Raw genomic sequence first — 144,179 nt, forward strand, 5'->3', positions numbered from 1 at the left:
TTTAAAAGATAAGATTTCAAAATCTAACCCTAAAAATACCAACAATACTATAACATATGTTACCAAACCCTAAACCAAAGACTATCATGAGTTAATTTACATTTACTCATCTATGTTGAAATTATTCAATTTTAGTGAAACTAAATTTACATCATTTAGAAATGTTTATTATTGCATGATTTCAATTTTTTCCCATCAAAATATATTTAATAAAAAATTAAATTATTTTAAAGATCTACTTAACGAGAAGTCATCTCTGAAAAGACTTCTCTGTAAGTCTACTCTGAGAAGACTTCTTTGTAAATCTTCTCACGCGAAAGATTATAATGGTAAAACTCAATAGATATTTTTTGTTTGGTAATAAGGAGATTGTTGTAATTTCACTTAAAATGTAAAACGACACTTATAATTTATATTTTATCTGAGGAAATATTGCTATATTTGTAATCAAATTTATTATTAGTTTAACTTTATTAATGTTAATGATGATAAATGAGTTATTCCCTCATTTTAAAAAAACTTACCAAAAAAACAAATTTACAGAAATATTTTTCTATGACATAATTACTCTGATGTCATGTCATATTAATTAGAAATCATGTCATCTTTTTTTATGAGAATTAGTATGGAAATGACACATAAGCATATCACTTTTCAAATAACGTTTAGAGTATGGATAATTTTATAGAAAATACATAACAAAAGCTATATATCAATTATAAGTGTTTAAATTTCATTATTTTAAAAAAATAAATTAATGAAATTTGTTTTTTAAGAAAGTAAAATAACCTTTATATTGTTACTTTTCTATTTAGCGTGTTAGGGCTCAGCAAAATATCCGTAAAATTTTGATTTGATTCATTATCTATTTCAATACGAACCAAAAATTCAGATATCCATAACTCTACAAAGCAAAGCAAATACCAATATAAAAAATCTGTAAGAAACGAATCAAATAACAAATACTTGTATTTTTAGGAACAGATATCTGATCTGATTTGTTATATGCATATATACACATATATTTAAATAGTTATATATACGTTATAAAAATATTATATATTATATAAGTATTTCAATATTTTTATTTATTAAATTTACTATATTAGTTATGAGACTTTTTCTAAAGTAAATAATTTTATTTTATTTTTGTAGTAAAATAATATTATTTTATATTATTTTTATTTTTATTTACTTTTAATTTTTATTTATTTGTACGGATCGAATTGGTTATCCGGAAATCTAAAATTTTCTGGATATCCGGGACACCGGATATCAGACTGTTTACGGATTGAATCGAATCGGATAATTGATTATTCTTACGAAACTGATCAGATCATGAATACCTCCAAAAATCTGAATATTTGATCTGTGTCCATCCCTATTTAGGGCAGTGTAATACGTTACACTGGTTGCACCCAACATAAATTGCATATCTTGATAGGAATCCATATATAAAAGTCACTACCCTTAGTCTCACTTGGGTCGCACAGATTTTGAGTTTTTTTTTATATATATCACTTCGAAACCAGGAATAAAGATTTAATTACAAAACGTCTCGAACAAAATAACCCGAATCTAATAATCCTAAGTAGCTTCGCTCGACCCAATTCCCGGCGCATTCTGCTAACTAGTAATCAAAATTCTCGAGAATTGAAGACCGTTCTCAACCGTTAACGTAGAACACAAGAAGGAGAGATTCACCTCATTGTCTCGGATGCCGGGACTTCTCGTGACGCTACCGGAATAACTACTCCAATGAACTTATCGGCTTATCATTTTCACCACCAATTAAGCACTTCGACAAAATGAAAGTGAAAGAGAGCGGGAACTACTCACTAAGAAATCCCCCAAACTCAAGCTGTACAGTAACTCCAAAGTCGAACAAAGAGCAACAATCAGGCCTTGAATCGCCACCAGACTCCAACTAATAAGGTGTCCAAACCTGCAGAGAAAGTCAATCACACTACCAAGGTAATCAATTGAACACCATTGGCACTGGGATGTGCAAAGAACCAAGCGTTGACACCGAGCGTTGGCACTGATTTTGAGTTTAACTATATAAATGTCAATCCAATACATTTGTGCCAAGGAGGCCCATGTTTCTTTTCGTTGTAATTTGTAGGTGTACACGTTTGCTAATACTTGCATCACTAATCCGGTCGATGATTACATGCATGTGAATTTTATAACAATCATAGAGCTAAAGGATATAGTTTTTTATTAAATACGATGCGTCAGTGTGTGTTAAGATGTCAATCACAATCATATTAATCAAACTATTAGTTCATCTATTTAAAATAACTATACCAAACATACAATTTATTCAGATTTATAATTAAAAATGTAACTACGAATATACTATAATACTATTAAGAATAATTTAGACTAACATGCTAGTAAAATATATAGAACATTTTCAGTCCTTTTCAGCCAAAACTACATTTTTTTCATCTGATAATATTTCATTAAAAGGAGGAATACAAGGATTAATACAAGAGCTGGCGGATACAAAAAAAAATCCCCAGAAACATAAGCCCAAGAAACATGCAGCTAAAACCTACACCGGGACAACTTATATTACATAATTCATGTGTTTTTTTTTGTTATTGATCAAACCAGTTTTTTTTTTGTTATTGATCAAAAATTAAAAGGAGGAATACAAGGATCAAAACCAAAAATTGATCAAACCAGTTTTTTTTTTTTATTTTACATAATTAATTCAAATTGCCTTTTAAGATTATAATTACATTAAACAATAATTGTAACAAAATATTTTCGATTTTCAGTTCAGTATCTGCATCATTGTTACCATGTATTTCTCAAAAAAAATTGTGATCTCTAATTGTCGCCATTTATTAAACCAAAACTCTATTATAAAGTGTACTAAGGATGAATTTTTCATAGTATTTCTCAAAGATCATATAATCCCACAAATTTAATATAAGTATCTATGCACATTCCAAGGATTCATAAAATATATGTTTAACCATAACGCAAATCATGGTTGCGCGGATCAAACTTTATTCGTCATAAATTAGTTAGGTTTAGAAGCTAAACACATGTTTCTTAATAAAAAAACTGTTACAACTCTTTTGAGCATGTCTCATCTATATTAACAGATTATTATCTAATTTGACATTTACAAAATATATTTTCTCATTTAAATGAGTTATATTGTATAAATCTAAAGTTTGTATATTTATGCAAAACAGCAAAACTCACATATATTCATTTATTTGATAATCAAATACAAATCTAATAAGATATATATATATATATATATAATAAAATTATGGTTTATAACAGTAAAGTAAATTACAGCATGTAACTTATTCAATTTTTATGTTTAAAAGATTATATAAAAATTTAAATATATGGTAAATGTTAAATAATTTACCACTAATTTTTTTAAATAATATTAAAATATGTAAAAGTTAAATGAAATATTCTCACGGATGTGCGGGTCAAGCTCTAATTATTTACTTAGATTAAATGTTTTTGACTATTTCAGTACGGTTAGTGTATTATATATAATCACCTCCTATCAAAAAAAAAAGATAGTGTATATATATATATAAAATATATATATATATAAAATGATTTTTAAGATGTTGTTTGGATTGGTGTCCGATCATTTAAACCAAACCAAAATCGTCCCTCTAATTACCTTTTGTTTTTATTTTCACCAATTATCTAACCGGTTTATTAATATATACATAGAATATGATTACTATCTTAAATGCTTATAATCTAACATGGATTGTTTTCGAGTGACATACCTCAAAGTAGTCAAAGCGATGTCACAAAGATAAGAAAATGTTCTTCGAGTCACCTAACTCATAATACAATTTAACCGTAATACATATCTTGACACGTTTAGCCTTTTTTAAAGGACATTCATACTAATTTTTGTATTTTCTTTTACAAAGACAGATAGCATTAACCGGTTAACTAAACCAGGATACATCTTGAAAGCCTAAGTCATTCGGAGCGTTCATTTGGGCAATAAAATGTATCAGAATTATAAGGCATTATGCAACATATTTTTCAATTGGTGAAGATGGTTTCGGAACCAGAAAAATGACATGCTTTTGCAAGTTATTTAAAAGAAACAGCATGTCATTTAAAAGATATCAAGATACTGAAAGAAAGTTTCACTCACTCAAAGTTCATTCATATACTTCGGACGCAGAATACAAGGATGAACAATCTTGCATGAGTGGCTAGGCAGCAATCATCGTATGTTGTTCATATAGATACGGATTTACCTTTTTGGTTTGCAGAATCTTAAAAGAGTCTGTTTGTATTGTAAAAAAAAAGTACATAGAAAATCAAAAAAGTGACAGATGCAACCTAATCAAACGCGTCGGAACCTACCTCCAAGGAACTGCACGTCGACCACCGTTCATCGATTAAAGCAAGAGCACCTGAAAAAGCAGCTAGAAAGTGGAGAAGGTTCCAACGACAAGGAAAGTGGAGAAGCTTTCAACGGCAAAAATGAATACTTAATTTATTGTAAATTTAATGGTTAAATGTATAAATAAAAAGAAAGTAATAAAAATATTGCTATTCATGGTTCCAAACAATTCTCATTTAAACTATTATTCATATTTTCAAACAGTACCCAAAAGTATTTTAATTTTAATAATATAGAATATTTTCAAACAGTACCAAAATGTACTTTAATTTTAATAATATAGATACATAGCTCAACATGTATAAAAACTATAAATAATAAAAACTGCGACTAAAACTTAAATGACAAAAATAAATAGAGTTGAATATAGTATGATCGTATGGTTTAACTTAGTAGGATTGGCAATATAGTATGATGGACCATGTAACGTCTAGTGTCCGATTATATTATAGCCTATGATTAGATGATTGTGTGAGCATCAGTTTGACTTATGTGTAACATATAAAATAAAAATGATAGTGTATATTTATGAAATCATAATCGTTTTATCAACCATTCATATTACTGTCTCGTGTGAATCATTCGTACGAGTCTGAATGTGGGAAATTTATTACAGCAATTATTTTGTTTGTTACTTCCTCCGTTTTATTAAGTTAGATATTTTAGAAAAAAAAATTTGTTTCACAAATATAAAATTTTTGTATTTTCTATGAAAAAATTGTGATATTCAAAAAATAATTAATTAACTTTATTGAATTACTATTGGTTAAAAATTATTGAAAAGTGAAAATTACAGAAAATAATACATTTATTATAGTGATTTAATGTATTTTCTTAATATGTGTGAAAACACTAAAAAATATATCTTTATAAAACGGAAGGAGTATTTTCCGGTGAAATTAAATTTCTCTAATAATGTTACCAAAACGTTTATTTGAATTATTTCATCAATGGCTAAATTTCATTTGATATAGTTAAACAAATGTTTTTAATGAATTGGTTCAAATAAAATATTTCAGTTTCCAATGAATAAGTCCAACAACTTATTTTTAACAATCAAAGGATTCATTTAATTAAAAGAAAGTTTATGGCTTTGGTCCCAAATGTGAAGAGAGACAAGCTTTCCCAAAACGGTCTGCTAGCCGTTACAAAAACGAGGGGTGAAGACAAAGCAGCAAAGGTGAAAAATTGAGATTAGTAGAGTAATTAGAGAGTTGATATCCGAGAGAACTCAAAGAATTCTGATGCTTTTCATCCCGAGGTGATTGCCCTTACAAACACTTGAGAGTCATTCTGAAATAGATGTTTGTGAAGTTGAGAGAAGAAGAGTGCATCAAATCTTCCATGATAGCAAGAGCTTCTCTCATACAAGTAGAGGAGACATGTTTCCACCAATAACGTTATACAGTAGATTTTTAAAAATAATATTTTTTAATCTATACTATTAAAAGAAAAAGAGTCTTAAAAAATCTACTTATGAAAGGTTGTTTGACTCTTTCATTAGCTAATTATGTTTGGTCTTATCTTATATATCTCTAACAATAAATGATAAAAAAGAAAAGAAAAAATTATCAGAGATATATCTTTTTTTTGGTTTTACTTTATATTTCTCTGACAACGCTTGTTTTTGGTCTTACCATATCTCTATCTATTTTAATATATTATACTTCTACAATTAACTCAAGTATATGGTCTTATATAAGTTAAAAAGTTTTTGACAAGAAAATAAAAAAAGTTATAGGTCTTTGTTATAGCAGTCATATTATTGTTTATATTTTATTGTTTTCATAACTAAATTGTTTTCGAACCTCAAGTGTAGCGTGGATTCGCCAGTCGCAGTAAAAAGCAACAAAATCATGATTCCAAAAACGAAGATTGGGTATGTATATATTTTTAGTCGATTCTGATTTGAAACCAAGTAATTATTAGCTAGAAGCATTATCTGTATTTTTCACTGCCGGTGAAACAAGTTTAATTTCAACAAGACGAAGAGGTTGACTTTTCTTAGTTCTAAATTTTATTTTATTTCAGCCTAACTTAGTTCACTTATGTAAAGCCCAATTTGATTTGATACCACTATGGATATATGAATTAAATATTTTATGATTTTGCAATTTAGAAAATTACATTCAAAAATTTAAACCAATGTTTCGTACAATAATCAAATACTGATCATTCATGGTTTATGTCATTAATGAAAATTGAAAAGTGCCTTTACTTTTATAAAAGATTAATAAAACTTATTAATGGCGTTTAAATCTTTTAGTTTTAAACCTACATATACACTTAAATAAATCAATAAATATTGGACCTACATATATTTATAAGATATGCTAAACTTAAATTTAATATAACTATTTTTATTTTAAATATTTGACCTATGTATATTATGAACCCTATATAAATTAACAAACATTATGACATCAAATATAATATTTTTAAATCTATGTATTAATATTCAAAATAAATCATTCAAATATTATGCATATTTTGCATACAAACCAATATTATATATCCTACACCATATATCATATACATATTTGAATATCATTTTTGTGTATAATATTATTTAACGATAGAAAACAAGTATATACAAAAATTAAAAATTATTTACTACGTCATTTTATACATAATATTGATATCGCAATTATGAGATTAAGAATATTTTTAAAATATCATAAAATTAAATTTTAAATCTAAAATACAAACTTATAATAGGTTATTAATAATGAAAATAAACAAATATTGTCATATCGATAAGTTTCTTATATTCATTTTTATTTAGAAGACATAATAAAAATTCCATCAAAGTTTAAGGAATCACAATTTATGTATATCAAAAACAATATCAGTAATTTAATTTTAAAAATTTAAAATATAATCATATATTTTGTGTTTTTATCGGATCAATGGTATCAAATTGCGGGTTAATAGCGAGTTTTTGGGGTTTACCCGGATTCTATCGAATTTTAATTAACAAATTTTTCATTAAATCCAAAATGGATTATATACAAAGTATCAGGCCTCCCGGTTCAATCACGGATCTGAGTCGGATACACAGACACTTCTTAAAGCTCAAACATTATTATTGAACAACTTTTAAATTATATGTTTTCTAATAAAAAGTTATAAATTTATGCAAATTTTATCAAAATGTTTCAACCAAAAAAATATCCGCGTTTTCTAAGATATGAGTAGTTTCTAAATCAAATAGAGATAAAAATAGCGTAGATTGATTGTTAAAACTATGATACATATATGACACAAAAAACTCATTTTCAGTTTAAAATCGACAATTCATATCATTACTACATTTCTATAATGAGAACACATCGGGTGTTTCAAAAAAAAAAAAAACACATCGTTATTCAATATAGAATATATGTTCTACTAAATCATATATATCATTTTTAAATCTATTTCGAACAAATACCATATTTTGAAAAAAAAACAAATGATAACAATATAAGAAATCGATTGTTATGATTCGAAACAAAAATAGTGGTATATAAATTAATTTTAGATAAATAAATGAAAAATAAAGCATGGATCAAAATCTAGTATTATAGATAAAAGGGTATTATATATAATGAACGAACAATAAACAAATGCCAAGTGTAAGAAGACGATGACTACATACATATATAATGCCAACGGTTTAGAAAACAAAAACAAGAAAAATTAAATAACAATAAAAAAAAACGAAGCGAGGAACGGAGAAGAGGGCCAGCTACCTTTCGCTTCACCATATTTAGTGGGACATTAAACGCACTCACTTACTGCAGTGGCTCACAAAATCCCAAAACTATTAAACTAAACTGGTATGAGCCATTCGATAATATATTATTTTATTTAAATTGAAAAGAATTATAAAATTTTAAGATATGTCACTTTCTATCTTTTAAGAGAACTAGTTTTCGAAAATTTTGAAATTTATTTTAAACCCTTAATTGAAAATTATAAAAATATAATATGTACTTTATATTTTTCACTACATATAAATATTTAGGATAAAATATATGTATAAAATATAATATAATTTTTAATTTTAACACATATATATTAAGATCTAAATTAATTTAAAACATATGAAATATTAGGAATCGACTAATAATATATATATAGACTATTGAAATCAAAACAAGTTGCATAGTAAGATGTTCTGGAATGAAATTAGATTTGATTAAGCAGTCTATCCAGTTTAAGTTTATTCCTAGAACAGCTAATGTTATAACTGATTCTGTTGCGAAACAGGTTTTGTTCCTGATGATTCCTTAATTATGAATGGAAAATGGTTTGCACAAAAAAAAAGCAGTCTAGCTGAAGATTATTTATCTAAAGAATTTGAAATGAACCCAAATGGATTTGCTTGAACCATAAAACTAGAAAAAGTAGCAGAAACCAATAATTTCATTTTATATCAAACTCAAAACATTATTGATAAAAGTCAAAATTTGATCAAATAATTAAATTGTAGTTAGATATATTAATCAGCATAAAGAGAGGAAACTGAGCTTTCAAATTTCTGAGCTTTAGCAAGAATAAAGTGATGGGTTCGTTGGCTTAATAAATGAACTGATTTTTTTTCTTTTTAACATATCTAAAAGAAAGAAAAAACATATAAATATATACAAATTAATATAATTACTAAATACAAAAATGATATACACAATTTTAATTATGTAAAATTAAATTAAATATAATTTAATTAAATCAAAATAATAAAATAAATTATTATTTTTAAAACTAAATCCAAATTGTTTAAAAGCTTATTTTATGATTTAATGTATCTTAAAAAAATTGAAACTAAAATCTAATATATATATATATATATATACCAGTTTTTCACTTTTAAAAATTATTATTCATGCCATAAGAAATCTCCTGATAAAAGTAAAATAATAACATTTTTCTATGCCGTAAAAAAAAACTTTTTTTTTCTATTAAAAGAGAAATACACAACTTTTTCATGTGTTATTTTTTTTTTGGGATCATCCATTAAAAGTTTAATTAATACATTTTTGTATATACAATATCTCAACAATATCATGACTATTATCTCAACAAGAAATATATGGAACTAAAGCTTCATATCTTCTTTAAAATATATATTTTTATTTTATAAAACTGTGGAAGTATATAAACACAGCTATACTAACGTACATATATATTATCTGATTGTACGTTAATTTAGGAGGAATACTAAACCATAAAAACATATCTATTTACAGGTGGATTTTCTAATATATAAGGCAAAGAGTTTTAATATATTTTAATATACTTAGTGCTCATAATATAACATAATGCACGTGAAACCACATATATTGACAGATACATATTGCAACGACATGTTTAATCTACACAAATCACTAATTTACATCTTTACAGCCAAAATACATTAATGTAGGTAACAATACTCTCTCTGTTCAGAATAATTGGGTCTTAGGGTTTTTGCACACCAGTTAATAAATTACAAACTTTTATTAAGTCTATCTCGTTTGTCTAAAACGAACAATATCTATAGTTACTAAAACCAATATAAATCGTATTGCAGAATACAAGTGGTCTTAAACATCAAATTACATCTATTTTTTGTATAGAAACATGAAAACATCATTTAAAATGAAACAAAAAAATTTCTAAAACACTATTTATAGTGAAATGGAGAGAGTACTAACTTGATTTAAATGAGTCAAGGCATGATACTTTGTTTTTCCCATGATACAAATTAAATGTAAATCCCATGATAATAAATCAAACAAAATGGATTAAGCAAGGTTTTGAACAAAATATTACAATGGCAAATTGATATTTATGACAAACTTTATACGAATAAGACTGAATTATAATAATGTCAAATAAAACACATGAAACAAATGTTAATTCACAAGATAAATAAATCCATGCAAGTGAACAGATCAAACTCTAGTTGATGATTAAAATCTGTTCGGCCAAAAGATCGTTTCTAAAATGGTTATAGATCGATGAAGTGATTAAAGCATTGTTGAATACTTATTGGTTTGACAGCTGCTGCGATCGTGCATGCAATTTGTTTCTTGTTGTTTCATCAATAAATAATAGGACTTTAATTTAATTGCTGAAAAATATAATGGTCTAAATTTTAGATTTATGTGATATTTAAAAATAGTTGAGATTGGTTGTACGATGTTGCGGCAAAAAAAAAATACTAATTACATTACATATTGCAGTGTTTTTGTAGTGACATATAAACAAACAAGACCTAAAACTATTTTTTCTGTTTGTGAGTTTTTTTTTCTGAAGCTTTCATTCATTTTCTTTTTTTGTTTATGAGTTTTGTTTTTTAATTTTCATTCAATTCACAGCTTATACTTCTGATTTATCAAAGGAGTAGTAAATTTGATACTCCAAAAAAATTCAATATTTTGTGGATAAGTAAAAATGTTGAAAATAGTAACGAACCTCGTGGAGAATCTTTGAGATTGCTAAATATTTTATGGGATTAAATGCAAATGTTGTTTTTCTGATCCATAGTTCTGTGTATGCCTATTATCCTTGGGTTAAATAATATGTTATAATCATAGAAAGAAAAAATGACGAAAATGAAAAAAAATAAAAAAGGTGAATTGGCGAAATAATAATAAAAACTAAAATTAAGAAACTAACTAGAGACATGAGAAGAAAAAGGAAAAGAGAGAAGGGGAAGGATGGTTAGTTTGTTAATTTAGTTTTTTTAATGGTTATTTGGCCAAATTTCTCTATAAAAAAGGTAAGAAACCGGCCAAACTTAAATTCCAGACAATTTGTCAAAAAAAAAAACAAACTTAAATTCCAAAATCTAAAGTTTAAAATGATAATAAAGTTGGAAAAGGCGTGACGAACCTATCTCTAAGGCTTCACATTTTCGTGATGTCTCAAATCACATATAGTGGAAGGTCGGTGCGAGCTCTCATCCTCTCTCTTTCAATTATTTTGTGCCTATAAAAGGGCAGTCTCCTCTGCATCATTCTTTGCTTCTGTGGCTTACAAAGAGCAGACATTTAGCAGAAAAGTAAGGCTATTCTCATCAAGGCATTACTAGAAGAAAAATGGTTTGGATAATCTTTTTCTTCACGCTTGTAAATTAATGGTTTGTAAGATTTTGAACTGGGGACTGATGTGGTGGTTTTCAGGAGAGCAAAGGGAGTTGGACGGTGGCTGATGCCGTAGACTACAACGGCCTACCCGCCGATAAATCCAAAACCGGTGGCTGGATCACCGCAGCTCTCATTCTTGGTTCGTTTTCTTCTCTTCTATTTTCTTCATTATTATTAAGTTCTGGACATAGGTTAGTAATTTTTGGTATCTTCTCTATACCTTTGAAGAAACATTTATGCATTTGCAGATGTACTATTTGTCCAAAAATGTTACCTCTATACATAGATGCATTTGCAGATATACTATTTGTCCAGATTTACATGTAGATATATTCATATGCCATCATGATCACGAAAATCTGCGTTAAGTTACGCATCCATGTATTAGCTAGAAACTAACTCTTCATCTACATGCACAACTGTTATTTGGGGTAAAATAATCATGCATAATTGTTATTTTTTTAATATATGGTAAAATGAAGTAAAGGACATACGTCGCGCACATGTTGGTAGAGGGTGGTAGATGTATTTACGTAGTTGATTAAATTTAGTCACGAGGTGGTTGTTCATGCGTATAAGTTTATTATTTCCACAATACGTAAATATATACGGTCAAGAACAAAAGAGTTTCAATCTCAAATCAGTCACCCTCACACATGATATGATAGAAATATGTCTTTTGAATATAAAAATATGATATGTCGTTGTTCTGAATCACGCTGAGTGTAGGAAAGATAAAGAGAAAAGAGACACGCCACATGACTCCCCATGATCCCATCTTTACTCATCCAATCATATACTCCAATAATAATTTTCTTTCTGAAATCTGAATAATACTGAAAAGATATATTACAATTAGAGAGAGAAAAACGAAAATTGGACATCAGGATTCACGAGTTTACTTTTTTTTTTTTTTTTTTTTTTGTCACAGCGGATTCACGAGTTTACTTAGGATTTATCAAAACGCCGACCTCTATACCCTCTTGTTTTGTTCCTTAATATTCTCTTACAGATATTACCAGTTGTCTTAGTTATAATATTCCGGATAATCCAATTGGTTTCGTTGTTTTCTTAGACAACACATTTCCATTGGTTCCCTACTTTTTGTAACGACAAATATAATTGATTTTTACAGCCACGACTCATTCATGGATTTAGTAATGCAACAATCTCATTTTGGTATACGTTACCAGAATAAATAAATTTGTAGTTGGAGTCCGGAAATTCTATGGATTGGTAGTGTCATTACACTCTAAAATATTTACCTTTCGACAGTCAAACTTATTTATGACTCCTTAGAGATGCGAGCTTCAAAAATTGTCGAAATTCTAATATATGAATTAAAATTACTGGCGCCTTACCGTATTTCGTTATACTGTATTAATCATTGAGTCATTCACTACTTGGATCTGGGTTGTGAAAACCGGAAACACTAACATTATTAGAAGATTATTCTTATATGTAAAATGAACACGGAAACACTAACATTATTAGAAGATTATTCTTATATGTAAAATGAACTGACTAGTAATCTTGGAACATAAAAGAGCTGATAGAATATCTTTTTTAAAATATTGCAGGGATAGAAGTTGTGGAGAGGCTATCAACAATGGGAATAGCAGTGAATTTGGTAACATACCTGATGGAGACAATGCATCTCCCAAGCTCAAACTCTGCCAACATTGTCACTGACTTTATGGGCACTTCCTTCCTCCTCTGCTTACTCGGCGGGTTTCTAGCTGACTCCTTCCTCGGCCGTTTCAAAACTATCGCTATTTTCTCAACAATTCAAGCTTTGGTAAGACTCTGAAACAAACAGCTTTCGTTAATATATATATATATATATATTATATGTATACATAGTCATTAATGTTCTTTTTAAAAATCATTATGGCCAATAACTGGATACCTTAAAAGGATGATAGTTTATATTTCATATTATTTTAAATAGGAGTATTAGACTTCTCCAATGGTTTTTTTTTCTTTTTCTCTTAAAATAAATTAAACTCAAAATAAGTGTAAGTTTTACTCTAGTGGTTTGATTGGTTTCCCTTATTTTGTCTTAATTTTTAAAATATTCATTTCTACACCTCTTGTTTATTTCTTTTTTTGGTCAAATACTTCATGTTTATTTCTAATAGCACCCTTTATTTGATACAATTTAAAATCACTCACTTATTTTAATTTTAAACTAAAATTTAACTTTAAAAAAACATTTATACATCAATAACATTACATAATCACATACGCGATAATAGTATAGTTTTATTTAGACAGTACTATATTACTCTATTTAACCTATTTTGTGTTTTTCTAAATTTTGGTATGATGTATGTTTAATGTTATTGTTTGTTGTATATATATATATATATCATTACAGAATCATAAAGTTCTATATTTAAGTGTTTAACTAACTTGTTATTTATAACTATGTTTTAAAGTCTAATAATTTTATACATATAAAATAAAAAGTTTCAAAGATATTTTTTTTTTTGTTTATGCATATATAAAGTTTTATTAAAATTATAGGGATCATTTTGCAAATAAAAATTATAACATCAAAATGAGTTTGTAAATAGTATTCTCTCAATTATGGTGTAAATTATTCACATCCTCATTTTGTCCCCCAAAATGATAGAAAGAGATTTTTCTTAATTTTTTTATGTTCTCTCATTTGATGCGCCATTGAAGATACCATTTCTTAATAAATCTTATTAAGTTGAACAGTTGGCAAAAAAACTCCGATTCAAAATTAAATTTTCTGTTTCAGAATATATACAAAGCCCATAATTTTACCAAAAAGAAATAAACTATTTTTGTCAACTGTTTTGGTCAAAAATAAATAAACTAATTAAATATACCTTCAATATAAAATTTTGATACGGCCCTCGACTGAGATCATATTTGAAACAAAAAAAATCAAGAGAAGAATTAAACATATGTTTGATATTAAACCTGGAAACAACCTCATAATTAATAGTTTGAAACGGTTTTAATATCCTCTATACACAATATAGGGAACCGGTGCACTAGCGGTGGCAACAAAGCTGCCACAACTGCGTCCGCCAACATGCCACCACGGCGAAGCCTGTACGCCCGCTACCGCTTTCCAAATGACATTTCTCTACATTGCACTTTACCTTATAGCCCTTGGAACTGGTGGCCTTAAGTCTAGCATCTCCGGCTTTGGGTCTGACCAATTTGATGACAAGGATCCTAAAGAAAAAGCTCAGATGGCTTTCTTCTTCAACAGGTTAGGTTAAGTCTTTTTTTTTTTAAATTTCATTGGCAAAGTAACATTTTTATTTATCCACTAAAAACAAAATTGAACATTGCCCGTGCAGATTCTTCTTCATCATTAGCATGGGGACGTTAATGGCTGTGACTGTTTTAGTTTACATACAAGATGAAGTGGGAAGATCTTGGGCTTATGGAATCTGCACTGTATCTATGGCTATAGCTATTGCAGTTTTCTTGTCTGGAACTAAGAGTTACCGTTATAAGAAGAGCCAAGGAAGTCCCATTGTGCAAATTTTTCAAATAATTGCAGCTTCGATTAGGAAGAGAAAAACGGAACTGCCTCAAAGCATTGTCTATCTTTATGAAGATACTCCCGAGGGCTTGAGAATTGAACATACTGATCAGTTTCGGTACGTTAGTCTATTTCAGTTATAACAAACAAAAATAAGTAATTTAATGTAGAATTTCCTAGCTTCATTAATGATCTAGTAGAGATCTTCCATAGAGAGTGCTCAGGTCAAGTTTCGCTCTTAGGGGGATGACTAATTAACCTACTCTACTACGAACCTTAGCAGTTGTATATTAAACTAAATTCTTATTTAAAAAATTTCTTGAGTGCAGCATGTTGGACAAGGCGGCCGTAGTTACCGAAGGAGATTTTGAACAAACCCTAGATGGCATCGCAATTCCGAACCCTTGGAAGCTAAGCTCGGTGACCAAAGTTGAGGAAGTGAAAATGATGGTTAGGCTTTTGCCTATTTGGGCAACCACTATAATTTTCTGGACAACATATGCCCAAATGATTACATTCTCAGTTGAGCAAGCTTCGACCATGAGACGCAACGTTGGAAACTTCCAGATCCCAGCAGGTTCTCTCACCGTGTTTTTCGTCGCGGCTATTCTTATAACTTTGGCTTTCTACGACCGTGTCATCATGCCTTTTTGGAAGAAATGGAAAGGAAAACCAGGTGACATAAGATGCATATAACATACATATAGTTCTTCAATTCACGCTTTATTTTTTTAGAATTTAGATATTTAGTTTTAAAAATCAATGGTTTAATTTTAGACTATTTTATCAATTCTTAACATGAAGATTATTTTGTCACTTTTGGTATAAAATACGGCCTATTTAATTATCTTGGAGTATATTTATTTAATATCCGTTACCTATGTATTGATAATTCAGGATTCTCTAGCCTGCAAAGAATGGCTATTGGATTGGTCTTATCAACCGTTGGAATGGCAGCTGCAGCCATAGTTGAGCAAAAGCGTCTATCAGTGGCGAAATCTAGTACACAGAAAACATTGCCCATAAGTGTTTTCCTACTCGTTCCACAATTTTTCCTCGTAGGATCTGGGGAAGCCTTTATATACACTGGCCAACTTGATTTCTTCATAACCCAATCGCCCAAGGGAATGAAAACAATGAGCACTGGACTTTTCTTGACTACTTTGTCACTAGGCTTCTTCGTCAGCAGTTTCTTGGTTTCAATCGTCAAAAAGGTCACTGCAACTTCTGTAAATGGAGGATGGTTGGCTGATAACATCAACCATGGCCGGCTCGATCTCTTTTATTGGCTTTTAGTCATTCTCAGTGGAATCAACTTTGTTGTTTATCTCATATGTGCCTTATGGTTCAAGCCAACAAAGGGTAAAGACTCGGAGGAGATGGAAAAGGGTAAGGGTTTTTCAGTTGAAGACTGCTAGTTTTCTTTTTTCAGTCACGTTTCTGGTGTATCATATTATCATGCAGCAAAGTCGCTTCCCATCATGTTTCTTGTATTCCAAGTAATTGGGCTGTGTGACTTGTGTCTAAATTCCTACTTGTCAAAATTATTCTGCCTTCACTAGTTACGTGTGTAACGTTTGTAACCTTTGTGACCTTTTCTCTTCCTGTCTTGCTATCCATCAGAGTGAAAAGAGAAAATAGTTTTAATTAAGCTCCTATACGCAGTAATCGTTTTTTATTTACTTATTTATGCTCTCGGCTTGTCATATTGTGATGATTGATTACTATGATTAGACAAGATAAATGTGATGTGAGATATATAATAATATTGTTGCTCGTTCCATAGTGTAACTGCTTCGGCAAGTTTTTAGCCTTTCCGTTCAGTGGCTTGACCGGATGGTTAGAAAATTTGCTTTTCTCCATTCGATCATGCCTGCAATCTATCGTCCTTTGTATTCCTCCTGTTCATTCGTCTATTTTAGATCATTTTAATGTTGTCTACTATCTATCACATTTTTAAAATAAATATTAGTTTGGAGACTTAAATTATTATTCCCTCCGTTTTAAAATGATACATGTTTTAGTTTTTTTACACAGATTAATAAAACATATTAAATTTCAATATTAAATGCATAATTTTCTGTGATTATCTATATTCTATAATTTTAAACCTATAAAAATTCAGAAATTGAATTAATTTTCTTCAAATTTACAATTAATTGTTAGTTGATAAAAAGTGCATTGAAAATACAAAAAATGTATTATTTTGAAACAATATTTTTTTTAGAATATTTATCTTTTCGAAACGAGGGAGTATTATTTTTTGTCTTGGGGTTATGGTACTATTTAGGCCTGGGCGTTCGGGTACCCGTTGGCATTCGGATCGGGTTTTTCGGGTTTTCGGATTTTCGGGTTTACGCTTCTAGGTCCCATACCAAAATTTTATTAGTACGGATCGGGTTCGGATAATAACACTTTGGGTTCGGTTCAAAATTGTATTGCATCATAAAACCCATAAAGTAATCATATATCGTACGGATTCGAGTTATATCGGTTTGGTTCGGATATAACCAAAGTAAAAAACAAAATTTTTGAAGTAAAACATAAAGAAAAACATCTAAATTAAATAAAAATTAATCTATCACATAAAAAATTGATAAAATAACAATAAAATGTTAAATCAAGCATGAAAACAAACATCATTTGTAAAAAAAAATATGTATTGCCTTATAGAGAGTAGACTTTTTATTTCAATGAGCAAATTATAAAATATTTATTTATAACTAATTGTGTACTTAAAACATTTATTAGAATTTTAATATTTATTATTATATATAATATTACCACAAATATTAAATTTAATAATTGGAATACTTATATATATTTCAAAATATTTATATTGACTATTAATTTCAGATTTTTCGGGTTACCTGTTCGGGTTCGGTTAATAACACTTCGGGTTCAGATATTTTTTGTACCACCCTACAAGATCCGTTCGGGTATTTTTACGTTTCGGATCAGATAACGGATCGGGTTTTTCGGTTCGGGTTCGGTTCGGATTTCGGATTCCGGATTTTATGCCCAGGCCTAGTACTATTGAGCCGACCGTATTTCTCTCTTTTTTGGGTCATTTCATCGAACAAGTTATGTGCGCTTAAAGCTTATCTCCAGATTTCTTCTCAAACACAACAAAAATTAAACAATGGTAATACTGAAAGAGGAGTACCGTAAGCTTACATTGAAAACCATGGTCAGATACCCTTGTGCGGAGAATTTCAACCATACGCTTATCTAACTCCACGGCGACGACGTGGTGGGCAGCTTCTAGAAGCTTCATGGTGAGATTGCCGGTACCAGGAAACAACCCATCGTGTTGGTCTTCTTCTCCACGACTTGGCCGTTACTCTCGTACCCACGAATCCGCGAGTGAGAATTTCGTCGAAATAGTAGTAAGGAAGATAAGCACGAGGTACTTGATTTGATACTGCCCACTGTTTTCAGCTCATACACACACAGATCTATTAATATAAAGAAAGTTTTTCTCTTCTCCTATGCTGCCACATCATCGATTACTTCAAACAGTTCAAAGAATTTTCATATACTTCAATTTTCACGACGACTCGAGTTAGCCAATTACCCCTAATAATAAACGCTGATACGCATAACATGAAAAAAAACAAATATGAAATCAGCGCTAAAACATACACACAATCTCACAAATAAACTCAGATTTGTGGTATTGATACTATTTTGTTTTTATTGTATTTGATTCTCAATTAAAAAAATATGTGCTTGCTTCGTATTTTCAGCTAATGACTGAGGATAAATTCAAAAAGAAGCATATAGACTTGAACTTTATAAACTTGAACAGAAAAATAAGTTGAAATGTTTTTTTTTTGTCAACAAGTTGAAATATTTAATATTCACAATAAAGAAGATGTAACGCTAAAGAAGCTGCTCACTTGGAACAAATAATGAGAGATTGTTCCTTATCGTAAAATACTACCTTGAAAGAATCCTTGAATACTAAGTAGCCAAAATTTCCTAATATAACAACAAATCCTCCTGTTTTATTTATTTTCTGAAATGTATAAACAAAAATAAATTCAATTTATGAAACAAATACATAACTAAAAGAGAAAATAATTTCACTCTACTCCAATTGACTGTAGTTTAAAAATTTATGTAACTTACTGGTATAATTAAACTAAAATAAACACATGAGAGAAAGTAAATAATTACATTTTAAAATGAATAGTAAAACAAATAGTTAAAATTGTTGTAAAAAACTAGAACATTAATGCTATTTTTAGTTAAAAATAAATTAATCATTTAAAATAAATTTGTACTAATGTTTTATTTATTCGTTTGTCCGTAGGATGGGTTTACCCAAGTCTAATTATATAAAGAAGAGATGGATTCTCTTCCCAGAGAGACACGTCACTAATCGGATACAGGAGAGAGTGACACATGTGCAGATTTAGTGGGCTATTACAAGTGCAGATTTAGTGGGCTTGGTAATTTATTATTTGGGCTCATAAACAAAACCTAAGCCGACATTGTCCTTCCTCCTCTTCAACATTGGCGACCAAATGATTTCTCAGGTTCGAGCTCCATTTAGGTCTACCGACAATGGTGTTTTAGGAAGATTGTGAGAGACAAATCTTCTTGAGGAATCTTTGGATCGAGCTCCGTTCGTGTCCGTTCATCTGCGATTCATCTTCTCTGAAACGTTACGGGATGCATTCATCCATCTCCATTAACACAGCCTTCTAAATTCCTTCACCTCATTCAATGCTTCTTATCTCTCTTAGAGACGGTGTATCTCCACCTATAAAAATGTCAGCTTTCATCCCCTGAACATCATCCTCAAACTTCATAATAACAATATAAATATAAATTTCTTTTTCAGTTTAATAGCTAACTCATCTATCCTTCTCTCTGATTTGAAGTTTGACCAATCTTGAAGTTTCGAACTATCAGATTTAAAAGCATCTTTTCTTCTTATGAGTTTCAGTGATTTTATGTGTTTCAGATATGCTTTTTTTATTTAGTTCTGTTTTATCTGCGTCTGTATGTGTGAAATTGCCGCTTATGTAATTGCATCGTCTTTTGTCTTAGGACAGATCTCATGAGCGATCTTCTTATGTGAGTTTCAGTGATTCTACTGTCACTAATTTTAAATGCTCAGTTTGTTGCAGGCTTATCTTTCTCAAGCACAGAAGAGACATTAACCCTAGCATTTTCTCAATATGGCCGAGTACTTGGAGATCAGTCTCTTAAATCTCAACACCAGTTTTAGTTCAGAATTTTTGGAAGCTGCATTTACACACATGTCTTTTGTGTCCTTTAAATTTTTGGTCGCTTCAGTGGATGTTGTAATGGATGATGTTAAATTAAATGAAGGCCAGAAGGGTTTTCTTATGTCACATTCTCTTCTAAAGAAGAAGCTTCGGAAGCTTTATTAGAACTAAACGGACAAGTATCAAATCTCTTCTTTATTGTTTTTAAGTCTAGCAAGCTTTTTTTCGTAAGTTCAGTATCATCTAAATCCTTTCACACAATAATTTTCTTTTGAACATATAGCTTTCTCATGTTAGGTGGGGAATTTATATGATGAATAACTGTGAATTTCCTGGTGGAGTACTGAATCATCAACTCTCCGAGCTGGTTATGTTGCGTAATGAATTTTGTTATTTTGATCACAGTTGGTAGACGGGCGGGTTGTGATCCGTGACACAACAAAAGTTGTAAAACAGAATCGACCCTTGCATATCGAAGACCCCAACAAAATCCTAGCTCGATCTGTGGGCGTTGTGGATCCATCGGGATGGGTAAGATTTATTAACCTTGAGACAAAGAAGATTGCATAGTGTATAATACGTATCATAGTGATGTTAATCAACTCTTCAGGTGTAGTGGTCACTGGTCAAGAATATGTGTGCTCTCAAAAGAAACAGAGGAAGCTGAAGAGTAGCCCATATTCTGCTCCAAACACAGACCTGGCTCTCATGGCTTGCTCTCTCCTGATCCTTCGAGCTGAGGTTCAATGCGGAAGGACGAGAAACCAACCATGGTCTCTCATGAGAATTTTCAATGTCCCGCAATAGCTCCTACAAACAAGCTGTTCTAAATGGTGACCTTTTTACTTACCATAGTTTTTGTGTGTTTTCTATTTGTAGAAAGTAGCTTCGAAAGTCTAAAAGGTGATTGGCTTGATGATAGTAGTGACATGTGAGAGCAAATCATTATGAAAAGTTGTCAACCTTTTCTCTGTTGTTTGATCGTGAGTACAACTGTACAAGAATTCTATGTGGGGAACAAGTGAGCATCGGGCCCCATAGATGAGAGCATTTAAACGAATCCAGTTTTCCATTTTCGATTCTTCTTGCCTGATCTCCATTTTAATTATGTGCATGTTAGTCATGTGTTTGATCATATACCTTTTGTTTCGCGTACGATATTATTAGGCTTTAAGTCATTGTTTATTAATTATTAAGATATCAGTCTAGCTTCTCGATCCATTGTTTCAATAAAAAAGATTATATCTTTGGTCCTCAACGTTAAAAAAAAACAATGGCAATTTTGTGCACTAATGGGACCGAGACTGTCTAAACACACACATTGTTAATTTTCGTTGCACCTTGACAGAACACAGCTGATTCTGTTACAAAAAAGGAATCATAATTTAAACAATAATCATATAAACATTACCTTCTAATGAAAGTAAACATGTTACGGTCTCTTACCACTATCACGCTCTTCGCCATCTTGGATGTTTAGACAAAGTTTCAAAAGACATTACAAAAGCACTTGAACTTAGGTTCTATTTCTTTGGCAAATGTCATTCTTTACTCGATAAGAAGGTGAAGATAGCTTTCCAGGGAGGATCTACACAATAATTGGCCGACATACATAACCTTTTTCCCCGTCTAAAGCTTAAAACTCTCCCGGCAAACATAATTATTTAAAACTAATCTACTAAACTTTTCACGCCCATAACGGAAAAAAGTAATCCCACCAACTATGGGCACAAATTTTTAAAAAGACCAACAACACCAACACCTTTGAAGCTTACGCAGCCTATCAAATATGTCACCCGAATACTTCTTCGCCAGATTAAACTGCTCTTGCGAATCAAATTAATCGGTATTGTATACTATAAACTAGCTTTAGAGACAAACAACATAATTCATATCATATATAATTCTTCCTGCCGTTTACCTCATATCATAATATAATTCTTCCGTTTACCTTCTAAAATCTTCGCGCAAAGCATTATTAAAAAGCAAACATATTACCATATACATCATATCCAAATGCAAACAAAGCACATAACCAACCAGAACTTCAAAATTCTTATAATGAATAAGTTATTTCTTTTATATTGTCTATATCATTAGTTTTAAGAAAATGTATAAAAAATAATTTAATTTATGAAACAAATATATAACTAAGAGCGAAAATAATTTTACTCTACTAACTCTAATCTATTGTAATTTTTAAGAAAATCTATTGACTTATTGTTATTGTTAACTAGAATAAACATTGAGAGAAAATAAATAATTATTTTTTACAAATATATAGTCAAATAAATAGTTAAAATTGTTGTGAGAAATTCATGAATGTCAATGCTACCTTTAGTTAAAATAAATCAAACATTAAAATAGATTTGTACTATTAGTTTATTCATTCGTCCGCCCGTAGGGCAGGTTTCCCCTGGTATATATATATATAAGAAACGAAATAACCCACAAAATCGAAATTTTTATCTTCCAAATTAAATTTAAAATAATGATGAGAGAAAATAGACGCTCGGGAATCACCCGGTCACGGTCCTCAATCGTAATCGCCGTGCCCCGGTCCTCTATCGGACTCGCAGGGGGCTGTCACATCCACGTGTGACAATCGGCCTTGGTGATCAACTCATCAATGGTACCAATTTCTGGACCACAACCGGCTTAGTGGTACCAATTTGAGGAAACAATGACCTGCCAAAAGTAGAACCATCACGAGGTTCTCAACTCTATCTCACACACTTGCGAGTTACCTAACACTCTACTAATCTCAATTCCTAAGGAAAATACTTGGCTCTAGAATCCAAGTAGGATTCTCTGACCAAACATGTACTCATGACTGACTCACTAGGATTCTAACACATAACCAAATAACATAATTCTAACAACTCAACCAGTTAATCACTCCCTTACCAAGAGGTGACTAACGTCAATCAACAATATTAATTAAACGGGCAAGCATTTAATTAATCTAACAAGCAATCTACTTAATCAAACTGTTACCCAGATAGTTAGCCTCCTGCTATGAAACTATCTTTAAAGATAACGGATACCTGCACTCAACCATATCAACACGCAATAATAGAAAACATGATGCATCCTTGCCCTAGTCCTAGCCAGGTTATTAACTCAGTCTTAAGTCCTTTCATCTCAGCTTAGCCTTTGCTAAACTGAGTGTGGTTCCATAAATAAAATAACCCTAAGGACCCTATCACCCAGTAACGTGATCATTCTAATTTATATGCAGACTCGATCTACCCTAAATTCCAAGTGGAATTCAAACAAGCCAACTCACAGTGTTCGATGTCGATAAGCAGCTGGTTGATCGAAGAAGACTTGGCCAAAACCCAATGGACGACTTGACTGGACTGAGCTGATCTCGACTTGGACAGAACCTCGGCTTGATCATGAAGAAACTGACAGGCCTGGACGGACTGATCTGAACTCGGACAGAATCTTCTTTAGCTTCTGGACAGTTCTTCGGACTTCCCGGCGGAGTATCGAACTTCAGCACTTTGACTGATCTGAACCCGTGGGACTGATCTCTCTCTTGACAACACCTCCTCTTGACCATATAAGAAACTGACTAGCTTGGACAGATTTATTTGGACAGAGCTTCCGCCTCACAATCGTATAGAATCGCTGATTGGACAAAACTAGCCTTCTCGGTAGAGTATCGGTCTTCAGAATCGAACATACTCTTAAATCGACCACTTTCTTTCTCTTTCTCTCTAGCCACGTTTTATACTTGCTTTGGTGTGGAATGAGATGTCTGAAACTGAAGGGAGGGGTTGGGTATTTATAAAAGTCGCTGGCCAGTAAGGAGAGGCCACACAATCGCCAGTGTGTCAGCCCGCATGCTTACGGTCGCATGTGCGGTGACACATGGGCACACATGTCATGATGCATGGCACAGGATCATGCAAAGAGACACACCCATGTCCACATGTCTTGCTGCATGGCTGGAGTCCATGCGTCGCGACACACCGATCCCTACATGTCGATCAACATGCTTCGGTTACATGTGTGGCGACACCTCATGCTTCTACATGTCAAGCTGCATGTGCAACTTCCATACACGGCGACACCTCGAGGTTCTGTTGACACTAAGCTTGTTAGATGGTAGACAGAACGTCCTAGACTCATGCATTGAGACACCTCGAGCTACTCGGTCCATTCGTCTGATTTTGGTCCTTCCGGCATATTTTCGACCCGCGATCAATCCCGAATATTTTTCCTCTCCCTTTCTGATGCGCTGAATAATTTTAATAAACTCCAGACTGAATTCTGATATTGACGGTAAATATTCCCTGAGCCTCTGGCTTCATCAAAGAATTCCATAATTTCAAAATTAGGGTTTTCGTCCAATTTTGGGTTTTTCCGTCGTGCTTCGATCCCGTCGTGCTTACTTCCCGTCATGCTTAACTCCTGTCCTGCTTCCGACATATTTTGTCTCCAGAATAATATTTCACTGATACGAAGTTTTGTAGAAAAATTCGTGCTTAAGAAACGTCGTTCTTCTAAAACGTCGTTCTTCTAAAACGTCGAGCTTCTAAAAACGTGATGCTTCCAAAACGTTCATCAGATCAATCTATCACATTGTCTAACCATGCTCGAGTGACATATTCGACTCATGGTTCACCCACGATCAATTCTTAGACCACCTCGTACTTCACAACTTCTCGATTGATCCTTATCCCCCGCGATTCGACCACCAAGTAGATGCTCGACCAATCTTCCATTTTTGCTGACCCATGTTAAGTTTTATATGATCAAAACTCAACATTCTTCCAAATACATAGACTTCCAAAAGCTTGGCTTTGGATTTTGACTTTTACTCTCTCGACCATTTTATCCTGAATGGCGGGGTATTACAGTGACGGAGGAGGAGGTAACATGTTTGATGATGAGGACAGCTGGCACTGGTGTTTCTTTTTAGCTTTAGCCTTGAAATTGTTTTCCACCTTTTATCTTGCACAGGTCCACTGGGTGTGAGAAAAGTTGTTCTCGCTTTCCAATTGATCCCCTTGTATTCCGAATCTTTATGGCATTAACGAGTAAGAGGCTGCGTTGATCCTGCCCTCTCCGGCCTTTTTGCACATATCTGCACATGTGAAACTGAAAACAAATGCAAGAGGTTGGAACAATGGTTAAGGTGCAAGGTGGGAACTAGCTAAAAATGAACTAGCCCCTCAGGATCAGCAAGATGGATAGAAGGAATAAGAAGTCATGAGTGTAGATTTCGTTTCCCTGATCTAGTGCCCATAACAAGAATAATTTCAGTCAAAATTAGGTTCAAGTTAGGTGGAGTTAAGTCTACCCAGTGTAACCTTATCGGCTGAGAACTTCTGGAGAGTCAAGTGAAATAAGTCAGGGTGTTCCAGGTCCAGATAGTGTCTTTCATCACTGCTAAGGTCACTGAATAAGATAGTAAGGCACAAGGTGGTTAAAAAATCATCACGAAATAAGGTCATGATTCCCACAAGAGTTTAAACTGACTCGATCCTAAAACTGACTTGATAAAACACAGAAAGCAAGGAAGCAAATGAGATAGTAGCACACAATCGCCTCCCCCAGACTTACTTCACACCACCCCTGGTTGTGAAAATAAATCGAGGAAGACTATAACAAACCAACACAAACAAGAAAAACATAAATAGTTTAGATGGATAAGACAATGGGATAGAAAGTAGTCCTTGCAGACTCAGTCGGAGTCTCCGCTACCGGAGTGCCCAGCATCACGCTTGTTCCTTCCAAGACGCTCTCCTCCCACCGAAGACTCAGCCGGCTCCTTCCCTGATCGCCGGTTTGGTTGAGGCGTGTTCGCCTGCTCCCCTGCTGAAGTCTGACTCTGGAAGCAGCCTCCTGTGATCGTTCTCAGAATCCTCTTCATGAGGCTGTTGTTCTTGCTCTGCGAGTCTATCATCCAGCGATGGTAGGTGTCAGCATCTGCGTCATACTCGATCGGTTCGAGGTCATACTCATCAGGGGTCGTGTCATACATCTCGATATCCAGAGGGGTAGCGTGTGGGTCAACACATAAGAACTCCGGTTCAGGAAGGAACCGGATGTTCTCAAAGACCGACAGACGCGTGATCTCCTGCTGAGGGAGCCGGCAGTAGAGCTGGTTCCCGTCTTGATCCTTGTAACCACAAACTTTCTGATATATTACATATTGTTTGAGGCTTCAAGCAAAGAGATTGTGACTGAATATAACCTAGTTATTCTATGAACTTGCTTCTCAACTCATGATTGTGAAAATAAGTGATACCTCACAATCAATAAGTGATAGGACTGTCCCATAAACTTCACTTTGATAAAGGTCAGGATTGCTTCTTTGCGTTTGTGTTTCAATGTCATATTGATTAAAACACAACAACATGAACAAGCAAACGAAAACTAGCTTGATGATTAGCACTTCGTTTATTAGTCTTCAAATGATTTTCTCAAGAATATTTAAGATACTCTTTCAATTCCACATGCTTTATATAGAACATCTATAAATTAATAATGTTGAAACTTTGAGATTTTATTAATTTATAGAGATATTAATTTAAAAAAGTTTCCTTATTTAGATTTTTATTTTAAAATAAATTTATTTTAAGATAAGAAAAATATTTGATTTTAGTGTATAGACATTAATTGTTATTTTTGAAATGTGACTTTTATATTAATTTTATTATATTATTTGGTGTATATAATATATATTGCATAGAACTTAAATATGGTTTTAGATATAATATTACTAAATCTCATCAAAAATATATTAAGTGTTAAGAAAATATAAAAATAATTCTGTTGTGAATATAAAACAAACAATAAAATAATAGGTTCTTACTTACATAAAAAATGTATACATATAAATTATTAATTTATAATTTTAATGGGACCATATATTTACATATAATTTTCTAAAAAAATTATTATCTTATTATTTTATCGATTTGTGTCATATTTTGAACCGGTCCAAGTTGAGACCGGCAAAATTTTCAATTTATAGAGATTATTAATTTATCGAGTATTAATTTATAGAGATTTTACTGTATTTGTAGTTTTAGTTTAAATTGTCGCTATGTGTTCATTAATCAATTTATTCAGAAAAAGGTTTCATTAATCAAATATTAGACATTGTTGCTCTGGACTCCTATTTTTAGGGACTATGCATCACCTTGGATCAATTTCCATAGCAGGAAAAAAATTTACTTTAAACATGTACTTTATGTTGCAATATATATATATATATCTTAGTGTGACTCCTCATTTCATGTAGACTACATATTTCTTTGATATTTTTTCCAACTTTGTTGATTAGACCGACGAATGCACAAATTATTATGTGGTTTGTAATTTCTGCTTGATTTTGTGTCAGCTAATTAGAGATGCACGTGAATATTTTCTCTTTTGATGCTGCAGAAATTTGATTTAGCTAATTGTTCTTTTCCTTGGCTCTCAATTAAACCAATCGCAAAAGAATCAAATGAAAAACTGGCATGAATCAAAGATGAACACAATCCCTTAAATTTAGAAATAAACTTAAAAAATATAATTGACAAAATATCATATCCCGCTCGTAGGGTGGGCTTCCCCTAGTATATATATATAACATATATCTAACTTGGATATATATTCCAATTATTATTCGTTATGTAACACACCACTTGTAAGCTGTGGGTTAGAGATAGAAAGAGAAGCGACGGTGCAGTCCGTGTAGATCAAAAAAATACTGGCTTTGCATGTTAGTGTAGAAGCGACGGTGTTCAAGATCGATCTGTGATTCCCTGTGGAGGGCTTCAGTTTCTTCTTCTCCAAAAGTTGGAAGGGTTATTTTAGGAGAATGGATAGGATTCTACATCAGAGTTGGAAGGTTTAAATCGGTGGTCTAGGTCTTTCTTGGGTGATTGATTTGGGACTTTATCAGAAGATTTTGAAAGCTGGTTGGCTAGAAGGCGTATCAGAAGCTAATATGAAACTTGTAGATTTAAGTGAAGAATTTGAGAGATGTCATCGGCTATGGATAAGGCCCTTATGGCCATGTCGCTTGAAGAAGTGTCTAAGGAAGTTGAGAAATTTTTCAGGAACGACCATTTCGCTAAGGAATGAAATTTTACTCATCTAAGACTTATTCCCAAGATAGTGGAGCCACAGAAGATGACAAACCTACGTCCTATCAGTCTTTGTTCGGTGTTCTATAATATAATCTCAAAAATCATGGTCAGGAGGTTGAAGCCAATCCTTCCCAAGATTGTATTGTCTACACAATCCGCTTTTGTTGCTGAGGGAAATATAGCTGAACATGAAGTGGTTCATAGCCTAAGGACACACAAGCCGATTGCAACTCAGTATATAGCTTTAAAGACTGATATGTCAAAAGCATATGACAGGGCGGAGTGGAAATACATCAGATGTCTTCTTACAGCGCTGGTATTCCATCCAATTTGGGTTGAGCTAACAATGTTCAGTGTTTCAACAGTATCTTATGCGGTGTTGATTAATAAACAAGATCATGGATTGATCATACCGCAGAGAGGATTGAGATAGGGAGATCCAATGTCACCGGCTCTGTTTGTTTTGTGCACGGAGGGCTTGTCTCATCTGTTAGCCAGGGCCGAATATGAAGGAATCATCATTGGAGTCAGGTTCTCGGATCAAGGCCCTTCCATCAGTCATTTGCTTGTTGTAGATGATAGTTTGTTTCTCTGTAAAGCAGAAACTTATCAAGCTATCGCTCTTCAAGAAGTCCTTAAGATTTATGGAACTGCTACAGGCCAGGTATTAATCTCCAGAAGTCCTCAATAACCTTTGGCAAGCATGTAGATGTGGATATTAAAGCAAGCATCCAGGAGATTTTTGGAATTTATAATGAAGGGGGAGCATGAACCTATCTTGGTTTACGTGAATGCTTTAGTGGATCCAAAGTTGAGATGTTTAATTATATTAAGTTAAAACTGAAGAACAGATTATCGGGTTGGTTTGCACGCTATCTTTCGTTAGGAGGCAAAGAAGTCCTTCACAAAGCTGTGGCATTGGCGATTCCAGTTTATGCTAATTTTTGGTGGCACACAGTTGAACATAGAAAGAAGATTCACTGGATGAAATGGGAGAAGTTGTGCCTTCCTAAGGAGCTTGGCGGTTTTGATTTTAAACACTTGGAAAGTTTTAACCAGGCTCTGTTGGCGAAACAAGCTTGGAAAATGTTACAGAACCCGAATTCCCTCATTGCGAGATTGCTTAAGAGCAGATATTTTGATGTTGAATCCTTCCTTGAAGCTAAGATGGGCAACAGACCTTCCTATGGTTGGAGGTGCATATTACATGGAAGAGATCTTTTGATGAGGGGTCTCAGGAAGGAAATTGGAAATGGCATATCAGTCAAAGTTTGGACGGAGCCTTGGTGTGATTTTGGTGGCAGACGGAATCCATGGATGAAGAACCCAATAATTGATCTGGAGATGAAGGTTAGTGAGCTTATAAATCAGGAAACATGTGAATGAGAAGAGATGTTCTTGATGAGAATTTCTTTTCTGGAGATGTGGAAATCATTCTAAAAACGAAAAATGTGATCACGGTGGATGATTTTTGGTGCTGGAAACATAGTCGCAGTGGTGAATATACTGTCAGATCAGGAAATTGGTTAGCATCAAAAGCCTTTTTGCAGGAGGAGTTCCAAGAAGCAAGTATGCAACCTTCAGAAAATTGCCTTAAAGAAGCAAGTTGGACTGCATTAGCGTCTCCAAAGATTAAAAAGTTCTTGTGGAGAACTCTGTCAAATATAATCCCAGTTGCTAGTACTTTGAAGAGTCGAGGAATGAAGGTTGATCTTGTTTGTCAACACTGTGGTTCTCAGATAGAATCTCTAAACCATGTGCTTTTCACTTGTGAGGTGTCAAGACACGTGTGGGCTCTTGATAAGATCATAACAAGAGTCATGACATCGTCACTACAAGAAAACACAAGTTTAGCGAGGAAACTTAACGAGGAAAACTAATCCTCGTAAATTTACGTCGATTTTACGAGGAACTTACGAGGAAATATAAAATCAACGTTATTTCCTCGTGAAATAACGACGAAATCATTTCGTTGTAAAGTCGATGTAATGTCACGTGGCTTTTACGAGGAAATACGCTTTCCTCGTAAACTCGGCGTAAATGTAGCGTGTACTTTACGAGGAAATATTTTACATCTATTTAGCGAGGAAATTTTGAATCCACCAACTTTGTAGTTGTAACACGTTTTTTTTCCGGCAACCTAACTAAATTTTGTCGTAAATTCCTAGCAAAATTACAATTCAAAAATTTCCTATAAATATGGACGTTTGAACATCATTTTAAACACACCAACAAGAAAAAAAAACGTGAAAGAAAAAAAAATGTCGGGCTCCGGGAATATTTTCGAGTTGCGGAGGTGGATGTATATGCAGAGAGATGCTAACAGGAAAGTGACGAAAGAATATCTTGCGGGGCTGGAGACATTTATGCATCAAGCAGATTCCACACCGCTCGCCCAAGAAAGCGGTAAGATGTTCTGTCTTTGTCGGAAATGCAACAATTCGAAATTGGCAAATCGTGAAAATGTTTGAAAGCATTTAATAAATAAATATTTTACGCCAAATTACTATATCTGGTTTCAACATGGAGAAGGTTATAATTATGATCAGAATGAAGCTAGTAGTAGTAATAGCAATTTTCAGAAAAAACCGGTTGATCATCATTTGCATAATGAACATAGTTACCATCAGGAGAAGCAGATGGTAGATTATGATAGGGTTCATGATATGGTAGCTGATGCATTTGTAGCTCATGATGAAGATGAAAAACCTAACATAGATGCAAAAAGGTTTTATGAAATGTTAAATGCGGCGAATCAGCCACTTTACAGTGGTTGTAGAGAAGGTCTCTCTAAATTGTCGTTGGCTGCTAGAATGATGAATATTGAAACTGATCACAATCTACCTGAAAGTTGCATGAATGAATGGGCATACTTGTTTAAAGAGTATTTGCCGAAAGACAATGTGTCTGCTGATTCTTATTATGAGATTCAGAAACTGGTTTATAGCTTTGGATTGCCTTCGGAGATGATAGATGTTTGCATCGACAACTGCATGATCTACTGGGGAGATGATGAGAAGTTAGAAGAATGTCGATTCTGCAAGAAGCCACGATTCAAGCCGCAAGGACGGGGACGTAATAGGGTACGTACCAAAGGATGTGGTACCTACCAATTACAGACAGATTGAAAAGATTGTATCAATCTGAGCAGATAGGGATGAGATGACATGCCGAGCATACTCAGACGGATGGTAAGATGACTCATCCATCAGATGCAAGAGCATGGAAACATTTTAACAAAGTACATCCGGAATTCGCTAGCAATAGCCAGAATGTGTATCTTGGATTATGCACAGATGGATTTAGTCCATTCGGAATGTCAGGGACACAATATTCATTGTGGCCAGTCTTTCTTACGCCATACAACCTGCCACCGGAGATGTGCATGCAACGGGAGTTGTTATTCTTGAGCATATTAATACCTGGTCCGAACCATCCAAAAAGGTCTCTGGATGTTTTCCTACCACCACTGATAAAAGAATTGAAGGATTAGTGGTCAACAGGGGTGAGGACGTATGACTGCTCAACGAAGACGAATTTTACGATGTGAGCGATGCTTTCGTGGACCATAAGTGACTTTCCTGCCTCTGGGATGTTGTCTGGATGGACTACACATGGGAGATTAGCTTGTCCATATTGTAATGGAACGACAGATGCGTTTCAACTGAAGAATGGTAGGAAGACAAGTTGGTTCGATTGTCACCGTCGATTTCTTCCCATTGGCCATCCGTACTGAAGAAACAAGAAATTGTTTAGGCACAAAAGGGTTGTGAGAGACACTTCTCCTCCATATCTAACTGGAGAACAAATTGAAGCGCAAATCGACTACTACGGAGCTAACGAAATAGTTCGCAATGGTGGTAATTGGCATGTCCCCGGTAATATGCATGATTCTTACGGTGTTCATCACAACTGGTACAAGAAGAGTATATTTTGGGAGTTGCCATATTGGAAGGATCTTCTTCTGCGACTCAACCTCGATGTGATGCATATAGAGAAGAATTTCTTTGAGAACATCATGAATACAATATTGAATGTCCCAGGGAAGACAAAAAACAACATAAAATCGAGGTTGGACTTGCCGGATATTTGCTCAAGAAGTGAATTACATATAAAAAGCAATGGACAAGTTCCCGTTCCGATATTCAGATTGTCTTCAGAAAAAAAGTCGGTGTTGTTCAACTGGGTGACATCAGAAATGAAGTTCCCCGATGGTATGTTTCAAATCTCTCTAGATGTGTTGAAAAGAGTCAAAAGTTCTCCGGGATGAAGAGTCATGATTGTCATGTCTTTATGCAACGACTACTTCCCTTTGCATTTGCGGAGCTACTTCCAACAAACGTACATGAAGCACTTGCAGGTAGTATATTCTAACGCAGTAATTTTATAATGGTTTAGTTTTCAATAATATATGACTAATAATGTGTTTAATTGTTTTTGGAATATACAAGGCATTGGAGCATTTTTCAGGGATCTGAGCACACGCACTCTTAAAGAAGAAGTCGTGGAACAGCTTTAAGAGAACATTCCCATCTTATTGTGCAACTTGGAGAAGATATTTCCTCCGGGATTTTTTTACGTCATGGAGCATCTAGCTGTCCACCTCCCATATGAGGCATTGCTTTGTGGACCTGTACATTACGGATGGATGTATCAGTATGAACGAGCCATGACATATTTGAAGGGAAAAGCAAAGAACCTCGCAAAAGTTGAAGGTTCTATAATTGCTGGAAGTTTGACGGAAGAAACTTCTCACTTCACATCGTACTACTTTGCGTCAAAAGTACGTACCCGGAAAAGAGCTCCAAGAAGATATGATGATGGTGGTGTCGCGCCAACATTTGCAGTTGCTGGTGTTCCAGACATCTTTAGCCAGATTGGACGACTTGGTGGGAAATCAAAAGATGTTTGGTGGTCGGGTGAAGAAGACGCTCATAGTGCATACACCTATATTCTACTCAATTGCCAGGATCCATTGATGCGTTATTTTGAAAGGTAACATATATGGACACTTCTAAACACATATAAGCATAAATTATATAATTGCCAAAGATTAATTAATATAAAATGTGATTTTACAGCCTATTTGTTTCTCAAGTCGAAGAAATATTCCCAAGTATATCCACAAGTGACGTAGACAAAAGGAAAGATCAACATTTTATTAAGTGGATGAAGAATCTGGTATTAACTCAAACTCTTAATTTTTCAGGTCGATCAAACTTTTTTTTCATACATGATCTGTATTTCAACGTTCTCTTTATTTTTGCAGGTTGATTATGACGACGATGCAGATTATCCTAAGTGGTTACACGAAGTAATTCAATCTCCACTTGTAAAGGTCACCAAATCACAGATGTATTTCACACGAGGCTATACTTTTCACACATATGAGTATGGTAGACAGCAGGCGACCAGTAACTATGGAATATGTGTGAAAGAGGAAACAAATTTATACGGGATCTTGACGGAGATTATTGAAGTCGAATTCCCAGGTATATTGAAACTGAAATGCGTCCTCTTCAAATGTGAATGCTTCGACCCCGTCGTCAACAGAGGTGTTCGGTTTAACAAATTCGGTGTAGTTGATGTCAATGGTGGACGAAGGTACAAAAAATTCTTTTTTTGCCATACATGAGCAAAATAAATTAATTTCTACGTTTTCTTTATTTTTGCAGGTACAACAAATTCGAGCCTTTCATCTTAGCTTCACAAGCAGACCAAGTTATCTTCCTTCCGTACCCTCGGATGAGAGAATCAGGAATAAATTGGTTAGCCGTGATCAAAGTTACACCTCGAGGACGAATCGTCAGTGGAGAATAACCACCATTGCAAGAAGAACAGATAAATGAAGTCATTGAACCTGAACAAAAAATTGATGACATCCTTCTCATTGATCTGCATAATCATGAGTACGAAGATCTTACCGACGATGCCACAGACGAAGCTGTTGAAGACGAGTTTAATGAAAATGATGATGTTTCTAGTGATGACGAGAATGTCGATGTATCCGATTGATGTATTTGTTTTTAATAAGATTTATTTTCTGACTTAATGCATGTGATTTGATGGATTTAATCATGAAAAACTATTTATATAATTTGATTTTGTGTAAGGTAATGGGAGTTTGTATTAGAAATAAGAGATTGAGATTATAAGTTAAGGAATTTTGGTTTTAGAATTTGGGGTTTGGAATGGAAAGAATAGATTGAGGTTAAAGGGAAGATGGGTTTGGGGTTTGAAATATATGAAGTAGAAGATAAGGAAGATGGGGTTTGGGGTTTTGGATTTTAGGTATTTAAACATAATCCTCGTAATTTTCTCGTAAAATAACGACGAAATAACGATGAAATTAAAAAATAAAGAACGCAGGACTCGTTAATTCCACGTAATCGGAAACCGTCGTAAAGACCTCGTAACCGGAAAACGCGGGCCTTGCTATTTACTCGTAAAATAAAAACACGGGCCTTGCTATTTCCTCGTAAATGAACGACCAATTAAGGACTACCATTGTAATATTTGAAAAAAGAAGAGAAGAAAGATATTGGGATCACAGGTGGGAAGAAACAAGGCGAGACCTACGTAAGTCTAGCCTTGTCTCCGCCCACATGTGTTCCAGTATCTTCTTCTCCTTTTGTTTTTCAACTCTTTCTAATTTGAGAAGCAAACTGGTGAGTAATTATCTCGGATTTGAGAAGAAAATTGGTGAGTTTATCTTTGATTTGAGAAGCAAACTGGTGAGTATTTATAGGAAATTTCGAAAGGTTTTACGACCAATTAGCTGCGTCTCTTTCCTCGTAAATAAAAAAGCGGGTCTCGCTAATTCCTCGTAAATGAACGAGGACGTTACGAGGAAACCAAACACGGGCCTCGCGAGTTCCTCGTTAAAGGGAAGATGGGTTTGGGGTTTGGAATATATGAAGTAGAAGATAAGGAAGATGGGGTTTGGGGTTTCGAATTTTAGGGATTTAAGAATAATCCTCGGAAGATGGGGTTTTGGGTTTCGGATTTTAGGGATTTAAACATAATCCTCGTAATTTCCTCGTAAAATAACGAGGAAATAACGACTAAATTAAAAAATAAAAAATGCGGGCCTTGCTATTTCCTCGTAAAATAAAAACACAGATCTTGCTATTTCCTCGTAATTTTATGTGGGCTTTACGAAGAATCAAAACGCGGGCCTTTGTAATTCCTCGTAAATTTACGAGGAAATTACGAGGATATTTATTCTCTTATATATACTCGCGAGCGCTCACACTTTCATTTCGTCTCAACTTCCTCTCCACTTCGTAGAAATGGTAACTCTCTCTAATTTCTCTCTAATTTGATTAGTTCAGGATAGATTAGGTGGTTAGTGTAGGGAATTTAGATAGGTTTACGGATTTTATGTTAATTAGTGTTGATTATGTGGTTAATGTAGGGAATTTAGCTAGATTTATAGAAATTTTTAATTATAGAATTTGTTAATACTGTTGATGTTAACTTCTAAGATTAAATTTTTTTGCAGGGCATTCGAAAGAACATGCTTACTCCCCATTACAGAGAGTTGTTCGGTGAGCCTGGTAGTCGTTTAGACCCACCTTCTTTGGCTCCCGGTTCTTCTTCAGCTCCCGGTTCTTCGGGTCCGGAGACTGTCCCCGAGACTCGGTCTTCTCAGAGAGTCTCTCGGTCGCCTTCTTCTAGTGCACCATTGGTTCCACATGTGCCTCCTCCGATGGCTCCCCTGATGCCCGCCGAGATTCATCCCGATTTGATGGTGCCTCCGAGTGCTCCTTACTCGCAGTACACTGTCGATGACCTTCTCGGTCAGCCAGGCAGAGAAGGTTTACCAGTCATAGACCCCGACCGACCGGACGGAACTTTGTGGTATGTTACATTAATTATTTTTTTAATTATTTTAAAATTCTTTTATAACATTAATAAATAATTTATTCTTTAAATTTGTTTTTTTCAGGTTTGGGGTTGACTGATGTCTTGCATCGGACGTAACCGACACGATCAAAGGTTACTTCTCCAAGCCACATCCGAACTGGAAAAAGACGCCGATCTACGTCAGAAAGAAGTGGTTTAAAATTTACGCTGTAAGTTACTATTAATTAATTATATATACTTTAATTTTTTCATGATTTATATATATATTTTTTTAAAACTAATTATTAATTTAATTTTTTTTACAGCAAAAATATCATTGGTCCATGGGGGTCAATGAGAGGGTGAGGAAAGTGTTTTACACGAAGGCGAAAGTTCGCTTGCTGGACACGGTCTCCAACTGGAAGGGTGACTTGATCGTGAAAGGATATGAGCGTGACAAACCCGCTGAGCTCACCACGGATGTGTGGGATGGCCTCATCCGTTATTGGCGGGATCCTGACGCCATTAGAATCTCCCAGTCTTGCTCTGCCTCCCGTAACACGGTAGATGACCACGGCCACGGGCCGATGCTTCACTCTACGGGCCAAAAACCCCACGCCGGTGTCCGTTTGGAAATGGTAATTAAATCTTTTATTCAATTATTTTTTAATATATATATATATATTCTAACTTTCTTAAATGTTTTTTAGGCCAAAGAGACAGGACAACTCCCGTCTCTTTTGCAACTTTACGAGAGGACCCACAAGAACAAGGCGGGCCAATTTCTAGATGGCAAGTCCGAGCAAATCTTCAACGACTTGGTTGCTCGGGTTGACGACCGCCAGACCCAGCAGTCCAGCGATGGATTACACGTCACCTTATCCACACTTGAAGTGGATAAGATTTACGAGGATGTAAATTTTTTAAAATTTTAATTTTTTTTATTATTCATTTAATTTAACTTTAAATTTTTACTAACAATATTTATTTTTTGTTTTTAAGGTTGTCCCTAAGAAAAAGGGACGTACGTTGGGGATTGGTTCCGTCAATGATGTTCTGAGAGCGACATCGTCTTATGGTAAGAGACGGGATGAGGAAGTCACTGAGCTGCGTAACGAGTTGGCCTCGACAAAAGCTCGTATGGGTGAAGTCGAGGGCTTCTTGGACGTTATAGCGGCCACAAATCCGGAATGAGAGTCCATGTTGAGGAACATAAGACAACAACATCCCATTCCAGGCGAGTCATCCGGCACACATAACGAGGCGGATGTTGCGAGGAGGAGTGAGGAATTCTACCAGGCGATGAACGACCCTTAGTTCTTTTTTTTCCGGCTGTTGTATTATAAATTCAAAAATTATTTATATATAAAATTTTTTTCGTATTGATTTTTATTTTAAATTTAAATTTTATTAATAAATTAAATAAGTTTAATTATTTTTTTAATTATATTTTTAAATTCTGTAAAATAAAAAAACGAAGTAAATTCGTAGTTAAATTACGACTTATTTACGTGGAAAGTTTACGAGGAAATGACGAGGAAGGTTAAACGAGTATTTTACGAGGAAATACTTTCGAGGTATTTACGTGTATTTTACGAGGAAATACTTTCGAGATATTTACATGTAATTTACGAGGAACACCTTTCGAGGTATTTACGAGGAAATATAGCGACCTCCTTACGTGGAATGTTTACGTGGTCTTTACGACGAAATGATGTACTTCGTCTTTACGATGAAATGTTTTCCTCGCTAAGTTACGGCGAATTGGCGAGGAAATATATGTTACGACGAACGAGTAACGACGAAACGTGTTTCCTCGCTAATTCCTCGTAAAGCCTCTTTTACGACGAACTCACGAGGAATACCGCCGTCGTTAATCTCATGTTTTCTTGTAGTGCATGTTTTCTCCACTTGTTTACCATGTTCCATATTTGTTTAGTTGGCAGTTATTTTCTTGACATCTTTTGTGTAGAGTGTTTTATTCAATGGGATATGAAAAAAAAATTGCAGTAAACTTGTGTTCTTGTTCTCTTAAGTCTTTGGGACCTAACATTTGGTCAAAATGTTAGGTCCCAAAGACTTAAGAGAACAAGAACACAAGTTTACTGCAATTTTCTTTTCATATCCCATTGAATAAAACACTCTTATCACTTAAATACATAAAAAATGTCAAGTAAATAACTGCCAACTAAACAAATATGGAACATGGTAAACAAGTGGAGAACACACGATGTCATGACTCTTGTTATGATCTTATCAGAACAGCTCATCGTTGCCTCTAAATTCTGTACCAAGTCAAGGATCATCACTGTCCCATGTGAAGCATGAATCAGTTGAACAAAGTTTTGAACGGAATAAGGCAGCCCCAGTGACTTCGAAGGAGTCCTCTAGAATGGTTTTATCAGCCCCTAGCAATATTGACGCTAACACATCAGTAAGAGAACTTAATAACTTATTTTTATATATTAGATTTCTGATGATAAAAGTCTTTTTCAAATTCTCTCTTTTTGCCTCTTCTTTTTGAGCTTTTAGGGCAACCTTGGTTCTTTAAAAGACTTGCATATTTTCCTTGGTATTTTCAACAATCTTGGCATCTATCTTGAATTTTTTTTGTGTCCATCAAATGAATTCTCGTAGTTCGTTGGGTACGTCACTAGCAGGATTTAATGCTAGGATGCCACCCAAAAAGCCAACTGTTGGTCAGAAGAAACCACTGGAGACATTAGGTTCTTCACCGCCACCACCAAGGTAATTGAGCTGCTGCCTTGATCTTTCAGTAAGGTTTTGAAAGAGGGGTTATTTACAGCTTTTCCTAAATCACTCGTTTTCTTTAGCCATTTAAAATTATACAGTTAAGAGTTTTCTTTATGTGGATTTTACAGATTAAAGAACTTTTCTCTTTTTTTTTCGGTTCCCAAATGTAAAATTATAACCATTGTTGTTTTGCATGGATCAACTTGCAGCAAGAAGAAAAAAGTGGTGCAGAATTCTATGGATCAAAGTATCGAACAGCTCAATGATGTCACTGCAGTCAGTGGTGTCAATCTCAGGGTGAGCTTTGTGTTTCCTGACAGCTTCAGTTTTCACTTTAAATCTGGTTGTGTAGTACTGAATTTTGCTGTCTGCATTGATTTTTTTTTTTTTGAATGAATGTTAAATTTGTATTCATCAAAAAAACCTTGTTACATCAAAGTGTAAACCTTAGTAAAGAAAATTCTATCCCTTAACAACTTTACTTCTAAAAGGATCTCATAGTAATCACACTCTGGTACTAAACCAATATTGAAGTGCATTCTCCATTCCCTTCCCTCTTTTTAATCTCATTAAGCTTAGCTTGCTTCTAACTCCTTTATCAATAAGCTTCTTCACCACTTCCATAGGTAAAGGCTTCTCCCCATGTCTTATCTTGTTTCTTTCCCTCCATATCGTGTGTACAATGGCTTGGAAAGCATATCTTGTACAGAATGATCTCTTCTTGTCACTATCAGACCTTGCTAGAATCACCACAACTTCCGACCAGTCCTTAGTATAAGCATCTCTCAGAATCCCCTTCATAAGATGTTCCCATAACTGAGAGGAGTAGGTACACTCAAAGAACAAATGATTACGAGATTCTCTAGCATTCTTGCAGAGAACACATTTAACATCCACACCTTGACTCCATCTCGCAATTCTGTCCATTGTCGTTAGTCTATTCAGCATAGCTAACCAAGCCATGAAAGCAAACTTAGGAGTAGCCTGCGAAAACCATATACCCCTTGCCCAATTGTTTTGTGTATAATCTTCTCTTATTAACACCCAAGTCTCCTATATTTAGAATTTCTCTCTAAACCCCGACTTACATCTCCACAGACTCACATCTTCCAAGCTTTCACACATCTTCTCTTCAACTTTAGCAAGCTCTGTTTCTATGTCAGTTAACACCACATTACGATGCCTTCTTCTTCTTCTGACTTTAAAAACTGCTTCTTCGACTGTTGCTTCATTACCTATCCCCTTAACTATTGGACCTCTTTCTCCCAAAATCTCAAACAACACTCCTTTAGAAGACCAATTGTAATACCAAAAAGAAGTACTTCGACCATTCCCTACCTCTTTCTTGTAGTACATCTTTGCAATGTCCCTTAGCTTCAATAATTTTTTCCACATCCAAGACCCAGACTGAGTACTTACTTTCACTTCCCAAAAACATTTTCTTCTTAGTAAGTTATTTTTTTATCCATTTTCCCCATAAAGAATCACCAGATAACAACCTCCAGATTAGCTTCAAGCCATACACCTTATTCACTTCTTTTAATGCTCTGATCCCCAAACCACCTTCACTCTTAAGCTTACAAATTTCCTTCCACGCTACCTTTGCACCCGTGCTTTTCAGTTCCGGACCTGTCCAGAGAAACGAGGCACAGAGCTGTTCCACCTCTTTTATACAACCGCTCGGTAATCTGAAGACAGCTGCCCAAAAGTTCACTATGCTCATCAACACTGCCTTGATCAGTTGCAACCTACCAGCATAAGAGAGATATCTACAGGTCCAAGTATTTATCTTGCTTCTGATTTTCTCTACTAGTGTCTTCCTCATAGCTTTTGTCAGGAGAGGCAGACCCAAATACCTAACTGGCAGAGCTCCTTCCGCAAACGGAAAATTCAGCAGTATTCTACTCTTATCTACCTCTGAAACCCCCGCCATATATATAGTTGATTTCTCAATACTGATGTTTAGACCTTAAAATTTAGCAAACTCAGCAAATACTGATAAAGCCCCCTCAATAGATTTCTTGGACCATTCCATAAAAACCATTAAATTATTTGCGAAGCAGAGATGAGTCAATGAGATTGATTGACAGCGAGGATGGAAAGTAAATTTCTTCTCAGCAACTGCTCTATCAATCTTATGGGATAAGACATTCATGCACAACACAAAGAGATAAAGAGATAGAGAGCATCCCTGTCTCAAACCCCTTGCACTTTGAAAGTAACCTGCTAGCTCCCCATTCACTTGCACCGAGAACGAAGGCGTAGAAATGCAGAGACTGATCCAGTGAATAAACTTTCCAGGGATTCCTAAAGCCGCCAAAATTCGCAACACAAAAGACCACTGCACTGAATAAAATGCCTTGGATATGTCTATCTTCATCACACACATTGAATAGATAGCTTCCTTGTGATAATCCCTTACCAACTCTGAGGCTAATAGCACATTCTCCATCAATAATCTGCCTTGAACAAATGCAGACTGATTTGCAGAAACAATCCGAGGCAGGATCACTTTGAGTCTATTTGCTAAAATCTTAGAAACTACCTTGTAGAGGACATTACAACAGGCTATGGGCCGATAGTCTCTCATCACCATAAAATTATTCTTCTTTGGGACCAGAGCAAGGATTGTAGAGTTTATCCCCTTAGGAAGAAACCCATATCTGAAGACAAATTGAACTGCAACAGTGAAGTCATGTGCAAGAATAGACCAAACCATCTTGAAAAATTCGCAAGGGAAACGATCTGGTCCTGGAGATTTGTTTGATGGCATATCAAACAGAACTTTTCGAATTTCTTCCTCTGTAACCTCTTCCTCGAGCTTCCCACAATCCTCCATTGTACACCGAAATTCAAGTAAGTTTTGTAGTTCTTCTGTAGTAGTACCTTGAAAGCTGTCAGGATTCTTATTAAGGAACTCTGAAAAGAACCGCTCTGCCTCAACCTTTATCTCCGAATACTTTGTGACTATACTACCATCCTTAGTTCCCGAATTGTGTTTTGTGCCTTACGAGATCGAATGGCATTGTGGAATGTTTTATTATTTTGATCCCCCACATCCAACCAATGTAGTTTCACTACAAGAAAACATATTTTTTACGAGGACAGTATTCGAGGTTAATTCGTCGTAAACGGGGGGTTATGATGAATTAACCTCGAAAGACGTTTCGTTGTTAAACGGCCGTCGTAACGGAGGTTTCGTCGTAAAAGACTCGTTACGTTTACGACGAAATAAATTCCTCGTAAAGCGAAAGGAAAGGTTTCGTCGTAAAAGACACGTAACGCTTCGTGGTAAAGCCCACGTAATGCATTCGATGTAAAGCACACGTAAACGAATTCGTTGTAAAGCCCACGTAAACGTTTCGTTGTAAAACCCTCGCAAAAGTTTTGATGTTAATCACTCGTAAACTTTCGATGTAAACTCCATGTAATGTTTACGAGGAGTTTACAACGATTCTTATTATATTATATATAATAAATTTAAATTTATATTTAATATTCAAAATTTAGAATATTTTAAATTTTTTAAAAAAATATGAAAATGAAAAACATATTTTAAAAAAGTATTTTAAAGTCATACAATAATATTTAAATTCATAATACAAACCGAAATATAAAAAAAACTACATATTCTCGAAGTAGTCGGTGGGGTTGCTCGGCTGTTGACGGTTTGGATCGGACTCTTCGGGATCCCGTACTGGCAACCCAAGAGCGGCTCGTCTCTCACTCAACATTCTCTGCATAGTCGGGTTTCCCACCGCCATCACATCTAGCAAATCCTCAAGAGAGTCTAAACGAATCTGCTGTCTATCCAATCGACCTTTCATCTGAGAATTCTCTTCATCCCGTCTTGAAGTGTATGACAAAGTTGCCCTTGCAACTTCGTTAACAGAGCCAATGCCGACTGTCCGTCCCTTCTTTTTAGGAGCCACCTATAAAATGAAAACATATATTAATATAGTTAATTATGTTAAAATAGTAAAATTAATGTAAACAAAAATTTTAAGTTGTACCTCTTCGAAGATTATGTCGACCTCTTCAGTGGTCAATGTGACGGGTAATCCATCGGGAGACTGCTGGGTTAGTTGCGCCTCCCGTTCTTCAATCCGAGCATCCACTGCACGGAACAGTTTCTCAAATGCAGGATCCACAAAAACTTCGTCGGATGTGGCGTGAGTCATCTTGAATAGCTCAGACAGAGATGGTAAGACTCCCTCCCGTCTTCTCTAACTACACAAAAAAAAAATTAAATACTAAAATTTAAATTAATTGAAAATTTTAAAATAAATATTAAAAACAAAACTTACAGCTTCTAAACGGATTCCTGCATGAGGTTTTTGTCCGGTTCTGTGAACCATGAGCAAATGACCATCTTTATCTTTCATTCTTCGAGAAGCAGAGCACGAATTGGCCTTTTCCATCGAAGAGGGTAGCTTCCAATAGGCGATGAGGCCATCCCACACATCCGTCGTGAGCTCAGTGGGCTTTCCCTCATACCCGTAGATCTCCCACTTGTCCTTCCAATCAGAGACAGTGTTGCAAAGGCGGGTCTTTGCCTTTGCAACGAATTCCCTCTTCACCCTCTCATTGATTCCCAAAGACCAATGCCACTTTTGCTGAAACACAAAAATTTTGAAAAAATTACAATTAATAATAAATATTTAAAAATAAAAAGTAATATTTAAAAGTGAAAATTTAATTAAATTTAAAAATCTTACCGCAAAACATTTAAACCAAGTGGTCTTAACGTGATCTGGTGTCATGCTCCAGTTCGGATATGCCCCGTCGTAGTAACCCTTAATCGTCTCTGAAACGCTCCGGCTAACACGGTTGTTAGCCCCAAACCTGAAACAAAAAAAAATTTAATTCCTAGAAAATAAAAATAATTTAAATTTTAATGTAATAAAAATTAATAACTTACCAAAACGTTTCTCGCGGTCTATCAGGGTCTAGAACATCCAAACCCTCCCGTCTAGGCTGGCCAAGCAAATCCTCCACCGTATATCTCGCGTATGGTGCATATGAAGGCACACGCAAATCTGGATGAACTGCACCTGCTGGGGCAGGCTGAGGTGCAGCCGCTGGAGGAGGAGGTGGAGGCATCTGCGGTGGAGGAGGAGGACTCCATGAAACTCTCTGAGAAGTCTGAGAGTCTGGAACTGCATCGGAAGATGATGGTCGGAAGAAGACGCTCCGGAACCATCGCCAAACAACTGAGAATAAGTAGGTGCTGCTGGTTTCCTCCTACGAGCCATCTAAAAAAAAAATAATAATAATCAATTATGACATAATTAAAATATTATTCCGTCACCTAACTAATCACCTAAACTATTATTCCGTCACCTAACTAATCACCTAAACTAATTACCTAACTAACCACCTAAACTAACTAACTAAAAAAAAAAGGAAGAGAGAGAGGGGTACCTTAGAGGGAGAGAGCAAAGGAGTTTGGGAGGAATTAACGAGGCTGCCTCGTTCTGCGGCATCTCAATATATATCGAAAGACATTCGTCGTAAACTCCACGTAATGTTACGACGAAGTTACCAGAACAGTCTTTTTTTCATTTACGACAAAGTTACTAGGCCCGTCTTTTTTCTTTTACGACAAAATTACGAGGAATCGATTTAACCATTTACGACAAAGTTACCATGCCCGTCTTTTTTTCATTTACGACGAAATTACGAGGAATCGATTTAACCATTTACGACGAAGTTACCAGGCCCGTCTTTTTTCATTTACGACGAAGTTACCAGCCCCGTGTTATTTTTACAAGGACTTTACTACGCTTAACCCTAAACCCCGAGAATGAAATCCCTAAACCCCAAAGTCACATATCATCTAACATCATCTTCTTCTTCTTTACTTCTTCTTACTCTTTCTCCAACTTAAACCCAAAACTCCAAATAATTTTTTAAAATCTAAAGAAATACATATTATATAAAACAACATTAGTTACACATACATTAAGATGATATAAAAACAATATTTCCTTAAACAAACATTACAATAGAGAAATACAACATTTGTTACATATATTATATCACTCTAAATCGTTTTCGTTCTCATCAATATTACATCACTCTAAATCGTTTTCGTTCTCATCAATATCAGTACAATCATCATCGTCGCTTCCCTCGAACTCGTCTTCACGTGCTTCATCTGTCGCATCTTCGGGAAGATCTTCATGTTGAAAGTTTTTCGGGTCGATCAAAAGGATTTCATCAGTTTGTTGTTCAGGTACCTCAACTTCAGTGATAGCGTCTTCTTCTTGCAAAGGCGGTTCTTCTCCAGTGACAATGCGTTCACGAGGTGTAATTTTGATAGTAGCTAACCAGTTTATCCTGGAAGTTCGAAGGCGAGGATAAGGAAGGAAGCTAACTTGGTATGCTTGTGAAGCTAAAATGAAAGGCTCAAATTTGTTGTATCTTCTCCCAAAATTGACATCCACAACACCAAATTTGTTATTCCGAATCCCTCGTTTTACAACAGGATCGAACCATTCACATTTGAAGAGGACGCATTTTAGCTTCAATAACCCCGGAAATTTCACTTCAATAATCTCCTGCAAGATCACGTAAAAGTCTGTTTCACCTTTCACACATATTCCGTAGTTACTCGTTGCCCGATGTCTCCCATACTCGTATGTGTGAAAGATAAATCCTCGTGTGATATACATAGGTGATGTGGTGACATTTGCTACTGGACCTTGAACCAAATTGTGAAACCATACGGGATAATATGGATCGTCATAATCAACCTGCAAAAAACAGATATTCTTAATTAATATTGAAGTATCAAAAAACTTGCTTAATTAATATATGAATGAGATATATTACGTACCTGTGATTTTAACCACTTGACAAAGTGCTTATCTTTCCGTGTGTCCACATCAGTTGCAGATATTCTTAGTATTGCTTCTTCAACTTGAGATACAAACATGCTGTAAATTAAACAAATGACCAAGTCATATATAGTTAACTTCAATTCATATAATTAACATTCACATAGTTCACATTCACAAAAATATTTACCTTTCAAAGTAACGGGTCACTGCATCCTCGCAGTTGAGCAGAATATAAGTGTGGGCACTATGTTTATCCTCTTCACATGACCACCATACTTCTTTCGTTTTACCACCAAACCGTCCAATTTGGCAGAAACTGTCAGGAACACTATCAATTGCATATGATGTCGGTGCTCCACCATCATCATATCTTCTAGGAACTTTTTTTCTCGTACGAACAGTTGGAGCAAAGTAGTATGATGTGAAGTTAGATGTTTCTGCTGTCAAACTCCCCGCAACTATTGAACCTTCCACCTTTGCAAGATTTCTTGCTTTCCCCTTCAAATGTTTCATCTGTCGCTCATACGGATACATCCATCCGTTGTGAACAGGTCCACGAAGCAATGCTTCATACGGTAGGTGGAAAACTAGATGCTCCATGACGTCAAAAAATGAAGGAGGAAATATATTCTCCAGGTTGCACAATATGATCGGAATGTTCTCATGACGTTGTTCGATGACTTCTTCCTTGAACGTACGTGTGCTAAGATTTCTGAAGAATGCTCTGATGGCTTTATATTGCAAAAGTAATCAAATTAATGACATTTCATAACATATGTATATATATTATAAATTTATAATTACCTGCAAGTGCTTCATGGATATTTGCTGGAAGGAGCTCGACAAAAGCAAATGGAAGTAGTCGTTGCATAAACATATGACAATCATGACTCTTCATTCCGGAGAACTTTTGACCTCGTTCAATACATCTTGACAGATTTGAAGCATAACCATCAAGAAACTTAACTTCTGATGCAACTCAGTCAAACAAAGTTGTTATGGCTTCTGATGACAACCGGAAGATGGGAACATGAACGTTTCCCTTGCTCTTGATATGTAACTCATTTCTTCAGCAAATATCAGGTAAGTCCATCCTTGACTTTTTGTTATCTTTTGTCTTCCCAGGGACGTTCGGTATTGTATTCATGATGTTCTCAAAAAAGTTCTTCTCAATATGCATGACATCCAGAATGTGGCGTAAGAGTAGATCCTTCCAATAGGGTAGCTCCCAAAATATACTCTTCTTATGCCAATTGTGAGAGACACCATACCCATCAGGCATATTTCCAGGAACATGCCAGTTTCCTCCAACCATCAGGCATATAACAACGAATTTACAACGAATATACAACAACGAATTTACAACGAATTTAGGTAAGTTAAAGCACATTGAATACACGTTTTCACCTAAATATAACGGTAACATGTTTCGTTGTAATGTCGATGTAATCGTTACGACGGATTTATCTTTCCACGTACTTTCGTCGTAAACTTACATTGACTTTACGACGAAACTGTTTCCTCGTAAAGTTACATGGAGTTTACGACGAATTTTGGACTTGTCGTAATTTCGTTGTAAACGCCATGTAAATTTACGAGGAAATATTTTTCTCGTAAATTTTCGTTGTTATAGAAACGTTTTCTTGTAGTGTTTAGCCCTCCGCTTAAGATGATCCTCTTATAGTACCGCAACGTGGAGTCATTTCTCATAAGCCTCAGCTTCCTCCTTAACTGATTCTTCACTTGGGTACGATAGAGTCTGCTTCTGTTTGTCACATAATATGTCATGAGCCTCTTTTTGCCTCTTCGTGAGATTACCCAGCTGCTCCCTACCAATCTCTCGAATTAAAGGTTTCAGATTCTTCAACTTCTTAGAGAATCTGAACATTGCGGATGTTGAATGAAACAGCCTCTGTGTTGAATCCCAATACTCTTTAACCTTTGGTAAGAAATTTGGCAACCTCCCAATAGCATTTACAAACTTAAAAGGCCTTCTCAACTTCTCAGATGGTGGCATGAGTTGAATCTTGCAACGCATATGATCCAAACATCCTCCAGGTTCGAATACATAATAGGCATTAGGAAATCTATGAAGAGCAAAATCATTCATTAGAACTCTATCCAACTTCTTACAAATCACACCCTCCTCCCCTTGTTAGCCCATATCAGAGAACCTACAATCAAGCACCATTCTCTGAAACTCCCTCATTCCAGTTGAAACTCTCCCCCTACTAGTGAACCCTGAACTTTCCTCCCCTTCTAAGATCTCGTTAAAGTCTCCCATAATCATCCAAGCCTTATTTCTGAACAGAGCATAATTCCGATGATGACAAATATCCTCCCACAACTCCATTATGCCCCGTATTTAAGATTCTTCCAGCCTTACCTTCTTTAACTCTAGTCTCCAAAATGCAACCAAACTCCATGTTATTCCTTCGAACCCACTCTTTTACAACGGAATGTTTTAAATGTCCATTGAATCCGCGCACATTCCAGAAGAAACTCATCAATGATTAGTTTTTGCGGCGAGAAGACCTTGAGCTCTTTCCCGGATTAGAGTCTTGAGCCTTAGTCTTCTGACCTCTCTTCCTCCCTTTTTGCATACCCAGCTTCTTCCATTCCTTCACTCTTTAATCAATAATATTATCTTCAAGAAGATAACTCTCAAGTATCTCAGCTTCCTCGTTGTCCTCAATCATATCATCATCCTTCCTCCTTCTCATCCATCAGTACCGAGAACTTAGAAACTGATATCTGAATATCCGGAGTGTTACTCTGAGAAGAACTTGTCTGCATTTTCCCTACTTTCATTGGAGTAGACCAGACATTGTCCTTCACCTTGTCTTCCTCCTCTTTATTTTCTCTCTCACCCGTAGAATCTTCTTCCCTTCCATTTTGAACTACTCTCCACATTTTCCCTTATCTCTCCCCCTATCTCATCTCCCTGCCTTTGAACTGTACTCACCAAACCAGACTTTCTTACTCCAGGACTATCCTTATTCTTTTTTTCCCTCCCTTTATGTGCACAAACTGCTTCACCATGCCCCCATTTATCACACAATTTACATCGTGCAGGGAGCCAAGGGTAAAAGTACTTCACTGTAAATTGCTTGCCTTCTTTGGTGAAAGTGATCTCTTTTGGTAACACCTTCGACGTATCAACCTTGAGAAAAACTTTAGCTTCCTCCAAGTTAGTACACGCAATGGTTTTCGGATGAAGTTTAACCGGGAAACCAACTCTACTTGTGATGAAGCTAAATCCCTCCCACGAGTACATGTGTAAAGGTACTTTCTCCAAATGAGCCCACATAGGAATCGCTTCATCTTCTTGCTTCCCTTCCTCCGTTGTTGGTGTCCATCTTGTTACAACCATTGGGACACCGGCAATGTTCCACATCCTCTACGAAGGATCTTCTCTCTTGCTTTCGGATTCGACACCTTTCGGATTTACAAAAGAGTCTCCATAACACTATATCTTATTGAGAATCTTGTGAACCTTTACGATATGAGGCGCTAGATCCAAAAACTTCCCAACGACAAAATCTTCCCACAACGGAGTTGAATTCGCGATGATCTCATCAATCATCTCCACCATATTCATACCATCCTTCTTCAAAATCTCAACCTCATGTTTCTTCAACGATTTCTTATCTTGAGCAACAGACACCCAACTTTCCGATTTCGTCAAATCCTCGACCCGATCTGAAACCCTACAAACCTCATCACCCTCCAGAGACTTAGTAATCACCTTATCTCCCTCCGGTGAATCCGACAAATCCGGCGGAATAGCCAGATCCATCGATCGAAACCCAATCGCACTTCGCCTTCAAAATCGCCAAGAAATCGCCCTCTCCTAAAATGCTGCGTTTTTTATTCAAAAAATTTCTCCTAAATCGCATTGATTTTAGGAAGAGGAAGAACAATTATTTTCCAGGGGCAAGGAGGATAGTTGTGTTTCTGAGGCATCTCGTAGAGTTGTGCACGAAGAGGAAGAAAGATTTATTTTGCAGAAAAGTCCACTGCATAAAATGCTGGCAGAAATAAGTTGGGATACTTCCTTTTTCTTATCTCTTACATTCTAAGTTGATGAATCACTTGGCTAAGAAACTTATATATGTTCTTTCATATCTGGCAGTGGTGAAAGTTGAGCTAAAGCAAATAAGCAATGATGTTGAACGGTGCTTGTCTTTGGTACAACTTCGTGTGTGTTTGCATACAGTACTTGCGTGTTTTTTTTGTACCCTTTTCTGATGCATTTGCGCTCTCAGTGTGTGGAGGAGAGGATGCGAGGACTATTAACTCATATCATTCGGTTGTCAAAGCAGGTCAGTCTTACTTCCTTCTACTACCTGCTTGGAAATAATCTTTTCTGAAGCTAACAGTGTTTCTGCAGCGGGTTGATACTGAGAAATCTAGACACCGGACCTTTATCACGTCTGATATTCGGCTACAAATCAACTAAATGAACCAGAAAATGAAAGAGGAATGGGAAAAGAAACAGGATGAAGCAGAAAAACTTAAGAAACCAAGCGAGGTATGTTCTGAGCTCATCATTATCTATGTTCTTGGTTTTACTATATTGCATACAGACATTGCAGAGTGTTTTTTTTGTGGTCATTGATGCAGAGTGAAGAAGGTGATGGTGGAGTGGAGAAAGAAGTCAACCGTTCAAAGGGTTTGAAGGTATGGAGAAATTAAAAAATTGCCACATTGTATTTTACCTTTTGCAATGGTCGTTGAAAAGTAGTTTTGATATGTGAAAGGGAAATAAAGAGGACGACGACAAAATGAGAGCGACAGCAGCAAACGTTGCTGCTCGTGCTGTTGTAGGAGGAGATGACAGGTTTTTGAAATGGCAATTAATGGCAGAAGCTCATCACAAGTCTGTATCTGAAACTGGAAAAGACGGAAATCAGAAAACTACTTCATGTCGAGGAAGAAACTCAAAGGAGAGACAAGATGGTGGACGTCGGTTTTCCGGACCTGGTGAGTCAATTCTATTTCACCGCTTTTAGCTAAAGAGCTTTTCTTTCCCAAAAATACATTACTCTTTCCCTCAGGTAAAAGCTTTAAGGTTTTGGTTTATACAATAAGCTATGGATTCGTATTTCCAGGTGGTCAAAGATTAGGGAAGAACCAAGGTCCATCGCTTCAACCAGAAGTGGTGAGGACAATCTCGGTGAAGGATGTTGTTGCGGTCCTGGAAAGAGAGCCTCAGATGTCTAAATCCACTCTAATGTAGCGATTAATTCAATAGAAAAGCTTGACTGTCACAGAATCAAATATTATTTGGTGATTACATTTATTTCGATTAGGCAGACATTTTACCCGATATCCGTTGTTGTACCATGATTTGACCCGAGATCACGTCAAGAGAGTTGGTAGGATCGACCAACTTCGTTGGTAGGATCGACCAACTTCGTTGGTTTTAGGATCCACATCTGTAGGATCCATCTGAACCGGATGAAAACTCACAAATATCTGAATTTCTATGTTTTTATGTCTGAATAATTGAATTGGAATTGTACCAAGAAATAAATAGGCATTCAAATATTTAAATATAAAATAATTTTAACATATAAATATAGTTTAATAATTTACTAAAAATTCAAAAGTGTTTAAAACAAATGAATTATCCGAAATTATCCGATATCTTGATATTATTATCTGAAATATTGTAGGTAATTCTTGCTTTATCCAAGAGTTTTATTCTCATAATAAATTAGTGTAATATGAAACCAATGTAATTCTCATGTAACCTGTTAACATGCTAGATGAACGTTTTGAATCATTATTATCAAATATAGTAGATCAATATCTTATGTTTCGAGAAATTTCGGCATTATAGAAAACAGTTTTGGATTTTGTTTGTCTTAACAAAACATATGTTAAAAATGTTGTTATTATAGACATATTTAGTGCGCTTTAGGCGCCACAACACTCCATACCATCACTATCCACAGCCTTAGACCGCCTATCATCGAAAAACTTGAAATTGGACCTCAAATATGCAGCTTGGAGATGGGAGTTGATGATGAACACAGTTTTGTGTAGATTGGTGGAACTAAGAATCAGTCTAGCATTATACTACGCGACGACCAGAAAGATAAATTCTTAAAACTGCGTTAAATTTATGAACTATTTAAAATTTTAGATTAAGTTGAATAACTAATTTTATAACATAGATATAGATACCAAAGTATTCTTTATGATTTATTCTTGGTTTGCTTTTGTTTCTAGGTTTATTTCACGAGACATATGGTAAGAAGATCTCAAGACTTCACAGCGCAAGAAATCATATCTTCTCGACTTATTAGTAGAGCAAGAAGACCACTGTTTATAGTAGGATTCCCTCAAGTATTTGTTTGCTTTTTAAATAAATATATCATTATCTTTTGGTATCATGATGTTCCAATTTTTAATTTTTGTTTTATAAGTCACATATGATTTAAAATCAAACTTGAAGCATGATGCTGATTTAGTGGCGACCCTTGCAACTTCAGCCAATCTTATGGTATCAAATATCCCATCGGATGGACCCTTAGGAGTCATACGCATGGGAAGGATAAATGGAAATTTCATTATAAATTCGACCACAGAAGAGGTAATCTTCCAGCACATTTTCACTATTATCTTCACTCTTTCCTTGTATTTATTTCTCATTCTTCATGATTTCATATATCTGCAGCAATGCTTAAGTGATATCAATTTGTCATATGCTTGTACACGGGAAAAAACCGTCATGATCGATAGAAGTGCATGAAATCAAAAATAGTGATTTATCAAACGGTCTAAAGCTAGCTCATCAAGAGGTGACTTACAAAACTTCTAAGTATTTTTTTTGTGGAACTTAATCTTACTAAGCCATATATTTTTGGTTTATATAGGCTATCAAATGCATTGACAGTCAAGTTAACCTAAGCGAAAATTATGGGAAGAAAAAGAAATTTAAAAGGTTGATGGTGCTCTATAAGAATATCCAGGATCAAATATATTCTTCTACTTTTTCTGGTTTTAAATCCATTTTTACCCATCATAAAGGTTAAAAGGTGTGTAATGTGTTACCTAATTATTTTTTCTTGGGTTCCATCAAAATTTTCTTTTTGAGTAGGATGTCGATAAAAAAAAACCTTCTAATTAGTTTCTTGTTCAGTATGAACTTGCAAGAGCTCAAAATCAGGTTATAAGAAATGCATGGAATGGAAAAATAGAAAAGACAATGGCATATGCTGAATTCGATGCAGTGTGTACTCTAATTTAAAAAGGCTAGTTGAAGTTATTAGGACCGGTGTTCTTGTTAATATGTAGATTTACAATTTATTTGTTATCTCAGACATTTTGTGCAGTAATTATGCCAGAGGAATGCCGTTTCGACTGAAGAAGTCTTTACGAAGTAAGACCCATAAAATGTGAATCTGGTTATTTACGAGGGTTACATGGATCAACACTCATCTCACGTGGAGAGAGAGACACATGTAAATTTTATCTAAAACTTTTTTTGGATTTAATTAGTTTACTATTTTTTTACTCAATTCCTTTTTTTCTTTTAAAAGGTGTTATGCACTATGAAAATTGGTGCCCATAGATATGCAGAAAGCTCAGTGCTCTTTTGCTTCCAAAGAAACTATTAATAGCTGATTATGACTTTTCGACCTTTTGTACAAATCTTGTCATCAGATATCCCCGGCCAGGAAGGCCTGAAATTGATCATGGTATGTTATTCACTTTCCCTTCATGTAACTTTATTTAGTCTCCTATGATTCGTAAAATCATCTGGTATACTTCACCTCACACATATAGTTGGCTTATATGTTGTAGGAATGCTTATTGAGAAAGCGTTGCTTTCTGTCTTTCAATCTGAAAAAGATTTCCCATATATTGTTCACCTTAATTCAAAGGTAAAGTCCTCAGATGGCTATTCAACGATGATTAGTGTTTGTGGAGGTACTGATCAATATGAATGATATACTTGTGATACCTTTTCAATTATTTATTTTTCTCTTTAGTTGTCATCTATTTCAACAAAAAATATGTTTTACTTCCCAAGAAGTATGGTTGTACATCTAATTGAGTTGCTGTTATGGACGTCGGAGTTCCTCTACAATGTCATAGAGGTATCTGTCAGCATAAGTTTATGAATCTATGACACATACTTCTATGCCACTACAAAAGGTATATTTTCAATCAACTGGTCTACAAATTTTTCTTGCTAATTTTTCTGACTTTCATGTCCTCAGATTAAGGATATTAGCTGTGATGCGGAAGTCGGTAAACTGTATGAATGCACAGTAAAATCAATTTTGAAGGAAGGGTTGGTGATTGAGTACAATGGTGGTCGGCATGGCCTACTTCACATTTTTCTGAGCTGTCCACTGAAGAGGTATTTTGAAAGAAAAAGAATGTGTTTAGTAGCACAGAACTAACTGAATATGAGTTCGTTTTCATTTTGATGGGGTGTGTTTTAGTCCAGGTTTCTAAGGTTTCATATGTGCTATCTGTCGGCGAACATATCACATTGAAATGCATCAAAAAAAAATTCAGCAGCATCACTCAGTTCTCTCTAAAGGCAGTGGCATAGAGGTATGTGTCAGCATAACTTTAACTTATTCAAAATCCTAAACCTGTGTTCATCAACAAGGAGTGAATCACAGCCTTGATGTACAGTCTTAATGAGTCTGATCTTGTCAATTTTGGTTCACTCTCTGGTTTATGGACATGCAATTACCCATAATGTGAAAAATCTTCCTGAAGAGCGGATCTCACGATTATGAGGTTCATAAGCAGGCCGGTGGATTGAGAAGAAATTTCCATTTGAAGAGATTTTTGAATCCCCATCTTCATCTAAGGCTTTGGATGTGACAGTGAAGTTGATGTCGATACCCGCAAGAACCTTATGTAGTCTTTGGAAGGCTGCAAGAAGATGAGCAGATGTGAGGATTTTAATATGGATATGAAAAATATAAAATTTGGGTTTTTATCTATCTGCTAAGCAAATTAAAACATAAAAGTAAATAAGAAAATAAAAGCATAAAAGAAATCAAAAAACAAACTAAACGTAGAATGTAAGTACGCAAAAAGATAGAAACTTTGGGAAGTTTGTTAACAATATGATGATGATATGGGATGCAAATATTGTTTTGGTACGAAAGAGACTAACGGTTGCAACTATGTGATAATTTAGTTCAAGAAAGTATAATCCATTAGTTTAGAGATCTTAGGAGTAAGATAAGCCACTTTCATGGTCATATCTCATCTTTTAACCAACTCAAACATCTAGAGTTCTCACAGTTAAAGGTGATCATTCTCTCACAAGGCATTAAAATCCATATAAAGATAGAAACTTTGAATGAAAACTCAAGAAAACTAAATTACTATTCTAAAGGTTCAACCTTTTTCAAACCTTACTCACACCCCACTTGAGACTCTACTCACTTATGGCCATGAAAGCGACCATATTGATGTAGAAATCAAGTGGAATGACTAAAAATGCAAAGAAAAAGAAGAAATCAAAAGAACAAAAGAAAGGAAGCTTGGATCTTTGTTCATTCGATGAGAAGATAGGCTTCTTACAGGAATGATCGATGACCTTCACTTTCTAAAGTGAATTGCAAAATATAAAATGTATAACCTAACCATGCTTCATGTTGGAATCTGGTCAAAATTGGGGGATTCAATACTTGCAGCATAGTTTAGGAGCAAACCCAAGGGAGGCTTAGATATTTACTCTAAATGGATGGTTTTCATAAGTTATAGGATAATGGTAGACAATCATAAACATAAATAAGAGGCTAGCTAGATGCATTGGATTAACTTGCAACTACCTAACCTAAGAGGAAAATATTTAAATATAAGATTGCATTAAGGAAAATAAATGAATAGAAGTTAAGATCAAGTTGCTAAGTTAACACTTATCGAATAATTATTGTCACTAGAATTTTATAGCTTTAAAGCTTCGTTCGAAGTTCTTAACAATTTATTCTGTAAATTTCGTTTGCCAAGATAAATATTAGTATTGCAGAGTCTGAACTTTGGCTCTAGACAGTCTTGAGTTGTAGCCCAAGGCACCTTACTTGAATATATCGACTTTTATGACTTGTCATCAAAATATTGCGTTTGCTAATAAAACTTAATTATCTCCTTATAGAATAGAAGCTTAGCAGTTTGATAAATCGCGACAAGACCGTGACGGCGCAAAAGGAGTAATCAAACACAGCTTATTTCCTTTTGAATCAAGCTCTCCAAATAGCTCTATCTGTTGTTAGTTATCCGTTACGGTGTCACTTTAATCACGCCAACAAACGGTCACATCATCATGCCGACTTCGTCAGCACGTTCTTCTCATCAACAGGATGATCGCATCACCACAATGATCACGAGAACATGCCAATCAACAAAACATCTCAACGCGTCGATTTCATCAATGTCCACTCATGATGGTTTGATTATGATAGTTCTCTTTATGATGATGTCTACGAGACTTGTCCTTGGCAGTTAGTCAATTGACGCTTCATCCATGGCGGTTCATTTGGACGGTCAGTACCGCATGCAAACTTGTCATACATGTCCACTCATGATGGTTTGATTATGATAGTTTATGATGATGTCTACGACCACTTGTCCTTAGCAGTTAGTCAATTGATGCTTCATCCATGGCGGCTCATTTGGACAGTCATAACGCTGTCCACACAGTCCGTTCACGCAACCTTCCAAAGTAAGAAGTGTGATTAGAATAAGAAGCATGTCCACGACAGCTTGGCCGCGATAGTCCATTTACGACACTTAGTTTTTGACGGCTTAACTATGACAGCCCGTTCATGGCGACATGTCTATGACATGAGTATGGTAGAGTACCTCGCTTCGAGAGACGTTTCGCTGAGCTGTTTATTCTTAGAACCCTTTATAATAAATTCATTAAGATTGGTTTAGCCTCTCACAAATGAACTGGGAGACTTATTGTTAGAAATGTATTACATCCCTCGACAGATCCATCAATAAACAGACCTCGGCTCAATATCTCGAATTCGGCTAGAGCTTTATGCCGACCTAGGAGCATAATCGGAAGATTTATTGAGTATATAAAGAGAGGCGGTTAGTTGAGGAAATTACAATCAGAAACACTTGAGGAACACATCATAGAAACTAGGGATTTCATTATTCTTATTGTTCTTGCTTGTGTCTTGCATTACACCGCAAAACTCACTCAATTCTTCTTGTACTCACATCGTGATCATTAATGAACACATTCCAGTCTAACGCATCTCAGAATTTCTGTATTGCACAGTTTTCTTAGATGGTAGAATTTGGTCCTTAGAACGCGCGAGTCATCAACCCAGTCGGGTACATGGTTTTGGTCTGGAGCCTCAGAGATATAATCACAAACTTTAAATATGCATCATAGTCGCCATGACTTCATTATTCTTATTTATACTTCCTGTAAGAAATTATAAACATATATGTTAGTGCAAAGATGACACCACAATAAGATAATGCAGAAGATAAATCAAGAGACAAAATATATACAAGTAACCAACTATTGTTTTATTAGAAATCACCTAAACAATCTATTACAAGACTTGCTTATCAGCTTTACACAGTTTGTTAACACCCTAACAGCTGTTACTGAAAGATTCGTAATCTACCCAAATTTGTCTCTCTGTCGTCAGTACTTCAGCAATTGGTTCATCACGACCCAAGAACACCCCTATGGGATTTTCACCATTCTTCTATAATAATAGTCAGTGTCTTATGAAATACACACGACTCCATAGCTATTTTATAGTGATCTCTACATTCCTGAAACCCTAGACTCCAAGGAACATGGATATGGACAACTTCCATATAATAAGTACACTTTCCTTTTCTTGAAATGCACTTATTCCTTAAGGCATAAATTTGCTTCCCAAGTTTATCTCTTGTCTTTTCTCCATGGTATAAACTTGCTCCTCAAGTTTATCCCACGCCAGCTCAACATCTTGCGTCCACATGGTCTCTACCACTCCGCATGCCTTCTGGTTCACTCTCTGACACACACTGCCTCAACAATTACTTCAACGACTACGTCAAGACATAAATCCTCAGTTTATCCTTCTGCATCTCAGCATATCTTGCATCCACATGGTAACCCACCACTCTCCATGCCTTATGTAGTAACGACTAAGTCATCCAGTATCAGTGACTTCGTCGCGTAGTTAATCACGAAAGACTATTGACATCTACAGCTCCACTTGCATCTTCGATATGGAATTTAGTCCAAATAATATACGAAAACTCGTGAAATTGTCTACACTAAACCATGCATACAAGTAATAGAATGATCACGCGGACCTCAATGTGGTTTTGTGGTCCTCCCCACCATCTGCGGTTTACACCTTTCCCATTTAACTTCTTCACATAAATAAATACTCATTTCCACTTAATCCAATGGCAGCAAACACAACGTAGTATTTTAACCCATAAAAGAAAACAATGTTGTACTTATACGAACCATAAATATATTAAAAATACGAATTCAAATATAGTTTTTATAGGATTTCACAGTAAATTTGGAGAACAATGAAGGCGTGATCTTATTATATATATTACGAAAAGATCTTTTCATACTATAATAATATACTAGAAGAAAACTCACTTTGAAAAACTTTTCACACTAATATTAGTGGGAAAGAATAATCAAAACTTACACCAAAGACTGCTGATAATACAAGAACATGTAATTTGACGATTGTGCTTGTGCCCTTGTTTTGTCACCATCCAGTTTAAACTCGCATAATTCATGTTGTTGAATAAAAAAAAGATTACTACTCTGGTGATAAACTCTTAAACATTCTGATACATATCCATCACAAAAGTACTAATCTTTCTAATTTAAAACCAAAAGGAAAAAAAATTAATTTGCTTATGAGATAAGGGTCACTAGATAGATTCATCAGTCCAAGGGATCAGGTTTCTTCATTTCCTTCGTCTTCCCGGGTTCTTCTGTTATCGTGGATAAGCCTAGAAAACAAATGAATTTAAGTCATCAAATTTTAATTTTTTTCTATGTAGGAAAGATCAGAATTTTTTTTTATTCCGATAAGCATAAGAAACTGAACATAAAATTCTTTAACCCATAATAAATTGAAAATACCATGATTTTTGTCCTTGACCATCATCTTTCGAAGCCTCGTTTCTCTAGCCTCTTCAAACAGCCACGTTGACTCTATCTGTTTGCTGATCATTTGAGCAGCATGGTAAGGGATTTTGCCACAAAAGGACCGGACATTAACGAACATAATACAGTCCATCAAGCTCTCTCTTGAAAGCCCTTTGATGTCATAAGCTCTTGACCTTGTCCAGAGACTCTTACCATGCGAGTTCACAGGTTCAGACAAGCAAAGAGCTCTTGTGCAATCACTTATGGCCGCGTCTGCATCTCCAATAAGCAAGTAACACTCTCCTCTATCGCTATATAGACTCATTCTCTTTCTCCTAAGTTTCAAAGGGCATAAGCCTATTGCTTCGTTGTAGCATTTAATAGCTCCGTCTATGTCTCCTACACAAAGCAATTGATTTGCTTGCTGCTTAATCAAATTAACAACTACACTAGCCTCTGCCAACTTTTCTTGATTATCTCCCTCTATATACTTTCTCCTCTCTACTTTAATCCTCCATATTTCTTTCAAAGCCTTTTGGGCCTTGTATGTGTAAGCACAACCTTTCTTTTTATTGTTATCCATTAGAAGAACCCTAGTTATCCTATCACCTAGGTTTGTTCTATCATTAAGAGCTTTAAGCTCAACTAGGTCTACTAGATAAAGCAATGATGTCTCTAAGACTTTGTACCTAGTTTCTTGGTCTTTAAGTAGAAGCAATAGACAATCTATACCCATGTATTGCCAATCATCAGAAGACCGGGAGAGATTGCACAGGCTCAATATTATTTCTCTGGAATTTGAAACATGTCCTCGCCCTTGTTTGCTATAACAAAGAATCCGGATTAGCCCGATGCTCGCAGGAGAAGTGTGGTTAACCAATCCACCCCACATTTGGCTAAGCTCCTTGAGAAAGTTTTTGTTGCAAATAAGAGAAATAAACATTTTCTTGTAGGCAAAGCAACTGAGTAAATGAAGTGACCAACATTGGAGTTGGCTTGCCCATTCCTCAGCTTTTCTGTCTTCCATCTCTAACCCTCCAAGTCCTCTTGTAAGCAAGTCACAATGATATCTCACTCTTCCTTCTCTTTCTTGAACACTCACAAACTCTGCGTACACAACATGTACACATGTCGTTGCAATGTCCATGGCTAATCTCATCACTTCATCCTCGTAAGCAGCCACTGCCTCAAACGTCATCTCATAGCTAGCCAAGTGACCTAACGCCCTAACGACCACTCTTTGCTCGACCCAACTCATTTTCCCTCTCATAAGCTCCACTAATGGAGCTATGACACCGGACTCCACAGCTTTCACAGCAAAGTCAGGCTTCTTCATGGTGTAGGATCCAATGATATGAGCTGCGTAGTATGGAACATACACATTTTGACCAGTCATTACCCATTCCGCATCCTCAAGACTTTTCTTCAACAACTTTGCCATGCACTCGAAGACCCCGAGAGACGGTAACTCGGGGTTCTCGGGGTCGGCCATGGCGAATCTCCAGATGAAACTGAGTGTGAGAGCGAGCTCTGTGTCGTCTCTGGTCATGTGCATATCACTAAGAGATAACTCTAACCATGCTTTTCTAACACAAGGGTCTTTTTCTTCCATGATACAAAAGAAACAACACGGGGTGAAGCCGACAACAGCGTGGGACCTCCTGGCCATCTTGTTTGTACCCTTGCAAGAGAAGTGGTCCATGATAGATCTGTGATTTTGTTGATGTTTTGGCTATTTTTTCTGATTTAAGAAGGTTTAATACAAAAAGGTAAAATAGGGTTTGTATGTGATCCAGGTGGATGCAGATCAAAGTGGGAGTTTTTTGTTTATTTGAAAAGTGAAACTAAAGTGGCCTAGTGACGTGATGACATCTAGCGGCCGCATGAGAAAGTGGAATGCAAAATTGTCCTTTCCGTTTAAACAATTCAAAAAGTTGACTAACAGTTTCATAGTACAGTCATTTTACTGGCACTCTTGCGAAAGATATCTAAACAGATGATACGGCATGCCTGGTGCATATACATAATTGATTGTAGAAATGTTAAAATTGTGACAATCCGTCCCGCGGACCCAGCTTATACGACACTGATTGTAACCCCTCATATCATATGTAAGCCTTCAGTGATTCTCCTATATAGGTTATTGATGCGATTGACGTTTCTCAAACCCAGGACCTCACTTTTTAACAACACTCCTACATGACGAGTTGTCACCAATTGATCTGCATGTCGATTGGTGACAACTCGTCCTGTGGGAGTGTAGTTAAAGGGTGAAGTCTTGGGTTCGAGAAACGCCAAGCGCATCAATAACCTACATGAGAGAGACAGTAAAAGCTCACATGTGAGGGGTTAGAGTCGGTGCCCTACAGGACTGTGAGCCTTGATCTGCGGGACAGGTTATCACAAAAAAGTCAATTTTTATTGTAACAACATGTCCCGTGGACTCCACCCGTCCCGTGGACCCCAGGCTGGCCCTGCAGAGCATCGATCCCAACCTCTCACTTATGAGCCCTCACCGACTCCATAATTAGGTTGTTGGTACGATTGGCTTGCGTCCCTCAAACTCAAGACCTCACCCTTTAACAACCCTCCCACAGGAAAAGTTGTCACCAATTGACCTGCAGAATTGTAACATCCCGAGTTGTGATTATATAGGAAGGCTTAAGAGAATTGATTTGGCTACCTATGTCACCAAAGTTGATTTACATTTTCCGTCATAAATCCGTTAAGAACTCTATAGTTAAGCGTGCTTGAGCTGGAGTAGTGCAAGGGTGGGTTGACCTATCGGGAAGTGATTCGCGATACCGTGTAAGTGAGGCCAAAGCACGGGGAAAGGTCGGATGGTGATTGCAGGGTCAGTAAACATGATTTCGAGCCTTTGGAAAATTAACGCACCAACCGTTGGAACGGGATGGGCCGACGGGCTGAGAGAGCGGGTGTAGGTGACCGATTAGCCGTGGGTGGTCGGGGCATTATAAGTGGTATCAGAGCTGGTTAGTCATCTCGGTTCTGACTCGAAAGGCGTCTTGAGACCTGTCGTGGAGCGCAACGAGGACGTTATGTTCTTTGAGAGGGGGTGAATTGTAACATCACGAGTTGTGATTATATAGAAGGGTTTAAGAAAATTGATTTGGCAACCTATGTCACCAAAGTTGACTTACCTTTTCCGTCACACATCCGTTTAGAACTCCAACGTTAAGCGTGCTTGAGCTGGAGTAGTGGAATGATGGGTGACCTATCGAAAAGTGATTCGCGATACCGTGTAAGTGAGGCCAAAGCACGGGAAAGGTCGGGTGGTGATTGCAGGATCAGTAAACATGATTTCGAGCCTTTTAAAATTTTACGCACCGACCATTAGAACGGAATGGAGCTCACAGGTCGAGAAAACGGGTGTGGGTGGCTCATTAACCGTGGGCGGTCCATAAGTTATAAAAATATTACGTGTACTTCAGTAATATTACACATACACATGTTGGAACTTAGAAGACACATAAGGTCTGAGAGACTAGGTTGCACCATCCAACATACTAGATCTTATACTAGAAAGAAATTGTAAGTTGTAGGTGAGAATGCATTGAAAAGGTTAGCACACACCAACATCTCAGCTTAGAGTCTATTTCTTCTCTCGTGTGTTCATCCATTGAATTTCTCAATGACAATAGGTGCTAACATTTTTATCAACGCTAACCATTTCTTCTAGTCAAATACCAAAGTTCCAGTAGTTGTATATTCTGAAGTTCTAATGTACCATCAAATATATCCAATACTCAGACTTGATCAAGTCTTCTTTGTTGCAGAGAATAATCAACTTATGACGTTAAATTCTCATGCTTGTTTTTCTGCATCTGCACCATCCAATTATCGTGATCATAAAAGAGGACGAGGAATAAGATTACGTCTATATGGTGAAAGAACAATTAAAAACTTGAACTAAAATAAAAGTCGTCGGGATACTAAAAGCAAACTGAAATTTTGGTTATATATGTGGCATGAAAGAACATTGGGTACGTATATTTCGTACAACAAAACAAATAACTGATTTGTATCGAGAATCATTAAAGGAAAAGGCAAAAGAAAAGAAGTGAAACACATGATTTTTAACGTTAAAACCCATAAACTAAGTTTTTTTCGGGTAAAAAAAAACCTCAAATTAAATATTTACCGCGAAAAAACCCAAACTAACTTAATGTAATGAATTAAAACCCCTTTGTCTACAGTGTCTGTCAAAAAACTACTACGACCAGAAAATCTTTAGTTTGGGGTTTTTACACTAACTAAACATAGCTGATGGGTTTTACCATTCATAATCTAATAAATTCAAAACAAATAAAAAATATAATAAAATTATCTAAAAGTAACTTAATTTTTCAAAATTAGCATTTTAAGTTTTTTTATAAATATATGAGTCTGATTTTTTTAAAAATCAATATTAAATACGTATTAATTAATAATGTAAAGAACCAGAAAATATAATAAAAATAATCAAAAATAAATGATTAGAGCCAAAACAAACTTTAATCCCCCTTGAGAACTCAAGCGAGTTTTACGGCGGCCTCTATTTGCTTAAGAGTGGTTCGCTTCACAAGCTTCTTTCACCCCTAAAATAGAGGCCAACGGAAGATCAGCGTCGCATCACTACCAACGAATATCACCTATTCAGACTAAACTTTACTCTATTCACACTAAAATTATAATTGCGGGTTTTAACTCCCACATATAATATAAATTTTTTAAATAAATCTATCTCATCGATTTGTATAATTTATTTAAAGTGCTAGTTTTGAAAATGTTAGTTACTTATTTTTTAGATAAGTAGTTTATCTCTAGTGCCGGTAAAAAGAACCACTACTACTGGTAAGTCTTTAGATATTTTTATTATATTTTTTGATTTTTTACGTTTTCAGTTTATACATATATATGTTTATTTTAAAACAAATCAAACTCATCTATTTGCATAAATTTTTTAAATGCTGATTTTGAAGATTTTAAGTTACTAATTTTAATGATATTATATTTTTATATGTTTATATTTTTACATTTTTTGGATTTTTTGGATTTTTAGATCTTTAATAGGAAAATCCGTCAACTATGTTTAGTTAATATAAAAACTCTCAAACTAAATATTAAGCGGTAGTATAGGTAATTTTTACCGGCACTGTAAACAAGCGGTTTAATTCATTAAATAAAGCTAGTTTAGAGATATTTCCATTAAATACTTAGTTTGAGGGTTTTTATCTGAAACAAACTTAGTTGATGGGATTTAACGTTAAAAATCATGAAACAAACTTCACCTCTAATGAACTCAGACCATTTTTTCATGGCTTGAATGATGATAATCATCTTGATGTTTTAAATTTTGTTGGTTGATCTAGAGAATATAAATGAATAATATTGATGTGGTATAATAGTTATCTTCCTAAAAAGATAAAACTTCATATTTTATAACATATATATATATATACCTTTTGTTGTGAAATAATATTGTGTTTAATGGTTACATTAATTCATATTTTGTGAATATTTTAAATTGGAAAGATATTAGCTTTTGAGATTGAAGATGAAGATATATGTTCGGCAAATAGTGTTTCATTGCACATGATTATTAAAGTAAAAAAATCTCTCATGTCTCAAAATAAAGATTATGATGGAAACGTAATTACATATCCGGTGATTCAAAAGTTATTATGGATTTCCGAAGAGTCTGGTTTTCAATGCTAAGGAGAACCAAATTTGAATAAAATGATGCATTATATTCCTCTTGTGATGAATAAAAATGGCACTGAATACTTTTCATTATATCAAAGAGGAAATACATATTGGAAAAATTGAAAATATTATCCTCTAAATTATATTGAACAAAAATAAAAAATGAATGAGTTTTATGAAAGTAAACCTAAAATTTTCTAGTACATTGGTATGAAAGGCTAAAACATCGTAATTCAATTATAATAAAATACAAGTGGCTACCTATCGAAAAATCATATATATTTTCAATAGGGGAGTTTTCATGAAGTGCATGTCGACACGAAAAACTCATGAATATGCTATTTGCTAATTGAGAATAAACAGATATGTGGTGATATGTGTTGGCTAAGTCATCTACCGTTAAAAATAAATATCTAGAAACTAATTGTTAAAATTGTTTCAGAAGAGCCATATAATGAATTAATAAGCTATGCTACCATATAAGTTTGATATGTGAGTTCTACAAAAACAACATATATATGAAATTTTCAGATATTAGGAGATTAGAGAAGCAAAACACTCCTAAATAATGAGATTTCCAAGAAATATATTATTTCGGAAGAGTACATGATAGAAAGACATGTATAAAAAATGGTTTTTGCACTAGATAACAATAGGAAGAAGTATAATTAGGTAAATGGACATTGCACTGTTGATTTTCTATAGTTCCAGTATTAACCCTATTCAAACTTGTAACTAGAGACGAACAATAGGCCTCACACAACTTCTTTAATTCTCTTTCATGCACGTTGGTGAATTAATGATTATATTTTTTGAAACAATAAGAAACATAATAGTCATTTGGCTGCAAAACCCCAAAAAGTTATCTAATCTCCAGATCTAAACTGTTATTTCCATTTTTAATCTCATTTTTTATTCCGACTGAAACACGTTTTCTCTTCCATACCGATATGGATGATTTTGATTTGCATACTTTCCAGAAGATTTAGTAGGAGAATCCGAAATCTCAATTCTAGATCTGCGAATGAGGACGAGATACAGTATCTGCGAGAATCATCTTTCGGTAAGATTGTTCTTATTACCGAAAAACTCGTGTTTTCAGGTAGATTCGCAAGATTCTTACTATCTTGGTTTCTTTTCTTGCTTTAAACATAAAAAATATAGTTGTGGGGATCACCATCTCCGCCTTCACTCTCCCTTCCTTGAGAACGCGGTGGCGTGTGTACTCACGCTACTCAATCTCTGCTTGATGCGCATGTTTGGCTCCATTCGTTTATTGGAAAGATCATAAGAAAGAGGAAGAAGTGTGGAGAGAAAGTAGAAGAATCATCATTATTGATGTAAGAGAGGAAGAAAAATAAGGTCTCTTTTGAAATCATCAAAAGCTTTCAAAATCATTATCAATACATGGTTTATCCAGTATAATCATTATATATAATTATCGAATCACATAACTATATCTGGTTACACCATAATTTATCCAGTTATATTCAATGTCTCGATTTTGTGCATTGGGTTCTAACACGCCTAGATGGTGAATTATTCTATATAATGCTAGCCATTAATCATGATTTATAGAATTATATTTTCAACGTTAATTCAATACTCATTCATCCATGTGTGTTAATCTAATACCCTACATAAATGTTCTTACACGACCGTGTGGTTCGTTTCAAATGGTTCTTTTGAAAAATCTAGTAATTTATAACTTTAGAGCTTGTATAGTCACTGTGGAAATAGGTTCGAACAAACGAGTACATTTCTAATAACAACCGGATAGAGGAATAGATACCTGGATATTCAACATATATATTTTGAATACTCCTAACTTCAAAATATACCACGTCACGCAAATAAGTATATAGATTTACATGATGAATAACCAGATTTTTTACCGTATATCCGGTAATGTTAATCAATTTATACATAAAATTTACAACAATAAAATTCATTGCTATATTACTGTAAATTTCTCTGTATTACCTTTTATTTATCCGGATAAAGTATGAAATCTTTTTTAAATATAATTTAGTCAATCATATAACCCGTTATTATTTAAAAACCGGATATAACATCAAATATTCGGCTAATACACATATTAGTGTATTAATATTCTTGGATCACCCTAAAAATCATTTGAAAGGAAAATAAACCAGAGCAATATTAGTTCTTAACCCAGGAGTTTTTCTGGCTTTTATTTTCTAACATGGCAGTGATATTCAGAAGAAATGAGTTTAGGTACATCAATACTGTCACCATTGATGCTAAGGAGCTATCCCACAGATTTGAGATGACACAGTGTCGTTGTCGTTGCGGAAGTAACAAATGATATTTTGTTTATGTTGTGTGAACAGTTACCAACTAGAAGAAGCTTCTGAGACCACTGTGATTTAATCAAGAGACTCTGAACCTATTATGATGTACCCCCAACCTACAATCACCGATGAACGCGAAAAACTGTTCCATCAAATTTTTTCTTTCTTTCATGGGGGTGTTTTATTGTTGTAACTGCTGCTTTTGTTTCAATTCTTAAAAACTAGTTTTTGTATTTTAATCTCTCCAAATACATCTAATAAAACATGCTTGACTGTTTAATTTTGTGAAAACTGCTAATTAAACTTTGAATTAACATAACACAATACCTATTTCTTTAAAAATATCCGCACAATTTTATGCAATTTTTTACATCATAAAGTCTTAATCCTAATACTATTTAAATGCTTCAAAAATCATAAATAAGAAACTGATTCTCATATATCTAAACTATTAAACTATCGACATCAATACACAATATCAGTCAATTATTCATTCACATAAAATCTTTTTTATTCATAAAAAAATATCTTTTTCCTTGGTAGGAAAACAATTTCTATGACTTCCATCCGAAAATTTCATTTTTCTTTAGATATATGCATCTAAAATTAAAATAAACATTCTGACGTTTTTGGAAAAAATATCTTAAAGAAGCTGTTTCTATAAAGATGGTTTTGATTGATGATGAGATAATTTTTAAAACTCATATCTTTCAACTTTCACTAATCCTACAATTATAAAAGTCAAAATCGAAGAAGACCATAAAAACTAAAAGTAATGATTTGGTTAAAAAGTTCGAGAAAAATTTGCAAAAAGTTGAATCCAAAATAATTAACACAGTTAAGATCAATTTTTACACTAGATTTTTGAAATAAATATTATGGCCAAGTTGAATATATTGCACAAAAAATTATAACACGGCAACTAAATAATTTATAAATACAACTTTAATTAAAATAACATGAAAATGCATAAACAAATACAACTGAAACTAAAAAAATTATCTAAAATTATTACATTTTGGTTCATTAAAAAGTTTATATCCACACATAGGCGCTGGTGAGTCACCTAGTCTAAGGGGGGGGGGGGGGGGGGGGGGGGGGGGGGGTTGGGTTATTGGGCAAAGAATTCTAGAGGAGTTATTAAATTTTGAGATTCCATTCTTATTGGTTTGTGAATTTTTAAAATTTAAATAGAATCCATTGTTATTGGAGTGATGGTTTTTAAATTCCACTCAAAATTCTTTGTTATTGGAAAAGTTTAGCTTTCATTGATTTTAATATTCTATTAAAATCTATTGTTATTGGGATGTAAATTTTCTTTGTTTTTACTCATAGTACTCAACTTTGAGAATATCATCTATACCCATAAGATTTTTGAAATCAATGTAATAAAATACACTCACATACAAAAACTCAAATTGAAGAATGAAATAATATACAAATCACAATTTTAACATAATACAATTCACAACTTAAAAAAATAGAAAAAAATTAAAAATAGTTTTAAAAAAGCACTTTCGTATTTTTTAATTAAACATTTCAAAAATAAAATTTCAAAATTTTTTTACAAAAATTCAAATTTAAAACATATATTTCGAAACTATATAATTTTTTTTATTATTTATATATCTATAAAGTAAGAAGTATAAATTAATTTTTTTGGTCATTTTATTTCTTGAGATCTTTTTTTGTGACAAAAACTTTTTTAAAAGTTGTTTAAAAATTGCCTTAATTGAAATGATTTTCTTTCCTTTTTTTTTCTACCACCATTAATTTCTTAATTTAAAAGTTAATAACAATCAATAGAATTCTATACACAAGTAATGAACTGTGTAAAAGTATTTGATAAAATTTGTTAAATCTAGTTAACTTGTAAAATCCTCTCAACTATTAAAATCATCAAATTCCACAGAAATTCATGTTCCAATAACCTCCTAAATGTTATAAATAAGAAGTTATTAACATACCGCATGTCTTAAACAAAACAAAAAAGAAGCCATCGTCGTATAATATAAGTACATGTATATATATACTTCACCTATATTACACAACACTTTTTCGTTTTATTTTTTTCTTTCCTTACAACAAACGTAAAACGTTCGAATATAAGTAACTATGGTCATTCACATCAAAAAAACCTTGTTAAGCGTGGTTCTTCTGTACGAATTTCTCTCTCCTTCTGCTATGTTCCTTCTCATCAATCATACACAATGGAAGCGTAGAGAGAAATCTCAGGCCGGTGTTTTCCGGCGAAACTCTGCCCATGGTTGGGTCTCCTTTACGGTGAACGGCTGGCTTTGGCTCCGGTTTCTGGTGTTTTCTTCGATGAAGCTTCCGGCTCTTGGCTCCGGTTGTATCACCTTCTCTTCGGTGATAAACCGGCTCTTGGCTCCGGTTGTATCACCTTCTCTTCGGTGATAAACCGGCTCTTGGCTCTGGTGACGGTCGCTTTTATCCTTGAGACGTTGTTGGCTTACTGTGAACATAGCTTGGGCTTCGGCAAGACAGATGGGCCAAAAGCAATGCTGATGTGACTTGGGCCAAGAACACGCAGGCCCACTCCAGCTGAAATACCTAGTCACATATAAACATAACATGAGTATGTTGATTAGGTTAAGCCGTACAACACAAGAAGGTTGTTACATAGCAGACAGCAACAAGTATTCAGATCAAGGTGAAGTGCAAGGGGAAGGAGACAACAATACAAGATCAATAGCTTAGGCCTAAGTCTAGTTGATCTAAGGACTTTGTTGTATTCTCTTGTGAAGAGTATTTGATACTTGTGTAACAAACTATCTAGAACACTACTTTGGTGTTTCTAGAGTCTCTTTGATCTAGTGAAGTTTGGGAGCAGAAGTTCTCCCACGAGACGTACCGTGCCGAGGGCCGGGAACTCGTTAAATTGACTGTGTCATTGCTTTCAGTTTAAAACCTAGATCTAAGACTAACTTGGAATCTAAGTAACCTAAGCTAAATTCTCTTACAAGTGGTATCAGAGCTTCCGGGTTATTAAGGCTACTTAGGAGAGAGAGACAGAGTCATATCCATTACCTGTTCAATGGTGACTTCGAAGGAACGTGTGGATATTGACCGGTTCGAGGGTGATGGTGATTTCGCCCTGTGGAAGGTGAGGATGCTTGCTCACTTTGGAGTGCTTGGGCTTAAGTCCATTCTCACTGACGAGAAGCTTCTAAAGGAGGGATCAGACGCAAAGGATGAACCTGAGTCTGCCATGAAGGACTCGGGAAAGGGACTGGCTGGAATTGTTGACCCTGCACCTGCGATAGACCCTGCAAAATTTGAGAAATCAGAAAAGGCCAAAGACCTGATTGTGCTGAATGTTGGGAATAAGGTACTAAGGAAAATTTAACATTGTGAGACTGCTGCTGCAATGTGGAGTACACTGAACAATCTCTACACAGAGACTTCCCTACCCAACAGGATTTATCTACAGCTCAAGTTCTACACTTTCAAGATGGTTGACTCAAAATCTATTGATGAGAATGTTGATGACTTCCTAAAACTTGTAGCAGACTTAAACAATCTGCAAGTTCAAGTATCAGAGGAAGTTCAAGCTATTTTACTGTTAAGTTCTCTACCTGCTAAATATGATCAACTCAAGGAGACTCTCAAGTATGGGAGAGACACACTGAGCCTAGCTGAGGTTACTGGTGCTGCAAAGTCTAAAAAAAGAGAGTTGATCGAGAGTGGTAAGTTCACCAGGTCAGGTGGAGAAGGTCTGCTTGTAGACAGAGGCAGATCAGAACAAAGGTCCGGAAAGGGCAATGGAAAGACATACAAAGGTAGATCTCAGAGTCGACATGGGAGATCCAAGTCTCGTTCCAGGAACAACAAAAACACTAAGGGATGTTTTGTATGTGGAAAGGAAGGTCATTGGAAGCGTGATTGCCCTGACAGGAGATCAGCCAAGTCGCAAGACTCGGCGAATGTAGCAGAAGAGGCAAAGCAACCTCTAATACTCACAGTCAGCACTGAATACACTAAGGACGAGTGGGTGATGGACTCAGGATGCTCATTTCATATCACACCTGATAAGAGCTTCTTATTTGATTTGGAAGAATTTAAGGGAGGCAAAGTGTTGATCGCAAACAACACTCACAGCAACATTCAGGGAATTGGGAAAATTAAAATTTTAAATCCAGACGGTTCGTTGGTTATCTTAACAGGAGTTAGATACATGCCAGGCATGAGCAGGAATTTAATTTCTTATGGAATGTTGGAAACAGCAGGATGTCGATATGAAGGAAGAGATCTCACAGTTAATTTCTTCAAGGATGATAAAAGAGTTCTGTCTGGACGGTATCACTTGGGATTGTATTATCTTCAAGGAACAGTTTTAAGAGGAGAAGCTAATCTATCCAGAGCAGAGAAGAATATGACTAATGTTTGGCATTCACGCCTCGGTCATATGAGTCTTAATAACATGTCAGAACTTGTCAAAAGGGGATTTATTGTCGACAAGGATGTTAAGACGCTGGATTTCTGTGAACATTGTATCATTGGGAAGTCACATAAGCAAAGCTTTCCCAAAGCTAAACATGTGACTAATGGAATTCTGGAGTATGTTCATTCTGACTTATGGGGTTCTCCTTCTACACCAGACAGCCTTGCTGGAGCTAAGTATTTCGTCACTTTTATTGATGATTTTTCAAAAAAGGTCTGGATTTATTTTCTAAAGACTAAGGATGAGGTATTTTCTAAGTTCAGGGAATGGAAGGCTGAAGTTGAACTAAGACAGAGAAGAAAATCAAGTGTTTAAGGACAGACAATGGTTTGGAGTTCTGTAATAAACAGTTTGATGATTACTGCAAGAAGGCTGGGATTAAGAGGCACAGAACCTGCACTTACACTCCGCAGCAGAATGGAGTTTCAGAAAGAATGAACAGAACAATTATGGATAAGGTGAGATGTATGTTAGCCGAATCTGGCTTGGACCAAAGCTTCTGGGCAGAAGCTGCATCTACTGCGATTTATTTGATTAATAGATCACCTAACTCTACGCTGGAATTCAAAATGCCTGAAGAAGTGTGGTCAGGTTATAAACCTGATTTGGGACATCTCAGAACGTTTGGATGCACTGCTTATGTGCACATAACCGAGGACAAAACGGGACCTAGAGCCATCAAGGGAGTGTTCGTAGGATACCCTATGGGCACTAAAGGTTACAGGGTCTGGATAGAGGAGGAAGGCAGATGCAGAACAAGCAGAAACGTTGTCTTCAACGAGGATGAGCTGTACAAACACATTGTTGCTAAAGGAAAAGAAAGCACATAAGTGACTAAGAAAGAAAAACGAGCTAAGAAGAAGGTTTCTTTCAGTGATGATTTGATCAGAGGGCCTTCTCCTTCTGTCGAATCCGAAGGCACATCTGATCAAGATGGAGAAGAATCTTCGTCTAGCTCTAACAGCTCTAGTGACGAAGAACAAGATCACGAGGTTGACAGTGAACGTGATCACGAGATTGAGAGTGAAAGTGGTGACACTGAAACTCTTGACACCTACGTTCTAGCACGAGATAGAGAAAGGAGACAGAACGTGAGACCACCATCTCGATATGAGGATGGGAACTTTGTGGCTTATGCGCTAAATGTGATTGATGATTTGGAAGTTCAGGAACCAAAATCCTATGCAGAAGCAATGAGAAGTCGTGAAAGTAAGCAATGGAAGCACGCTGCAGAAGAAGAAATGGAGTCTCACATAAAGAATAGAACCTGGGATCTGATTGATAGGCCTGAAAAGGCAAAGCTTGTGGGATGCAGATGGCTATTCAAGCTAAAGCCAGGAATCCCAGGTGTTGAGGATGAACGATACAAGGGCAGATTAGTTGCCAAAGGATATTCACAGAGAGAAGGAGTCGACTACAATGAGATCTTCTCTCCAGTGGTAAAACATGTTTCCATCAGGCTAATGCTTAGCATTGTGGTGAATCTAGACTTAGAACTAGAGCAGATGGATGTGAAAACAGCTTTTCTACATGGAAGCTTGGAGGAAAGAATCTTAATGGAACAGCCTGAAGGCTTTATAAAACCAGGAACAGAGAACAAAGTGTGCTTGCTGGGAAAGTCTCTGTATGGTTTGAAGCAGTCTCCAAGAAGATGGAACCACCGGTTCAACAGCTTCATGAAGGATCAGCTATTTGAGCGTTGCAGTAAAGATCTGTGTGTCTATATGAGAGACGTTAAAACCGACAAAGCCATCTATCTGCTCCTCTATGTCGACGACATGTTGATTGCTTCAGGAAACAAGAAAGTGATCAAGGATCTTAAAGAAAAGATGAGTGGAGAGTTTGAGATGAAAGATATGGGAAAAGCATCCAGAATACTGGGAATGGACATCATCAGAGATAGAAAGAAAGGAACATTGATTCTGTCTCAAAGAAAGTACATTGAAAAAGTGATAAAAACATTTGGAATGCAGGACGCCAAGGCTGTAGTCACTCCCACCTCTTCTCATTTTAAGCTTCGAAGTCTAACAGAAAAAGAATGGAAAGAAGAGGCAGCACATATGGAAAGGATTCCATATGCCAGTGCCGTAGGAAGCCTAATGTATGCAATGGTCGGGTCGAGGCCCGACCTAGGATTTGCAGTAGGCTATGTTTGTCGCTTCATGAGTAAACCAGGAAGGGACCACTGGTCAGCAGTCAAGTGGGTTCTACGATACTTAAAGGAAGCAATGAACTCATCTCTAACATTCAGAAAGCATTCTACACTAGAAGTTGAAGGCTATTCAGAATCAGACTATGCAACAGACATGGACAGACGACGCTCAGTTACAGGTTATGCCTTCAAGTTTGCAGGCAATACAGTTTCATGGAAATCATGTCTACAATCAGTTGTTGCACTTTCAACTACAGAGGCCGAATACATGGCTATGAATGAAGCAGCTAAAGAAGCAATGTGGCTAAAAGAGATATGCGCAGAGCTAGGATTCAAACAACAAGGAATCAAACTCTGCTGCGATTCTCAAAGTGCCCTAGCTCTAGCAAGAAATCCAGTCAATCACGAGAAGACTAAGCACATAGCTACCAAGTTCAACTTCATTCGAGACCTAGTGGAAGCAGGAGACATAGTTCTACACAAGATTCATACAAATGTTAATCCTGCAGATTTCCTAACGAAGACAGTACCTGGTCAGAAGTTCCAGCTTTGCTGTGAACTTTTGAATGTCCACTGATGAGATAGGAAGACGCTCCAGGTGACTATGGTTGTCTAAACTTCACCCTCGTAGATCACAAGTAACAAACGCATGTTAGTGAATACGAAGGAGGAGTCAATTGATGGCCAAAAGTATCGTGACAAGAGACAGGAGATGTTACCTGGAGCAGAAGTAGAATCGAGAAGAGTCCTCCGTTCAGGTGGAGGAGTTCACCGAACAACACCAACTAGTCACGGGTTTGGTGTTAGGAATGTCGTCACCAACCATTTCTTCAAAGTGCTTTTCTAAACCACAACGAGCTACAAGAAACAAAAGGAGTTGTTGAGAAGTTCTGTTGATAAGAAGCAGGGAAGCAGCGCGTTTAGAGCTCACCGAGCTAAAGCAGAGTACTCAGATCAAGATACAAAATCATCAGGGTCGTACTAGGGCCGTCATACGTGAGGGTGCCCTGAAACGTCAGATGGAACAAATCAGAGTAGATCGAAAACACGCAGAGGGATGAGGACTTGTCAGTTCATACCTCGGTTCACAGAAGAGGTGGAGCATGACAGTGGAGCTCGAGTAAGAGCCGGAATCATGTCGGAGAAGACATGCAAGACACAAGGAAGTAAAGGATCAGTGAAATTCCCAAGAAAGCTCTCGACTTTCTTTGCAGAAGACCCTAATCTCAAAGCTAAAATGGAGATCAGATGTACCTGGAGATAACAGAGGAGCAGAGGGATGTCGGTACAACGGAGCTGATCGAGATCTCTCGGAAATCTGAGCCAAGACCATTTCTCTGGTGGAGGTTCGCGAGAAGAGAGACGGCGAGAGAGAGAGAGTAGAGACTGATGTCTTTCTTTCGCAAGAAGACAAAAGAGACCAAGACATGAGGCTGTCGGCACGAGGGTTCATCGAGGTGGGCCAGGATCGGGCCTTAACCAAGCTGGTGGAGATTTGTGAACATAGCTTGGGCTTCGGCAAGACAGATGGGCCAAAAGCAATGCTGATGTGACTTGGGCCAAGAACACGCAGGCCCACTCCAGCTGAAATACCTAGTCACATATAAACATAACGTGAGTATGTTGATTAGGTTAAGCCGTACAATACAAGAAGGTTGTTACATAGCAGACAGCAACAAGTATTCAGATCAAGGTGAAGTGCAAGGGGAAGGAGACAACAATACAAGATCAATAGCTTAGGCCTAAGTCTAGTTGATCTAAGGACTTTGTTGTATTCTCTTGTGAAGAGTATTTGATACTTGTGTAACAAACTATCTAGAACACTATTTTGGTGTTTCTAGAGTCTCTTTGATCTAGTGAAGTTTGGGAGCAGAAGTTCTCCCACGAGACATACCGTGCCGAGGGCCGGGAACTCGTTAAATTGACTGTGTCATTGCTTTCAGTTTAAAACCTAGATCTAAGATTAACTTGGAACCTAAGTAACCTAAGCTAAATTCTCTTACACTTACTACCGGTTATCTTTCGGTTCTGGTTTGATCTTCGCTTCCATGTTCTTCTTGCTTCCATTGAACCCGATCTCAACATGTTTCATTCAAGGTAAATCGATGTTCGTGGTCGTTGGTTGTTCGATTGAAGTTATTTGAAGTGAAGAAACTTTAGCTTCGGTTTTGGCTCGATTGGTGGCTCTGTTCAGAGTAGATTCTCCGTTAGGGTAGATTGACTCTCTGTTGATAGAGCTCAGGAGTTATAACCGAAGAAGTTGTAGGTATTGGCTCCTTCAATTCATGATGTCGTTGACGGCGAGGTTCTCTAATTGGATTCTGTTTCCGGTTGGTTTCAGGTGGGATTCCGATTAAATCTTCGTCGGAGACGTCCTTGTCGTTGGAGTGCGGTGTTAGTTCGCATGATGGACGTGTCCTTATCTCTCATAAAAGAAACGTGTGGTTTTGAGTCAATACCGACTTCCTTTGCTGACTCTTTTGTGTACTGGGCTCTTTTGGGCCTCCTCTTTGTTTGTTTATTTTGACTGGGATTTGAGCCTCCTCTTGTATATTTTCTTTTACGATGGGCTTCAAGCTTTTAATAATAATAGAGAGAGAAAACAAAAGAAGTAACTATGGTGGAAGCATTTGAAGTGTGACAGTGAGTTCCTTTATTTTATTGTACGTAAATTAATTTTGTCAACAAATGTGTGCCATTTTCTGTGCATTGAAATTGGTGATAAAGAACCTCAGCATAGGCGAGAATAATAAGGGGGGATGAATTAGGGACAATGATTCTTCGTTCTATTCCTTTCTTAACTGGTATCTTATCTCTTTTGTGACCGTGATGGTTTAGTACACTATAGTATCTTTGGTAGGGTATCAAAAATTGGCAATTTAAGAAAATGACTAGGATATTGATTTTCATGTAACTGTTATAAGACCAACGATCTTTTCCCATTAAACTTTTTCATGCAATCCGTTTTATTGCATTCCAAAAAATATAAAAGTAGTCCATTTATTAAATAATAGTCTAGAGCTAATGATTTAAAATGTATGGTGATTTTTATTAATGACACATTCATAAAATGTAGTTATGCGAAAGGTAGAAATGGGATTAAAAATGTTTGTTTACACAGTTTCAGAGAAGATGTCACATCATTGTTATGGACCTAAATTTTCTTAAATTCATTGTCATTTTACAAATTAATATTTACAAAACTTGAAATAGTAGGTCAAGTTATAGATCAAGATGCTAGTTTTGTGATTTCGTAGTATTTATCCGTTTTTGTTACATACAACTTTTTATAAGTTTAGAAGTATGATGATAAGAGCTTATAGTTTGGCTTGGCTGTTAACAGATCTCGGAATGAAACGAGAAGAAGCCCAAGTCACTGAAGTAAATGTCGATTGCGTTTTATACATAACTGTCTTTTGCTGGTAAAGAACTTATGTGATAGAACGATCACAAAATATAAGAAGTTCAAATTTCTCCTTAATTTCTATTCTCAACTCTTCCTCCATCTTCCCTCTCCTTTTTGCCATAGAAACGATGAAGTCTCAACAGAGTTTATCATATGACTTTGAGTAGCCTTTGTCTCACATAACGATCGCGTCCTAATCCTTGCAAATACCGAACACTATCTTCTCAATCACAGTAAGAAGATAAAGAAATCGAATCTCTTCTTTTTGTTTTTTTCTTTCTTTCATTGTACATAGAAAAATAAGGTAACTACAACAATTTACTTGAAATCAAGGTGAATTTAGATTTGATGAATCTTTGTTTCCTGAATCCTGGGGTTTAATTTTCTTTCTATAAATTCAAATAATATATATATATATATATATATATAGAGAGAGAGAGAGAGACTCTGTTGAGTGATGGGGAGGCTCAAGCATTAGATGTTTCAGAGGACGAGAGAGGCTGGAGTTCTTGTTCTTTAACAGCAGCACTTACAGGCTCATAAGTTGCTTCTTCTTCTTGTCTCCTTCTCCACACCAACGCGAGTTTGACCATCACCGAAGTAACCAGTAACGAGATCATTACTCCCCCCACCACTCCAAGTAAATGCTTCTCCCACCAGCTCCTGCAACCACATCAGACCCGTAAATATATCAAATCTAGCAATGAATCTGCAACCATGTAAAGGAAACATACTGTTTCCGCTTCTGCTCAGCCTTCCATTCTAGCAATTTGTAGCTTCCAAATTGACCGGGTAGGCGCAATTTGTTTTCCTTCAAAAGCGACATTATGTTCTGCAATCACGTAAAACTCAAATATTTTCATGGGCTAATGAAAGATGCCTAAACCAATAATGATCACAAGCCATCGTATTTGTAAGGAAAAGGACAAGTACCAGTGCTGTATTATTGGAAATGTACTCAGAAGATTGTGGGGGATAGATTCCCCATTTCAGGCGATACTCATTTCCTCTGGTCGTGATACTCAACAAGCGAACCTAGCAATAAGAAGAGCCATTGAGATGATTTCATCACAACAAAAGCACCTTTAGCATAATACATAACTAGTGGAGAGTGCATGCTTAAGCTTGCCTGTGAACTTTGAATCTCTAACTCATGGGCAATGAAATCTGCGATCTCTGAGAAGTTGGGCTTCATTGACGCATTATTTACACTAATTGACACTTCGAAGGTGATAACTCCAATCCGAAAAACACCTTCACATTCGTAAGAAATAGCCAAATAAAATCTCATGTAGTAACAACCATCTGATGAGAAGTCAACACCAAATTATAAAGGAGAAATAAAATCTCATGTAGCCAATGACAGTGCTAATCATGACGTTGAATTATAACAAATGAGTTGCTGATTGTAAGAGTAATTTTACAACTCAAGAAATAAAGTTCTTCCCTTTTGAGTTTGAAATAATAAGACTAGTCAAAGGAACAAGAGAGCTGATAACAAGAGTAGTTTACGATAAATCCCTGAAAATCCAAACAAACTACCTGGAAGATCCACTGCAGGAGACTTGCTTGAAGCCGGGCCTGGGCTTGGAGAGATATTATTAGAACTTTTATTTTGGGTAACTGGTAAAGTAGGTGCAGGAGAATCTGGTGGTGACGCCAGCCTCCTCCATAGATCAGAACAGTTGGTTTTCAAAAACCCGAGCTTGTCATTTTCACGGTCATAAGTGACAAGCGTATTGCGAACAACAATTCCTGATAAAAAAAAAAAGAAAATGCATAAACGTTCTACTCATCTCATGGAAGCAATAGAACAAAAAACAGAAACTGAAGTTGATTTGAAATCAAAGAGTGAAGAACAAAGGATCTATCTCGAAACTAATCATACATGATACATGGTTTCATAGATAATGGGAAATGAATGCAAGATACGTAAAGTGAGACTGTATACACTACCTCCAAGGAGTGTTGTTGAGTCTCTATCAGGAAATATTCCAAGGCAGTAAGCGCCTCTAACTTTAGTGTGCTGTAAGAAAACACAAATGGAAACTGTTGTAATAGCTTTCTAAGACAGAAACTGTTAATGCTAGCTGAGATTATCAAACAAGTAGCTGAAAGAAAAAGATGAAGCCATTTTACTTTACCCTGAACAAGTAGTTCTCGGGAGAAAGGATCAGTTTCTGATGATTGCCAAACTCCATCGCAATCTCGGGGAAAAAATTGTGTATCTCAGCCACATCCCTGAGCCGGCATGAGATATTTTAGTAACCTTAGACGTTAAATCAATTAATATTTGAAGCTTTAAACAAACCTTCCAGCGCCAGAGAAACAAATATCATCATAGTTTGGGTCTGGACCATGAATCCGTTTGAGAGATGGGATTTCCTTAATGACCTGCAAATATATAGGGCCATCAACATTTATCTCCTACAGTTTGTATTCTAAGCTTATAAAAAAAAAGTGCATTTATCTGCCAAACTATCTTACCGCGTCCTTTATGGCATTAAACGCTTCCTTGGGAAAATAAGCATACGTTGTTCCACTATCCAAGACGGTTCCATGCTTTCCGTTAAAGACCTTTGGGTTAAGCTTCAGAGACTTGCCAGCAACATGCATTTGTTTCAGGTCAATGTTGTAGTAGGGACTGCAAACACCCGAAACTAGAGTGATGTGTGAGAAGCTCGAGGTCTACCCTAAAGTTACAGATACCAAATTTAAATGGAAGTTACCTGCGGAAAGGATCGGAACGGGCAAAGACCATTCCAGCAGGAGGAGGAGATATTTTACCAAGCACCATCGCACCACCACCAACTTCCATTCCACCATAACACAAGGAAAAAGAGTCCTCGATGACACCCTTGTCAACAAGCTGATCAACGATACTAAGCTTACCGCGACCCAAACCCAAAATACCATCAGCACGTTGGCTGAAAAGGTCCCCTGTCTCAGCGTTCTCGCATCCAAAAACAGCGCGTTGCGGAGAAAGCTGGCTCTCGTTGCCGAAAGATATCAAATCCTCACTTAGAATCCCACTACTGGAACTCATCTCAGCGTAACGTCTTTCATAGATACAAAGTTTCCCATCATCATCACAATTACAATCAGGATTGCATTTGACAGATTCGTAGGTGCTAGATAACTCAGGTTGGAACTTGGGATCCTGAATGAAAACCAATAAAGAAGACAAAAACTCTAAAGATGTTACTAGGAGATGAAAAGAAAGATCAAAGATTGACCTGATGCTTCCCACAGTGTTTGCAGGTGGAGCAAGGAACGTAAGTGACGGTGCTTCCAGTATCTACAATCAAAGCGAACTCTTGTGGTGGTGTTCCTATCAATAACCGTGTCGTGTAGTAGCTGCATAAAAATAATCAGCCATCCAAACTTAATCCAAAGAAGATCAATGGATGAGAAATTATTCAAACCCGTTGGCGAGGAGGTCATCGTAGAGCTTCATGTGAGCGTTAGGGAGCTGCGACTGATGGAGACGACGGCGAAAATCCTCCACTCGCGGCGGAAGGGATGAGTAGCTAAGCGGGAAAATCATCCCTGATTCGGCTGCTAAATCGAGCTTATCCGGAATTTTATCAGCCGCGGTCAGATCCAAGAATATAGAGATGCTGAGGAGGAGGAGAGAAGCTCGATCCATGGATTTCTCTGATTGAAGAACGCCCGTGGAGGAGATAGGGGGAGTAAACTCCACCGTGACTCCCTCGTAGATCCTTCCTTGAGAGAGAGAGAGAGAGAGAGAATGAAATGGTCACCGGTCACGGTGGTTTCATGATTTCAATTTTCAATAGTATTATTTTATTTATTTTTTATTGTTAGTGCTTCTAACGACGAATAATGCAATGTCACGTAGCATATTAACAAGCTTGGTGAAGTCAACTAAACCCCGAGAACTCTCTCTTCTACGACATCTCGTGTAGACACCGTTCGTGAATCTCAATAGCTCCGGCTGCACCGGAGGCGTCACCTCTGTCCTTTTCCCCTTCCTAGTTTTTCTTTGCTCTCGTCCTCTTCGTGTCCCATGGATCAAGATGCTTGCTGTTTTGTACTGTCGTGGTCACTCCGGAACTCTCGATTCGGACTTCTTATGGAGGGGCGGTGAGACCTATGGCGAGAGTCGGCGTTTTAGGGTTTCAGCTTTTCCAGATCTGGTTTTCCCCTTTGTAGATCTCCGGCTAAAGCTGTTTTGATATTGGCGCGTGACAACTCCTCCACATCAAATCTACCTGCTTCCGGCGGCGGTGAGACGATAGGAGGAAGAAGGCGACTTGCGGCGGCGTGAAAGGGATTCGGTCTTTGAGACTGACGCGTGGTTCTGATTTCATCGACGGATTTCATGTCTGGAGAGAGATTCTTGCCGGAGACGACCTTCAGGACGATGAACAGCATGTGCTTGGTTCAATCTTATGTAATCTCCACTCCTTGAAGCTGTGTTCTGGTTTCCTTGTTCGTTAGCTGATGTCAAAGCCCGTCTTTCATTCCGGACAGTCTCATTCGGCTCTTGGCTTAAGGTCGGGATGGTGTGACTGTGGGGATGGACTTTGGTTGGTATGCGCCGTTAGGCGAGTTTCTGTTAGCTATACCTTATGGAGGCTAACAGATCAAAAGCAATTTTGGAACCAACTGAGGTTCATAACCCAACAGCCCAACACCTTCCTCGCGCTTCAAGGTAATAACGACTCGACCTTGCCTGTCATTACGGAACTGTTCCGTCTTTTGGCTTAGGAGCGGAGCTTTCAAACCGGCGGTGACAAATCATTTCAAGGAATGCACCGAAAGGTGAGGAGCATTGGATCCGGGCTCCAATTCTTCATCTATAGAGTCCAATGCCACGATTAGATTTGGTCTTTGGATAGTGTTTGTCAGCTATGGTGCACAATGCTTTCGTCTCGTATGGTCCAATTAGTAGGTTTAAGAACCGACTTTTTCTGAGTAGTAAGAGAAGTGTTTGTGTTCATTGGGGTGAAATTACAACAAAGATTTGCATTTGGTAGTGTAGGGTCCAAGTAGTGATCCTAGATGATACTAAATCCTTTGTTTGTAAGTGAGGTTAAAGCACTTGTGTGGTGTAAAATCTTGTATCCCTTCTTTGGTGAATATAAAGTTGATGAGTTAAAAAAAAAAAAAAAGCTTGGTTAAGTCAACTACTTCTAAAGTCGCAACTCTTGCCTTTATATGATCGGCACTTTCTTGCAATTTGGATTGTATGGGACCGGCCGGTTAAACCAGTCAAGCTCTTTTATTCGGGTCCAGGTTGAATTAGACCGTCAAAACCAATAAAAAATCGATTTTCCGATTCATTTCAAATTTTTCTTTGTTCGGATTGGTTCTTATCAGAACTGGGTTTATCTGTATAGAGTTGTGGTTCGCTTTTGGATCGGTATTTTTTTTTTCTTGTGCACAATCGGTGGTATAAATCCTATCACGCGATTCAGTTTTTTGTTATTTTTACCTAAAACTCGTCGAATCTACCTAAAACTATACAAAGTAGATAAAAATAACTGAAATTTTAACATTTCTCAATTTAAAATTAAATTTACAGTTTCATACTACTTGAAAATATCACTTAAAAATAAGAGTTACAAATAGAAATTTGTTACAGCTAAATCTATTCTATTAAAAGTGAAGTAGAAATGAGAATTCACCCTCACTTCTTCTCATTATTTACAACAGACTGCCACTGGTTTTAATTAAAGAGCTTTTATTTATTTATCCATCTACCATTTCACGCTAAACCTCATTAACCAAGCCCATTTCGTTTTATTTCTACTTTTTAATGGGCTACGTTATGTAGATATACGGACTTGCATGGAAAAAAATTAGTCCTGATTTAATGTTTTTAACGTATCTCATTAAAAAGTTCTTTATTTGTACTTCACATGCGCAATTTGACTCATAATCATACCACATATCATATTTTCCGGTATTCTATCTAACCATATTTAACCAGCTATTATATCTAACCATAAAATTTGACTCATAATCATATTTCACATAAGCACAAACTTATAACAACTGTTTTCTAAAGATATTTTTAAAAGGACATTGTAACAAGTAGTTTCTAAAAATATTCCTATACCGAACTTTGTTTATTACATAATATATTCCGATGAAAAACCAGTTGGTTTGGCAAATTCACATTAGAGTAGAAAGTATTCGGTTTTCTTATTTATTAAATAATTACATTATAGATCAATATTACTTGAGAACTTTTTTTTTACAAAAATAAGATCAAGATTTTCGAATATCTTCCTTCCACATGTCATTAAAACAATATATCCGATGATATCAATTCAAAATCTTAACAAATCAACTAACTATCCTTTAAATCTTAAAATATCTTAAATGCTTAACATAACAATCCTCTACATTTAAGGTCTCACATTTATAATAATGAAAAGAAATACTTGCTAATCACGATAATATAGGTCCGATTGATTACAACCAATTTTAAATATCAAAATTTTAACCTCCCTAATTAGGTGATTACGTGATCAAAAGTGTAACCACAAAAATCTTTGAAAAAATATTTGAATATTAAGTATATCTTATCTTGAACGACTTGCTCATCAAGTTTTATAATAATTAGTTTAGATTTACCTATCATCAATATATCACCTATATATCTATATATATCCTTCATTCTACTTTCAATAACAACATTCATTTTGTGATCTAAACCAAAACACATAAAATGGCAAACAACGCAAGTCTCAAGCCTGTCAAAGACTTGAAACCATTTAAGACTAAATGGCGATCTCAAGTGAAAGTGCTACATTCATGGCTGCAAAACACTGGTTCTGGTGGGGAGACTCTTCAAATGGTTCTGACCAATGAACAAGTAAGTTTCAAAACGCAATCAATCATTACTTTAGAGTTCCTTAATATGCATAACTTACATTATGTTGTGATTCTTTTGTAGGGTGAGAAGATTAGTGCTACGTGCAAAAGGAATCACATTTTGAGTGTCCAGCGAAAACTACCCCTGGGAAAATGGTGTGTTCTCACAACGTTTTCCGTTTCGCAAGCATCGGGCCAATATCGGCCAACAAGCTATCCATACAAGATAACGATCAGTGACGAAACTGTGATAACAAATTCTGACCTAAATCAAGATAGCATCTTCCTGTCTCTTGCCAGATACGAAGACATCATTGATGGGAACTTAAAGACCAACTTCCTTATTGGTAATACCTTTATGTCGATGTTTCCGATATTTAGTTTCACTTTCTGGTTTTGAATGTTTTTTTGTATACTAATGTGTTTTTTCATCTTACAGATGTTATGGGAAAATCGTAAGCCTTGAACCAATTCAAACCGTCCAAGTTAAAGGACAGGACCGGAAAAAAGTTCAATTTCATTTAGTTGATGCAAAGTAAGTTTTTTTATATTTTTTTCCGGCTTGCGTACACGACTTTCTGATTTACTTGTGATAATAGTGTGCTTTTTAGTGGTAAGGACCTTGCATGTTGTTTATGGGGAAAATATGCAGAGCAATTGGAGGCTTATGTTGAATGTGAACAACCACTGATCTGTTTGATCAGATTCGCCAAAATCAGTTTTTACAGAGGTATGTTTTTAAATGCGTTTTCATATTATTGTATTCTTTTTATGTGCCTAATTCTATCTGGGTGTTAATAGGTGAGGTGAAAATCACAAATGATTTTGATGCATCCATTGTTTATCTTGATCCAACTATGGAGAAAGCATTACAGTTCAAGGAGAAGTAAGTTTTGATAGACTTATTTTTTTTTTGTTATATCTTGGTAATTTCCTTAGACAGTAAATATTTTCTACATATATGTATAGGCTGGTGGAAAACGAGCTTCCTCTTGCTGTTATTGAGAAGAAAAATGGTAAGAAAGAAATCGTTTTACAAGAAGATGACTGGAACAAGCTTGAGATCAAGATGATTTTGGAACTCTTTGTTTAAAATCAGGTTATATTCCTATAGAAGAGTTTTTATTTAGTAAAGTGCCACTAATCTTATTGTAATATAAAAGTGATCATATATTCCTAGGTGGAGAACTGCAAAATCATTTGTTCAACTGAAGCTGTTGACACTGATTGGGCATGGTTCTACTTTAGGCATAAAGGTTGCAAACATCGTGCCATAAAACTTGCATCAAACCATGACGACAACCAACTTTGGCGTTGTGAGAAGTGCCAAGTTAAAATAACAGAAGTGATACCTGTGTAAGAGCATATTTTCAAGTCTTTAGTTCTTTATTCGATTTTTCAATATATTTTCACACCACTCTAAATTAATTTCGTGAACTTTTATAGGTTCAAGCTTCATTTGATTGTGAGGGATGAAACAGAAACATGTAAGTTGATGTTGCTGAACACTGTTGCTAAGACCATTGTTGGACATGAAGCTGTTGATCTGTGGGATGGCTCCTATGATGAGGTATGTTTGGTTTCTGCTCTTAAGCATTTGATTTAATATGCGCAAATCCTAATTTTACATGTTTACAGATTGAAGATCCAGAGCTCCTACCAGAACCTATCAGAGCTTTAGAAGGAAAATCTTTTTGTTTTGGCATTTCTGTGAACTCTGACAATGCGAGGGATGGGGCAGGAACATTTAAAGTTCTTGAGGTCTGGTCTGGAGATCACATTCTTAAAGTGGAATCTCAATCCGAGCCAACCTCAATGACTGGCACATCATCTTCTACCCTGTCTTCTGGTGATTTGAGTTTGTTATCTAGATTATACATACATTGTAATAAATTAAAGTTTCGTATATTATAATTTTGCTAACTGTATAGTGTTGTATATTAGGTGCTCATGCTGGAAGGAAACAACCAAAATGATTCAGAATAATGCAAAACACCTTTTGCAAAACGCAGAGAGGAAGATGCTGATCTCCCAGCTTGGTTATGTACTTTAAGAAATTGATAAGTACATAACTCATTAGAAAAAAAAACTCATTAGAAATGTGTCTTCTAATGAGAAAAAACTCATTAGAAACAAGTACTTATTTGCTGACCTGGAATAGTATCAGTGACTAGGTAATTTTTTCTGAAAGAGTTGTCATCTACTTATTTAGTGATTTAAATATATATTCATCAGTAATTTTGTCAACTTATTTTTGAATACAGGTTTCAGAGCTTTACAAACAAGACATGCATATTTTCTGTTTCTCGAGTCATCATCAAAACTAAGCACTCTTTCTACTTATTTTCGGGTTTTGCAGAACAATAAACAAACAGTTTCAATTGTTTTTTTATTATTCAATAATTATGATTTAGTTGGTGATAACACAATCATCTAAACAACATACAATTTATGAATCATGAGATCAAGTTAAAAGAAAACAAATAACCATAACTATTGACCTAGCACAATAAAAATATTATGTGTCCTACATTAATTAAATGTTATGATCATCCTATATGTTAACGTGTCTAAGAAAATAAGCTTCATCAGCAATTTACTAACCTTGTGGTGTTTGAACTGATCTGTTGTCCTCTTCTTTGCTCAGTTCGAGAATCAAAAACCTGATTTCTGTTACATGCACACCATATATTCAGTTCAAGTAAATAAAAAATTATCACCTTCTATGTATATTTTACTAATTGTTTTGAACAACTGCAATCTACTAAAGTTAACAAAACAAACTTCACCAATCTTAACCTTTTTATAATAACATTAAGCAATCTAACTCTTATTATCAATACAAGTTTCTATAATACATATTTCAATGTATAAGTTACTCACAGGAAATTTCAAATATGATGAAAAGAGTACTTATCTTCTTTTTTATCATGTCGGCTTCTTCCCCTTTCTTTTTATGGATCTGCTCTTATCTCTCTCCCGAACTCGATTAAAACTGAACGATGATCAACCCATCACCACTGACGCATGAGGCGCTTCTTCAATTTATGTATCCATGTTTACTTTTTCTTCTTCTATGTATTGATTTCATAGACAATCAAGCAAACAATTAACCTATTCTAAACAAAAAAACGTTTTGCTAATATCAAACAGAGTATACAAGAAGATGTTAAACAGAAAATACAGAGTAATTGGTACCTTGCTTGTGTCTATTAATCCGTTCATTACATCTTCTAAATCCAGATGATAATCGAAAATCGTCTGAAGTGATCCCTGGAATTCGCCGAATACCTCATCCGACCCTAGACTCTTCTTTCAATTCTCGAGGTATGTTTTTTTTCATCGCATAACCGTTTTTTTCCTGCGTAAAGTTCTTAATAATGTTTTTTGGGCCTTTGTTAATTTTCCAGGGGAATTTGGGCTAGGAAATCTATTTTATGTTTACAGATTTATCACCAGCATTTACAAAGCCCATTTATAAATAATATAAATTGCTTTTTTTTGTCAACAATATAAATTGCTTTCAATATATAAATTATTTACTCTATATTATTAAAAAGAGCATATTTTTAAAAACTATAATTCAAATTTTCTAATATACATAAAATCTATCCAACTATATTTCATCTATAACTAAATATGGTTAATAATTAATATGAACTTATTCACTTCTGCATATTTAACAAAATAATCCATGCAAGTGGATGAGTGAAAAAAACATATCAAATATTTTTTTTATTGAATATAAAATTAACAAAAAAACACTTAGAAACTATATGATTAACAAACATTATTCCAACAATTTAGATATAAATAACTAATCTAATTCATCATTAAAACATTTTAGATCACCATATAATATATATAATATCTCGATTACATAAATTATAACAAATATCATAAAATATCAAACCGAAACGAACACCCGCGCGGGCGCGCGGATCAAGGTCTAGTAATAAATTAAAAATAGAATAAGCACATGAAATTATAGTTCTAGACATTTGTTTTTCAGGACGGATTCAAGTTGGTTCTCGTCTGATCATAGTCTATTTGGATCGGTTCTTATCTTATTTGTATTTTTCGTAGAGGAGTTATGGACTTATATATGAACTCAAAACATTTGCATCGGTTTATGTTAGGGTTTTTTGTCGGTCCAAGTTCCAACTAATTCATATTGGGATAAAATGCCAATGCCAGACAAGAGGGTCCAGGTGTGGTCAAAATCATCTAATTGTTAACCACATGGGTGTAGTCGTGTGGCGCATGGCGATCTAAGGGGTTCGACACCAACTCAGGTTTACCCATCCATATGGCCATGAGACAGGGGTATCTTACCCCTTGTGAGCAACCGGATCTGGCTAGCGCCGGTGGTCAGGCCCAGGGGACTAGTCGGTTGGATCTCGGTCCGCCGGATATCCTCGAGTTATCAAAAAAAAAAATCATCCAATTGTTCATATTACCATCGACCAGCTTAAGAAATTGCAATAAGAGGTTTGTTAGATTTGTTTTGGATACTTTACATAGTACAACAAAAAAAATTGGAAATGATGCTCGAAGTGGCAATGTCACATCTCTAGTCACATCATCCTCAAGCAACCATGGCATCTCAAGTCTTACTCGTCCCCAAATAGTTGTGGCTAGATAGACAAAAACTATGTTTTGTTACCTCCAATAGCAGAAAAACACATAAGGTAAAACCTAAGTTACCAAAATTAACCTTCTCAAATTCTTAGTCCTCCGGTTTAAGTTCTTCTACCATCCATTTTGTTTGTCTTCTTACACGTTATAAAGTTTACTTGTGATCAATTGTTGGACATATACAGATGACAAATAAATGAAAAGTTTGGGGGTTTTCTCACAAGTCTCTCTATTAGTAAAATACTAGATAAGCTATATTATTATTTATAATTCCAAAATATGGAGTCGAACTACTATCTAAATGAATCAACACATAAGCCCGAATCTGTACAAATCATTATCATATGGACAAGAAGCATAAAACAATAGAAATTTTAAGCCCGAATCTTTGTCCAAATCTCAGTACAAAAAACTTTGGGATTTGCAAGAATAGATTAATGACGAATCCTGATTCCAGCAACATTTGATTTAGCAAGAAAGTCTCAGAACATGACTGCCGTAGTCCAGGTGCCTAGCTTGAACACTAGGGTATTTGGTCACATGTCTAGTTCTCAGTTTCACCACTTTCCTTCCCAGGGAGTTCCTGAGCCTTGTTGCGTTCAGAAGCACTTCTTCAGTATCCATGTTCTTCACACACACCACCCTTTCATTTCTGTTCCCAACAAAATCCATTATATAGAATAGCTAATCCTCGAGAGTCATTATAGGCGTTCAAAGCTAAAGAGGTAAAAAGGATAAAAATCTTTCATATTGTATTCGCCTTTCAAATACGGATGCTGTCCTCGTGAAAGCTCGGTAACCACTTCAAGCTGCAGATTTTTCTCTATGAGCGCGGGCAATTCTGATTCCATAAATGCTCTGCATAACAAAAATCCACCAAGTAAGTTAGCATCAGAATGATAAGAGGGAAACTGCTAACAAACTATAATGTCAATGTTAAAAAAAAAAAAAAAAACTATAATGTCCCTGATTCATATAAATAGTTGAGAATCTGAAGTCAATAGACAAAATGGATGAATATATAAGGTCAGAATTGGTACCTTATGCCTCTACTGCTACCTCCCCAATTACAGTAGCTCGCTACCAGTTTCTTGAGCTGCCATACTCCTCTAAGTGCCATCTGATATATCATGGATTTTACTTGTTTTAAGCCATTGTATATAGATGTTTTAGAAACTATCATATGTGTTTGTAGTATGTTTTAGAGTGTTTTCAGGTTCAGGTACGTTCTGGAGAACTTCGGTGATTATGGAGCTTTTTGAGGTGCAGAACTGCATAGATGCATCAGATGTTTAGCTATGTATGGAGACCTTCCCACGGTGAGATTGAGCTCATCTTTTGAAACAAGATAGAGCTTTGAGTTAGCTTTCCAATATTACCGGTTTGAGGTCAATCAATATCCTATAGCAGAAGTTATGCCCGTTTTACTGAAGAGTGGTACATCTGCCTCGCGAGGAAGCTGTCGAAGAGATGAAGGAATGTCGATCGACGGTGCACCCTTGGTGTCGATCGACGGTGATTCCAGAACGCGGACCACATATATTTCAAGACCGACTTAAGCCCAGAAGCAACCAAAAATTACCAGAATACCCATCAACGACCTAAAATCCTATTTATGTGTTTTCTAAGCCATTGTTGACGGTTACGCTTTATTTTATTCATAGTTCTAGGTTAGGAGAGAAGAGGGGAAATTCTTCAGAGTCCTCTTGGAACTTCATTGGTTTTAGTTTTATAATTTATATCTATTCATCTATTCTTTATATGATATATGTGACAACTATAACGTATGAGTAGATCCACCTGCTAGGTTTAGAGATATTCTAGGGTTTCTTATGAACTTGTGAATTATAGAATTGCTAGGGTGATTTATTGTGTCCTTCACATGATTGTTCGTACTGTTTGTTTCTAGAGTAATTAACTAGAAACCTGATCATAGGATAGTTAGGCACACGCGAGAGCATGGTCTGTTACCTGAATATAATTTTGCTGAGCTAGGTTGTTAGATTCACGCGAGAGCTGGTCTAGAAATCTAGTGAACATATCGATAATGCTTGTCTAAGGAAGTGTCGATCGACACCCAGACATTTGTATCGATCGATAACTAGTCAATAGTATCGATCGACATTCGATCCTTGTTCACATGCGAGAGCTGGAACATAGGACTTAGTCATCTGATTAGTAATTGCATGTGAGAGCTGAATTACTTGCTTATTGAAATCGAGTTTTAGGATCAACCTTAACATCTATAGATTGAGTTCTTATAACCTGAATGAAACCTTAAGTCTAACAATCATCATTCCATCAATCAACTCATCAATTAATCGAACAACTACATTGTTCACCCTGTTCTGTTATATTTACTGCTTTATATTATTTAACCTAGCATAGTCTGAAGCTAAAGTCTATTGTGTGAAATATCAAGTCTCTGTGGATACGATCCTCAAGTACTACAGTGAACCTTTTATTTGAAAGAGTACAAATCACTTATACAGTAATTTGAGTGATAACACCATCTCTTTCAAAAAAAAAGAAACCTACGCTACAACTTGCAGCTGATGCATATAAACATTCAGATTGATCAATGGAAGATAATATCTTTGTTATATAGCAATTTTTTTTTCTCACAATCACCTTCTTTTCAAACTACTCGAAACGCAATTCTCTGGAATTTTTTTCCAGTAGCAAGAAAAAGACAAAGACTACTTCTATTATACCTAAAGCAATGATCTTTTTGTGTAATCTCCAGAGAAAGTAAATCAACACCACAGCCTAATTCAGGTCTACTGATCCTTACTGGTCCATATTAGCAGCTGTTCATATCAACTAATATAAATGCTCGAATCCGACAGCCAATTTGACACAATAAAAGGTAGCCCAGAACCAATAACGGAGATGTAGGATCTCACATGGCATTTGGCAGCAACAAGAGGGAAAAAAAAAAGCACAACAGAGTTAAAGAGAGATGGTGAGATTACCTAGTGGTGGTTTTTTTTTTTGTGGCGAGAAGAGAATGAGAGCCGAAAAAGAAATGTGTGAAGGCACTTAAAGAACCGAACCGGATAATTTAAGAGAAATTTTCAAAATACCACATTCACCGTACCATTTTTCTTTTTACATTAACTTTTTTTATCATCACTTTTAACGAAAGTTAAAAGATATTTATAACCAAAGAATTAACTAATATAAACTTAAGGTGGATGAAATGTGAAATTTAGGATTCTAATAAATATATAAATAAATAATTAAAAAATATAATTTGTTTTTTTTAATAGTTTCAAAAATAATTTTTGATTTTCAAAAAGAAATTTTTAAAATAAAAAAAATTCGCAAAAAGAAAATTCAAAAAAAAATTATAAAAAAGTTTAAATTTGAAAAAGTATAATTCAAAAACATAAAAAAAATAAAAAAATGTAAGTAGTATTTTTTATTTTTATTTATTTAAATAATTATTTATTATATATATAAAGAACAATGATATAAGAGTCTTTTGCCACTTAATGAAGAAGATAATTTTGAAAATGTATCTTTAGTGTTGGTAAACATGAATAATGGTATAAGAAAGTGGTAAACATGAAAATTCTCTATAATTTAACCTAATTATTTAACTATTCTCGGTTTACTAACTATCACAGAAGAAATGTGTAAACACATTTATCAACCGAACCGAATTTTTAACTTAATTATTACGATTTACTAAGTTATAGATACTCATATTTATATATCGGATCCTGCGTTCATTTTTGTTATATTGTTAACAGGGGGGATGCAAGGCTAACGGTACGGGGTCACGTGCCCTCAACTAATTTTTTATTTTCTTGTAGTAATTAGTACAAATCTAAGGGTTGTTTCTATTTACAAAATTATGCATAAGGCAAAAAAAGTTATGTGCCCCCATCTAAATGTAGTCCTGCATCCGCCCCTTATTGTTAATGAGGTATACAGAATTAAGAAGTTTTATAAATAGCTGATCTCAATTAAATTATCTAATTACAACACTTTGGAGGATTGATTGCCGTCGGAATTATTTTATCCCATGTATATTAATAGAAAAATATTTAAAAAGTTGTAACTTTAAGTTTGTATTAATTAAAAAAGAATTTTGTTTAGGTGTCACTTAATTAGGATGTCAATTTGGCTTACATGACAGCATAAGAATCAATTGAAAATTTATTAAGTCCAAAATCCAATTGTTAGGAAAACTTATATTAACCAAAACATAAATGTATATGATATGATAAACTTAATACTCAGCGATCTCATTTATATAATAGTCGGCGATCTCATTAAATGAGACTTTCTTTAAATGGCTCAATATTGATTTATATTATGATCCAACATAATAACTTTTTTTTAAAAGTGTAAGATATACTCTTAGTCTGTATTACTTGGACAGTAATTTAAATCAAAGTTTGTTATATATTATGGCCTAAGTATTGCATGTTTTTGCTATAAATCGGAATGTAATGATTTTTTAAGTGTTGAGTTTTCTACTAATAGCGAAGAGATGCATCTACTCAAAATTGTTTTGTTAATAAAAGAAAAAAAAATAATATTGTTCGGTTCTCAGACTTTCCTCACCTACAGAAATCTATATAAAGAGTAATACAAAAACTAAGCTGTTTTGTTATTATCAAACGAACTTATATATCAAATATTTTTCCTTGCAACACAATTCCTTAGAACTTAAATTATGAAAAAATTATATTGAAGATTAAGAAAAAGCTTTGGCAACCGCCTAGTTATTTTTCAAGTCTAGGAAAACATTAATAATGACCTTTCGTAGTAGTTAATGATATATATCATGTTAACCAAACTTTCATCCTTTACATAAAAATAATACCATCATCTTTCTATATTTGAGCCTTAAATATAATAATAGTCGGACTGCAATTTTAATTTAATGTTGTTTTAAAGTGACCCACAACAAAATTATACTTCAAATTATAAGACTAATCCAATTTTAATTGGCTTTTTAATATTTTAATCTTTCATTTTAGGTTGTCAAAAAAAAGTAAAAATCTGATATTTTGAAAATTAGTGTAACTTCAAAATCAAAAATATATAAATTTTATTTACCGATAAATTAGTAAAGAAAATATCCAAATGTATCAGCACAACATATAGATGATTATATAAACAATCAAAAATTGTATACATATAAAAATAATTTGATCATATATAAATCTTAAATTTGTCAATATAATATATTTTATATTTTAATAATATAACTCAATCAATCCGCGGAAATCTAATCCTAGTTTTCAATAAAAGGAACGTGTGTAAATTTAAGAAGAGTTGATAAGGAAGGAATTGACAAAATATATACGTCAGTTTCCAGAATTTGGTAGTTATAATTATTTGGCGCATATTTATGGAATTTTTATAGTAACGCAAGGATTTTTATTTTATTCTATTATGGGCGTGCATTATTACGTTCTTTCTTTTCTTACTAACACACCACAGTCACCACTTTTATTAGGTTGTTTAGAGGTGAGCAAAAATCCCAAACCGAACCGAGTCAAATCGAATCAACCGAACTGAAACCGATCCAAACTAAACCAATGTCCATTATCAAATAGTTTAGTTTAAGATTTTCCCAACCCGAACAAACCGAACCGAGTTAAACCAAACTGAGAAACCAATTTGTTTTTGTTATTATTTGAATTGAACATACTAGCAATATACAATATACTAAAATCCTAACACTAAAGTCATTATTAACTTTATTAACGATGTTGGGTTTTTAATTTTCTGTTTAGGTTTGATTGTATTCTTATAAACTTTTTTGTGGTTTTTTAGGATTTTTGTTTCAGTTTTATATTAGATTTAATTTACATGGTTTATTTTTTCTAGTCACCAATATGATGATTTCATGACCATGTGTTTATGTTTTAAAACATGATTTCTCTTAAAAGAATTAAACTAAGGGAACTCGGTTAAACTGAACCGAAACACAAACCAAGACGAATATAAACTGAACCGAATACAAACCAAACCGAAACCGATCCAAACCAAACTAATTATGGTTTATCAGTTGAAAAAAATCCTAGAACCAAATTAACCAAACCGAACCGATAAAATAACCGAAGTGTCCACCCCTAGGTTGTTATCAAAAACATATATATATATATATTATTTTATTTTCGAAGTGACTTTTCGCAATTGAGCTCTTACGTTAAAAGTTAGACCAGTTAAAATCGTTGATATTAGTGATAATTAATTTAATTTATTAATATTATCAATTATTTATTGTTCTATTTTTATTAATTGTGGATAATAACACCACAAATAATAATTTTTGGGTGATAATCATATGAATTCAATTTTTTTATTCAATTAATATTTATTCAAATTTATCTTTTTATCTTTTGGGTGATTATTATTATATAAAACGAAATATATATTATATTAATATACATGTATTTTTCCATGATAATAAATTTTTTCGTACATTCAAATCAAATTATGTTTGGGTGATTATTATTATATAAAATGAATATATATTATATTATATACATGTATTTTTCCATGATAATAAATTGTTTCTTAAATTCCAATCAAGTTAAATTGCAGAAAGTATATTATGTATTAGTGTACATATAATACTAAAACTAACATCACTATTGTTTAATATTCTACCATCTAAGACAATATACTAACATGTCCAAATAAGTACTTTTAGAATTTTAAAATTCAAATAAATCGAGCACATCATAATGTTTATTTTCAACATGTTCGATAAGTGTTCACTTAAAACATATTTTCTTTGATTAAAGAATCTCAATTCATTATATATATGGACAAAGTTCTAACAATGTGTAAACAATATTTTGAAACTTTAGATAAAAATATGAAAGATATATTCAATTGTGATAAATGTTTGGTCGTAAAGTTATGAATGTTCTGAAGATTTTTAGATTTTACATGCCATAGTTAATAATAAATGAGTTAAGCTGTGATAGTTTTTGAATTAATAATATATTTATTATAAATATTTATAAAATGACTATACTCGCAAATGCGAAAAAGACACCTATGCATTCAACAAAAGTAAAACCAATAAACGAGGTAAGCAATGATAGGGAAACGAAAATAGAAGAGAAACACAACAAAAAGAACTAGAATTAGAAAAGAGTCTCGAGTATTTTACACATATATAGAATAGGTAAAGAACAAATACAAAAACATAAATCTCTCAAGACAAAGACAAGACAAAACATACAGGTGAGGACATTATTGTTCGGTTATGTAACAAAAACATATTGTTCCACAAAACAAAATCCTCACCTACAAAATTCAACAATGACACAACAAAACAATTATGATAAGCACATACATTCTTCTTTCTTTCTTTCTTTCTTTCTTTAACCTTTGGCTCTAGAGATTGAGTTTATCCAGAACTTTCTTCCCAAACTTGTTGCACCTCATCAATGGTTTATTACGCTCTATATGCCTCATCAAAATGACGCGCAATACGTCCTGCAAACACCAAACACCATTCTCATTATCTACCGCATAATCTTTACGCCGAAAGACCACAGCATTAGACAGTGTACGGCCTTGATATTCATTACCTCACACACAAACCATGCAGTTTGAATGACATAGTTTCCAAAAGGGTCTACAAGAAGTGTATCAATATCTTTAAGCAAGTCATATACGATCATGCTATGGTCGATATAATGTATTTTCAAGAACTTCTGCACAACATGACTTCCGTATTTGTTACGGGAGAGGCGCGCGTAGTTCCCAAAAAGCTGTTGCACGAGCAAAATTGTTACGTTTGGATCATTCAGCTCCACTACATACTGCACCACATAGTTTCTGAAGGAGAATATATATAGTTATTGTGAGTAAACAAATGGAGACATGAGTGAGCAAAACGACTGTATGTATCATTCGTCATTTCATAGCTCATGTTTACCCGAAGTTGTTCACGCAGAGTCTCAGCGCACTAGCGATTATCTCACGAATCAAACGTTTCGTTAGCACCTCACAACCAGTACCAAGACATTGCTGAAGCATGCAGCAGCCATGTTGATCAATTGCTAACACGAAACAGTTCTGAACTAAAACTTCAATAAGATCCTGTAAAGAACAAACAACACAGTAGATCGAAGAAAGAGTGTCATATTCCACGACTAAACCAATCTGGAAACAAATGATTCAGAGTCTGTCATGGCTAAGTTTACTTGTATCACAAGCAATAAAATTACCAAGTTTACACCTGCTACAGAATATACAATAGAGAGACTAGACTAGAATATATTTTCAGTCATATGACTTGTACAAAAAATCATGAATTGAATAGAACAGACACTGCTCGATTAAAGATGCAACTTGAAACATCAAACAGATTCATATTTACTTTTGAGGTTTGCTACAGTAGAGTTCTGTAACTAAATTGTATATGAAAGTGACATTCTGTTACGAAGAAGACTGCCTTTTTAAGAAACAAAGATCAAAACTGACTCCACCGTATAAACAAAAGATTCAGCACATTAATACTTTCAACTAACCAATTTAACTTTAGAGATATATCCTTATAACTAACAAAGAACCAATCACAAAAGAGTACTGTGGATGAGATGTTTACCCGATTCAGAGAAGGAGGAAACTGGTTGAAGCATTGCATAATCACGTGTTTAGCACCGTTGCTCCTTGTAAATGCAAGTATTCCCACGCTAACAGCTCCGACTAGCCGCAGAATTTGTTCTTCAGAATGAAGACAGCTCAACAGCGACTGTATTGAACGGGTTCTGGTAATGCCAAAAAAAACAAAGAAAAGTTACCAAATAAAACAACACCGGTTACAAAGCATGATCTGTCTTTATCCTTAAATCTAAACTAAAACAATCACCAAGCCTAAAGCTAATTACATTACAGAATCAAAGGATCAGAAATGTGTGTACCCGACAGGATCAATGCACATTTTAACAAATCCTAACTGGTTCAGAGTGATCACATCGATAATATGACTGATCTGTTGAGAGCTACACTCGTGCATAAGCTTCTGAAGGACTTGAGAAGCGAACGGGTGTTCCATCAACTCATAGATGCTAGAGATAACATCGTTGAAGATCACATCAATGGTCTCCTTGGAACCCTCATCGATCTTCTCCTGCAATACAAGGGTCGATTTTGGATCCTTAGCAAGTAAAGCAATGGGTCCCATTCTCTCGTTCTCTAGAGACAGAGACGACGGATTCACGAAACCTTCGTTGCTCCTCCAAGAACCAAACCCATAGTCGCGACCTCTCGACAAGTCAGGAACGTCTTGCGAAACACTACTCTGCCCATACGATCCTCCGTTAACGTAATCGTTCAGGGTCGACGATGTTCTTTGAAAGTAGTGATTCATCATCTGTTGCAAATCTACTTCACGCTGAGGAGGAAGAGACCAACCCCCGCCGCCAACATCTCCGCCGCCATTGATCCCTTGATGATTTTGCTGCAGTGACGATCGATTGGTCCAACGATTGTCAAGTAACGGATTCTGCTGACGAAGGGAGAGCATAGCGAAAGAGGAATCTAGGGTTTCGACATCAAGACCAGTCGGGAATCGAAACAGCTGTTTGTCGAGAGCTCTATGAATGTCCGGTTGGAACTGAGAAAGTTGCAACCGAGACTCACCTCGTCGATACATCTCCGCCGGAGACAGATTCTCCTCCGTCGTATTTCCGTCGCGTTCGCCGCCGGTTGAGTTGACGCGGGACGACTCCATTACTTAGCAAAGAAGCTGAAGAGGAAAATCAAAAGAGAAATTATATTAGAGAGAGAGAGGAAAACAGAAAGAGAAAGAGACCTTTTTCTCTAGGTTTGTGGAGATTTAATACGAATGTAAATCTATATATAGAGAAGATCTAAGGTATTAAATAATTAAAAGTTCAAACAAGGAAATTCTAAGAGGTTGAATAACGTTTGAACTCTTCTGAAATATTTTTGATGTCTTCTTTCTTCTTATGCTAAAACTTTGCCATGCACATTAAATATTCACAAATATATTCCAAAACGACTCAGTACAGTCAAAGTCTTAAGTGCACTTCAACAGAAGACTCGCGTGGACCACACGAGTTCCCTTCCCATTGGTTAAGACATACTTTTTTTTTTTTTTTTTTTTTTGTAATCCAGGGTTCCCCGCTTCGCGGATCAATCCCTGGGCCCGGTCAGGCAGCATGCCAGCTTCACCCGGGAGGTTTTTCCCTGAGCCCGAAGGCCCAGTACCCGCTTTGGTGTCCAGATGAGGCAGGATAGTTTCCGCATGGGGGAGATCGAAACTTTGTTTTTTTTTTCTTCTTCATAATGACGTACCAAAATATTTGATGTTGTAAATGATTTTAGATAACTATCAAATATACTGAAATATTATCAGTTAAATATCAGGACCCTTGCCTATGAATAATTTGGTATGTCGAGAAGACTCGGTATGATAAACTGTGAGGAGGATAGACATGGATCATTTAGAGCTAGTTTGATACGCGGAAAGTGAATGTCAGACCTGATTTAATGCAAATAAGATGATACCACCCAACACACATGAGCATAGTAGTGAGAAACCCCAAGTTATAAGCTTAAATAATCTCTGTATGGTGGATGGTTCATAAACTTTGACAACACAATTCAGTGGTTGCAGTTGGGTTTGGAAGGATAGTATGGAAAAAATCCCACTTGTGGGGACGCGGAATTTAAGATGGCAAGAGATTGCTTTAAATTTGGGAGTGGGAGCACTGCGATGTGCAGTGGAGAGCATGCTACAACATTCGTCATGTCAGAGCTTTGAGATAGATTTCAAGGATATGATTGCGATGATAAATGAGCCTCAAGCTTGGCCAAGTTTTGCAACAAAATTGGAAGCGATACATATATTGCAGATATGTTTTCCGAACTTCAAGATATCTCATATTCCATGAGCACAAAATAAAATTTCGGACTCTTTACCCAAGACTGCGAGATCTTTTCATAGGGAACTTTATTACGTTGGTTGTTCTATTCCAGTATGATTACCAAGACCACCTCAAGTTTGAGTAATAGTATAGCCGTTCGATGTCAAAAAAAAATTACACAAAAATATCATTTTTGTCATTCATTTTTAGTTTATTTGTAAATCAGTTTAGGTATCTAGAAATAACTACTATTAGAATATTTCCCAACCAAAAACAAAAGCTTCTTTTGAATCCTTGTTTGCCGACCCATTTTTTGTCAAACCTAAAACTTTTCTTTGATTTTCTAGAGGTCGATTGGAAACGAGATAGAGACGGTCTATGATCCAAACCTTATAGTTTCAAAAACTCAACACTGGTATGGGAAAATAATGAATGTCATTCCTCGTTAGCCACTGCTATGTGTAATTTTATTTCACTTTTTCGAATGTATTTTTTCCACCCCTGAGAATGAATTTCAAGGGATCTCTAGCATCCCTCATTTTTCAAACATGGTCCAAAACAAGAAAAATAACTTTCTGGCCTCCTCCTTCCTTCTCTCTTCTCGTGATTAACTTTAATTTCATTAAAGTGACCAATCATAAACCAATCATGTCTCTGGTTCAAACTCAACTGTGTCAGTCATTCCAAGACCAAATCATTTTTTTAATAACCAACTAATCATAGACAAAGGTAATATAGATCACATGTCCGTCAAAACTAGATTTAGTGTCAATAATGTGATCGTACCCGTACTCCATATTAAAATGGAGCTAAACCACCACCGCAACCACATAGGTCTACGGTGTAAACCCGATCATAGCTAAAAGAAACTTGCACATCTTGCAAAAAAAGAACGATGATTTTCGTCTCTAATAGAAAAATAAACTAGGTAAAAAGTGATTTAATTTATCAAGGTTCTCTTTTGTTAGGGAGGCGCCCACCCCTTGATATTTTCATATAGCTTTGTTCTTCACGGGATCGTCAGTGGTTTTCCGCTAACCACCTTAGATGAGTTGCCCTTGGCTTTGAGAACATACAAGCCTATTTCCGGCCAGTTGAGGAAGTATGGGCCAACGAAACATCCTTTCGTCCAACATTCACATGATCCAAATCTTTCGCCTTTGGAGACCAACATCATAACATCAATCTCTCAATGAGATTCCAGCAGCCAAAGGGCTTGTCCAAACCTTCTTCTTCCTTGTATTTTTCGGAACAAATCTAGATGGCGAAATAATAGACTTCATCGGTGACATTTTTGTTAGAAAAAATTTACTTTTTTCCCCTCTGCTAGATATCCACCAGTTTTATTTCATACTTTTATCTAATATTTAAATGTATGGGATTGCATATTAATAATAACAATGAATTCAAATATTCAGAGCCGCCTCTATAGTTTTAAAGGCCATAAACCTAAATAAAAGTGACAAAATGTTTGTGTGAAGTTTGATCTAAACCTAACTCCTCTTAAGATTAGAAAGATAATGGACACTTAAGCATTATACTAAAGCGTTATTCTGTAAATTATGGACTAGCTGGCTTTCCATAACTGTTATCCACACATTACCTCGCAGATGGGCACTCCTCCCATCGCATCTTCACTGACGTTGATAGGTGAGGTTCATCCTTCTACGTCGTTTGATGTGCACAACTCTATTTCCATCCACTCTGGTCCTCAAGGTTCACCTTAATCAGAAGGATCTACATAAAGCTGATATCTCCCATCCGGTTGTATTTGTTGATGGTGTGCATTGATTCATAGTTCATAAGAAGTGTTTCATAATGATAATCCCTTGTGGAAAAGTTTCATTGTTTGTTAATTCATTGGTGATGCTTCTCATGTTGGATTAATCCATGCAAATGGTGAATCGACTCTGGTCTAGTGCAGGTACTAAGATTGATGTTCAGTTCATTGATAGTAAAATTATATTCCATGTTGAAGATTCTTAGATATGGTCTCTAGTACTTTGTAGAAGGTATTGACATATTTATGATGTTTCATTGGTGGTAAATGAATGCTCTCCTACAACAGCTTTGGATTCTACAGATCTCACTACCATGCCACTTTGAGTTGAATTCAAAGATGTTCTCAATCATATGTTTGCTCCATCAATAGACTCGTATGTAAAGCTTCATGTCTCAACAGAGCGGTGTATGAGATTGGACATATCATGAGTGCTTGTTGAAGTTAAGTTACAAATGCCATTGGTCAAGTGATTTCATTTACTGATAACGATGGTAACGTGGTAGAATTTTCAATAAAATATCATTGGCTTCCAATGCAATGTAATGCATGTCGTGGACGGGGACACAAAAGTACATGTGCTCATAAAAAACTGTGAAGATTTGCAGAAGACGAAGAGGAAAATGAGAATTTGTTACATATTATGGATCAAAATAAAACTGTCACTGGTCTTAATGCAACCATGAATATTGTCTATTACCTCTGACCAATGAATTGACTGAGAAACCGGCTGGAAAAGCTGCTTTGTAGATAAAAAGTGATTAGAATGGCCACTCAAATTAGTCAGAATTGAATATTGTTGAATGTGGTAACACCCATGTTAAAGGAGGTTTAGAGAAGTCTGGTGGTTGTGAAATAAAAAATTTGTGGTGAAAAATGGAATTAGAGAGCCTAAGATCTCTTTTGTGGTTCAATGTGTAAATACATAAGAAGAAGATGACGACTCCAAGCTTGAGGAAATTTTTTGTCACAAACTGGACTGCAACTGAATGCATGCTTTACCGATAATAAAAAAAGCCATAGGCAGGACTGACTCGGTTCATAGGATTAAAGAAGAATGTTGTCCGGACTAAAGACCTGAAATCTGTTAACCCACATGGTGTACCATGGATTTTTTTATCAAGAAGTTAAGACGTAATTTTTGCATGGAACATGCTTGGGTTCAATATGCCACGCAAACGCGTTGCAGTTCGTAGTTGGATTCGTGCAAAAAACATTATTGATGTTGCTTACAAGATACAAGGATACTATATGATAATTATCTTTGATGTATATATATAAGCACCAGAATGGCAATCATTACTAAATATGATCACCACATGCATGGCCGTATTTGGTTTTCTTGAATGAAGAGTAGTGATTACTTTTCCTTACATAAGTAGTGCACAAATAATTAAATTTTCAGTATGAATTAGAGTAACAAATGAACAATTTATCTTTTCTTCCATTTATGCTTTAATTAGAAAGATGCCAGCTCAATGACAATAAAAAATAAAAGAAGAAAGATGCCAGCTATGGGAGGAGATTCATTACACATAAATAGCTTACATGCATTTAGCCTTATCTTAAATCATCATAGGCGACTAAAATGTCACTTTGACATCCTACCAACATCACCGAGCTGCTGAATCTTTGGCTTATGAAACATGCATGACGGAGTAAAAGGGTTGATGATCATCTTGGGAAGAAGCTAAATAGATATATGATAAATGGGAATTGGCATATGTGTTTTCCTCACTCTTTTGCACGTTTTGATACAAGAGGATTGTCTGACTATGCTAGATGTTTGGTGAATCTCACAGTCCAACATGAGAAAATCCATAAACCATATAAGTTTGTTCTAATTACCTGGTGGACATAAGAAGTTTTTGCCAAATATATCTCAAGTCTGGGGTACATCACCCCCATTATATCATCAGAGGTCAGCTCTACAATTTTTTATAAGAAGTTAGAGATAGTAAAGAAGGACTTTCGAGCTCTAAATATAACATACATTAGGAATCTAGCTAACAAAACAAGACAAGCGTTTGAGTTCTTTTATGCTTGTCAAAACTACCTAATACTAAACTTAAATCAGATACTCTTGCGGCAAAGGTTGAGGCTGTTGAACGTGGGAATAAAATGACAAGAATAGATAATAATTTATGTAGGCAGAAATATTGTATCAATGGCTTCAAGCAGGGGACAATAACACTTTACTGGTCTGTACAAATCGGAACTCGCGTAATTTTATCAAATTTTTTGTTACTTTCATATGAGAGACCCTCACTTCACCTCCTGGGAATAAGAAAGAAGCAGTGTTGCACTTTCAGAGGTTTATTCAAGAAACCTGGTAATGAGGACATTTCAGTAGCATCACTACAAAGTATGTTGATTTATAGTGATCTAGCTCGGATGCAAAAGATTTAGTGGCTCTGGTATCTGATTCAGAATACAACTGGATCTCAATGCGCTTGGTAATGAAAAAGTGTCTGGTTCCAGTGGGTACACAAAGACGATTATTGATTGAAAATGTGCTCTTAGAATCTCAGATGGTTAATGGCTGTCACAAAACAACTCTGGTTTCTAGAAGTGCTATGAAGGTTGATATTACAAACATTTTGACATGGTAAAATAGTCCTTCATTGTTTAAGTTTTAAAGGCTTTAGGCTTGTCAGATTAATATATTGTATGATAATTTGTATATCTACTAGATTTTTCTTAGTAGCAGTAAATGGAAGTCTATAGGATATTTTACGAGTGCAAGAGGCATTAGGTAAATCTTCTCTCTATCTCCTTATTTTTGTACGTTATCCTGAATATTGTTATGTCCAAGTTTCTGAATCAAGCCGAGAGTAAGGGAGAGCCACAATGTTATGATACTTACACATTTGAGTTTCACTAATAACATCTTAGTCTTCATGGATGGATCAGTTTGATCCCTTCATATTGTGATGGAGGTTATGAAATGATTCGTTCACATGTCTCTACTACATATTAATGCTACCAAGTCGGACTATCTTTCATGTGGGCAATTCTACATATGAGTTATTGAGCATGGCTTCAAATATGGGAATTGGTTTTGGTACGATACCTATACATTATCTCGGCTTGCTTCTCATAACAAAGTGTTTGATCAAGATGGATTATAGAGCCTCTAATAGACTAGGCTAGAAGCAGGATGCTTGCCTGGTCACATAAGAGCTTAAGGTTTTTGGAAGGCTATGATTTATCAAATTAGTGATTTCAAGTTTTTTTTAACTGTTGGACCTTGGCATTCATCTTTCCTTAAAGTTGTTTGGACTCTATAGAAAGCCTTTTCATCACTTTTCTTTGGTCTAGTTCTCCTAACCAAACTCATAAGAAAACTTGGAATGGCTAACTTATGTTACCCTAAATCGGAGGGGGCAAGGAACCATAAGGTTGTGTTATTCCACAAAGGTGTCTGTGCTCATTCTTATATGACATATTTTCTCCCTATCATGCACTTTATGGGTAGTATGGACAAAAAAATATCTAATGGGCAATTCCTCTCTTGGGATATTAATGAAAGTATGAAGGGTTCCCGGATTTGGAGAATACTACTCAAACTGAGGAGAGCCGCTTATCAATTCCAAAATTTTGAATGGGAATAAGGTTTTCTTCTGAACCAACAACTTGACTAAATTAACTAGGGAGACTTATTTACATAACATGAGAAATACGGACTTGTAAGATGGGCGTGATGCATCATGCTAAGGTCTGTGAAGCTACTATCTTAAATGCAATCAGAGCTAAAATGGTTCCAAGGTAGGACCAAGGAGGTGACCTGGTTTTGTGGCGACCCTCCAAGGAAAACTATCATGATCACTACTATGTTTCCAAGACACATGAGCAAACCCGGAAACAATAAGGAAAAGTGACATGGAATCATATTTTCTCGCTCATCCAAGGAGTACCACAATTATATTTTATTGTCTAGCTTGATATTAAGAATCAACTTTCTACAGGTGATATAATGAGAGGATGGGGAATCCAATAAGACTGTATTTTATGTGTTTTAAAAAATGATGAAACTAGTGACCATATATTCTTCTCATGTCCATACAATTACACTGTTTGGAATGGAATGATTTGGATGATTTATGATACAACACCAAATTAGCAAGATACATTGACTTTTCTGTTGAATGCTCGGCTCCCTTCCTTGAATTATGTGTGTTTTCGGCTTCTATATACAGGTTACTATCTACTATATATGGAGAGAAAGGAAATCTCGCCTTCATCATACAAATTGGGCAAAAACTGACCGCTTTACTCGGATCTTTGATAAGGGCATTAGAAACATAATTCTCTCTCTTAGTTATAAGCTTCCCCACTATGTGAAGGGTTACTACGCAGGTGGATCGCGATGACAAACTAGTGGAAAGGATGAAGCTCTTCTTTACTTAGTTCCAACTTTGTTTTGTTTTTAGTCGAGCCAGTAAATCGTAAATTTCATATAGCGCCATGCTTTTGTAAATGATTTGTTTCTGCTTTTGACTAAAAATTTTAATATTTAGTCAAAAATATTATGGTGTGTTAATCACATATTGGAATGGTGGTAGGAAGCCTATGCTTCCTTCGCTTTGGGTTAAGGCCAACTCTAGAAATACATCGTGCCATGAAAAAGCTTAGTTGAAAATCATAATTTGATATCCTTTAGGACTGGTTGGAAGAATGTTTTTAAAAATGATAATTATTGGGATTTAAGTAGTTAAAAGGGTAATTTATAGAATTTTGGATGTTAAAAGAATTATTATGAGATTGATTTCACAAAAGATGTATTTTTTGTACAAATCAAATGAAAAAAAAAATATATATATATATATATATATGTTTTAAAATGATGAATTTGATATTAAAAATATTATATTACAAGATAATTAATATTATATTTTTAGAGTGAAATATCTAGCTAATAAAACCTCTATCAATATATTTTAGTTAAATATAATTTTCTTAAACAAGCGCCATATATCTTGATTTGTTTCATCCTTCACGGATTTAACATATTGAATTCATCAAAAAAGATTTAATCCAACAATAACAGTTGATAGACCTTAAGCAAATGAAATAATTTTAATATAAAATTTTAAATAAAATCGAGGCTGTGTGTAAAATTATAAATACTCGTTATTAGAAATACTATTTATAACATTCTGAAAAAAATTATTTCAACATTAAATACATATTTTATCTTTATAAAACCAGATTTGCTTAATATCAAGAGACCTTGAATGGATGTTTTCCTTTTTATTCATTGATCTAGTCCTCTGGTCAACAATTTTTATTGAGTTTTTTTTAAAAATATAGAACAAGAAATTCAACTACTGAAAAGCTAATCTAACTCAGCTCCATTTGGTGTTTATGTTCATGATTTTTCCATTTGGCTTTCAGTTGGAATATTATTTTCTTAGACAATTATATAATTAAAATAAGATTTAGTGGAGAAAAATGGAATTTCCCTTTCAATTAATTATAATGCTTAAATTACGAGAAGCATTATGTATTATATTAGTTATAAGTATTTTAACTGTAAGTATGCCTCAACAAATAAAAAACTAAAGCAACACTAATCAAATGTTTTTATAGTTAAATCATTTAAATTTATTGTTTTATTAGGTTAATTAAAATTCTTTTTTTATCAGTTTAAAATAGTTTAACTAAATAGTGTTTCTCATTTTATTGTTTTATATTTATATATATATATATATTTAAACCTAGGTGATAAGAGATATATTTAAAACAATAATCAATAAATATAATAAAGTATAATAAAAAAATATTTTCATAAAATGTATTTTTAACTTTATTAAAATTTAAATAAAATCAAATTGAAATATGTTAACCAAATAAAACGAAATGAGACGACTACAAATACGTTTATGATTTTTTTTATTTTAAATAAAAGAATATTAATAAATTATTATTTCTGTGAAGCTCCTTGTTCAAAGTTATAATTGATGCAAGGTGAACATATCTTTCGTGAAATTTGTCTATGTTATTCTTTTAATGCATTTTTAGTTATTCTAGTTATTAGTGTTCAATTTAAATGATTTGGGTAGAGTGGTAGTGAAGCTGTTAGATTCTAGTTTCTTCTCTAAAGAAAGCAATTTAATTTGGATTTTAGCTATGAGAATCATACGTTTGAACACGGTGGGAAATTTAACTTCAAAATTATCAATATGTGCTACGTAATTCTCTCACTCCAAGATGGGTTCAGCTGGTCAGGCATTGAGACAGATAATGCAGATGCGTTGGTCGAGGAAAAGCAAATTGAGTGCATTCCATGGCCTATATGAGGATGAGTCTGGATGGAAATGACTTAGCTCAGAAACAAGTGTTAATCACCACTTGTAACATCCTGATATCTGAACATCACACATACCTATTTGTTTCAAGAAAACATGAATGACTTGGTCCAGATTATGAAAAATGATCAAGAATAAGTTATGATGAAAGGAATGATAAGAAAATAGTTAGTCAGGCTGAAAAGTAAGCCGAATGACTTAGCAAAATGGAACATGATCAAGTAGATATGTTGGACAAGCTGAAGTAGCTGAGCTACTAGATAAACCAGCTATAGTACTAGCTGACCAACCTGGAAGAGCTGGTGGGCAACACAGCCTACTTAATGAGCTTGTCAAGTACTGACCCAACTGGGTGGGCTGATCAACTGGGTGGCCAGCTATGCGGTTCAAAGGATATTGTGGTCATTAATGGTTGTTTGCGTGTGATGTCGGCTTGCATCATGTGAGATATTGATCTGCATGAGTGGAAATGCCAGCGCTTAAGGTCGATTCGTCACGAGAGGATGAATGGGCCATTCATGGACGAGTGATTGTTACTATGATCCATGTGTGAATGGATTAAGGTGAGGCCATTCCATATCATAACACATTCCAAGGGTATATGGGGATTTTAATGGGATCAACCATTAGTAATGGCAGAGTACGAGTTGAAAGCCGAGGAGAGGCTGAACTGTCGCATGGGAAAAGGGCATGATTGTAGTCAACACTGTATATGATAATACATGGACTATGTATTGATGGCTCATGGTGTGGTTGTATGAAATGCTGAAGTATGGTTAGTGGCAAACGCTGGAAACCATTATAATCAACAATATGCAATCTTGACCCATCACAAAGTAAAAGCCATGTGTCATAAGTGATGTGGTACATTTGAATGTGGATCGTGGCGTGTCTATGCAAGAAAAGATGACTTTGTAGAATCGTTCATGTACTAGGATTTTTTTAATAGACAAAACAAAAAATATATTTCCGAATGATTAATGGTGAACTTTGTTCAACACAAGTATGAAATATGAAATTAAACCTGCTTTTTCAGTATGTGGAATTTCGGATTTTCCTTCATACAGAGGATAAAACAGATTACAATTGTATGTTATACCTTATATTCTTGATTCTTTTCAATCTAAATATATTTTCACCATTTACTCATTCTTTTTGCTTGTTCTACCATTAACTCTAGAGATCTAACGTGCAAAAAAGAGCACAAGACAACCATAAAAGATTTTATAACTTGCCTTGATTTTCTCAGATTTGGGATAATATGCCGTGCCTCCTTATCACCAAACTCTTAACCATCTTCTTCCACTCTTAGTTTTTTTATCGACACGTAATTTTCATCTTTTATTTTTCAAAGAAAATGACTTTTACTTTCTCTTGCAAAACTGAAACTCTCTCTCTCCCATTCATCTGAAAAAGAGAAAACAAACTCACTTTATCACTTTTTGTCATTTCTTATCTTAAAGAAATCTATTTTTCATTTTTTAGATCGAATATAAAACTGTGGGACCTAGAATTGCGTATGAAAACTATACAATTGGTAATGGAAAGAAAATATTTTTTTATATGACAAATGACAAGTGCTAGGACTGCTCGTTGATATACTTATATTGTACATATTTTCAAAAGATTTTTTACTATTTTATTGAAGTGTCTTAAAAGCAGTCTTGTGCTTCAAAAGGTAGTTTTTGTTATTAGTCTTTGGAGTCTTTAGTTTGTAAAAATGTTTAAATACGTTGCCAAGTTTTCATTTTTTACAAAAACGCAGGGAAACTAGAAGTGGAGTACAAAAAATACAAACTAAACAGAAGCACTAACCAAGTGAAGCAAAATGCTGAACTACAACGAAACCAGATATACTGAAAGGATACATCAAAATCAGAGCATACACTAGTTACCGACAAAAGCTCGCGGTGATAACGAGAAGCCAAGCCCGGTTGAAATCAACTTGCCCAAGGGCCATCTCTTAGGGGGAGAGAGAGAGAGAGAGAGAGAGAGAGAGAGAGAGAGAGAGAGAGAGAGAGAGAGAGAGAGAGAGAGAGAGAGAGAGAGAGAGCCTTCACAACAAAATAGCAAAAACATAGGGATAATCATAAAATCATGATCAAACCATAAGAAGATTGACCTTGTGTATGAATTGACCTCTATGTTTGCTTAAACATCAATTCATTAGACTGTGTACAATGGAGTAGTTGAATCTATTATTCAACTGTTGAATTAATGTATTGATGATGTTGAACATGAGAAAAGGAAGACGTGGATTCATCCGAGTTAAATTAATTCAACTTGTTGAATAATTAAAAAAAGTAGGGTCCACACAGAGTAAATAGTTTTTTATTCATCTCAATTATTCAAATGAATAATATTGTAGCATATTTTTTTTTTAAAATAATGTATATCAAAATCATTATTTTTATCTATAAATAGAAACTCAGTTCATGTGATTTGAATTATTATTATTCAACAATACTTTTAGTATACAAATAATATATTTTTGAAATAACATTTTTATAATTAATAATTTAAACATTTAGAATTAATTAAGTTTTATTTATTTATTATAATTTTTGCTGATAATTATTATTGACACGTACTTACAAAACAAAATCATAAAAAGTTGAATTTGATGTTGAACTTTTTTTAAGTAAAACGATTGTAAGTATGAATGTTGAATGGATGTTGAATGATTATGTAGAAGATAGAAAATGTGATGTGAAATGCAAAAATTAAAAACAAAAACAGAGTGTTAAATGATATAACCATTGTTAAACCATTGTTCATAGTCTACTCCAACTATAACACCATATTTAATGTTGAAATAACACTAAACTAGAGTTCAACTCTAGCAACCACGCTGGTTTTTTCGAATTGAATTGAGTGAATTGTAAGATACGTCGGTTGCGTATTTTGGTTTTGGATAGTGAAACAATCAAATTGATATGTTAGATATGTAACTTGTAATTTGATAATTCTATACAAAGCGGAAAATTATCGAATTTTTTTGTTTGTAAAACATATTAACACTATTTTTAATATATGATATTTTAGAGAATTTCTTTTAATTTTCAATGCAAATTTTTTTTTTTTATGCTATATAACCTTTTATATTCTTCAGTTAGCTTTTCTATTAGTTGAATTATGATTAGGGGGATAGTTAATGATGTTTTTTGTTAGACAAAAATAAAAATAATTTTTTTCTTAATTTTTGTGAAAAAATATAAATGTCACAGTAAGAAAAAATGTAAATAATGTCATTTAGTTGATTATATATATATAAGTACATCTATATTTGTAAATACATTTGTTTCACTGGAAAAATAAACTATAATTTTGTCTTTTATATAGATTACAATTTATTTTATAAGTTGAATTATTTTTCAGTTTAGATTTAACGTTCAAATAACGTTCTAGAGAGAGTTTGACAACGTTTTAGCATGTTTCAAACTCTAGATACTACTTTAGCTGATAATTGGTTATTTTCAACAGTAATTTGGATGTATAATTTAGAGAGAGTTTTAGTATTTGGAGCCTTCACAACAAAATTGCAAAAACATACGGATAATCATTGAATCATGATCTAACCACCATAAGAAGATTGACTTTGTGTATGAATCGGCATCTATGATTGCTTAAACATAATTAATTAGACTGATTACAATGGACTAGTTGAATCTATTATTCAACAGTTGAATTATTGTAGTGATGATGTTGAAAATAAGAAAAGTAGGATATAGATTCATCCGAGTTAAATTAATTCAACTTGTTGATTAATAAAACAAAGTGGGGTCCACATATACTAAATGAGTTTTGATTTATCGCGATTATTCAAACGAATAATATTGTAGCAAATATTTTTGTATAAAATAAAGTATACCAAATTCATCATTTTTATCTATCAATAGAAATTTAGTTCATTTGATTTGAATTATTATTATTCAACAATAATTTTATTATATAAATAATTTTTTTTGTGAAATAGATCAATTTTTATAATTTATAATTAAAGTTTTTATAATTAGTTAAGTTTTATTTATTTTAGTTTTAGCTAATAATTACTATTAACATGTATTTACAAAACAAAAATAGAAAAACTAGAACTCGATGTTGAGTTTTTAAAATAAAACCATTTTAAGATATGAATGTTGAATGAATGTTGAATGATTATGTAGAAGAGGTAAAATATGATGTGGAATGTAAAAAGTAAAAGAAAAACAGGGTGTTGAATGATATAACCATTGTACATAGTCTACTCCAACCATAACACCAGATTTAATGTTGAAATAATACTAAACTAGAGTCTAACTCTGACAACCGCACATGTATTTTTCAAATTGAACTGAGAGAATTCTAAGTTATGTCGATTGCGTATTTTTGTTTTGAACGGTGAAACAATCAAATTGATACGTTAGATAAGTAACTTGTAATTTGATAATTCTATACAAGGCAGAAATTTTCTAATCTTTGTTTTTTTTTGTAAAACATATTCACATTTTTTTTAATATATGATGTTAAAAGAATTTTTTCATTCCAAATTAGATGATGTTTTCAGTGCAAATTTCTTATTTGTATTGCTATATAATTTTTATATTCTTCAGTTAGCTTTTCTATTGGTTGAATTATGATTAGATGGATAGCTAATGATGTTTTTAGTTAGAAAAAGTACAAAATAATTTGTTTCTTAATATTTGTTAATACTTCTAAATGTCAAACTAAGAAAAAATGGAAATAGTGTCATTTAGTTGATTACATATATATAAGTACATCTATATTTTTAAATAAATTTGTTTCACATACAAAAATATGCTATAATTTTCTCTTTTATATTACAATTTATTTTATATGTCGAATTATTTTTCAATTTTGATTCAATGTTCAAATAACGTTCGAGAGAGACTTTGACGACGTTTAAGCATATGCGTTGTAACTTCTAGATATTATTTGACATGATAATTGGTTGTTTTTGACAAAAATTTAGATAAACCAGCTATATAGTACTAACTGGCCAACCTGGAAGAGCTGGTGGGCAACTTAGCCTACTTAATGAGCTGGTGGGCAACTTAGCGTACTTAATGAGCTTTTCAAGTACTGACCCAACTGTGTGGGATGATCAACTAGGTGACCAGCTATGCGGTTCAAAGGATGTTGTGGTCATTAATGGTTGTTTGTGTGTGATGTAGGCTTGCATCATGTGAGATGCTGATCCGCATGAATGGAAAGGCCAGCGCTTAAGGTTGATTTTTCACGAGAGGACGAATGAGCCATTCATGGACGGGTGATTGTCACCATGATCCATCTGTGAATGGATTAAGGTGAGGTCATTCCATATCATAACACATTACAAGGGTATATGGGGATTTTACTGGGATCATCCATTAGTGATGGCAGAGTACGAGTTGAAAGCCGAGGATGGGAAAAGGGCATGATCATAGTCAACACTGTATATGATAATACATGGACTATGTACTGATGGATCATGGTGTGGTTGTATGAAAGGCTGAAGTATGGTTAATGGCAAACGCTGGGAACCATTATAATCAACCATATGCAATCTTGACCCAGCACAAAGTAAAAGCCATGTGTCATAAGTGATGTGGTTCATTTGAATGTGGATCGTGGCGTGTCTATGCAAGAAAAGATGACTGAGTAGAATAGTTCATGTACTAGGATTTTTTTAAAAACAAAAATTATATCTCCGAATGATTAATGTTGAACTTTGTTCAACACATGTATGAAATATGAAATTAAACTTGCTTTTTCAGTATGTAGAATTTCGGATTTTCCTTCATATAGAGGATAAAACAGATTACAATTGTATGTTATACCTTATATTCTCGATTTTTTTCAATCTAAATATATTTTCACCATTTACTCATTCTTTTTGTTTGTTCTACCATTAACTCTAGAGATCTAACGTGCAAGAAAAGAGCACAAGACAACAAGAAAAGATTTTATAACTTGCCTTGATTTTCTCAGATTTGGGATAATATGTCGTGCCTCCTTATCACCAAACTCTTAACCATCTTCTTCCACTCTTAGTTTTTTTATCCACACTCCATTTTCATTTTTCAAAGAAAATGGCATTTACTTTCTCTTGCAAAACTGAAACTCTCTCTCCCCCATTCATCTGAAAAAGAGAAAACAAACTCACTTTATCACTTTTTGTCATTTCTTATCATAAAGAATTTTTTTTTCCGTTTTTTCTAGATTGAATATGAAAACTGTGGACCTATCATTGCGTATCAAAACTATACAATTAGTAATGGAAAGAAAATATTTGTTATATGAAAAATGGCAAGTGCTAGGACTGCTCGTTGATATACTTATATTTTACATATTTTCAAAAGATTTTTTACTATTTTATTCAAATGTCTTAAAAGCAGTCTTGTGCTTCAAAAGGTAGTTTTTGTTATTAGTCTTTGGAGTCTTTAGTTTGTAAAAATGTTTAAATACGTTATAAATTTTTCATTTTCTACAGAAACGCAGGGAAACGAGAAGTGGAGTACAAAAAATAGAAACTAAACAGAAGCACTAACCAAGTGAAGCAAAATGCTGAACTACAAGGAAACCAGCTATACTGAAAGGATACATAAAAACCAGAGCAGACACTAGTTACCAACGAAAGCTCGCGGTGATAACGAGAAGCCAAGCCCGGTTGAAATTAACTTGCCCAAGGCCCATCTCTTATAGATTGGGTTTAACCAGATACAAACCGACAAAGACACATCCAAATTCCAGCGTCAAAGGAACCATACAGAAAAACCAATGTAGAAGCAGACCGGAAAAGAAAAATCTATTAATATTATTCGGTAAGAATACCCAGCAAAAGATGTCATACACCACTGAACCTGCACTAAAGAAGAAAAAAATTACTAGCATCACTTTGAGGCAAAAGCGGACATGAGTGAGCTCTAGATAAAGCCCATGAAATTAGCTGGTTCATCACATGCCGCCACTGAGAATAACAGCCATGGTTGACAGGTAAGACTACTCTGAGCCCCTCACGCACCCATGGCGGAGAAACACAACAGATAAACCCAAATTGGGACAGATTGATTGTCAAATGAATCCTCTATGAGACAAGACTGAAAGATCTAAAAGAATACACATCCAAAGGCTGAAAACAAGCATAAGAGAGAAATACTATTTCTGCCATCGTCACCTGTAAACCAAAAGTGGTGGAGAACATGAAAGATGGTCCACCCCGTCGAGAAGGAGGAGATGATCTCACTCAAATTACCCTAAGGAGTGACTTACTCTCTCAAATAAGAGGTTCACTTGTAGAACTTAGGGATCAAATTCACAGGGAGCTAGGGAACCTAATAAATCTAATCAGATTGATTAAGCTAGGTTGATTATGTTTAAATGTAAAAGACAGGTTTGTGAGCAAGACAGTTGCTCAATTGATTTGAGTGGGGGTTTTGGTACTTAGATGAAAGTAGCTAGACTTAGGGTTTTTATTCAGGTAATCAAGATTATAATCCTACAGATGCCTAATAAGTTGTATGCATGATATTATAGAGCTCAACACTTATAAACAAACCATTAGGCTCTCGCTTTCTAGGTTTGTCTATTGACCAATGTCGATCAATGATTCTATAGGAATATCGATCGATACACTTGTTGAACCGTCGACCGATTATTCGATTGAAATATCGGTCGACGCGTTTGGTCAAGCTTTAACGTGCAGGTTGAATGTGCTCACTAAGCTTCCTAGATCAGGACTCGCCTTAGTCTAGCAATCTTAGCTCAATTAGGTTGGATTCAAGGTGAGATGCAAGCTATCGCTTTTGTCTACAACTCCTAGGGCAAGTTCTAGGTAGCTAATCTAGAAACATACATTAATGACAATCCTAAAGATGAATATCACAACTTAGCAATCTATAGTTGGGGCTAATCCCTCATAACCTATTTAAACCCTAAATCTAACAAGAGAACTACTCAGACATGACTAAGCAATTTATAACAGCAATAAGGTATAAAAACTGCATAGATAAATAGATAGATATCAATGGAGTTCCGATCACAAATCTCTTTGGATCTTCTCTCCAATCTACTAAAAATCGTAGAAAACTTTTTGCTGTGAAAATAGTAAAACAAGAAAGCACACATTGCCTCTAACATGTTGGCAAAGCTTATATAGTTTGATTAAAACTCGTCAGAGGTAATCTTGTAAATTGGTGAAGACTTGGGCTCTAAGTCAGCTGGGTCCAAACGGGCTTTCTGCGCGCTTCGCTGTCGATCGATGTCATGTTGTGAACATCGATCGATTATTCTTCTTCAATATCGACCGATGGTCGTGCTCGATGGTTAGCTCAGATGCTTTCTCCAAATATCTCAAAAATGCTCCAAAATCATCACTTTCTTCCAAATCACTCATGATCCTATAAATATACTAAATAGACTCTAGAAAATAATAAATAGTAGTTAAAATACTTATAAACCATGGGTAAAAGTGGGTCAAATACATGGTCTATCAACTCCCCCAAACTTACCCTTTTGCTTATCCTCATGCAAAAAATACATCCAGTTTCTCTGAAAGAGAAAGAGGTTTGAAAAACAGCAGGGACTCACAGATTTAAAACTTAGAATCAACACCTTAGAAAATCCTAATCTCAGAAGCACACTATACCATATCCTAGTCTAGCAACCAAGTTCATCTAGTCAACAACTTAGCAAATCATGTCTGACAATCCCCTCTACCAACCTCAATTCTTGCATAAAATAAAAGTCTATGCTTTACCTTGGGGGTATCGATCACAGGATGCAAGGATTCTCAAACAAGTATCTGGACCTTCAGGTAAAAATAGTTCATATCCTCTTTCTCTACAAATCTCTCTCTCAGTCAAAGTCTGCTTATATTGCAAGATCATTGACCAAGATTGGAAAGGCTTCCATGAATCAAGCTTTAATGGTTTTAGACACCAAATCTTGTTCACTTCTTTTTGACCTATATCCTAGGATTATTTGTGAATCAAGCCGTAATGGTTGTAGCCACCAAGTCCTGTTATAATCCTTTACCTATAGAATTCTTATGAATCAAGCGTTAATAGTTGTAGCCACCAAGACCTGTTCAAATTCTTTCCTAAGTTTTTCTAACTATTGTATATAAATAAATAATAATAAATTTTTTTTTAAATAAAAACCTAAATTCAAAATTGAGAGAGAGATGGTGATATTTCTATAAGGCTTTACCTTCCAGACTTGTTTGAAGAATCCGATCCCATGTATACCAAGCCCCAAGACAAGTAGAGTGGAGCTCGATTAGGTTGGAGGTCAGCTTTGGTTCCCTCAAACATTCTCAGCAAGTGTAACATAGTTGACAGGTTGATCCACTTTGGTATCTTTAGTGCTATCTGCAACTAGTAAATCTAGAATGATGTGGTTAGATAATAAGCAAAAATCAACAAGTTCATTATCCCCTTCTTGACTCAATAAAAACTCTTTTTGAAAACATTTTAATAAGACTCATGAATACTAATATCAGTAAACATCCCCCCAGACTTAAACGACACTGTCCCCAGTGTAAATTCAGTCGGAGTTATGTGAATAACTAAAGCATAAGGACTCAATGTAACAAGTTAGAACGATATACCAGACCAGAATAGATGTCGATCGATGCAAAGGTGTTGTCATCGGTCGCGGCAGGTGATGCTTTGTTGATCGATGTCGGCAGTGTTTCGTCGGTCAATACTCATGGCAATCGTCTACTCGGATCTTTTTATTTTGTTTTTCTTTTTATGACCTACAATAATTTAAAACTAACATAAGTACTAAACTAATAAAAACCAATTAGATATTACCTAATAGTGGGTTGCCTCCCACTCAGCGCTTTATTATAGTCATTTAGCTTGACTTTGGAGGTGATTTGACTAGTAATGTGGAAAGCTGAGACTTGCTGGGAAGCAAATCTCCATCTCTTCTCTGCGCTTTTTTAACCATGTACTAGTGAAGTCTCGCATTGCCTCATCTCATCTGCGCCATTTGTCCTTCATTGTTGCAGTTTTATTCTCTATCTTCTGCAATCTTTCTCCAAGATTCTCAAGTTAGAACTGATTCCTGATGAGTGTGGCGTATGCGTCGTCTGAGATATCCTCTCCATGGTAGTTTGTATCAGAAATGTCTGATTTCATCTTTGGTACTAGCCTCCCTCGGGTTGTAGCTCCGTCGATCGATGTTCGTCTGCGACTGTCGGTCGATATGTTGTTGCATCTGTCGATCGATGCTGATGCCTCTGGTCGATGAGCGATGTATCTCTGAATCTCTACTATCTCCCTGTGTATTGCTTCTATCTGAGAAGTCAAAGAACTCATTGTAAGGTCCATTGGGAAATATATGTCATCACATCTCCTATCAAGCCTCTCTTCTGCTGATTCCAGAGTTATGTAGATCTCTTCTACCAACTGATCAATCTCTGCTCTGGTGTAAGAATCTGGTTGAGACTTCATCGGTTGCTTCGGCCGCACGATGTTCTTGTATCCTGGCTATGTCTTGCCTCATCTCTCCCATGCATATAGTCAAACAACTGATGCTATCATTCAGTGGGTAGTAGACACCATCAAACTTCATCCGGAAGTCACCTTCATTCTTTTCTTGGGCTCCACAGACTCCATAAAACATCTCATTGATCTCATCCTTGGTGTAGATCTCTGGTACTAGCTTGGTTTGTGTGAATGACCTAGCATGTTCTGGAAGACATAGGTAGCTGTGCTCATCTCTTGAAGCTCTTTCTAGAAGGCTTCTGATATCATCCTTGGATACACGGATGATATGTCCATCTATATCTCTGGCATGTCCCTGATCATCTCTGTAGACTCCATACTCATCTTTCTCTTCCCAGTGGAATCTCCTAGTGCTATCACGGTCATAGGCTCTTTTTCCAAACTCTGGACGTCTGTCGATCGATGATGGGGCGTCGATCGACGGTCGAGTGTGATGTCGAAACTTCTGCTTGAAAAGATTGTCTACGCCACCAGCTGTGTCATTGAACTCGTTTGTAACCCTCTACTGGTGTATTGGATTGTTGTGTTGTTGCATGAAGAGATTGTCTACTCCATTAGCCATCTGAAGAATGTATGCAATGTCCTCTCTGGATATTTTCAGTTCATGTCCATCCATTGCTCTTGCATAGCCATCTGGATCCCTGAAAATATCAAACTCATCCGGTGTTAGATACTTATTATCATATTTAGCATTTTTGCTTACAGCGGATGGTGGTTGTGGACGGATGTCGATCGATGATGGAGTGTTGATGTCGATCGATGGGTGGTTAGCTTTGTCAATCGATTCTTGTATTTCTCTGTCGATCGCTGTGCGTTTATCTGCTTCACTTATTCGACTGAAACGAGTTCCTTTCCCCAAGGCTTCTGCAAGAAGTTAATATGTTTCTGCTTGTGCCTGAACTTCTGGTTTAAGAAGGCATAATTTATAGACGAAAATCCCTTCCCTTATGTATTCTTCATCAAACATATCTGTGCGGATCTCATGCGTTGCATTGTGTACTACCATGATGGGATTGTAGTAGTCGTTCTCCCAACCACCCAGATTTCTGTCGATAGATTCTTCCTTATGAATGTCGATCTATTTCTGATTGGCACTGTCGATCGATGTTGCGGTGTGAGTTTCGATCGACGCAGAGTCCTCTGTCTCATACTCTGATTCACAGTGGCATGCTGCTATGAGTCCTGGATCATCAATTCTTCTGGAGGACGTCTGTGGCTTCATGACTGGAATATGATCACAGTAGACACGTGGGTCTATGAGCGTCAGTCACAACTGGTTGGTTTGCATGTTACACATTGCTCCTACTGTTGACAAGAAGGCTCTCCCAAGCAACAGAGAAAAATTCCAGTTTAGCTTGATATCCAAGACATGGAAATCAACTGGAACTAGGGCATTACCAATCTGCACCTATAGGTCTCTTACAATTCCTCCTGAGCTTCTCTGAGAACAATCCACAAAAGTGAACGATTCCTTGGAAGGCTCCACCTTCAGACCCAGATGGTCTGCCATAACCCTAGGTAGGATGATGACTGATGCTCCTGTGTCGCACAGTGCATGTGGAAACTCAATACCCTTCACCGTACATGGTACTGCAAACTTCCCAGGACCACTCTTCTTCTTCAGTGTAATCTTATTTTTCATCTTTTCTCTGGTCTCATAGAACATTCTCCTAATGTCCTCTTCAGTTTCTATGGTTTCTATGAAGAACATCTACAATCTGTGGGTAAAATATGCCTCCTCGAATGGTTTCTCTAATGGAATCCTGAAGACTCTTTTTTGGAAACTTTCCATCTCCTTCTCATTAGCTTCCCTTTTCAGATGCTTAGCAACCTTTCCTTTTCTCTTCCTATAGGAGCCTTATCAACTTCCATAGGCTCTGTTGCATCATCTGAATGTGTGATGGTGGTCTCTGGAGGGTTAGCTGAAGGTTTGAGTTGTGGCCTGAGTGCATTGAGACGGGCAACGTCTATCTTTGGCATCTGCACTCGGTATGTGAGAGGTGCGCGTCGATCGATGGGCGCTGGAGGTTGTCGATCGATGGCGGTCTCTCTCTGTCGATCGATGGCAGGACCAGTTTGCCGATCGATTTTGACATAAACAGGGCTGGGCAGATGTGGGCGTCTTGCTGCGAACTCCTCGTGATTCATGATCCTCATGGCATTGCAAGATGTGGTAGACTCCGTAGGTATCATCGATCGATGCTCTGGAGTGGCTGTCGATCGGTTTTGGTTGATGTCTGTCCATCGATGTTCAAGATCTGGCGTTGATCGACACCAATGTGATCCGCCGAAACTCATCGAACTCTCTACTTCGAAATTTTCGTCTTGCAGCTTCCCCTGCTTCACCACTTACCAGAAATCATCATCTATGATGGCATTCACGTGGTGCTTCATCACATCATCTCCTACCCCTCTTGTTAAGGTTTATTGCCTCTTAACAGCTTCTCCTGTTTGAACAACCTGCATCTCCAGCTTCTTCACATGAGTAGTCAAAGTCTCAAACTTTGTGTTCAGGTTGTTGTAGACAGAGTCGATCTTCCCATTGAAGTCCACCGTCATACTCTGTTTTCCCTCAAGAACCCTATCAAGCATTTCTTCAATCTTGCTCTCCTGAGTAGGTGGTGGCGGCTTCTGGTAGGATGAGTTTCCATAACTCATGTTGTTGCTGTAGTTGTTGCTGTAAGGTTTCTGGTACTGCGAATTCTGGTTGAAATTACTCCTCTGTCCATTGCCATAGAAGTTTCCATTATGGTTTCCAGACCTCTGAAATCCAGTTCCTCCAATGAAGTTCACATCTTCTTCTACCTCTGCTCTACCCTCTGTGTCTACAGCTTCTGCATCCCCTACTAAGCAAGCCTGCTTCCTGAGAATCTTGTGAACACTGTCAGCTTTGCTCTGACCTCATCCATCTGGTCATTCCCAAGGATTGATGCAGATCTCTTCCTCTCAAAATTAGTGTTCTTGGTGTTGTTACTGGATGCTAAGTTCTCAATAACTCTCACAGCCTCCTCTGGATTCCTATTATTGAAGTTCCCATCGCTGGAAGCATCAAGAGCCATCTAATACTGCACTGCGATGCCTCTGAAGAAAGTGCTGAGCAACTGCACCTCATTAAATCCATGGTGGGGACAATCCCTCTGATAAGACTTGAATCTGATCCATGAGCTTCTGAATGACTCTGTAGGCTTCTGCGCGAATGTAGTAATCTTGCTCTTCAAGTCTTCAGCACGCGCCTCATCAAAGAAGTTGAATAGGAATGCATTCTTGATGTCGGCCCAGGATGTGAGAGATTCTGGTGGTAACTGCTTAAGCCAATGCGAAGTATCTCCAGCAAGCGAGTACTTGAAGAGCTTGCAAAGTAGGTAGTCCTCAGGGACTCCGTTGACTTGTATAGCAGATATAAGATCCTCGAACCTCTCCAGATGGTCCATAGGATACTCGTGAGATAACCCATAGTAGGGTGTCTGTCCCACGAGTGTGTAGTACTGTGGCTTCAACTCGAAATCTCCTCTCTGGATAGTTGGAGGACGAATAGCTGATCTGTTGGTGTAGAACTGATCTGGACGGTTGTAATCATCCAACGTTCTAGGTCGAGCAGCCTCATCTACAGGTAGAGTAGTTCCTTTAGCATCAGTATCGGACTCATGGATTGCAGCCCCCTCAGCGTCTATCCTATGACTTGCTGCATTACGCAGATGACCCTCCTGGTCATGCAGGTCTCCCTTCTCATCACGTACAAGATTCAAAGTCGCAACCATATCTCGCGGCTCAGTGTCGATCGATGTTCGGACTGGAGTATCGATCAACGTCGGATAGAAGATATCGGTCGACGGAAGAGTGTCTTCGGTCGACGGTGATGAGCGAGTGTCGGTCGACGAGACTGGTGTCTGGGTCGACGGTGGTTGACGAGAATCGAGCGACGAACTGATGTTGTTGTTGATCCATGAGGAGCGTCTTTCTTTGCGGATCGAACGTTTCAAACTTGCAGGATCTTATGAGAATAGCCGTTGAATTTCGTTGTTGCTTCTGGTACTGCTGGGCATGTACCTGAAAAGACAAGAATTTTTTTTTGTGTCAGAAAGTGGTTTTAAGAAGTAACCTAGAATAAACCAAACTAAATCTATTAAGCGATCAAAGCTCCTGGGCAACGGCGCTAAATTTGATCTCACTCAAATTACCCTAAGGAGTGAATTAGTCTCTCAAATAAGAGGTTCAGTTGTAGTACTTAGGGATCGAATTCACATGGAGCTGGAGAACCTAACAAATTTAATCAGATTGATTAAGCTAGGTTGATTATGTTTAAATGTAAAAGACAGGTTTGTGAGCAAGATAGTTGCTCGATTGATTTGATTGGGGGTTTTGGTACTTAGATGAAAGTAGCTAGACTTAGGGTTTTTATTCAGGTAATCAAGATTATAATCCTACAGATGACTAATAAGTTGTATGCATGATATTATAGATCTCTAACACTTATAAACAAACCATTAGGCTCTCGCTTTCTAGGTTTGTCTATTGACCAATGTCGATCAATGATTCTATAGGAATATCGATTGATACACTTGTTGAACCGTCGACCGATTATTCGATTGGAATATCGGTTGACGCGTTTGGTAAAGCTTTAACGTGCAGGTTGAATGTGCTCACTAAGCTTCCTAGATCAGGACTCGCCTTACTCTAGCAATCTTAGCTCAATTAGGTTGGATTCTAGGTGAGATGCAAGCTATCGCTTATGTCTACAACTCCTAGGGCAAGTTCTAGGTAGCTAATCTAGAAACATACATTAATGACAATCCTAAAGATGAATATCACAACTTGGCAATCTATAGTTGGGGCTAATCCCTCATAACCTATTTAAATCCTAAATCTAACAAGAGAACTACTCAGACATGGCTAAACAATTCATAACAACAATAAGGTATAAAAACTGCATAGATAATTAGATAGATATCAATGGAGTTCCAATCACAAATCTCTTGGGATCTTCTCTCCAATCTACTAAAAATCCAAGAAAACCTTTTCCTGTGAAAATAGTAAAACAAGAAAGCACACTTTGCCTCTAACATGTTGGCAAAGCTTATATATTTAGGTTAAAACTCGTTTGGGGTAATCTTATAAATTGGTGAAGACTTGGGCTCTAAGTCGGTTGGGTCCAAACAGGCTTTCTGCGCGTTTCGCTGTCGATCAATGTCAAGATGTGAACATCGATCGATTATTCTTCTTCAATATCGACCGATGGTCGTGCTCGATGGTCAGCTCGGATGCTTTCTCCAAATATCTCCAAAATGCTCCAAAATCATCACTTTCTTCCAAATCACTCATCCTATCAATATACTAAATAGACTATAGAATATAATAAATAGTAGTTAAAACACTTATAAACCATGGGTAAAAGTGGGTCAAATCCATGGTCTATCAGGAGACAAAGACCCATTTCCACAAACTAGATCAGACACATGATCTGAGATACTGCCGCTGCACCTGACCAAATAAACCACTAATCTACCCCGTATCCAGCCTTGCAGCTACTCAAAGACAGATAATCGCCAGATCTAGACAACGGTGACGATGATCACACATAGCAACATGAGAAGAAGCAAGGAAGGAGAGGGAGAAAAGCGGCGACGAAGAAATAAAAAGAAAGAGGACAACCGTGCTTCGCATCACATTTTGCAGAGAGAGAGAGAGAGAGAGAGAGAGAGAGAGAGAGAGAGAGAGAGAGAGAGAGAGAGAGAGAGAGAGAGAGAGAGAGAGAGAGAGCCTTTACAACAAAATAACAAAAAACATAGGGATAATCATAAAATCTTGATCCAACCATGAGAAGATTGACCTTGTGTATGAATTGGCCTCTACGTTTGCTTAAATATCAATTCATTAGACTGTGTACAATGGAGTAGTTGAATCTATTATTCAACTGTTGAATTAATGTATTGATGATGTTGAACATGAGAAAAGGAAGACGTGGATTCATCCGAGTTAAATTAATTCAACTTGTTGAATAATTAAAAAAAGTCGGATCCACACAGTGTAAATAGTTTTTTACTCATCTTAATTATTCAAATGAACAATATTGTAGCAAATATTTTTTTTTTTAAATAATGAATATCAAATCATCATTTTTTATCTATAAATAAAAACTTAGTTCATGTGATTTGAATTATTATTATTCCACAATACTTTTATTATATAAATAATATTTTTTTGAAATAAATCATTTTTTATAATTTATAATTAAAAGATTTAGAATTAATTAAGTTTTACTTATTTATTTTAGTTTTAGCTTATAATTATTATTGAAATGTATTTACAAAACAAAATCATAAAAAGTTGAATTGGATGTTGAATGATTATGTAGAAGAGAGAAAATGTGATGTGAAATGCAAAAATTAAAAAACAAAACAGGGTGTTAAATGATTTAACCATTGTTAAACCATTGTACATAGTCTATTCCAACTATAACACAAGATTTGATGTTGAAATAACACTCTACTAGAGTTCAACCCACGAAACCACGCTGGTTTTTTCGAATTGAATTGAGTGAATTGTAAGATACGCCGTTTGCGTATTTTGGTTTTGGATGATGAAACAATCAAATTGATATGTTAGATAAGTAACTTGTAATTTGATAATTCTATACAAAGCGGAAAATTTTTGAATTTTTTTGTTAGTAAAAAATATTCACACGGTTTTTAATATATGATATTGTAGGGAATTTCTTTTAATCTTCAATGCAAATTTCTTATTTTTTATGCTATATAACATTTTATATTCTTCAGTTAGCTTTTCTATTAGTTGAATTATGATTACGTGGATAGTTAATGATGTTTTTTGTTAGATAAAAATAAATAATAATTTTTTTCTTAATTTTTGTGAATAAATCTAAATGTCAAAATAAGAAAAATTTGAAATAATGTCATTTAGTTGATTACATATATATATAAATACATCTATATTTGTAAATACATTTGTTTCATAGGAAAAATAATCTATAATTTTCTCTTTTATATAGATTACAATTTATTTTATAAGTTGAATTATTTTTCAATTTAGATTTAACGTTCAAACAACGTTCTAGAGAGAGTTTGACAACTTTTTACCATGTTTCAAACTCTAGATACTATTTGAGCTGATAATTGGTTATTTTCGACAGTAAGACAATTGACTTTGTGTATGAATCGGCCTTTATGGTTGCTTAAACATCACTTAATTAGACTGACTTTAATGGAATAGTTGAATCTATTATTCAACAATTGAATTATTGTAGTGATGATGTTGAAAATAAGAAAAGAAGGATATGGATTCATCCGAGTTAAATTAATTCAACTTGTTGATTAATAAAAAAAGTGGGATCCACATAGACTAAATGGGTTTTGATTCATCTCGATTATTCAAATGAATAATATTGTAGCAAATATATTTGTATAAAATAAAGTATACCAAATTCATCATTTTTATCTATCAATAGAAAATTAGTTCATTTGATTTGAATTATTATTATTTAACAATAATTTTATTCTATAAATAATATTTTTTTTGTGAAATAGATCAATTTTTATAATTTATAATTATTTTTTTTTAAAATTTAATTAAGTTTTATTTGCTTTAGTTATAGCTAATAATTACTATTGACATGTATTAACAAAACAAAAATAGAAAAACTAGAATTCGATGTTGAGTTTTTAAAATAAAACCATTGTAAGATATGAATGTTGAATGGATGTTGAATAATTATGTAAAAGAGGTAAAATGTGATGTGGAATGTAAAAAGTAAAAGAAAAACAGGGTATTGAATGATATAACCATTGTTAAACTATTGTACATAGTCTACTCCAACCATAACACCAGATTTAATGTTGAAATAATACTAAACTAGAGTCTAACCCTGGCAACCGCGCTTGTATTTTTAAAATTGAACTGAGAGAATTCTAAGGTATGTCGAATGCGTATTTTTGTTTTGCCGGTGAAATAATCAAATTGATATGTTAGATTAGGCCTGGGCATTTTAACCTGGACCCGAAAACCCGAACCGGAACCGGAACCGACTAAATACCCGAATTCGACCCGAACCCGATATGGACCCGAAAAATTACGGGTATTTTATGGGTATTTTAATTATAGACCCGAACCGACCCGGACCCGAACCCGACCCAAAAATTTCTAAGTACCTATTGGGTCTAAATATTTAGGATCCGAAAGACCCGGACCCGAAATGAACCGGCCCGAACCCGATCCGAAGACCCGAACACCCAGGCCTATGTTAGATAAGTAACTTGTAATATGATAATTCTATACAAGGCGGAAATTTCTAATCTTTTTTTTGTTAAACATATTCACATTTTTTAATATATGATGGTTAAAGAATTTTTTCATTCCAAATTAGATGATGTTTTCAATGAAAATTTCTTATTTGTATTGCTATATAATTTTTATATTCTTCAGTTAGTTTTTCTATTGATTGAATTATGATTAAATGGATAGCTAATTATGTTTTTGGTTAGAAAAAAGTACACAATAATTTTTTTCTTAATATTTGTTAATACTTCTAAATGTCAAATTAAGAAAAAATGGAAATAGTGTCATTTAGTTGATTACATATATATATATATAAGTACATCTATATTTTTAAATACAATTGTTTCACAGACAAAAATATGCTATAATTTTTTCTTTTATATTACAATTTATTTTATATGTCAAATTATTTTTCAATGTTGATTCAATGTTCGAATAACGTTCTAGAGAGACTTTGACGACGTTTAAGCATATGCGTTGTAACTTCTAGATATTATTTGACCTGATAATTGGTTGTTTTTGACAATAATTTAGAGAGAGTTTTTTAGTATTTGGAGCCTTCATAATAAAATAGCAAAAACATACGGAAAATCATTAAATTATGATCTAACCATAAGAAGATTGACCTTTTTAAAAAAAAATGAAATGCTAAATTTATTAATCATCAGCAAATATTTATGTACAAAGGGGAATAATTTTTTTAATAAAGCCTAAGTATGTGTACTAAACCAGTGTTGCATCAGTCCTCGAAGTCGAGGTTTGGTCGAGTAGTTCACTGACCAAATTTGATTCTTCACTGTCCTCCCAATAACTTTGTCCAACTGATTAACTTGACGAGGCCTTTTAAGATGCCTTATATCATTTCTTTCTCTCCAAATCATGTAAACTGTGGTTTGAAACACAAGCCGCAAGAGAATATAGGTGAGACGGTCAAACCCATGAGTAGCAAGGTGAACAAAAGTCTCTTACCAATCAGGATCAGGGGGACGACCTAGAAGCGTACCAACAACCTCTAACCAGAGCGTGTAAGTGTAAGGGCAAGCGAAAAAGATGATCCCTCGTTTCGTTTGGTTTGCACAAAATAGGCAGCCTTGAACCGGACCACAAGCGCGCATTCGTTCACCTGTAGACAACCTGTTTCTTATTTAAAGCCATGTAATAAAGGCAAACTTTGGTACCCCTAGTTGAAACCAAATCACTTTGCTCCATGGTATAGTCGGACGTCGAACACTAATCTTTTGCCAAGTCTCAGCTCTAGTGAACTTCTTGCTGAACTCATTCTCGTTTCTCCCCCATAGTACAACATCGGGACTGATAAGGTCCTCTTCCAGTTATGGGTTTCCATGGCCTGGATGAGAGTTCTCATTTGTCTATCATGACATTTGCGAAACTGTTAGCCACCATCACCCTGCACATCACTGATCAGAGCTGCCCTCACTATACCGAGTTTCTGGGCCTCGATGTTTGCTTAAACATCAATTCATTAGACTGAGTAAAATGGAGTAGTTGAATCTATTATTCAACTGTTGAATTATTGTAGTGATGATGTTGGAAATGAGAAAAGAAGGACGTAGATTCATCCGAGTTAAATTAATTTAACTTGTTGAATAATTAAAAAATGGAGTCGACACTGACTAAATGGTTTTTTATTCATCTCAGTTATTCATATGAATAATATTGTAGCAAATAGTTTTTTTTATTAAAAAAAAGTATATCAAAAGCATCATTTTTATTTATAAATAGAAACTTGGTTCATGTGATTTGGATACATAAATTTATTCTATATTATTATTCAACAATAGTTTTATTATATAAATAATATTTTATGTGAAATAGATCACTTTTTTATAATTTATAATAAAAAATTGAAAATTAAAATTTTTCTTAATTTGTGAGAACAAATCTAAATGTCAAAGTAAGAAAAATAGAAATAGTGTCATTTAGTAGATTACATATAAAAGTACATCTATATTCGTAAATACAATTGTTTCATAGACAAAAATATGCTATATTTTTCTCCTTTATATAGATTACAATTTATTTTATATGTCAAATTATTTTCCAATTTAGATTTATTGTTCGAACAACATTCTAGAGAGAGTTTGACGATGTTTTAGCATATGCGTTTTAAACTCTAGATATTATTTGCGCTGATAATTGGTTAGTTTTAACAATAGTTTAGATGTATAAAGACATAGTATTCATTACTTATTCCAACCATAAAAAATGTTTAATTAATCTTTTTGATATAATTTTAATAAAATCTCTCTTATTAAAATAGAAACATTCTCTTGGACCTAACTTATTTTGTAAGCTTCTCTCTTATTAAAACAGACTCATTCACATGGACCTACGTTTTGTATGTTTTTAAATTAAATGCAACATTCTGCTAAATATTAAAACCCAACCTAAATCATTAATATCTTTCTTCCTTATAAAAACATTAAAACTTCATTAGAGATAATTATGGAAAATAACATAATACTACTATCTATGTTTCCAAACAACACAATAATTAATCTTGTCTCCAAACAATATAAAACATTGTCTTATCTTTTTAATAAATTTGTATTAATCTTCTTTTAAATTATTTAGTAAATAAAAAATTGATTAAAACACTCAAATAATTTATAAAAATTTGAAAATAAGTATAAATATTTAGATGTATAAAGACATAGTATTCATTACTTATTCCAACAATCAAAAATGTTTAATTAATCTTTTTGATATAATTTTAATAAAATCTCTCTTATTAAAATAGAAACATTCTCTTGGACCTAACTTATTTTGTAAGCTTCTCGCTTATTAAAAAAGACTCATTCACATGGACCTACGTTTTGTATGTTTTTAAATTAAATGCAACATTCTGCTAAATATTAAAACCCAACCTAAATCATTTATATCTTTCTTCCTTATAAAAACATTAAAACTTCATTAGAGATAATTATGGAAAATAACATAATACTACTAACTATGTTTCCAAACAACACAATAATTAATCTTGTCTCCAAACAATATAAAACATTGTCTTATCTTTTTAATAAATTTGTATTAATCTTCTTTTAAATTATTTAGTAAATAAAAAATTGATTAAAACACTCAAATAATTTATAAAAATTTGAAAATAAGTATAAATATTTTTATTAACTAATTTATTTAATAGGATATCAATTAAATTAATTAAGTATTTTATTTATAATTTCATATATAAAACATTTCATTCATTAAACTAAAAATAATTTCAAATGGGATTAAATATTGTATATAAATTAATTATTATAGACAATTAATTACATAAAAATATATACTTAAAAATTTAACAAAAATATATATAATCCAATAAATTGCAAAGATTTCATTAAAAGATTATAAGAATCGGGTTGAAATATATGAAAAACAAAATTAAGTAATATATTATATAGTTTTAAATTTAATATAAATATATAATAATATAATAATATAGTTTTAAAATACACTAAAATAAAATTTTTTATAGCATTATTAATTTTATAAATTACATTATGTTAAAAAGATCTTCCTACGCTTTTAAAGCGCAGATCATAATCAAGTTTCAATTAAATATGCTCCTCTATTATAAGGTAACTAGGTAATAATCCGCGCCATGCTCGGAGCAAGATATTTTATGATTATTTAAATATTATGTTAAAAATATATTTTAAAACTATATTTTAAAAATAATAACAAAACATATGTAAAGATATTTTAATGATTTTATAAAATTGAAATTGTAAAAGTATTTTTTATCATTTCAAGTATAATACATATTTTGAAATTGTTGAAATAAAATTATTTATATATTTTAGTATAGTAAAATTATGTATATATATATATATATATATATTTATTAAATGAAATTTATAATCATATAATTTTATGATTATTTATATCTTGTTATAACAAAAATTTAATTCATTGACCACAAAAAAATTTCAATGTGAAACTTTAATTTATATTCATTTTTAAAAAAATTAAATATTTTATATATCATTTTTATTTATTTTCATAATATAAATTAAACAAAAAGAAGATGATACACAAATTGTTATCAAATTTTCATTATTCAAAATTATTCGTTGTCATATATATATTTATGTCATATTTGGTAATTCCATAGTTTTTATTTAAGAAAAGAAAGAAGAATCTATTATGTGATTACTACTTAATTTTATGGTTAGTTTAATAAAACTATAATCTATATTTAGACGGATAAACTTATTTCCTTAATGGTTCTAAGAGTCATTCTAGTGATGACACATTGCAACACTCAAATGTTGTAATGCTTCTCATTTAGTTTATAAGGATTATGGAAACAATATTATTCTAATATCTATGTGTCCAAACAACATAATAATTAATCTTGTAATCAAACAATATAAAAAATTAGGTCTCATCTTTTTAATTATTTTTATCTGTTTTCATTCAGGAAAAAAAATAATTATGACTTATTTTTGCAGGTTTAGATACTTCAAAATAATTTCAATCAAATAAGTTGATTATTTTATTTATATTTTCATAAACATTACGTTCATTTAAATTAAAATAAATTTCCAAATTAATTTAAATACTGTATATTAATAAAAATAATAAATAGATATCAAAAAAAAAAATTTAACTAAAACTTATCAAAATATATTATACAATTAATCAAATAAATTGGAGATATTTTTTTTAAATTTATTACAAAAAGAGTTGAAATTAGCTTTGATTCGCTTTTATTACCAGTATCGGACGAAATATTGAAAAAAGGAAAATCATTCCATTCTTGTCCCTTCTTGGATTTAAAAACCCGTAGATACTGGAGTATTCGAAGCCAGCTTGTCTGCTGGTGAAATTTTTGGGGAGACAACCTCAAATTGCCAGCATAAAAATTGAGTCGTGCTGCTCATAATTGAAATATATAGAGCATAAGAGTATTTATAAAAAGTCTTGTCAATATGATATTTATGAACACAAAAATATATTCATAATTGGGAAAATTTTATGTTTTAGTTGAAATATATAGAGCATAAGAGTATTTATACAAAGTCTTGTCAATATGATATATATGAACACAAAAATATATTTATAATTGGGAAAATTTTATGTTTACCACTTTCATGGTACCACTTTTCATCTTTTCCACCACTAAAGAGACGTTTTCAAAAATACATTCTTCGTTAAGTAGCAAAAGACACTTATACCCTTGTTATCTATATATATAATAAATCATTATTTAAATAAATAAAAAAAAAATAATAATTTTTTTAATTCGAACCTTTTATAATTTTGTTTTTGAATTTTGTTTTTGATTTTTTTATTTCTTTTTGAAAATCGAAAATTATGTTTGAAACTATTTTTAAAAAGTTTTAAATTATTTTTTTAAGTATTTATTTATATTTATTAGAATCATAAATTTCAAATTCCAAAAACCCTACCCCACCCCTCAACTTTAAACCCTAAGTCTAGATTAGTTAATTCTAGGGGTATAAGTATCTTTTACCCTTCATTAAAAGAGAGGGTAAAAATAATTAATGTAAACATAAAAAGTGGTACTATGAATGTGGTATTTGTGGCAATTTTCCTTCATAATTTACATAAAAATAAATAAATAAATAAATATATATATAAACATTATACATTGAAAATACATACATTTTACAATAAATATACTTTATAATAATAATTATGAAAATGTTCAAAACATATTTATCTGAAGATAAATGTTTAAAACTAATTATAAACAACAAATATAAACTGATTATAATATGAACCAAATTATTAGCAAGATAGATTACACAAAACAATGATAATAGTGTTAATGAAGTCACATAAATTAAATATTATACAACTAAAATTTCTCTTCACACTAAACAACATCAATTAGTTTATAAAATTTCTTTAATCAATTTCATCATTTTGATATATAAAGAGAAATTTAGTTCATGTCATTTGGATGCATAATTTTATTTTCGTATATTATTATTATTATTCAACAATTAATTTTATTATATAAGTAATTTTTATGTGAAATAGATCAATTTTTATAATTAATAAATAAAACATTTATAATTAGTTAATTTTTATTTATGTATTTTAGTTTTAGCTGATAATTGTTATTGGCATGTATTTACAAAACAAAAACATAAAAGTAGAATTGGTTGTTGAATTTTTTTAAATAAAACCATTGTAAAGTACGAATGTTGAATGAATTTGTAGAAGAGAGATAAAGTGATGTGGAATGTAAAAATAAACAAAATAGGGTATTGAATAATATATCTATTGTACACAGTTTTAGAGAAACTCTAATCATAACACTATATTTGATGTTGAAATAACACTAAATTTGATATTTTGGTGTTAAATTTTATTTTACAGTTGCAATCATAACACCAAATCTAAGAAAACAATATCATATGTAATTTTAAATTTTTTTTTTGGTAATACTTTAATTATTTGTAATTATTAATTTATCATATTTTGATTTATGTGTATTTTTGTTATAGTTTTATGTTCTTACTATGTATTTAAACTTTGTATTTTTTTAACTAGTTTATATATTAATTTATTTTATGTAAAATATCATGTACAGTTAAAAAGTATACTATCAAATATGAAAAGTAAAGAATAAGTGTAGCTATATTATTAAATGAAAAATGAAAAATATATTATCTTAATGTTTAATGTGATTAATAATAATACATTAGCTTTACTATTATGTTATTATATTGATTTTAAAATAATTTAACAATATTAGTTATTCATTATTTAATAATTATAATTTAAATATAAAATTATAATTGATAAATTTTGAAGATAAAAATATATTACATTGTACTAATTTATAAACGAAATTTATATTATACTAACTTTAAAAATATATCACATCGAACTAATTCTCAGAATTATTATACTCAGACCATAAGTGTTCAAATAATGCATTTGCAGTTTAATATGAGCTTTTCTATCTTTGATTTGCTTGTGCCGACCTAAGTTTTTAAAATCGAGCATCATTATCACATGTTATCTCAACTTTTATAGTTGGGTCTTGAAATCATTCTTAAATTGTTGCATCAATATCACATTTTTCCTCTCTAATTATATTAACATTATATAATACATGAAGTCATTAAATCATGCAATACTTTCTTACTCATAAACCGTGCTGATCTTTTATTAAATTGATTGAAGGACTCCAAATGCATGTTCCACATCTTTTCTATAAAATTCTTGCTTCTTTTCAAATATTTTTTTCCCGGGCCACATGGTCGTTAAATTGTTTGAACAAGAATGTACCACTTTGGATATATGCCATCAGCTAGGTAATAACCCATGTTGTAATTTTCCCATAATAACCTCCTAATTGGCAGCCGGAGCAGTGTCTTGAACTAGATTATCAAAAAGATAAGAGGTCTGTAGCACATTAGTATCATTGTAAGATCCTAGTAAACCAAAATATATATGTCAAATCCAAAGATCATAATCAGTTACAGCCTCTAGAATAATAGTGAGAGATCCACGACAGCCAACATATCTTCCTCCCCAAGTTCTTGGGCAGTTTATCATCTCCAATGCATGCAATCTAAACTATCGAACATACCTAGAATCCTAGTTCACCAAGTTAAAGCAATGCAACATTATTGGCGTCAAGTGATCTAAGATAGCAGCTTGAAAAAACCTTGACAACAGCATGCAAAAATCGCTCCAAATTTTCTATAGTTGTAGATTCCCCTATTTTAATATACTTATTGGTAGAATCCGCCGGTAAAACATATACCAACATTGGAAAGAAAACCGTTATTTTTTTAAAACCAGACAAAATAAGTTTACCAATATCATATCTTTGTTGGACAAAGTAATTATCATGTATCTGAATAGCTTCATAAATACGCAAAAACAAAGGACGGCTCATCCGAAATCTTCTCCAAAACAAATGTTTATCTTAAAAATAATTTTTGAAGAGACTGAGAGAAGCATTTTCCCAGTAAGGGTTGACTACTACATGACCGGGTATAGATCCTCCATTTAAAGCCTCAGAGTCAACTAGGTTTTGAGCAATGAAAAAATTATTGTTTGTGATAACTTGATATCATCATAAAATAATTATCTAAAGATAATGATGAAGAATATTTTATTTGAGATGAAGTACTTAAGTGAAAATTGATCTTTCATAAGTAGAAACTAGAGTTTGACCCGCGCTTAGAAAGTGCGGGTTTGTTTTCACTTAACGATCCTCAATTGATTAAAAACTACCATTATTTTTGTTTCGAATACAATTGAGCTTTTATATTTTCATCATTTGTTTTTTTCAAAATATATTTACATATTAAAAAAATGCATTCTCATTATTGAAATGTAGTAACAATATGAATTATTGATTTTAAATTGAAAATGAGTTTATATTGCCGTATATTTGTATTATAGTTCTAATCATTAATCCATACTTTTTTTATCCATATTCGATTTAGAAGCAAATACAATTTTGACTCATTCTTTCAAAGCGCGTATTGTTGACCATTTTTGATAAAATTTGCATGAATTTATAAATTGTTATAATGTTTGAGTTTGAAACAGTGTTTTGATATCCGACTCAGACTCGTGGTCTAACCTGTATACCCATCACATTGTTATAATCCGGTTCAAATTTAATGGAAAAATTGTTAACTAAAAATCTGAAAGAAATCCGGTAAAAATGCAAAACCCTGCTAACCAACTAGTTGGAAGTAGTCTTTATAAAAATGATTTAATACGATATATCACATGGTCGAATTTGATAGGATCCCGATAGACTGTAATCATATTGCTGTAGTTCATTGTTATATGAAAAATTTAAGTAATTATGTTTTAAAGAAAAAACACACGTGGCTAAAGTTGTTTTTCTACTGATTTGTGTATGATAAAGATATTGTTTGTGTATAATTGGTTTTCAAAAAAATACAATTCTTTATGAATTTTATGTGTATAATTAAGTATGAATACTAAAAGTTATTTTCTCAAATGATACTAATGGTTTTAAAATTTAAATTAATGAATAGTCTTGATTATTATGATGCAAACCCAAGATTTGCTTGGACTGCATTTGTAGTTATAGGCCCAAAACCAAAAGGCTAATATGTTATTAATGACAATTAAAAATTCTTTGGAAAAATAAAAGCATTTTAGTTAAAGTTCAGTGATTCAATAAAGAAAAGAAAACATGAAAGAAGTTGTTTGAATAATATAAATATTTTAGAATCATATATATACATATAAATACGATTAATGGGTTACGGCCTCTAGAATAATAGTGAGAGATCCACGACAGCCAACATATTGTCCTCCCCAAGTTATTGGGCAGTTTATCATCTCCAATGCGTGCAATCTAAACTATCCAACATACCTAGAATCCTTGTTCACCAATTTCAAGCGTTGCAACATCATTGGTGTCAAGTGATCTAAGATAGCGGCTTGAAAAAACCTTAATAACAACATGAAAATTGCTCAAATCTTTCTATAGTTGTAGATTCCCCTATTTCAATATACTTATTGGTGGAATCCGCCGGTAAAACATATGCCAACATTGGAAAGAAAACCGTTATTTTTGTAAACCAGACAAAATAAGTTTACCGATACCATATCTTTGTTGGACAAAGTAATTATCATGTCTCTGAATAGCTTCATAAATACGCAAACACAAAGGACGGCTCATCCGAAATCTTTGCCAAAACATCATTTCAGAAAACAAAAGATTATCTTAAAAATAATTTTTGAAAGACTGAGAGAAGCATTTTTCTAGTCAGGGTTGACTATTATATGACCGGGTATAGATCCACCATGTAAAGCCTTAGAGTCAATTAGGTTTTGAGCAATGAGAAAATTATTCTTTGCGGTAACTTGATATCGTCATAAAATAATTATCTAAAGATGATGATGAAGAATATTTTATTTCATATGAACCACCTTAGTAAAAATTGATCTTTCATAAGTAGAAATAAATAATGATGGTGATATTGATATGATTTCCAAACATGGTACCTAGTTTATAGTCACTTCATCTCCAAACATGGTATCTGTCTAAGCTGTTGAATTTTTCCAACTAAAATTTAGAAGTTGTATTTATTAGTCACTTCATGTCTTACATAATTAATCACTTTCTATAAAAAGACGAAACAATTTTAGCCATTAAATTTTTCAGCCAAAAATCAATATCTAACCATTACATTCATTAGTCATTTCATCTCTTACGTAATTTCAAAATTCAGTTTTTTTACACTGATTCATTTTATTCTTCTAAAAGTTCATGACCAAACTGGTCGTCTTACAAAGTCGCAAGAAAACCTACTGCAGAAATATGCCAGTATGAAAAAACAAAAAACATTAACTACCAGAATAGATCAATACCAGTAGGTACATTCAACAAAGAGATTTTAACATACCTCAATATTTTAACAGAACACCAAAACTGTACTGTTGCACCAAGACCAAGGGAAAACACTCCTGCTAAACACAACTTTTTCACCACTTGAAATAACAGAAAAAGCAAAGACAGACCCAAGCCGGATGGAACCGAGGGAAGGGCTAAAACATAATATCAGACATTGGATTCCAGACTTGGAAAGAGGTTTGGCAAACACCGCTGCTCTGAACACCACAATCGCAGAGCTACCACAGCGGCATAGACTACACACTGTTAATAAGATATTCCACCATATATCTCTGAACCAAGCAAGCCACCCACCCAAACAGGACACCAGTAAGAGAAAAAATATGGTCCAACCAAAGTCAGATCAACCGAGAATCACAGAGGCTTCAGCTCCGAGGCCCATGCTGAAGAGCACTATCAACCTTCTATAACAGTACAGACTAAGCCAGGCTTCCAGAGAGTAAACACCCGAAGCTTCCATGGAAAATAAGGAAGAGAGAAACACGATGCTACAAGCAGGATAAAGAGGAAGGAGGGTGAAGATCCTCCTCAGCAGCGGCACAGCCAAACCATCAGGGAAGACGACATATCTGAAAAAAATGAACAAGGCGGCTAGGGTTAATTTAAGACCTTGATGCCAGCTTAAGCTACTTTTTATGAATTACTAGGGTCGGTCGCTACGCGTGGATGTTATGTATCTTATATATTAAAACAGAAGTCACAACCTTGATTCATGTGTGATTTTTTTTAAAAATGGACTCTCATTAGAAATCAATTATCATTCATTTATTACTAATAACATGGTTTAATAATATATCACAACTAATATTACCATAACTCCTACAAAACCAGAATGGTAAACATGACCAATTTTTAATCCTTATTAATTGTAAAATCAATTTATAGATAGCTAGGATGTAAACCATTATCAAACCAGTCTGTGGACCAATATAGTATCATATTGTTATTATTCTGAACATGCAATATAAATCAAATTTTGACTAACCCCTTAGACTAACGACGAACACTATACCAAATGGGTTTAATTAACCACCATATATATATTGCGTTTATAAAACAAATTATATACACCAAATCTGAATTACAGACTAACTAATTGCACCATAATATTTTACAGGCACAATATATTATAGTGTTAAAAATTTGATGTTTTTAACAGTATCCCAATTTTTTTTATCTATTACCAATTTGATTTAGTTTTTAACGGTATGTCCAATTTGATTTAAATTTTATATATATTTCAAATTTAGAAATAAAAAATATGTAAAATAGTACTGTTACGTAATATGTTTTCAAAACAAAATTTGTTAGAAGAATATAAAATTTGAATTTTTTTTATAATAATAATATCATAAATCACATAAACAGAGGTATGATAGAGTTAGATAATATATAATACTAAACTATATTAATTTATTGATAATTTTTTTTTATAAACTAAAATGATTTAGTATATAAAATAAAACCCGCACGGTTGTTCGGGTCGAGATCTAGTTTTTTTTTTAAGATCACAGTTCGATTTAACCGTCCCATCACTCCGTTAAAAATATACAAATGTTTTTATTCTTAAAAATGGCATCTTCTCTTTTACTATTTTTGTTCTATTATTTAAACTATTTTGTAGAAAAAGTTATTGTCTTCTCCATAAGAAATTTAAAATTCGCATAAATCTTTTTATTTATTTAGGTAGGTTAAAAAATCAGCATAAACATTTCTTATGATTTTTCTGTTTTACGAGTACATAAACCTTTTAGAGAGTTCAATGCTTGTGCTTTGGACCTCAATAAAGTTTGACTTTGGTTGCTCGATTCCTCTTGGCTCAGATTCCTTCTTGGCTCAGATTCCTCTCTTCTCCTTATTGGCTTTGATTCCTCTCTTTCATGGGTGTTTAGCTGTTGAAATATAATCTCTTTAGTTGTCAGCTAGCTTTGGACTGCGAAAGTTGTCGCCTTTGTATAATATCTTTGTTTGTGTTATATGTTTCATATAATCTTTAAGTGTAAAAAAACCTTTTAGGGAAATAGTGAAAGAGCATAAAAAATAAATATTTGCTATGTTAGGTGGTTTATAATTCGTTGTTCAACTCTGACACGAATATAATATAAATGGTATGAACCATGCATAGGGGATCCAAAACTCTACTGGAAATATTATGACAATCTTGGCCTGGTGGTGCCTGAGAAGCAGCTTCCTCAAAGAATGTTTTGAGATACTTCAGCTTCTTTGCTAGCAGAAACCTTGGCTTCCTGCATCACATCTACTACAGTTTTTGAGAATGACATGAGCTCCATCTTTTTTCCACCTGCAGTGCATGTTTCAACTCAGAACTTAAAGATCAAATTGTAATAATAATGACTTTTTGGGTGATGTCATCAAAAATAAATTAATAAATAACAGTTGGTAGTGTCCAAACTTATCGCTTTATGTGAATGAAATCGACGAACAAATATATAGCGCTGGAGGAAAAAATAGTAGCTTCTAATAGAAACATAAGAAGCACAGATATACAAAACCATAGCTTCTAATACATTGCATATTTCAATTCAAAACTTAAGAATCAAAATGTAAGAAAGAAACTCTTTGGATGGTATCATCAAGGCGCATTAAGAAATTTAAGTTAGCAGTGTTCAAACCGTAGCTTCTAATAGATGGAAAAAAATACTCAAAACATACAAAACTACCTCAAACCTGGCTTTAAATGGTAGACTCCTCACCTAACTCTTTGCTTTTATCGAATACAACCTTTGGCGACTGAGGCAACCAATCGTCATCACCCGCTACAATCACTTTCACATCTTCGTTTCTTTAACCTATATAAAAGCAAATAGTAAATGTTTCAGAAAAAACAAAACAAAACAAAAGAAAAGTGTTATTTTTATTAATCTATACAAAGATTCCAGTTCCAATAAGGTTATTGATAAGACTAAAACTAAGGACACGTAAATAGAACAAAAAACAATCCCAAGAATCAAACAACAGTTTCAGGTCTTCCATAGCCTTAAGCATATTAACTTTATTCTATTCTCCTTTCTCTTGTGAGTTGTGAATTTCAATATACACAAAGAACTCAGTGAGCAAGAAAATCATAAAGATCAATGCTTAATGTGTGGAAACCTTTGGCTCTCTTCCTTACCGGTACCTCCAAGACATCAGATTCAAGTTTTCAAACCGAGAAGAAGAATTTAATCTCTATATTCTCTAGTTCCGTCGCCAAATCAATAACGGAAACTCACCTGTCACTGAAAACAAAATTAGAGAGCTGAACACAATACATCGTCGATAAAATAAGTTTTAGTGGTTTTAGGAATTGTGAGGATTAAATTTCAGGGGTTGAAGGAGTAAAGATAGTTCTTAATGGAGATGAATTGATGAATCTCATAACGTTTGGAGGAGAAGAATCTCAGACGAACCGACGCGAACGACCCAGCTGTTCATCACGAAGAATCGTTTCACACAACCTCCTAAAACTCCATTAATGGCTGGCGATGGATTCTTCTGATGATAAACTCTAGATGAGGAAGTATAGATAGAAGACGACGATGAACGAACACCGTGAAGAATATGCTGCTTTCCTTTCAATTGGGCTGGCCTTTTTCACAAATCAAAATATCTATAGAGCATGCCCAAATAATATAAATGAGAAGGACCGTAAACAATGAAAACAAAACCCATCAAATCGGTTTTAATGAAACGATGTGTTTTGTCTAACTGGGACACGTGTCTCACCTACGTGAGTTGATTTTCTGACATGTCCGCCTACGTGAAGGCACAAGAGAGATATAACTCTCTTTTATATAAATAGATAGATAGATAGACTAAGATAGGTCCACCCTACGTGTGATAGATCGGTTTTTATAAATGATATAAGAGTGTTTAATTTTTCTTTATGTTTTATGTTAAGTTTGGTGTGATTATGACTATGTTGATAGTAAGAGTCCGTTAATTTAAGTGATGGATTATAGACTAATTGTAAGGCATGTATTATGCATATTAATATCACTGAATCATAGACGACGAATATTGTGGTATACCAACTGACAATGGACGTAAGCATCGACCGTATCATATGTATATAGAAAATAGACAGTATATGTGTACATATATTAAAACCAAGGTATAGCAAGTATAATCAGGTTATGAGTTGGTGTGATGTATAAACAGGTGATGGTGTGTGTATAAATAGGTGACGCAGCTTTGAAGCTATAAATATGCATACAGGTCATGTGCTTAGCTCCTTAACTATCATGAAACCGCAGATACTGTGTGAGCATTAACGATGACGTATACGTCCCATCTTAAGCTATGATACAGTCCAGAAGCATCTATTGAATAAAATGATAATACAGCGCAATATGAGTGGATCCAACTCTTGTTTAATATATGTTGTCGTTGTCAAATAGGACTTACAATATGCGGATGATTGATTACGTGAAACATAATCATATTTACAATCATGATAGAATATAGAGGATACTAACTTGAATAATAACCATAACATTCCCGAGATGAGTTTTCTTTTATATTTGATTTTAAATAACCAAAATCATAAAAGTACCAAATAGTGAAATGACAAACATAATCATATTTACAATCATGATAGAATATAGAGGATACTAATTTGAATAAAACGACATAATACCAAACATTTCCGAAATGAGATATATTTTATATTTGGCTTTAAAAAACCAAAATTATAAAAGTACCAAAGAGTCAAAGACAAACTTGTTCATAAAGCAATACCAAAGATGACAAAAAACAACCAAGGAAACGACTTAAGCATAATAGAAAACGGAAAAAACTGCGGCTTGAACTCCAATCCTCTTCACCTAAGCCTTGCGTGCTTTCTTCACCATGTCTGATGCTCCTTCCGCCTGGCTACTTCCACCAGCTTCCACCTTAGCAGGCACTGAGACGGCACCGGGGTTATCATCTCCATTGTCATCGTCGCCTCCCTATTTGAATCCAAAAAAGTCCTATATATTTTAATACCGAACAGCTAAATATCTGGAAAACTTATAAACCTTACATTATCAACGAATGCAGGCTGTGGCTCACGGTCACGCTCATTGAGGAAACCTGAGACAGTAAAGGTCTGATGATTCACTGTGAAATTGAATGAACTCACCCTCACTTGGAATGTGTAGGTCTTACCTACCATGTCTGACACAAATGGTGGGGCCTGAGTTTCCTCCGGTTGACCCCTTCACCAGCCTGAGTAAATATTGGTTCAATGCGACTGCATGAATAAGTAGCCAAAAATATGAATGGCGGTTGATAAAGTACATACCAAAAGAAGGCCAGTTCCATAGGCCTTCATGTTGTGAAGTTTCGTCATCACCCCACCGAAACAGACAAACAGAGCTTCACCAGTTTCATCTGCAATAGACATCTCCACACGGTATCTAGCGGAAAGAGAACATGTATCAGATCCCAAAGGTGACTTTGTGTTAGGTCGGAAGTTCAATGTAAATGAATAAGTTGCTGATAATTAGTACATACGGGAGGACACCAACTGCATTAGTGTTGTTGCAAGGCAGACATGTAAAAGATGGGACAGTGCGCTGAAGTTTCTTGGCACAGTTTGAGTAAGAAACATAGCACCATCCCTTTTCCAACTTTATTTCAGCCACTTTACAAATAAAATCAATTTCCTACATTGTTTGAAAACCATAGTGACACACAGAAACTTATACATTCAACATTTAGCCATTATAAATCTGGTTGCCATACCTGCGAGGGAGCAAGCAGTTATGACAAAATCATTGAGCTTCGCTATGCTCAGATATTCGACCTTAGCATATCCCCTTAGCAGTGGAGAGCTGGTGTAGGCCAGTGTCTTGTGCGACCAACCTGCTGATACACGTTATGGTATCACGTACCAGAGAAAGAAGACTAGAAACTAGTATCTTCCTTAAAGCATTAATAGAGATTTGGTATTTTTCCTATTCTAGATATTAAGTAGGTTTCCTTTCTTACTTAGGGTTATGATTTGTAATAGCCCTATATAAACATATCTAATTATCAATAAAGAATCATCTTCCAGCATTAACCTTATTCTCAGAGAGAAACTAGGGTTAAAGGAAGCTTTGCAATCAAGTTATCTCTACTCTTACCTGTAATCACGGCACCAGTTACGCGAGCACAAACGGCTCGTATCAATTTGGTATCAGAGCCGAACGATTCAATGGGGGACACTGAGGCGCTTACGAAACAGATCACAAAGATGATGGAGATGATGCAATCGATGAATGCAAAGATAGATGATAACATGAAAACCCAAAGTGCTAACATGAAAACTCTACAAGAGAGAATGGTGCGTCACGAAACTACTAACGAGGATCGCGGTAAGACGATCAAATTCTCACCCGAAGAACTTTCTGAAGTTGAAATATTAAGTGGAAGTAAAGGGAGCAAGGGGGCGATATCATTCGATACCAGAGCTGGTACGAGTTTTACACCATCCCAAGCTGAGAAAGACATTCCGGTGAGGAGTTGCGGCTTGGCACACGAGTCCAATTATGGGTTCTCTGGGGGATCATGGCCAAACCGAGCTGTAGGAAGAGAACGAGGGCATAGGAGGACAGATGGAGGAGGAGACTGGAATGTAAGACCAATTGGAGCGGCACCACGCGACTCGCATCCAAATTGCGGAGATTATCGAATCTCGGAAGGGTTGATGGAAGGATATTACGAAACTCGTGAGGACAGAAGCAACAACTTCGAAAGAAGATGTGTGAAAGCAGCCAAAATAGAGTTTCCACCATTTGATGGGACAACCGATGCTATGGAGTGGCTACAAAAGTGTGATGACTTCTTTGCGGACCAAAGAATTCTCAGTGATGATACGAAAGTTAGACAAGCAACCTTTGTTTTAACGGGCAAGCATACCACTGGATCATCAACTTGCGAAGATTGGTAACACATAGGCTTGGATGGGGGGGAGTTTAAAAGGATCTGCAAAAGTCGATTTGGAAAGGCAGATGCAGTGAACCCAGTGGGAGAATTGTCAAATCTTAGACACACGGGAACAATGGATGAGTACTGCAGTCAGTTTGAAGAATGTCTAAGCCGACAAACTAGACTCTCGGGTGATCAACAACTATGGCAATTCTGTGCCGGGTTGACAGATAGTTTACGGAAAGAAGTTGAATATCTGCGTCCTGAAACAATTTTTGAAGCCATAGAGTATGCTAGAGATAACGAGTACAAGATTGACAATGATAAACGCACCAGGACGTTTGGTGGTCATCTAGCGCCTATCACTAAGACCCTTGGTGTATCAGCTCGGCAAGAGAATCGAGGATCAGAAGTAAAAACTACAAAATAGGGACCTCAAAAGCAAACGGGCCAGAAGAAATTTTGGAAAAAACTAACACCAGCAAAGATGGCGGATCGAAGAGCGAAAGGGCTTTGTTTCAATTGCGATGACTTATACACGCCTGGCCATGTTTGTACTCCAGTTCTCTTTCATATTATGCCAG

General features: G+C 34.5%; 6 protein-coding genes, 2 long non-coding RNA genes and 1 pseudogene across 17 annotated transcripts; 3 read left to right on the plus strand and 6 right to left on the minus strand.

The window, feature by feature from the left end:
* The first annotated feature begins 11,200 nt into the window (after positions 1 to 11,200).
* Positions 11,201 to 16,718, plus strand: LOC106365620 (protein NRT1/ PTR FAMILY 6.2). The gene is made up of 7 exons (XM_048755366.1): positions 11,201 to 11,490; positions 11,572 to 11,674; positions 13,116 to 13,333; positions 14,553 to 14,788; positions 14,880 to 15,185; positions 15,397 to 15,743; positions 15,965 to 16,718. The coding sequence occupies exons 1-7, from the start codon at positions 11,488 to 11,490 to the stop codon at positions 16,483 to 16,485; spliced, it is 1,734 nt and encodes a 577-aa protein (XP_048611323.1). The 5' UTR covers positions 11,201 to 11,487; the 3' UTR covers positions 16,486 to 16,718.
* On the minus strand, positions 16,500 to 23,433 carry LOC111205194. Its single transcript, XR_002657621.2, has 2 exons — positions 18,245 to 23,433; positions 16,500 to 16,968 (listed from the first exon to the last, which is right to left on the minus strand). It is a non-coding gene; the product is annotated as an uncharacterized LOC111205194 (long non-coding RNA).
* A 14,943-nt stretch (positions 23,434 to 38,376) lies between these two features.
* LOC106362518 (transcription initiation factor TFIID subunit 4b-like) lies at positions 38,377 to 50,132 on the plus strand. The gene is made up of 3 exons (XM_048755367.1): positions 38,377 to 39,005; positions 39,221 to 39,308; positions 49,765 to 50,132. Exons 1-3 carry the CDS (start codon positions 38,881 to 38,883, stop codon positions 49,936 to 49,938), a joined length of 387 nt encoding a protein of 128 aa, XP_048611324.1. The 5' UTR covers positions 38,377 to 38,880; the 3' UTR covers positions 49,939 to 50,132.
* An 8,497-nt stretch (positions 50,133 to 58,629) lies between these two features.
* On the minus strand, positions 58,630 to 61,141 carry LOC106363919. Its single transcript, XM_013803577.3, has 2 exons — positions 58,983 to 61,141; positions 58,630 to 58,849 (listed from the first exon to the last, which is right to left on the minus strand). The coding sequence occupies exons 1-2, from the start codon at positions 60,688 to 60,690 to the stop codon at positions 58,782 to 58,784; spliced, it is 1,776 nt and encodes a 591-aa protein (XP_013659031.2). The 5' UTR covers positions 60,691 to 61,141; the 3' UTR covers positions 58,630 to 58,781.
* A 7,758-nt stretch (positions 61,142 to 68,899) lies between these two features.
* LOC111205169 (aspartic proteinase 39) lies at positions 68,900 to 80,809 on the minus strand. Of its 10 annotated transcripts, none has more exons than XR_007322721.1 (19): positions 80,458 to 80,809; positions 80,269 to 80,389; positions 79,762 to 80,192; positions 79,520 to 79,676; positions 79,344 to 79,426; positions 79,177 to 79,273; positions 78,989 to 79,058; positions 78,575 to 78,787; positions 78,162 to 78,286; positions 77,966 to 78,067; positions 77,767 to 77,864; positions 77,479 to 77,695; positions 75,636 to 77,231; positions 74,706 to 75,219; positions 74,558 to 74,633; positions 74,346 to 74,484; positions 74,157 to 74,243; positions 70,061 to 70,299; positions 68,900 to 69,583 (listed from the first exon to the last, which is right to left on the minus strand). XR_007322721.1 is itself a non-coding variant. In XM_048755369.1 (12 exons), exons 1-12 carry the CDS (start codon positions 80,679 to 80,681, stop codon positions 77,500 to 77,502), a joined length of 1,917 nt encoding a protein of 638 aa, XP_048611326.1. In that variant the 5' UTR covers positions 80,682 to 80,809; the 3' UTR covers positions 77,279 to 77,499. The 10 variants fall into 10 exon arrangements, 1 of the variants encoding a protein (XP_048611326.1); XR_007322724.1 differs by having other exon boundaries at positions 68,900 to 69,369; positions 69,414 to 69,583; positions 74,157 to 74,484; XR_007322722.1 differs by having other exon boundaries at positions 74,157 to 74,484; positions 75,639 to 77,231.
* A 2,926-nt stretch (positions 80,810 to 83,735) lies between these two features.
* On the plus strand, positions 83,736 to 85,857 carry LOC125585869. The gene is made up of 10 exons (XM_048755580.1): positions 83,736 to 83,882; positions 83,964 to 84,228; positions 84,321 to 84,336; positions 84,586 to 84,611; positions 84,683 to 84,767; positions 84,851 to 84,968; positions 85,062 to 85,237; positions 85,328 to 85,451; positions 85,520 to 85,730; positions 85,826 to 85,857. Exons 1-10 carry the CDS (start codon positions 83,736 to 83,738, stop codon positions 85,855 to 85,857), a joined length of 1,200 nt encoding a protein of 399 aa, XP_048611537.1.
* A 2,294-nt stretch (positions 85,858 to 88,151) lies between these two features.
* On the minus strand, positions 88,152 to 90,972 carry LOC111205514 (annotated as a pseudogene).
* A 4,679-nt stretch (positions 90,973 to 95,651) lies between these two features.
* Positions 95,652 to 100,405, minus strand: LOC106395824 (pumilio homolog 14-like). Its single transcript, XM_013836171.3, has 5 exons — positions 97,432 to 100,405; positions 97,116 to 97,278; positions 96,444 to 96,607; positions 96,094 to 96,343; positions 95,652 to 95,998 (listed from the first exon to the last, which is right to left on the minus strand). The coding sequence occupies exons 1-5, from the start codon at positions 98,241 to 98,243 to the stop codon at positions 95,897 to 95,899; spliced, it is 1,491 nt and encodes a 496-aa protein (XP_013691625.2). The 5' UTR covers positions 98,244 to 100,405; the 3' UTR covers positions 95,652 to 95,896.
* Positions 100,406 to 138,727: 38,322 nt separating this feature from the next.
* LOC106391032 lies at positions 138,728 to 139,806 on the minus strand. The gene is made up of 2 exons (XR_001278410.3): positions 139,413 to 139,806; positions 138,728 to 139,000 (listed from the first exon to the last, which is right to left on the minus strand). It is a non-coding gene; the product is annotated as an uncharacterized LOC106391032 (long non-coding RNA).
* Between the last annotated feature and the right edge of the window lie 4,373 nt (positions 139,807 to 144,179).

The sequence above is a fragment of the Brassica napus genome, chromosome C4, assembly GCF_020379485.1.
Source record: "Brassica napus cultivar Da-Ae chromosome C4, Da-Ae, whole genome shotgun sequence".
Lineage (NCBI taxonomy): Eukaryota > Viridiplantae > Streptophyta > Magnoliopsida > Brassicales > Brassicaceae > Brassica > Brassica napus.

Coding starts and splice junctions, on each gene's coding strand:
- LOC106365620 (XM_048755366.1), top strand. Junction 11,675..13,115: donor CACCGCAGCTCTCATTCTTG/GTTCGTTTTCTT, acceptor AAAATATTGCAG/GGATAGAAGTTGTGGAGAGG. Junction 15,744..15,964: donor GAAATGGAAAGGAAAACCAG/GTGACATAAGAT, acceptor TTGATAATTCAG/GATTCTCTAGCCTGCAAAGA.
- LOC106362518 (XM_048755367.1), top strand. CDS start 38,881: ATGAATTCTCGTAGTTCGTTGGGTACGTCACTAGCAGGATTTAATGCT. Junction 39,006..39,220: donor TCTTCACCGCCACCACCAAG/GTAATTGAGCTG, acceptor ATCAACTTGCAG/CAAGAAGAAAAAAGTGGTGC. Junction 39,309..49,764: donor TCAGTGGTGTCAATCTCAGG/GTGAGCTTTGTG, acceptor CATTGATTTTAG/GAAGAGGAAGAACAATTATT.
- LOC106363919 (XM_013803577.3), bottom strand. CDS start 60,690: ATGGACCACTTCTCTTGCAAGGGTACAAACAAGATGGCCAGGAGGTCC. Junction 58,850..58,982: donor GGTCAAGGACAAAAATCATG/GTATTTTCAATT, acceptor TTTGTTTTCTAG/GCTTATCCACGATAACAGAA.
- LOC111205169 (XM_048755369.1), bottom strand. CDS start 80,681: ATGGATCGAGCTTCTCTCCTCCTCCTCAGCATCTCTATATTCTTGGAT. Junction 78,788..78,988: donor CTCAACAACACTCCTTGGAG/GTAGTGTATACA, acceptor TTTTTTTATCAG/GAATTGTTGTTCGCAATACG. Junction 78,068..78,161: donor TAGAGATTCAAAGTTCACAG/GCAAGCTTAAGC, acceptor TCTTATTGCTAG/GTTCGCTTGTTGAGTATCAC.
- LOC125585869 (XM_048755580.1), top strand. CDS start 83,736: ATGGCAAACAACGCAAGTCTCAAGCCTGTCAAAGACTTGAAACCATTT. Junction 83,883..83,963: donor TGGTTCTGACCAATGAACAA/GTAAGTTTCAAA, acceptor ATTCTTTTGTAG/GGTGAGAAGATTAGTGCTAC. Junction 85,238..85,327: donor ATAACAGAAGTGATACCTGT/GTAAGAGCATAT, acceptor GAACTTTTATAG/GTTCAAGCTTCATTTGATTG.
- LOC106395824 (XM_013836171.3), bottom strand. CDS start 98,243: ATGGAGTCGTCCCGCGTCAACTCAACCGGCGGCGAACGCGACGGAAAT. Junction 97,279..97,431: donor ATGTGCATTGATCCTGTCGG/GTACACACATTT, acceptor TGGCATTACCAG/AACCCGTTCAATACAGTCGC. Junction 95,999..96,093: donor CTGCATGGTTTGTGTGTGAG/GTAATGAATATC, acceptor TGGTGTTTGCAG/GACGTATTGCGCGTCATTTT.